Source organism: Phasianus colchicus, chromosome 10 (assembly GCF_987193195.1).
Source record: "Phasianus colchicus chromosome 10, bPhaCol1.hap1.1, whole genome shotgun sequence".
Lineage (NCBI taxonomy): Eukaryota > Metazoa > Chordata > Aves > Galliformes > Phasianidae > Phasianus > Phasianus colchicus.
This window is the reverse complement of record NC_143445.1, coordinates 19,323,334-19,467,512: the sequence shown is the minus strand read 5'-3', so window position 1 is coordinate 19,467,512 and position 144,179 is coordinate 19,323,334. Positions and strand designations below refer to the sequence as shown.

The window sequence follows — 144,179 nt, the reverse complement described above, 5'->3', positions numbered from 1 at the left end:
TTCCCTGTATTTCTTTGGATCACTAAGGTTGGAAAAGATCACTGAAATCATCTAGTGCAGCCATCAACCAATCACCCACAAGATCATGTCACTCAAGGATATGGTTTCAGGTTTTCTCTTCTGCCTTGTCTCATCATTGGGAACCATGAGAAGAGCCGGCCTCCATCCTCTGCCCTCCCTCCCACTGAGGACTATTGCACATGGCTAAGATCCCCCTGGGATTCCTTCCACTAAACATCCCAGAAACAAAGCACAGAAGCAGGAATAAGGCATTTTCAGTTTGCAAAGAATCACTGTGTGATTTTATGCTGCGTTATACTTTTATGGGAGATAGTTCTGCTTTCTTTGAATAAAATTTCATTTTAACAAGATCACTGTGCCACTTGCATAACTAATCACTTAAGGGCTTGTACACTTATTTAAGCACCACTGCTTTCACAATGTGCCCTCAATAAAGCTTAATAGGCCATATACCCCAACTCTGACAAGCCAGACTTTGATTATTTAGAGTTGAGCGGTTTCTTTGTTCTCCCCTCCTAAGAGATGTCACAGCCATCACAGCCTGACTGGTACTTTTCATTGAAGAGGAGGAAAATTTGCACTTGTTATGTAGCAATTTATAAAGATTTTTGAAGGATGGAGAATTGGAAATGAAATACAAAAAAAAAAAAAAAAGAGTAAATTAAAAAATATGAGATAACCCAGCAACAAAAACAGATGCTGAAGAGGATTTCTTTACTGAAATTCTTGAAATCATATTTCTGCACTAAATATTAAATCATTTAAAGATGGCAAGAAAGATCTGAAATTGCAATTGCACAAATTCTTTTCTGCCAATCATTAAGCAATAATTAGCACGTTCTGATGGTGTAGGACTGTATTCTTCCCTAATTAAACCCAGTGTAAGCCATGAATAATGCTAAAGTATGCACCTAATAGGAAGAACTGAGAGCCACTGAGGGCAGGACTTGTTGCACAGCTGTTTTCATTGCACAGCCCTCAGGGCCGCCCTACTGCCCAAGCACCGTGCAGGATTGATGCAAACACCTCCTAACTGCACAGAGGCTGGAGGGTCTTTTCTGTTTCAGAAGGTTCCACCACATAAATATGTGCCTCCCTATTGGTCTTACATATGTGATTGTCTTTGCTCCAAGGGGAAACAAACTATAGTAAAGTATACATTGAGAAAAAGAGGAAACTAAACAGAAGCCTGCACGACAACAGTGCTGCTCATCATCAGAAAGAACCAAATAGCAGCATCAAATACTGAACTGACCTCAAATTTCTTGACTGATTGGAGGCCATAGCAGTTCTTAGAGACATTTCAAAACATTATACAAATGTCAGATAGTTGTTGGAATCCTAAAAAAAAAAAAAGAGGTCACCCACAAATGCAAACAGCACCAGGGATGGAGTAGAGTGGTACCCAGAGGGACCATTCATGGCAGGCAGCTCATGGCATCTCCTCCCTCCTTCTTCCACCTGATCCAGCTGAAAAGTCACTTCCATGAAAAAAATTGTGATTTTTTTTTTTTTTTTTTTAATCAACAGATGCTGTTATGTAAAGTAGAAAACAGCTGCTATCCTTAGTACCATTTTCCTGTCAGGCATTATCATTTCCGAGCTGTAGATATTCACCAAGAATAGAAAGTCCACAACGGTGACTTGCATGACTTTGCTGAAATTAACCCTGTTAAGGAGCACATATGTCACGAGCACTGAATGGTCTTTTGAGAGAAAGGTAACAATGTGTGCCTCAATGCTCCAAAAAATTCCAGGCATTTACAACCAAAGCAAAATAAATTACAGAAGCTTTGTTAAATGAAAACCCATAGAACTCCCATGCTTAAAACTAGCTTTTAAATTTGTGCTACAGCCAACTCGCTGAGGATAAGTCCATAACCCTTGAAACTGAATGATAACAGAGATACAAGACGGCCTTGGAAATGAAAAACGGCCTCAATAATGCAGGAGACAGTTGTGTCCCAAACCCCATGATTTCTCCCCTGAATACTCAGGTAGTCATCGCACAGAACTTCTGCCTGAGAACTGTATCAGATCCAGCCAAAGAGGATGTAATCATAACTATTTTTACATGGCATAAGTCTGCTCTTTGATATTTTTTAAGAATGCTGATAAAGTACTTCAAAGAGATACATGCAGTCATGCTTATCCTCCCTGCTCAACGCAGTGTGTATCCCGAGAGCTGCAGAAGGACAGAAAATTGTGTGTATTTTTAGCTGTCATTCATATTTCTATCTCTGCATAGGATTAAGAAAGAAGTTTCTCCCTCATCTGAGAAAAACCAAAGTACTGAGAATAAAACAGCAAAATCAACAACCAACATCTGTTCGACCAATATTACTGAAAGAATCAATTTCCCAGAGGGATTAACAACAACTGCAAAGAGTGGATCAATACTGATATGGCCAAATTATCCGGATGCATGCAGAGAAGCACTTGCTGCTCCTGAAGATAAATTTTAGAACTTAATAAATGTAATTCCTCATTACTGACTGATGGATCCTTCTAGCTTCAGTGAAGAAAGGAATGTAAATGGAATGTAAATGCTGCGACTCTTAGCTTTAAAAGTTTTTATTTTCAAAGATATCATGACTGATTTCTCAAATTATTTTGAAAGTTACTTTAGAGTTTCCAAACGCATCATCAATCTTCATGGGCTAAGAAACTAAAAATTAGATTTCCAAAAATCTAGCATTACGGAATACCTGGATTCTCTCCACACTCCTCTTGTAAAGGAGTGAAATCCAAAACATGAAAATTGTAATGGGCCAATTTCTGTCACAAGAGGCCCACTCAACCAGTATGAAGTCAATGATGTAGAAACCAAGATACAATTAAGTAGCACTTGAGTCAGATGGCCTCAGTTTAAGGGTTACCCTGCCATTTTCCCTCTGTCAAACTATTTAAGTTACACGGTGAAAGTTATGGACTGTTGATTGCATTTTTATTTTTTGTTTTTCTCATGGATGGTGATTCTTCACCATTTGAAGAGTAAATTGATTATGGAGGAACAAAAACAAGTTGGTACCTAAATTAACTACATTTTGTTATCTGGAATATTTTGCTCCAGTTTAATTATAGCTTAATTGCATCATCACTAAATTAAAGCTAGGCCCAATTATTTCTCCAATCCTTACTTCAAGAATAAATACTATTTCCCTTCCAGGTGCACTAAAGTACAAAATCTGCTTGAAATTATACCTTTTTAAGAGTTTTTGCTACCTACTTCTAATTAAAACCATTTATCACTGGAGTATCATTTGGGTTCTGTTGGTTTTTTTGTTCTGATAAACATTCCAGACTAAACCTGATGTATTTACCTTTTAGCAAGCAAATGCTTGGCTTTCTGGGGCTGAACAGCCAATGGCTCCTAGAGCAGTAGCACTCAGCACCTTGATGCTCAGCACAACCCTTCAGCTCAATGGGCCACAAGCTTTGATTACCTAGCACCTGTCCTTATGGAATTATGCCATTTTTATTATGCTGGTTTACAAGTAGAAAAAAAAAATAATAATAATTTTATATTCCCCTTAAATCACAATATAATGAATGGGATCTTTCTCCTTCCTGCCTTTCCTACCTACCAATATCATAAACACTGCAAAGAAGAGGTCAAGAGTGTACACATCACTCTGTCATCACCCTGCACTTTACTCAGACAGATTCATGCCCTGATTTTCAGCAATACACGTCACTGCTGTACAGAAACTGCAATATCGAAAAGGAGAGTAGGTTTCTCGATTTCCAAAGTCAGTTGTGCTCTTACTAGCAATTAAATGATGGAGGGAGGGGTTAAGTTAAACGATTTAAATATTTAATTTACCATTTTAACTATCACAGAATTTAGATGGTTGACTCTGGATGACACCAAATACCTCATCGTTCATTTTCCAAGATGGAAAACTGAAGTTAGAAACTGTGATTAAAGCTACTGAAATGCTGGGGCACTGTGGTACATTGTGCAAAACAGGCACTTATACTTGGAACAATATGGATCATCCTCTCTATCAAGGAAACAGAGACGTGTAGGAGAAAAGCAGCAAACCTCAAATAGATATTGTAAATGGTTTTGAAACAAGATTTGAGGAAAATACCTTTTATTATCAAAGGAGATTAACCTTGATGTAGTTATACCATAGAGTACTTTTTTGGTAACAAAGATTTAGTGTCTGCATGCCAGACCTGATCTGGAAATCCCTTTTGCATCAGCAAAAAGTAAAAATATTTAAAAACGTTGCACAATTTTGCACTCAAAGATAAGACCCTATTAGCGCCCATGCTGTTTTCATAAAAGACTCTTCCATTAGAAACCGTAGAACTTTATGCCTTAGAAACAACATACATCTCCGCTAACAGTTGAGTTATGAAAAGGAATTTAAAAGGAAAAAAGTCAAAGGAAAGAATGCCTTCTAAAGACATTGTGAGCTTTCACCTTCCTGAAAGCCTGAAGCTGCACAGTTTACTGATGAAATCATACTCTGAAAAGGTCTGAAGATGTGAGAAACATTTCTACTGATGCTTCTATCCCTCAGTTACCTGGTAGTGTTTTATTATCTGGGTGAACAGACGAGCAGAGATCTGCCTTTTGACCACAAGACGACACAAGGAAATTATCAACCCAAGTATATGGATGGGTCAACCAAGAAGCAACCAGCACATCTGGCCAAGAGGGGAAGAGTGTGTATGCCAGCTCAACCACTGCGTGTCCTTTCTTCCCTATCCTGTCAGGCAGCCGTGACCCTGAAGACCCTCAAAATATGTCCACAGGCAGCACATGTGCAGCAAAGAGCACTTGAGACTGAGGAACTGAATCAGAAGCTCTTCTAGCCAAGTCTGTCCTGGGAGAACTTTCAATCAAGTCAAAAAATGACCCTGCAGATTTCCATATACTGTTTCCAAACTTTGCCTGCCCACTGAGCACAAACATTGCTCATTGGAATTAGATGACAGCTTGAGTTGTCCTTAAACTTCCTACTGAAGCCAACAAACTGATCTTCTCAGGTCTTCAGAGATTTTGAATACGTCCTTGTCAAGATGATGTTTTTTGGTGGGTTTTTTTTTGGTACACACAGACTAAAATTATGTCTGCAGCTTTAATGCACATCTGAAGAGCCTACAATCACTCTTCTGCTCTTAACATCCAACAAGAAGCTGCAGATCTCTTACAAAGGAAGCTGCTTCTCACTGAGCACTTCCCCACTGGTGCAACTCATGGCTCCATTAACACCTTCTATAGCTGCTCTCATCTCAGTACTTATTGGAAAACATTCTCATGGAAGTGCAAAAGCCAGAAGCACATTTCAGTTCAAAGTCAGAGTAGAAAATTGGAAAAAATATGTCACTTACTCAGTGAAATGAAGTGCTTTTATAAAATCTAACCAGTTTATGTAAAGTTAAGTATTTATGATTGCTGCTTTTAGTTAGCTACAGCCTCTATATAATAACCTAGACAGACCCAAAACATCACAGCTGAATGTCATATAGCTCTCATATCAGAGAGAATAACTTGCAATGAAATAAAGTTCCACCAAGATGGATTTGCCCATCTCTGCTTCCCTTTACTCCAAAGACCCAACATCTGTAACATTTCCACGACGACATGGAGGTAAACAGCAAGAAACATGGCAGCAGCAATGGAGCATCATATCCATGCATCCATCTGTACCTGTTAAAGCAACTCTGACTGTCAAACCTACTGGGTAAAGCTCCAGTGAGACAAGTTTGCATGCACTTCCCAAGTTGCACCTCATGCATGTGCTGAGAACACACTGCTACTGCATCGTGCTGTCTGCAATGGAGGAGGGCTGCTCCTTTATGGCATGGAGTTACTCTTCCACAGTAACTCCAAATTATAAATAAACAATATTATTCTAGGAATTACAGTCAATTTTGGAAGATGCAACCATTAATTACTTTTGTGGTTTTGTGGGTTTAGGTTTTTAAGCACAGCACTGCAGTGCTTAAAGATCCTCCTGATTAAATAATTCAAAATGTTTGCTCTATATAACATGTTTGAAGGGGAGAGAAAACTATGCTAAACACTTTGAATTCACAAGCAAGCACCTCATTAACATGCCACGATATCAAATATTTATTACCTTCTCCAGCGTAATGAGCTCATTTAAGACAAGTGTGAGAAAACCCCATCTTGTACTAAAGTTGGCAATATTTTATTTATGTGCACTCTAATATTCACTTTAGGCCACACCAAAATATAAACACACAATTAATATTTCATTAATGAGAAAGCAAGATGTATTTCTCAATCCGGAACAGGCTTCTTTCATTCGAAAAAGACAAAGCAGTGGTAAGGCTGCAGAGCACAGCTCCAGGAGGGGAGCAATCAATATTCAGTTATTAAAAATCTTCTTCCTTCCCAGACTTGCTCAGAGAATAGCTGCTTTGCCATTGCCACTGGAGCTGCAATCTGCTCCTTTTTGTAGGAAAATGGGAGTGCCAAGTGGAAGGGGCCTGCTAAGTGCATGCAGCCTCAGGACACCACTGGCTCCATAGCATGCAGTTAGGAGAGGGACCACAGCACAGGGAAGGAGCTGGGGAGGTGCCAAGTCATCCAGGTTAACAGCTTCAGCTCCGTAAGCAACTTACAGCCCTGGAAAGCCATGTCTGGGGCAGCTCCATGAAAGCACTGAGCCCTGTGCCACCATCTCCACAGTGACACTGAGAGCTGTGTCCTTGTTCACTCCGTGGCTTCTCTCCCCCCAACACATCAGCTGCACTTTCAGCAGGACCCAGGCACTATGTTCTCCCCCAGATAAGGGGAGAAATACCTCAGGCACACTTTTGAGAGACCATCACCATTTACTATGTCTCTCTTCCAGTCCAAACTTGGGATTCATTTCTCCCATGTGGATAGAAGTGTGTGCTTGTGGCAGGGATCCCAGCTGTGGTGCTTAACAGATATTAGATGATATTTCTTGTGGAAACGGAGATCAAAAGTTTCTAAAAACAGCATTGCTCACACATCCAAAAATTCTGCATTTTGCCTATGCTTCTTTTTCCTTTCAACAGCTATTGACAGCCAATAACCACATACACCAGCCAGATAAGCATTTACCATTGCATATTTATCTAGAATTGCTGAAAAGTACATTCAAGAACAGGAAATCTCTGAGCACAGATCCCTTGCACCTCTCTCCAGTCATTTCTCCAGTCTCAAGATACACATCTCAAAACAGAGTCAGTAAAGACCTCTTGGATCCCAGTCTAATCCAATACCCTCTGGAGCAAGCTGTGATACTTGACTTCAACAAGCTCATGTTGAACATTACACCTCAGCTCTCAAGTGTGGTTGGCACATAAATTGCACACCAAAGGCTCTCCCCAGCAGCCTGGCTCTGTGGGAATTGCTCAGCAAACAGTACTGGAACCTTTGCAGTCCCCACTGGAACCTGCTGTATTTGTGGCACAACAAAAGCACAGCGTTCTCAACTTTGCCTGCCCAGGTGCTCCTTGTCTGGCTGCTGGGTTTTCAGATCCATTCTATTACGATCGTCCCTCTCCATAGCAAGTGAAAAGATGGAAGCACAATCCCTCAGGAAATGAATTTTCTGCTGGTGATTAAGCCAGGAGGAAGCAGAGGCATCTCTTCCCTGACAATGGAGGTCAGTCTTTGTACATGAGGTGGTCATTCTCTACTCACCTCATCTTGCTAACTTTGCACGGCTCTAACATTATGAAACTCACAGCACTACTTTTCTGTCCCCTTGTGTGCCCCTCAGGCTGAAGGTTTTTCAGATGAAATGCACCAACGAAGACTTAAGCAAACTATACACTCCTTAGCTAGAACAAAACCAGTCTGAGAGGTGCCAAGATTGGCCATTCTTTGAGGACACGTGCAGATAAGTACCATAAACTTCTGTCCCAACTTAAACATGACACACTGCAATCATGAGTTTAATTTAATTTGGTCCACTGTACTTAGAGGTTAGAAGGCCAAGCACACCTTTGAACTACTGTTAAAGTAGCACCAACACAGGAAAGATTTAGAGCTGCTCACCTTCCTGACAGGCTATGCAATCTAGATCAGTGTCACAAATCATTGTTTCACTATGTATAGATGAATGGGAATAGAATAAATCCTAAACCAGTTCTATTTTCAGAGCTATTAGGTATTAGGCAGCATGCTTCATTTTTAACTGTTATTGCTAAAAGTAAAGACTCCATACATTAAGTGTTACCAAAACTTAGCAATTCTAGACAGTGCAAGGTACCTTTGGCTCAGACTGATTGACAGGCTGGTAAGTACTCTAGGAGCAAGTGAACAGAGAACTCACGTACAAGGAGATTACCCAGTTTGTCTCCCCAGAATGCATTGGTTGGGACTGATAATCTCAGTCTGCTTCTGCTGAATGCAGAGCAGTTAGCATTCAACAGAAGTATAGCTGAAATCTTAATAGAAAAGAAAATATCAGCCAAATCATTTCTGAAGTGGACTGAATGATGAGCAGGTATATATCCAACAGAAGATTGAACCTGAAATGCATGCCAGCACTTGAAACGAATCATTTGCTGCCAGACACGGTCGTACACATTTGTAAATGCAGCTGGCAATTTGCCCACCTCATTTTGGAAACCCAGCTCTTGTTATTGCTGAAAAGGGGAAAAATACTCTTTAGGTTGAAAGTAGCATTGTCCATAGCTTTGAACCAATGAGATTAGAAAATCTAATTCAGGAAAAGTTTAGGACAAACCTACGTTCTCCCTGCGCAGTATACACCCAGTTCAAGGAAGCTGAAACCTCCCCAAGCAGATGAATGATTACCATCCCCTCATGGAGACGAGGGGAAGCATTAGTCATTCTCACTGCACTTTATATTAAAAATGAAGATGAAAACGCTTTAAATAAATAGGAAGTTCATAAGGATTTGACACTGCATAATGAATAATGCAATGGTGCTTAGCTTTGGGAAATCCTGACTCCTAGACCAGGGGATTAAACACCCAAATCCACAAACAATGAAGAACATGAATAAAAGCTTCTACTTCAGACATGACAGGTGAGAAATTTAAGACACCTACAGAGCTGCTTGCTTCTTGAATAAATGCTTTTTAGCTTCCAGGCCTCTGGCAAAGCTTTACAAGTCTGGTTGACCAACATTTATGACCTACTGAATGGTTGGGTGCAGTAAGTTCCAAAATTCCATCATTCTACATATTTTGTTAGTATGCCCAATTCCAGTAGGGATTTTTTATATCTGAGGCTGAATTTACCCCTAGCAGCTAGACATGATAAGAGCTTGAAAAGTACTCATTCTATTACACTTACCTAACTGTGAAATAATTTTCTAGACCAGGGCATTTTCCCTTCAGAATGTTTAATAAATCTTGGATTTTTCTCATGTCTCTCACAGGAGGCATCTGCTTACATAATTAACACAAACAAGGAGTTAACAACAGCCTGATGACTTTTTTTGAGCTAATTAGCAAGGCTACACATGTGGTATGTGACCCTTCTGCCGCTGTGTTGAACGTCATTGAACATAGGCATGGATGTCTGGCTCCTCACCCTTTTTTTTTTCTTTTTTTTTTTTTTTAACTAAGTTAGTGGAGATCATGAGAATTATCATGCCTTGATAGGGTAGAAACATTACTTCAAACAACTGCTCTCTTGAAGATCCAAGGAACATAAACTCATTGCATCCTCCATTCCTATAGAATAATTTTGTCTTTTTGATCCATCCAGAGCACAACTTCGAAATACATATTTAAGACCCTCAAACAACTCCGCTAGCATCAGTCAGACAAAAAAGGAAATCAAAATCCAAGCCATTTCCATTTGGTTTAGAGGCACAAAAAGGGTTGGGGGGAAAAAAAAAAAGGAAAAAAGAGTACGGTAGGTTTTGACAGGATAAAAGCCTTCTGCTTTGGAAATAAATTTGTCAAATGTGCCTGCTTCACTTTGATGCATACTGCTGAAATGTCCCACCTTTGCTTCAGTATGTATCTGGCAGCACCACCATTATCCTGTGACAAGGTCTTATTCTATAGATATTATCTTATCAGAGACAATAGCATCGATTTAAAGCACCAAGATGCACAGTTTGCCTCAATCAATGCAACAAATGCCCCCCCCAAACCAGTGTACAATAGGAGAATTTCAACATGCAAGTTTTAGAAAATTGAGAGTTATTAGTAATTAGGGGTTACTGCATGCAAAGTATTACCCCAATTCTTTGAATAGATTTTCTCTCAGGTTCCTCAACTCCGGGGGGCAGAGTCCATAAAGTCCTTAATCCTAAGATGTTGTTAGAGATTTTACATAGAAAGTTAATAAATATGGAGTTGTAAACAATCTTTTAACTAACTAGGGAGAATCTGCCCCACAGTTCATCTCCATCTAACACCCATTATGCTGCCTCTTTCATCTTTTCTTAATTCTCCTCGCAAGCTTGCAAGGTCTGTCTTCAAAATCTGATGGAAATCTGTTCATTTCTTTGAGCTAAATTCTGTCCAAACATGTGAACTAAATCAAAAGCTGCCAGGTAATCAGGTTATGTTTTGTCATACCTACTGATGCTGCTCAAATAACCCGACCAAAGTCCTCAAAGTAATTTCTCTAGTCTGCATCCAAATTCATTTGAAGTTGTTAGAAACATTAGCATTAAGCGCAACAAAGTTTGAGTCCATCACACTTGTAGAATTCCTACACCTTTAATTGTGAAGTTTTTCTGAAAGTAAGATCACCTTCCTGTCCACAGCAGTCCGCTCTAAAATGGCTGAAGCGTCAATGAAGAACACCTACTCACTGAATGCATCTGCAACAGCCTTTTGCCATAATAGAAATAAATTTATCTTAGAGGCTTTCTCCCACAGAAGTTCAGCTCCTAGTTTAGAAAATAAATGAGACGGTTTTGCTTGGATAACAATTTATTCCACTGAAATTTTGACAAATTAACCAGCAGGACGGTGGGAAGATGAAACATGCTTCAAAACTTCAGTCAGTACATCACTGCTGGGAGCCACCACATTATCTCTTCTGCAACAATGTGATTTCTGAACTGACATCAAGGATTGCCCCCTCCTCCCCCCCCAGGTCTAAAAGAAGGCGAGCAATATTGGGTTACCATCCAGAAGGGCTTTAACTTCAAAATAAATGTTCAGCTCAGATCCTGCCCTCATCTCTATCATGGCATCCCCAGTGGATGGGATGCTCTCTGGTGATACCTCAGAGACAGCAGAGTCCCATCAGATTTATAATATTCTTGGTTTTCTGGTGGTCTCATTTGTCAAATTGGCATCTAATTCCAATCCGTTCTTTGAAAACAAAATCAAGTAAAATCAAATAATTAAATGGATTTTCCCCAACTCTTAAGTAGGTCGGGCAGCTGGGAAAAACAGCTGCTCTGAGGTTAAAAATTAAGTCACAAGAACTGGCAAAGACTGCTGCCCATAAGCAACTGCTTATTTCTGAATGGTCATCTCTTGGGGAAAAGCATAGTATTATACCTTAAGGGTCCCTCACAATCTCTTATTCTCTCCCTTGTCTCTTTACTGAAGTTAAACGTAGTTCATAGAAATAACAAATAATATCTGGCATAATGTTACATTAATTTCAAGCAACGTAAAGAAGGGCCACTTTATTCCCATATTGATTTAGACCAATGTAGTTCCATGGACTTAATCTGATTTATTATTCCCGTTAATCACAGATGCTAGTGGAAGCAGAATCAAGTCTTCGGGGACCTTAATGAATGTGGTTTTTTTTAATGAGTTTTGCTGATATGACTCACTTAGACGAGGTTGCATAAACCATACAGGGAGCCCAGGCGTCTTCCAGACAAATTTTCCTTCTATTTCTTACACGAAATTCCCCTGGGGATGGATGCAGCTAACAAATTGGATCGCCTGGACATATTTGTACCCCCAAGGGAATATCTACAACCACTGTATGTTGATCCCAGTCTTCTCTGGCAATATTCACTGCAGGCAGTTCTACAGAGGTGAATACCTCTGAGATTTAGTAGAAAGAGGGACGCAGCTGAGCATTAAACATGGGTCAGAGGAAGAGAGAATCAAGGGGTAAGAGACTGATAAAGGTCAATTTTTTGTCTTGGAAAAGGTCACTGAGAAAGCTGAATTAAAATGAGAAGCCACAGTACAGAATTGCCCTGGGACACTTCAAGAAAAGATTCTTCACTGCATTGTCAATATGCATATATATTGGCCAGAAAGCAAGGTCATACCTTCTGCCAGACTTCCTAGGGAAAAACTGATTCTTGTCTTAATGGAAATAAAGATGTTAAGAGAGATCTAGAAAAATGCTTAAGCTGATAACAGCCTTCAGGCAACGCTTCTGAAGCAGACCTCTATCAAGCAAGAACCTCACTCTCCTCCAAAAACCTGTCATAAGAGCCAAGCAAGGGCAGGCTCCAAGTTAGAAAACACCATCTGCAATGACTTTCTTTAAGGCATATTAGTAAAGAGCAATAAATATGACAAGTAAAGAGAATTTAGACTGCTAATCAGTCAGGCCCATTTTGCACAGAAGATCACTGCAGACAAGTTACCCAAAGCACACACAGGGCTGCAGAGCACAAAGCACTGCCAAAGGACATTGGATACAATTCACATTGAACAGTAAAATATTTGAACTCCTATTCTATTGTCTTGGAAACTGCACTGAGACCTGCACGGCAGTCTATTTCAGTCTCTTAAAAAGGGACCTGAATCTGTGGCTCTTCTATTTAACAATATTTACTCCTGTAAGAGCCACAGTCACATCTGAGTTTAATTACTGAGTAAAGCAAACATGAAGCCAACCAGGAAAGTTGGTATCTTCTGGTAGAAGCAGCACTTAATGCCTATATTTGACTGCAGTAGCAATGTTAAGAATTATTTCAAGATAATTTCATTTGCTTTTCCGAGACTGTAAACCAGAAATACTCTCATGCTTTTCACACTTTGCTGTTTTTCAAAAACAACAATAATCCTTTCAATTTAAGTAGTTTTTCAGAATAAAGCAACTTGATAAACATATCCTTGTAAACATTTAAATAAAGAAAATTGCATAAAATGTTTTAGAACAGTTGTTTTCAATGTTGTCAAGACTTTCAAAAATTCTATTTAAAAAATCTTGTTTGCTTGGATATGTTCAATGCAGTTTTTTCTGCTTATTATGCAATTATGATGCAACTGAAACCAGTAGCATTGTGAAGCCTCACAAACACAATACAGTACCTGAACAGATAAATCCAGGCAGACACTTTGCGTGTGCAAACGCTACTTTGTGTGGTGTTAAACTGCAGCTTTCCTCCATAGATCACCCTTTGTGTAAGAAATCTGGAGCCCAACAGGTCAGCACAAAGTTTCTCATGTTTACTTAATGCAGAATTTAATAGCAAACCACCATAAAAACACCCAGACATCCAGGTCTGTGGTCTGCTGTGGAGATGTGTTTACATCCTCACGGAGAGCCGTATCTGTCCAAAAGCTTTTGGGATCAGAAACTCAGTTTTTCCCAGTGATTTGCATGGAAACTTCACATGTTCATTCAGACCTCTGCAGGGAGATGGAGAGCTAGAGATTTTGTTTGTGCATGGGCTTAGGGTGAAGGCAAGCAGATTTCAGATGTAAGCCTAGGGCAGCCTATAGAAGGATTATTCAAATCACTGTGTTCCTTTTGGTCAAGAAGTGAGCATTTTCAAAAAATATGTGCCACCAAAAATTTCCAAACCCAACCCACATCCAACAGATTCAAATCTTCAGCTAATTAAAGGCTAGGTGAACTTCTGGTCTTAAGTCATACTTTGCCAAAGTCTACAAAAATCTAACCTGTATTTTGAGGTAAAAAAAAAAAAAAAAAAGGTTGTATGCTTTGATGATGATCACAGAAGTTCAGAAACTCATTTCTGAAACTACTGCCAAGAGTGAATTTCACCCTCATGTTCACAGCTGCACCATATCAGCCATGATTTACATGCAGGCCGTTGCTCAGGATATCAAAATGCCTCAACATCAGAGAAGTTGATTAATTTACATTAATTTCATCTTCACTTTGCACAGAGCCGTTGGGCTCCTTGGAAACAGCTCCAGTGTTCCCATCTGGAGCATGTGGAGCAGTTCACCACTAACATGCCCTCTCACAACCTATAACCTTTTCTAGAGTTGCATCCATTGGAATAACAGTCTACATCCTCCCTGGCAAGAAGACATTAGCTATAAAATTGTGCTTCAAAAGCACTTAAGAACTTTGACCATATGTTTATAACTTTGTTTTTGCAAATCCTCTTTAAGGAAAAAAAGTACAAAAAAAAAAAAGGGATCCGGAAATTAACAGCTGTTTCAGCTAGAAAGGTATTTCACACATTGAGAAAGTGCTTACACAAAGCTATTATTGTGTTTATATAGACAAAAATTGGGTTTCCTAATTAGCACTGGGAGGCACGTAAAGCAGGCTAGATGCTGCCTGGCCAGTATTCTGCCAACTGCAAGTTTACAGTATTTGTTTGTGAGTTTTATCCCCAAGGAAAAGCTATTGAAGAAATGAATCCTCCTACATTAAAGGAGCAACGTGACAAATGGTTCATCAAAATGCCTCCGCAATGAAATGCTTCTCTTACTGTTCTGCTTAATTAAAATCCAACTATGAAATATTTAAGTCCACAAAGTTTGCATTAAGTGATAATTAGCTAATGGACCAAATAAAAAAATACCCACCCAAAGCAGTAAAGAACACTTACTAATCGAGTGAGCTTCAGTAAAGCAGGACTCACTGAAATTTTTAAGGTGATGTTGGCATGGGGCAGAGCTAAAGCATATTTCTGTTGAGATTCAGTTGTTAATAATAATGTCTCATTAAAAAAAAAAAAAAATACAGCAGCACAACATCATTTCCACAGAAGCATCTGAGTGCTCAGGTGAGTGACAGCAGGACAAGGGGAAATGGTTTGAAGTTGAGGGAAGGGAGATTTAGGTTGGACGTCAGGGGGAAATTCTTTACAGAGAGAGTGGTGAGGTACTGGAACAGCTGCCCATAGAGGCTGTGGATGCCCTGTCCATCCCTGGAGGTGTTCAAGGCCAGATTGGATGGGGCCCTGGGCAGCCTGGTCTAGCATTAGGTGGGATGGTTGGTGGCCCTGCGTGTGGCAGGGGGGTTGGAGATTCATGATCCTTGAGGTTCCTTCCAACCCTGGCAATTCTGTGATTCTGTGTTCTGAAAGAGAATGGAGGTAGACTCCAGGTTGTGTCCTAGCAGGTTGGGTTCACAGATAACAGAGACACGCAGTAAATAGAACAGTAACTTAAAACCTATTTTACTTTTTTCTCCACTTTGATGGAATTCATTTTGCTATTCATTTCCTAATCCCCCTATTAAACCTTTTTTTGCTGCAGTACAAACCTGTTATCAACAGTTTCTTTTTTGGTTAATTAAGACAATTTCCAGTCATTCTCTCTCTGTTGGGGTCAGTGTTTTGCTTTTGATCACTTTTTTGTCTTAGATAATGAGATCTTCGACACAAGGGACAGTTTTCTTGTACTGACACAACATATGGAATAACTGCCATGTCTTGTGACTGCAGTTTCTCAGCATTACATACACTTAAGCAATAACTACTGAGATATTACCTGTTTTCTTGATCAGGGGTAGGATTTCTCCTGTTCTTCAGCCTGACTCCCTCTGTGTCTATTTCCCACACATCAGCTATCAGTTTCAGGAAGGTCATTCAATGGATTCAAGCACAAGCCCATCTAAACTGCCCCATCCACGAGCTTGCAGCTATTTGCCCAGTCTCTGATGCACATATAGATGGCATCCTGGAAGAGACCTTCATTCTTCAAGGTTCCAATACACGTTTTTAACCAAATTACCTATGCTTATATGGCTGGATGGTAGTGGCTTCACCATCCAAGAATAAATGGGAAAAAGAGGCTACTCAAAATTTCTGTAAGTTTTCAGAACAGATTGCTGAACACTAGCATTATTTACAGCTTGAAGATTTTGTCTAGCACGTAGGACATTGTGTTAAAAACTCACTAAAACAAATAATATAAAAAGTAAAAGCTGATTTAAATGTTGTATTACAGCAGTGAAGGGTTAGGAGTTGTGAGATAACTGCATCACTTCCTTCTCAGTGTGAGCTGTGCCACCCCAAGGATCCCATATATATCCAAAAGAGACTTTATCAGAAAAGAACTTCAGTGTGAAGTCCAGAGATGAAGGATAGGTTCATAAAATCTGGTGGATTGTGTTAAAGGAGTTTATCAACAGTTCAGGAGTAAAAATTGATGTAGTTCAAGCTATTAAAAGGATTATAGTGGACACTGCTTAATGCTGACACCCAGCACAGCGTGGGCTGAGCTGAGCTATCACCGTGATCTGGATGAAATATTAGCTAAATTGCTCAGTGCTGACTGCCATAAACACACAAACTGAGACATATCCTTGTCCAGTTCACCTTGGAACACACATTTAAGTTTTGAAATTCATCCTGTAGGCAGCAGAGCCACAGCACTCACACTCTAAAAGCTGAGTTGCCATGCCAGGCATAGGCGTACAAACCAATTTACAAGCATGGCAATTTCTAAGAACGTTGTGTAATTGGCATATTTTGAAGTCAAGTTTTTATATATGTATATACGTAAATCTTTTGTTCAGGTGAGTTTATCTCCCACCCTTCAGCATCACAACGTTTTCCATTTCACCTATAATTCAGGACCCATTTGACCATCAGTCAGATCACCTTCAGTCTTAACACCAAGATGTCCTCTTAGCCCCCCATGGTACTCAAAAGTTTTTATGGTCCCTTTGAAAGCCACATTTTCCGCCATACCCAATTTCTGTAGTCACGTTCTATGATCACCTTTGCAATGTTCTACATACACAGCACAGAAACCAGCCAAGAAAAATCATACGCTTGTGACTATTGAATTCTCTAGCATCACTTCATAGCCTGAAATAGCTTTAGATTAAGACTTACACATTGTGCTCACTGAAACAAACGTCTGAACTTTGAGACGTTTCTTGCAAGGTTATTAAATGAATTGTCATAACAGACATACAGCACTAAACTGAATTATAGCATACGAATTAAAATCTTTGAGAAGTGAAACAGATTCACAAGTTGCTAAAAGCAGCAGCACGTGAGAAAATGAGGCATACCCATAAAATAAAAGGACTTGAGAAAAATGAAAAGAACATATTAAAAAGTTCAACAGTTACAATGACCACTTAACTTAGTTCACACCTGTGGTGCATGTGGCAGAGAGGAAAGAGAGAAAAATGACAAAAAGACAGCTCCTTCCCTCAGGGGAAGCCATGGCTGTGCTTTGTGTACACCCTGGGCACAAGGCTTGGTCAGCCAAGTGCTCCTGCCCAGCACAACTGCAGCAAAGCAGGATGCTCAGAGCAAAACGGGGGTGGAGGCAAGGATGCATTTTCTCCCTCAAGATCAGAATTTGACTTTAGAAGGGTAAAAACAGCTTTGTTCTGAAGAACAGCCCTAGAAAAACCTAGTTCTGCCCCAGTTTTGCCTCCCCCCCCCCCAAAGCACAGCTCAGGAAATGTCAAACCACACCACAGCACTGCTATTGCCAACACCATCTCCTTATGTTTCATTACATCCCATTTTCTTCCCTGTGCTTCATAACTTGACAGTTTAAATTGCACCAGGCTCAGAGGTGGCATGTGCCTTGTCAGGCTGGACAAAGTTTATTTTCCCCTCTCCTTACAAGAGACAACACTAATTAAGGCACACGTTAGATTTTGAATACTGCATCATTGCTTTTCTTCAGGGAAATCTGCATATTGTTATTTTTACTTTCACGTGTGGATTCTGATGGCTGAAATCTGGCTTCTTAGCTTTAACCTCTATCACCTACTGAAGACAATTCAAGGTCGGAATGATACTAATGTGTTCACATGCCAACACCATGGGATCTTACCACAAGGACACCAGTCCTTGTCTGTGAACTCCAATATGTACGTATGGCAGCCATGCTGGATGGAGAACTACAGGCATTTGCACAGTGCTAGGCTGCAGGGCTTTGTTTCCCAAGGGGAATCACATTTTCAGTAGGGAATGATGATGCAATGACAATAAATGCTGGGACACCCAGGATGAGATGCTTTTCCCAGGAGAATTTTTAAATGACTTTGGAGCAGCACTTGCTTCTATGGTATTATGACTAGCATTCTACTCCCAAACGTGAACAGGAACAAACAAGTTTAAAAAATCTTGTTAAAAATTCCAAATAACCATCATCAAAATCAGCAAAAGAATGTAAAACCAAATAAACTTCAGGCAAACTTCAGTATTTGTGAGGATAACATAAATGAATACAAAGATTACGAAAGACCCTAGTGGAGGAATTTGATGATCTTCGAGGTCCCCACCAACACATGCCATTCTATGAATTTTGCCAGCCCCTTCTATGATCATTTTAGATTTTGCTATCAAGAAAAGCACCCAGAGTCACTGTCAGTGCACCATCTGCAGCTCCTGGGGCAACCATAAAGACCAGTGCTCAGCAAAAAGGATTAGAAGTGCTTGGAACAAGAATGATAATCTCACATTAAGGAATCAAAGGTGTTGGGACTCATCCAGCTTATAGGGTTTGAACCTTTGGGAAGTCCCTTTGGAAAAGAAGAGCATACATATGGAGTAGCATATGATGACAACCACCTATGGGTACAACCTGGCATGGGCTTTTAGCATCTTGCCTCTAAGGAGTTACAAAATCTCCATACTCCCTTAGTCTGTAAATTGCCTTATATTGACTTTGTTCCTTGGAACACAAGTTGTCCTGCCTGTCTATATCTAAATACCAAAATACCCACACATTTCTGCCCAAGTCTTCAACCTGCCCTAGCTTTTATAATCTAAACAGCTCTAAAGCTGTTCCAGCAACAGTTTTTCAACAACTCATCCACAGCATTAAATTTTTCTCAAGATTAATTCTGCAGTCTTTCTGCTAAGATTTTGAGTGAACTATTAATCATAAGACTATGAGACTCTTAACCAATTGATGGTTTTATGGTTATGGCTGTTATTAATCAAGTATTGTTTTGCCGCACTCTTTATAGCATACTATTTTATATTTTCACAAATACTTCACAGCTAGCTTGTCACATTCCTAGTTGGTTTTGTATTTAAAACAAACAAAAACAAGTGATTTCGAAAACAAAACAAATAGTTTTTTGAGTACTAGTGGAGGAATACAAGCACCCATCACCTTTAGAGCTGATGCGCCAATAGGCAACAAAATGCAGACTGCTGTTGTGGAGGGGCTTTTCTAGGGATATGAAAAACACTCTTTCATATCACACAGCCTATGAGTGGGTGCTAAACTGTAGGGCAGGGGAAAAAATAAAAAAAAAGGTGGCTGGAAATATGAGCTTGCTTCTCCCTCTTCCTTTGAGTCAGGATTTGCTGCTGCCAAGTCCTGCACTGCACCTCAAGGAGACAGCACTGAGTGAGTCGGAAAGGTGCAGAGCTGCATTTACTGCGATCGCTGATAAATGAATTAAGTGCCTTATAAAACTGATGGAAATGGCCTATTTATAGCTGAGAGCGTATTTACAAGCCGCAGAGGGAAATTGCAATTACATTTTCAGTTTAAAAAAAAAATGTCATCATCTCCTCTGACCTTTTGTTGCTTTCTCATGCTCTTCAAAGTGAAATGAATTCGTGAGAAGTGCCAGAGAGAAGACTTTGCCTGTTACGTTGTCAGTTTGCAGCACTCTGGTCCCTCCCTTCCTTCCAGCCCCGTTCTCCTGCTCTTCCCCTGCTCGCTTCCGTGTTGTTCTATTGGCACTGTTTTCAGTCAAAGCACAGCTCAGGAAGCACAGCTGGATGCAGCTCGCTGGGATGCCCCCAAAGCAGCTGTGTGCCTACCAGGCGCAATCAAGCCCAGTTTGATTATGATATTTTCAATAAATCGCTACAGACTTCTTTTAAGTATGTTTCTAGACGAGTTACAGTTTGTTCTTGCTTAATTCACTTCCGAAAATAAAGAGCAAGGAAAAGAAACCTTAAAGTATTGCACAGCTCAAAACCGACAGCAGTTCCGAAGTCCCTCGGTCAGTACAGCTTTGCTCCCCTTCAACAGAAATCAAGGGGCTGCTAATGGAAGTAAACTGGCTTAGCCTCTCTGTAGCCCAGCTCATCATCATCTCCTGGAACAAGTGTCTGTCAAGAAGCACTTAGACACGTTAGTTAAGTCAGGTTAATGAGCAATCAATTCACTGAAATGCAAACAGGGATCCAAACCCTCCAGCCCAAATACACCCAACACAGGGCCTGACCAATGCTGCCCTGCTTCTCACCCTCTCACGTACACTTCAAATCATGAGCATAAAATATCACACAGTAAAATAAATGCAAAGCAACAGTTAAGAGTCTTAGGGGGACAAATTACTCTCTCATTTACATTAAGGTAGTCTCAGAGTAACTCGCTTGACTCCAGCCCAATTAAGTTGCGCTTATCCTACAGCAAGCAAAAGTCCAAATGACTTTTTACCAGTTCACTATGCAGGACCCAGCAGCACAAAGAACATTTCTCAGATTTGTTTCCCCCCTCCCAATGGAAGCGATGTGAGTTAAACCACACATGTTTTGCTGCTGTGTTACAAAAAGTGGCTCAGCTTCCAGATCAGCACTTTTAATACAGCTCAAATTAGTTTAGCTATAGCTTGGAAAAAAAAAAAAAAAAAAAAAAAACACCACTTTGTTGTTTCAGACTGTTAACCACAATGTCTTATAAAATGAAGCATGTTTACTGTCGTTTTGGAAAAGTCATTCTTCCTTTATGAATCTGGCAATGAAGGATTCAAAAAGATACCAATGTGGGATTGTTATCATGCACAAGCCAATGCTGTCAGGCTTCATTACTTCCAAGACAAAAACTACAGAACGATGCATTAAGCGCTTCAACAGGAGCACAGAGCTGTAGCACGGCAGTGGGATGACCCCAACCGCCAGCACCCCGTACTGCAGCACCCACAGCACTGACTTCCACAGTGCTGATATATTGGGGCAGCCTCAGAAACACTGCAGTCTGGTACTGACGCCACGCTAAGGTTTTCAGTTCTTTTAATACAGAAATAGATGCATTTTTTTAGAAAAAAAAACTTTTTTTTTCCCCCTCTAAAGAGGAGGGAGAAAACAGTACTTTCAGAGGCTTTATTGGGATGTTGCAGCTCAAAAATGACTTGATGTTTAGAAACAATATTGGCCAACACTCATTCTTATTGCAGTTTTGTGCTTGTTTTAACTCTGGAGGTTTGCATGGGGTTTTCCACCCCACTTTCTTCTAAGGATGTGAGTTGTTGGGCTTTAATGAGGATTATTTCATGATATCCCTGGGGGTATTCAAGGCCAGGCTGGATGTGGCTCTGGGCTGCCTGGTCTAGTGGTTGGAGACCCAACCAGCAGCAGGGGGGGCCAAAACTGGATGATCATTACAGTCCTTTTAAACCCAGGCCATTCTGTAATTCTACAATCCCCTTCTGGCTGCAGCCCTAACTTCTCTAGGTAACAAACTAATTTCTAAAGAAATTAATACTCCCAAGCATCACCACCTCCCAAGTCAGCTTCCCTCCACCGCCTGCTGCTTCCCCCTCTTCTGTCTTGTCCTCCTGTGCCCTCCCCATATTCTTCTCCGTCTGAAAACTGCAGTCCTCTCCGAAGTGATAATATCCCAGCCAAGGGGCTAGAGGATGGATTTGGATTCCGATTTGTGCAGCTGTGTAACAGCTACCTGTTCATAGCCTGACTGAGCATTGTGCTTTCCAGTTTCCTCTAAACAGCTTATTTTCCAAAAATAAGCAGCCAGGGCGAAGTTTACACAGAATCACACAGAATCACACAGAATGACCTGGGTTGGAGGGGACCTCAAGGATCATGTAGTTCCAACCCCCCTGCCTAGCAGGGCCACCAAACATACACCTTTACTAGATCAGGTTGCCCAGAGCCTCGTCCAACCTGGTCTTGAACACCTCCAGAACGCTCACACGGGAGCCATTCACTTAAGCTCAACTTAAGCCTTACTTTGATGGTTTAACAGGAATTTACATGGTACACTCCACTCGCTCAAGTTCCCTACAGAAGGATGATTTCACCCTCTTTGCACTTCAAAGTCTCAGCTTACCCATCCAGCTTTTTAGAGCGCGCATCCCATTGTGCACCTAACACCTTTCATCCTTCTCACATTTCGCGGAGCTGTAATAGCATCAGCCGTGACCAGCAGGGCTCCCCAGCCAGCTGGGAGCACGGGTAGCTCTGAACACCAACATCAAGCAAACGCTCTGCAACGCTCATTGCATCATTGCACAGTGCCGTGCAAACAGCCCCCAGCAGCACGCTCCCACATTCAGCAATTTGAAGAGAGAGAAAACATCTTAAGGCTGACTTCTCGCTTTCACCACTGGCAAAAGAAGCTCAATTCATACCACTCAATTCACGCAAGCAAAAGCTTTTACCGCATCCTCTGTCTTCCCAACTTGAAAGGCAAGATAATTGGAAGGGGGACCTTTGAATCTGGCACCCAGGCTGGTTTTAAGTAGAGGAGCATGGCCCTCATATAACCCCAGAGAAAAGGCCAGGTACCTCCAAAAGGACACAAAATGCTGAAACAAACATATCTGAGTTCCTATAATGAACAGATTTAAACCTACAGCAGATCAGCCATCAAGGACTTGGTAAGTTCTCTTTCATGTCCCTTAATTAGAAATTTGTCAGAAACACAGTGCACAGCACTCCCTGTCTCCTGTTGTGAATCATAATGACCAGGTTTTCAGAAGGGGGTTGAACAACATGCTTTCCTTAAAGAAATAAAGGTTCAATTCTGAGTGCAGATCCTAGAAGTATACTGGTTCTCACCACCCCAGCAGTCTTCACAACACTCAGAGTACGAATGTCATGAGCAAACTTTGGTACTTATAAAAGCCAATATATGGAACAAAGAGCTATGAAAATCATCAAAGGGAAATGCTGCAGACAGATCCCATCTCTACCTAGGGCTGAAAATCTTGATTTCTGTCCTGAACTCCACACTTGGATCACAGAGATGCTTTTGAAGTTGTTCCATTAATCTCAAATTCTCCTTGGATGAGAGGTACCTAATGGGTTGAGACAGGCTTTTTGTCCCTGCCTCCCCAAGTTTTCATTATGTTATATTAAGGAAATAGCACTTTACAATAAAAAACTGGTGAGTCATGGACTGGGATCTAAACGTTCCCACAGCCACCCAGCAATAAGGTCATTCTTAAAACTTCAAACTCAGCAAAGAACATCTTATTCTCCTAAGCAAAGAAGGCAAAGAAGAAGTGTTCATACAGAAGGCAGCGCCAACATTCCTCCTCCACACCTCTAGCATAACCTGATCCTGGAGTCAGTTAGTCAGGGAAGAGAGCTCCCATCCACCTTAAGTCATGGAATTATTTAAGAGGGTTGCCTGGTCAACGCAGTTTTAGAGCCAATGAAGAGCTCTTTGCATTAAGAGGAGTTAACTGGAGAAGAAAAAATGGTCCCCATCCTGCCCAGATTCATCCAGCTCCAAACAGAACAGGGGAAGTCTCAAATGCATCAGTCTGGAATTTCCTCTGTGCTGAACCAGACCAAGTTAGACTCCTCCAAACCATCTCAAGCAGCACATAATTCCTGGCCACTAATGGCCTCAATAAGAATCAGACTCCAAAAAAATAGCTTCACAAATTAAGTTGATAAAATGATGCTTTTGCTACATTTTTCAGATGCCATTAGGCATGAACATTGAGGGTGGCTTGATACTAATCTTTGTGTGGCCTTGAGTACTTAAAATTTCTCTTCTCCATTAATACAAAGATTGCACTGCTCAGGGGTCATTCTACTTAACATTTCTTAATTGAAGGCTTTCTTGCTGTTTGCCATTTTTCACTGAGTGCATTCACTTAAATGCAGCTTTGTAGTCCTAGCTCATTTAGCAACCCAGCTGGCAGCAGCCCTCTCCTGGCCTTTGCTGTCCCAAAAGCTGCTCTGGGCTCAGGCAGGCTGCATTCACACATGGGGAGGTACCCGAATGCTTTAGGTATAAACCAATGCGAGGCAGGAAGAACTGACTGGGGAAGTGAGAAAGACAGACTAGATGGAAAGAACTAGGCAACATTTTAAAGAGGAAAAGAAACTGTGACAAATGGGAGGAAATGAAATAAGAAGAATAACCCTCTTCTAGGGAAAAAAGAAAAAAAAAAAAAAGGATAACCAAAACACAGATTTAGATCTCTTTATTGAATTCCCAAGAGAAAATAACTAGCAATTATCTCTCTTGGCATCAACAGCAATGGACAAAGACCATTTCAAGCCATTCATATCTAGCTAGGACAACTGGCTCCAATCATCCACCCCAAAGAACAGCCCTTTGCATGAAACATTTCCCACACTGGACATAAGAGAACGAGTTATAAGCTGGCTCTTCTAGAGTATGGGCCTGTTCCTTTGCTTGTAATCCTTTATTTTGCACATATATACCTGCAAACAAGTAGCCAACAGCAGAGACGTTTCCACATATATCTTCCTGGGATCTTGTTCTGTCAGCAAAATAACAAATCGCTTCCTCCAAACCCAAACAATGGCAATACTTTGTCCTCATTAAGCAATACTTAAATAGTTTTCACATGTGCACACTCCACTGGTGCAATTTTCCATGATTTTCCTGGGTAGAACTACACATTACTGATTTATTTATTTTTTTCAGTATAAATTACAAATTAAGACACAAAACATCATCTTTTCTGGAGCAGCATGGAGATGCCCACTGCATTGGAAGCTCTTTTTCAGCTTTGCAGACCAAGCGACAGGGCTGGTTTGTTTTTCTCTCCTGCTAGAATGGTTACAGGCAACCAAACCAAAAGAAGTGCCTGTGGCATGAATCAAACTTAATTGCTTTCTACATTTTATAGAAGGAAGAAAAAAAGCCTTGACCCTACCAAGCAGGCAGGCAGGAAAATATAATGTCTCCTTATAGCAATTTGACCTTCAAGCACTCACCCCCCCAGCAACTTTCTCTAATCCCAGACAGATACACTTATCAATCCAAGTGGGTAAAAGAAATGAATCTGTCAAAGCAGTGACATTGCTAAAATTATAACCAGCAGCATCATTTGTTAATTTGCCCAGTCTCCATTTTTGAGGATTTATCAAAAGTATCTTTGATCCAAGAGAGCAAGCACTTAACTCTGGCTCAGAACCCTTTGTTTTGCTGATAAGGGCTCCAGATAGGATGCACTCTGGCTCATCAGTCTGGAGCTTCTCTGCAAGAGGTTCCCAGGTCCCTCACTTGTCCCAGGATGTCAAATCACCTGCCCATAGAGCAAGGCCAAAATGACATTCTGGGGAAGCTGTGTCACTTCAGCTATCAAAACAGGAGAAAAACATCACATAAGCACAAGGAATCTCATTTTTATTTTTAAGTGTTCCCCATTGCCTGTGCATGCAACTTCCCTCAAGTAGCATTTTCACTGAATTTAAAGCAAATCCACAGTGAACAGAGTTTATCAACGCAATGCTTACCTACAATTCAATGCTCACACAGCATTTTATCAGTCTAAATGACATACAGCAACTGGAAAACAGTGAAATATCCAAGCACCAGCAAGCAGGTGCCATCCGTCCTAGGCAGGACAATCTCCTCACCCTTATGTTTTAGGTGTGTGCATCTAACAAAGGTGTTCTCAGTGGCCAAACTATGCACTGCACACAGACATCTGAGGCTGCCATCTGATGTTCAGCTGGAACAAAATGTTTCTGTTGAAGGTAACAAGAGCACAACGCTTGCAAAAATTAGTCTCATGACTTCTATTCCTTGCAGACAAATTAATACATTATTCAGAGTGTGATGCTCAGTCTTGACTACATCAGTCAGAACTGCAGCACAGGAGAAACTGGGATGCAGAAGAAAATATTCATGATCTTATTACTCCATTTAGACTTAAAAAAAAACAAACAAAAAACATTATAACACTGGCAGTTATCTTTCAATTGTTTGATTTGCATTCACCAAGATAGGTTTAGCTAGGTTAGTTATTGGCCCAGTGCTGATGCTCTTAGCTCTTTAGTAAGGTATAACATACTGGCAGCAAAGCAAAAAGCCACTCCAACATCAGTCTCTCCACTTTTTCTTACGTGAGACCATTTTCATAGCAAAATCCTTCAAGCAAAGAATTATTTCTTTTCTAGCTAGCATAGGGCTTATTTGCATGCAAAGCAGGACTAATTCTTGAGCAAAAGACTAGAAACTTTCCACAGAAAAATGTTCCTGTATAAGAAGAAATTCTTTGCACTCATATTTTACATGCTCTGATTTAAGAATTAAATCCACATTATTGGACAGTTATGAGTGTGTGTGTCTCAGGTCAAACAACAGCAATGCTCCCTGCAACACGCTGACATACTTTGCCAACTCACACAAGCTGGTTGCATCCATCCATTCCTTAGCAGTCAGATATCAACTCCGAGTTGCAAACAAGCCTGAGGGTCAGGAGGAGACCAAGGACCGCACAAAAGAGGAGAATGATGTGTAAGGAACAAGAAAGAATCCTGCTGATGGTACAAGTAATCATCAGCACAAGAGCTCCATGCTGCTGTCACCTTTCGCTTCCCACTCCATGGAGATGCAAACCTCCCAGGCTGCCAATCCTGCACATCTGACAAGTGTTAAAGTTATCCAAATAAAATTTGGCAGTGCTTACAATTGTCCAGAAGGAAACCAGTAGGAAAACACTGGCGTTGACAATATAGTTTATTGGCAAGCACTGTGCATTTGGCACAGACGGTTAATTTGATACAGCAGGCGTGACCCTGCACTCAGCAACACTTTATGTATTTTTAACCAAGATCTGCAGTTTCTTTTGAAGAAAAGCATGCTCAACCAGATGGGTAGAGATGGTCATAACCTCTGTTTCATCTTTGAAATGTCTTTTCTTGAACAGCAGGCCCAACACAACAATAGCAAAGCGGATTGGGGATCGCTGCTATGCTACACATTCAATGTCACTGCAAGCTTTCAGACTTGCATAAGAGCTGAATTTATGGCACATAAAATTAGGAAGTAAAGAAATGGGGTCAGACACATCTGATCTGCTTTTAAACAATTGCACTCTGGAGTGATTCAAATCCTCTCGGACTCATGGCATTTGGAATAATTGTATCATCATTTACAACCTTGCTCAGTAGCCATGAGCATAGGAGACATTTTAAATCAAAATGCCATGGGAGTGCTGTTAGCAGGCCTGAACCACACAAGTTTTCATCGTGGTTTTCTGAGATTTCTTTAAGTGGAGAGATCTCTGAGCATCCCCACCACTGGAAGGGTGGGAACATCCATCACCACCCTGATGTAGGAGGGTGGGAAGTATCTGAGCATGAGATAGGCAAGGAGAGAACATGTGCATGGGTAAAGGGAAGAGAAGAAGCAAGAGCATCACTGTTTGTATAAAGACAGATGAAGATACAATAGGTAACTACCTACTGTGCTCCAGTCTAAGTTAGAAAAAAATAACTCTATTTGGCCTCTGATGCTCAATAAATGCAACAGTATATTACAGGCATTTAACTCACCAATTTGTAGATATCAACAGATAATCTGGAGCAGTCAAATGTCAGCCAAATTGCACTCACAGTTATTTGCCACTTAAAATTACAGCTCAGATTTCAAGTTTAGCCACCTTGAAACTATTATCCTGTTCCACATCTTCAAACGAAGAAGTGAAATGCAGGCCAATAAAAATACCTTTTTTAATGCCAGAAAGATAAGCTGAATCAAAACTCCTCATTAAGAGGAAAGAGGTCAGCAGCAGATGCAATCTAAGAGACCTGATTAAGGGGGAAGTATTGGTAGTAGATCAGCATTGGACCAGATGATCTTGGAGGTCTTTTTCAACCTTGGTGATTCTGATTCAATCACATGAATTATGCTGCAGTACCAAGCCAACTACTAAAGGCAAGTTCCACTGTATTTTCTTGAGGTCCATAATAATAGTGACTCCCTTTCTTATCATGTTTCCTGCAGTTAAGGCAACAATATCACAATCTTTAAATTCCCATAGGGAAGAAAAAACGTACTGCCCACATAAATTCACTAAGCTACATTTCTTTTTGTAAATACATATCCATATCACTGGGCTTGAAACTTTAAGAGCCAAACAGCCACCGATGTTGGGAATTACTCACAGTACCTGCAGACACACTAAGTATGGCCACTGATGTCTGTGCTTCATCATATTTTCCAGGACTCACTGTGAAAGATTTTGAGCACAGATTCCCTAATGCATTCCAGAACTGTTTCTTCTTCTGCATAAAACATGAAATTGCCAAGCATAGAGGCCTGCACAGTTCACTGCAGCCAGCAGAAGCCATTGATTCTTGCATTTATTTCCTCTATATTTCAAATCTATTCCTCATGCTGCTTGTCACATAGGGTTGACATATGTCACAGGATGCCATTATACACTGTGGCAATGCATAGACATCAAATGCCATCTAAAAAGAGAACACTGTATTTAAAATACTCCTGTGCACACTGGTTTGTTTTATTTGCTGTGGCTCCGTAATTGCCAGAAGTCAACAGTCATCGAAGCAATTCATCAGAGAATACAAAATTGCTGTTCTATTAAAGATAAGAAAAACTGAACTAAGCTGAACATGCACCACCAGAATGATAAATCTGCACAGCTTGTTTTACACTTCAGACTTTTTAATGCATAATTTATTTGTATTTATCTGCATTTATCAAAATGTAATTTTCTATTGGGGAAAAAAGAAGCAGAACTATACCAATGACAGAGTACGATTTTCTTTCATATTGTGGTCAGGTGGGAGAGGGGGCCAAGATGCTCAGCTTTTGCTTTGATGCTGGCACTGTAGGCTGTGCTGGAGCAGGTTTGGCCATCCTCTGTCTCCGGGCATCCCATAATAGAATGACTGTTCTGCTACATCCCGCTTAGCAATAAGTTACTCCTAACTGTGGCCCATGCACCAATGAGCTCACTGCATATTCATCTGGGGTTGCTCTGTCAAGCACTGTAAATTCTAAATTAATCCTGATTTTTTGAAGAGAACGGGGAAGGAAAAAAGAGAGAGGGAGAGAAAGGGGAAGGAAAAAAAGAGTTCACATGCATTCAGGAATGAAAGATCACAAAGTGATTTCCTTGATTATCCAGTAGTGCTAAGTACTAGCAAAACATGCCAAATTAAAGCAAAAGGAAAGAAAAGGCCAGTCTCTACCAAGACAAATTGACAGATTACACAGCATGGAACACAGATTTCAAATATGTCAGAGTGCTTTCCAGAAAAAATCCAAAACAATTCAATGAGTATTTCTTGTTCAGCAGCCCCTGCATCCTCCTCCAAGTCCTCAACAAGACAGCTCTCAAAGGGTCACCTACTGAGAAGGACTTTTTGATTTTGTTGAATAGTATAGTAAAAAATGATTTTGCATAGCTATCTTTATGAGCAGTACTAGATACTAACATGTTGGTCCTTCACCACCTCAAAAGTCCCAGAGCTGCCTCTGCTCACACTAGCCCTCTAACGTGGACAGGAAACACGAGCATTCCTGCTGATCTGCATCCTATTCAGGTGCTCCTAGGCTCCTGATCTTTCTTCACATAACACCATGCTTGCGAGTGCATCCCCTCAGAGAGATGCACAGAGACCTTAGAAAATATATTGTCACCATTTTTAATTATTGTCCTGAGAAGCACAGTCACGCTGTTCTAAACAGATCAACTCCAAACTGCCCACTCTTGGATCCATGAACGAAAACTTCCCATCAGATAACTGCAGTGAGAAAAAGTTCATTACCTGAGCACATAAAAAAAAAAAACCTGTTTAAACTTGGAAACATCTTTAAGAGGTTTAATTAACCTAAACTGGCATACAGGTGGAGATACTTTCTAAGCCTCTAGTAATAGGGAGTATTTCAGGCAGTGTTACACTCCACCAGCTTCTATTGTAGGACATGTAAGAATATGACACTTGAATTACACTGAAATGTGCTCCAGGGTTAAGGCTGTCTTCAGGCATCTTTAAATTGCACGCCTGGTACTTATACAGCCAATAAGCCAAACTGACACTGACCTTGACGAGATTATGGGGACAGTCTTTACATAACGATGAGCTGGTCTTGCTCATCATTGACTTCTGGCTTAATCATCTGGGGGAAAGAGACAGCTGTACATGTTTTGCTTTACTACCAGACACAAGAACTTTGTGCCAACTCCTTCCCATTTAAGATACAGGGAAGATAATACAAAGTTTGGTACACTGACTTCCTTGAATCTTTTTTCCTTGATGGTGTCAAATAGCTACAACTTCATTTTGCACCCATGCCAGAGGCATAAGACAGGGATTTGCTATGGTCCGGGTACTTGGAAATGAGTTGGCTGACCAGCAGCTTGCAGGTATACTTCCAGAACTTTCATGCACTTCTGACTAATGTTTTACCTAAATTTCACTTAACATAATCACAGGTTTTTACTACTTAGTTGAAATATTCTGTAAATACCTAAAACGTCACGCTAGATTAGTACATTGGCTCATACTCCTTAGTGCCCATCACAGAGCTAACATACAGCTCAGAGTAATTATACGAGCTGAGCTTAATGAATTCTCAAATGTAATGAGGAAAACTATACTGTATGTACATGATTTACGATGCTCAGAGTGTGGACAACAGATTAGTAAACCCTCCCACAGATCACTGCCCCCACACTCACAGTACCAAGTGGATTTCATTGGGCACACCTGTCTGAAGGACAGAAATGGCTCTGGAGAAGTTCTCTTTAGCTGTACAAAAACTCAAATCTGTGGAGACAGCACTTGACCAAAATGCAATTGATTTAGCACAAAACTTGGTTATATTCTTGTTATACTGTTTGGAAAAGAAACCGAAGTTTTCATTATGCATTAGTACTATGATTCAATTATTCTAATAGTAGCTGCTCAGTGCTGCCACTCTAAGTCAACAGGAATCCTTTTATGAGATTCAGTGTACTAAATGCAGCTTTTGCCAATAAATGATCTAAATGATTATTAACTATCAGAATAATACAACTGCCAGAGGAGAAGAAAAGCTGCAAAAGACACAGCATGAATGAAAGCAACGTATTCCTTGGCTTCTGAATTCAGTATCTACCTGTGAATGTGTCACAAATCCACATGATGTCCCTGACTCCTGGTCTTCGCATTTGAATAGTTAAGAAAACGTAATATGTAAACTCATCTGGCTCAGACAGACAGCTCTGTATTGGGTATTCATCAGAGGAAACTCAGGTGTGCTGTTTATTCCAGCATGTGGTTTGGAATATATTTTGCTCCTGATAAAACAGTGACAGAACTACATGGATAACAAGTGCAAAGAAGCTGAAAAGTTCCTCTTTTGTTCAACAATTTTCCTTTTCTTTGTCTTCAAACAGAGATAGAGTTAACACATGACTGCAACCTTGAGAAGGACAGCAGCAGTGTCCCAGCACAATTACAGTTACCAGCAGAGGCCAAGAGTCCTGCTTTGATGTGACACGTATTCAGAAGTAAGATTAAAATGAAAAAGTAAAAAAGCATTACATTATCATTCCTTTCCTGATATCCCAGTCAAACATTCCTGCTTCTGGTTTTTTCTGCATTTCTCTGATATGCACAGAACACAGTCCAGATCATAAAATAGAACAGATCAACAGAATAGCAGAAAAGATAAAACTTTTATCTTCCAGGGCCGGTTACTAAATATTTTCTTTCAGAAAGATAGAACTATCTTAAGTAAAACTAGGGAATAGATTCATTTTTCAGTCCTTCCTTCCTTCTCTGTGCCTCTGAAGACCTGCCATGCAGGTCTTGCCTGGTCCCCAAGGATGGAGCAATGCCACATGGTGCTGCTGCTGCCCAAGGGATGCTGGCCATCTTGCAGAATGGAGTGCTCCCATCCTCACTCATTTATCAACACCTAAGTGAATCTACACAAACTCAGAGCACTGCAAAAATTCAATGTGCCTTTATTCATCTTCACATGTTACTGATCTGTGCACAGGGTTCTGGTTTGTGAATCAGAGCACGTGGATACCTGAGCACACCCTGCACTCCAGGGACACGTCTCTATTTCACCTCTCACCCTGCACCCTTAGAAACAGGACAGTGATTAGGCCACTAACATATTCAGACTCTTGTCCCTTAATCTATTTGTCCTCTTTCTTCCTGCTCCATATTTCCCTTCCCCCCCCCCCCCCCCCCCCCCCCCCCGTGTTACAACCTTACTGCCAGCTTCCTGGGCAAAACTCACTGGTTTTGAGTGCAACAAAGTCAAGCATTTATCCAATCCATGCCCAGAATTCCAAAGAATTGGAGTAATCTACCTAATTAGAAATAGCATAATTGCGTTATTCTGATGTACATTAGCATCTTGGGTCAGAAAATCTTACTACTGCTCACCTACCACCTAACCCAAGTGCCACAAGTGGTGTCTGCTTGTGTAAAACAACTCTACTTGCACTTTGAAAGATGCTAAAATTTCAAGAATAAGTGAAGAAATAAATTTCTGTTTCATGCTTTACACGACAAACTACGTGAACCCCTCATTTGTTCTGCTGGAAGCGGATCTTTGAGTGCACTGGACTACAGTGCACAGCATCACAGTTGTTTAAGGCTAGCATTAAGCCTCCTGGTTGCTATGACCCTTCTTGCTTTTCTAAAAGAACAGAAAGTGATGTTAGCCTCAAATTTTAATAACGCACATCATCAAGAACATGGCAACACAATGTACCAGGGACTCTGCAAAGGCTCTTGATGCATCTTCTCCTTATGGACACTGTGTTGGCATGATATAGTTTAATGACAGATCTGGTAAATGTAGTAAGTTTCCTCTACTTTTACTCATTTTCTTCCCTTGTATGTCAGCAAAGAGACAAGAGTGAACTGTCACGATCACCTAGCAACTACTTTTTTGATTACCTGACAATTATAATTAATTTCCTGATAAGAAGCCATAGAGGAAATACAAGAGCAAAGTCAATCACAGCCAACAAAATTATCTAAACTGTAGCTCATTCTGACCCAATATCATCCTTCTGTGTCTATTCAGTAACGATGTTTCACTCTCTGCCTCAAGCTTCAGTTAACACAGGAGCACTTCTCATCCATTCTTCCTCACTAAGATTTAGTGCTCTGATAGTGCTCTGATATTTACTGGCACAAGTTGACCTGAGCATGTTCCTGGGACTGTTCTGTAATATTGTTTTCAATATTTAAGACAATTATGCAAAGGTAACCTCAAAGAAGAGGCAAGGCTGGGACACAGAGAGAAGGCCCACCTTATGTTACCTCCAGCTTAAATCAACCACTGGTCCAATAGACCTTCAGCTGCTCCTGGCAGCAGAGGGATTGGTTGCTTGTGACTTACATTGTCCAGGGAGAGATGGTAACCTCAAAGAAATTGACTGGGAATCAGCTGAGAGGTGCAGGGATAGGAAAGGCATTGATGCTGTGCAAAGTTTGCTTAGTTTGGGGAAAGGGAATAAAAAAAAAAAAACCATCACTGCAACTGTAGCACAGGAACAGCAGACAAGATGCTGCAAGACAGAAATGCAGGCAAGAAGGATATTCTAAAGAATTAGGATCTAGACCCCAACACACACACACAAATACCTAGCTCACACCATTCAGCAGATGGATCACTGGTTTAGCCATAGACCTGAATCAATTAATCTGAGGGAAGGAAAATGGTTATACATTGTCACTGCTACAAAACAAACCTAACAGGGACATCCCCTGGAAACTGCTGCATTATGTGAAGATTCAAGACTCTCTGCCTCCTGATGAGCTAGAAAGAAATTTCAATTATTTGGCTCCTTTGCTCCCTCTCCAATTTGCTTTCTTCTTCTGCCCTTACCCAGCAGGTCTTCAGAGCATCATCCCCAAAGGAAGCACTTAGAGTAAAATGCATCCATAACCAGCCTGGCACATGCTGCCTGCACCCTCAGCTCCAATGCAAAATACAGCACCCACATTCAGAAAGGGCTAACCCTACTTGCAGGCTACTCAGCAACCAGGCTGTGCATTTTCCTTCTTTCGCAGTTTAACACCTAGCAGAGAGAACAAAAATCAAACCCAGCCTATGCTGCCTGCTCCCAGATCTCACTCTGGTGTATACACAAAGCAATTTCCTCGTACAACTAACCATTTCTGCTGCCTGCAAAGACCCTATTCTGCATGAGGAGGGAAGTGGAGTGGCCCCACACACACCTCACACCCTGATGAAGACTCCAGGCTTCAACAGGGAACACACATTTAACTACAGATCATGTCAGTGTCAAACACAGACTGTAGGAGAAATCACTTAAATGGTTATCAGGAAAGCTCAATGCTCCTTTTATCATTCTTATACTCTGCAGAAATGCCAGCCGCTCCAAATGGATTACACACAGCATATGCAACATATACATGGGGGGGAGGGGAGCATCATAAATTAAAATATATCTTCCACATCAGCACAAAAAGGGAGACTGGCTCTGTAATTGCCACAGACTTACCAACAGCTGAGCAAGAATGCCATCTACAGGCCTACAGGACAACTTTTTCCTGCTCAGTACATGCCAGGAAGAGAAGCAAACACAAAGTGAGCACTCAGCATAGTATATGTTAATGTGACTTTCATATGCTAATGGAAAGTTCATTAAAAATAAACAAATACAAAAGTAAAATACTTGGAACTCCCTTCAAACAAAATCAAAGACTACAGACCCTAAAATACTAAATCTTTCATAGAATAACCTAGAGAGGATCATTATCATTACAGCACTGTGTTCAGCATACATATTTTATGAAGAAACTTTTTGCACATACTTTAGAGGTTACCAGTGCATTACATTTTGTCTCCTGCTTGATTTAACCGAATGCAATGCCCTGAGGCATTTATTAAAATCCAAAATAAGAAAAATGCTATTACTGGTAACACATACAGTCTTTCCCAAAGCAGAACTGTCATGTGTTTCAGCCTTTCTTATTGGCTCTGGTACTGATACCAAAGCAGTTAAAAGTGAAATAATTCCACCTTTATGCCACTTTTACACAGAACTTCCACACCGATGGCTTCGGGCCTGCTAAATATGTTAAAACTTGTATACCTGCACTCAGTAAGAATAGACTGAGAAAAACATTGAGTAATTCTAGAAATTCTGAGAGCAAAGACCAAAAAATAAAAAATTATTCCCTAAAAACATCTGGAAGTGGTAAGAAACCATTATATTTTCTAAACAACGAGATTCTAAAGCAGTCCTTCATGTTGGAACCACTAGCAAGCACAGCTGATGTTGGCCCACAGAGACAGGACCCCTGCCTTTAATAGATTTCTATTTAACTAAAAATAAGCAGATGAAAACTCCTGGAAAGCTGGGAGCAGCAAGTAATCCATATGGGGATTACAGCACACACGTAGCTTCAGCCATCCAGAGAACTGCTAATGTCTTCCTTACTGAGCTGGAATAAGAATAAAGTTCCAGGAGCACTCTGACAGTGCTCAGTTCATATATTGATTAGAAAGAAGACAACATAAGAAATCAGCTACACAGTAAGCTTCACTAAAAGCTCGGTCTGCTGCAGATTGGGGCTTGTAAAGAGGCAGGCCAGTTCACATGGCAATACAGAGCTCAAAATCTATAAGTAAACGTGACATACTTTATTGCATAAAGTTTTACCAGCTTGTCCAGACTCTCCTTTTTCACCTCAAAAGAAAAGCTATAAGTTGCCAAAGTGTAAATCACACCTCATTGCCATCTCTCACATCATCTTCCAAGGAAGATCAAAGACACAAAACACAAAGCCCAGACCTCATACAGAAGACAAATCCTTTGACAATAGTGCTTTGGCCAGCTATGCTGGCTAAAGCATGATAGAGAGGACTGCAGTGCAGGTACAGGCACTGCAGGATTTGCGTTTGGAAGTCATCAGCCCTTGCAGAAAGTGAAGTGAAAACCTTCTGCTCTCTTCCTCAGTGAGCTGCTGTGGTTACTCTTGGTTATAGATGCATGAGAAAAGGCCAGGTTGAGTACCACGCTCACATCCTACAGAAACACATTCCACTAGACCATATTTAAAGCCAGAGCATTCAAAGAGCAAATAGCACACCATGATCCCCATCAGATCCATGTGAAGCACTGTCTTTTCATAAAGTTCACAAGCATTAGAACAGATTAAGGATGGAAAATGGAGTCTTGCTAGTGGCCTGAAATCAAGTAAATCAGCAAATGACCCTGAATTTGCATGTTTTAAGTGTGGTAGTGGTTAGTTTGGGTATTTTGTTGATTTGTTTTTTTCAACTAATTAAGTAAAACCATCACAAACAGTATTTCTAAAGCTCTCATAAAGAAAAGACATCTTACACGTATTTAACTGAATGCATTCCCAAATTCCTTACTGTTACCCATCTGCTTTACTGACTCATACAACCATATAGTCATCCAGTCTGTCCATGAGATTGCACCAAGCTAAGCAGCCATTTAAATATGGTTTGCCCCCTCTTCCTCCTGCCTATCCTTACTTCTTTCCTCAAATTATTCTAACCCAACTAGCTTCAAATTCATGTTTTTTCCCATTCTATTATTCAGTTTATGCTGCTGTCAAGCAAATGAATTCCCTTTGATTTGTTTGGTTGAGTGTGTGGATATATTAATTCTTTGAATTGCAAGTGCTTTTGTTTGTTTAATTTTGTAAATAACATTTTATGATTACTCAGCGTTGTCATTTTGCAAACAAAACTAAATGGTAAACGTATGGGAGAACAATTTATATGCTTTTACCCTTCAGAACTGGACTTAAAGATGGCAGAAAGATTTATTTCCTCACAAAAGAAAAAGTTCTGTTTTCACAAATACCGTGGTTATTTGTTTTTAGATATAGCATGATATATAACACAATCTACAAAAGGAGGCACATTCTAGATTCAACCTGGCTTTATAAGACTCAGCTAGGAACAATGAGGAAATAACCTTCCTTTTCTGATTATTCTGAAAGTTTGTCTTCTGAACGAATACTTAACATGTATTGTTTGGCTGTCCGTCCCTCAGAACTGTTTCTACTGATGAGAACTACAAGGGAAGTACGCAGAGAATCCAGGTTATTGAGTGCTACATGGAAAACAATTGAGCCATCCTTCCGATGCAATTAACCAAGCAGCAAATTACAAAAAGATTTCTCAACCAGTGCAAAAAAACTCTCTGAGCAAGTAGGGAAAATAGGGAGGAACCTCAGACATTGCATCAGCCAGCCCTCCCAACTTCCCCAAGTGCTTCTCCTGCCTCCAACCCACACATCCAGAAACCTCAACTCACCGTCCAGATCTATTTTGTTTCCATAGAACTTAGTTGGAGAAAATTTTCTCCAGGAAGGATATTAAGGCTGTGGGGCTGTTGACAAGAAGCTACCAACAGTTGATGTGCTTTCCCTCAGCAACACCCATTCGATAAGCCCATTACTTATTTCAGGATTTTAAGGATACAAATTGCATCATTACAAAGCTGAGAAGGACCTTCAAGGACTTCTGGATTGGTCTCACGTCACGATCACCTGTATTATCTGTATTCCTTGCTTTCAGAGATGGTGTCACTGCAGCAGGTATCTCTCAAGACATTCAATGCATAACCTTGCCATATATCCTGTCAGAATATTACTGTGAGAGTTCAGATGGCAGGCTTTGCCCAGAAAGTATTTCATTCCCACTCTCCTCTCCCCCACAACATATGCTATCAGTTTTGGGGTTTCTACTATCACATACCTAAAGTCAAGAGAAAAGTAGTGTTAATCTATGTGAAAAGTACAGGGCAAGGAACTCACTGCTGCAATAGATAACTCTTAACAGGAAAGCGATGATGAGGAGCTGATGTGATCCCTTTGCTCCTCACACATTTTCTGCTCCCATCTCCTGGGTTGTTGGCTGCTCAGACTCTCCCACCCCAAGCTGAGAGGAGGGCTCTGTTCCAGCAGCAGCACCCAAGCAGTCCCATTTTGTAGGCTTCGTCGTGCTCCCTAAGGGTGACTGAATAATACATTTTAAATAATCTGCAGGAATAAATTTACCATTTTTTAATGTTTAATTAAGGAAGTAATCATTCCCTCCTCTCCTAAATTCCATTCTTCTGACAAGTTTCTTCTGAGTGGTAAACGCAAGTTCTTATTAGTTGCCAGTCTACTTAAAAAGTTAATCCATTCCTCTTCTGAAGGTTGAGAAAATAGTAAGTAAAATAAGATATGAGGGTTTAGGTAAAGTGGGAGGTTCCAAATCACTGGAGCTCTACTTATCACAGAGATCTCTACACCTGCAGCAGCAAAACACTGCATGTGAATTTACCTCAGCGTATCCTGACCTCCATCCATCCACCTTCTCTAATGATAACAGTTCTGTCCTTAGTGGGAGGTGTTTGCTGTGCTACTGTTTCACATTTACACTTTGCCAAAGCAAATTTCTACCTGCTGTTATAACAGGACGTTGCCACAGCACAAGGACAGCAGAAAGGACCTTGGGGCAAGGGAATGCTCACGTGCAAAGGTGTCAATACAGAGATGGCCAACCTATTTAAAATGACATCAAGCAAAGATCAAAGCATACTGGATCCATGATCCTTGACCCCCTATCAAACCTCTGTCAACCACCCCGCTGCCCTTGGCCATTAAGGCTCCATCAGCAACACATCACACTGGGGCTGACCAGTGATAAAGACAGTCCTCTTCAAGAGCTTTGTAATTAAGACAAGTGAGGGAGTATGCATGCATTCAGCAGCTCTGCCATCTGATCCAGTTTCCACTAATGTTAACAGAGGGGAAAAAAATTCTATTTAAAGTTTTGAATATAAATGTCATTTACCTTCAGCTGTCCCTTTGGTTACTGAAGTCTGGTTAGGTAATTTCTAAAGCATTCAGTAATTTATATCTGCCTAGAAACAGAATAAGCCTGAAGAAGTTCAAAATCCACTCAGGAAGAATAATTCAGAAGCCCGTAATTCTTATAAAGCAGAGCTCATGATGGAAGAGGTGAAATAGAACCACACTCATGTGGTTAAACTGAGCTCTTACTAAACCACCATCTTCCTGCAGTGCAATTCAGTTCAAAAAAAGAGGGATAATATATTTTTTTTTAATAACACTCAATTTTGGGTTTAAAAATCAGCAAGATGTTCTTGCTGCAGACTAATGAATACTTTATACTTTCTTGCAAGTATACCAATTCTGAGCATGTCAAGTAATATATAAAGTTGAGGATATATTTATTTCCTTTGGATTTCAACTGTAGAAACTGCAACTCTACTTCACTCCGGTGAGCATCTAAAGATATATGCTTCTTCACATGCAACATTAGTGCTGTCAGTCAAGAGAGAAAGGGCTGACAATGGCAAACAAATTCAAGCTTCTAGTTCCCAAAGCAAGTCCTATACAATGAGAGAGGAATAAAGGTCATTCTATTTCAAGAGAATGAATCAAAACACTCATGCGTATGCTAGAACACACAAAGGAATTATTTTAGACCGAAGTTCTCCCGATTCTGTATGCCCCATTCAGGAATCCCTACATCAAAACCCATAGAGTATGACTTAAAGGTTCCTTTCCCGATGCAGCTCCATTTTTATTAAATAAGACTTTTTTTTTTTAGTAACCTGCCATATTGACAGCCATGAGCTCAGCTTGACAAAGCACTTCGATATCAATAGCTGCTCTAGAAGCACAAAGAAAGAATAACAGCTTCCGAGGGAGCACAGTCCTGCAACTCATTCACCAGCAAAATGCATTCAATTTAGAAATTGATTTCCCAACTCTTTCTCCTTGTATACGTTCACACAGAAAGAGACTCTGTAGCACTCGTACGTCTAAACTATATATCCTACTTTATACAAGCTATAAATAAGTCAACCACATATGCTGAAATGCAAATTATTTTCAAATGCTGTATGAAGACATCACTATCAACATGTTTTTTCTTCCTATAAATTGTAAAGCATATCAATAAAATATAATCCAGATTACAGCTCTTAAAAAACAGTGGGCCTCCAAGAAAGCCTTCCAATGCTCTGTGGTTGCCTATATTTGTAACCATTAACTCTACAAAAACACAATAGTTACTATCCAGTGTGGATTCTAATGTTAAAGGAAGATGCAGCTCTCCCAGAGTAGAACTGATATGCTGTTCCTGCTCGTTAGAATTGAAATGGACCAGCAGAACTTCACTAATTGTAGCTCCTCTCACAGCTATTTCCATTTCTTTTCCATTTCCATTGCCATTCTTGAGATTTAGGGAAATCAGCCATCACTTGTTTTTGAAATTATCTATGCGAAACTACTTTAATTCTGGTCTACCTCAGGAAGTTGTAAGTTGTATTATTTTTTATATTCATTCTTTAAGTTTTATTATTTTCTATTCACCTAACTTTTTTTTTTTTTTTTTTACTAACATGATTGATGTTTGTTGCCTCTCCCATTTTTGCAGTGCATTGAAGATACATGAAAAAAAATAATTTCCTTAGTATCAGAATTAGACATGCCCAAGAATAAATAGCCAAATTCCAGTCAGTCTGTAGCCAACACAGAACTTGAGGACTTATTTCCACTGTCAGTAACACTGAGGACTCAGCCAAGACGAATTATCTTTTCTTATGCAGCTGAGATGCTCAAATCTGCCAAAGCGCTCGAGTGCCCAATTCCCATTCAATGCAGCACACAATGGTTTCCAAATACCAGTTGGGACTGAACTGTAGGAAGCTCTGAAAAATATCTGATCATGCAAAGGCTAGAGCATCCTCTTAAATTATGTTTGAAGAGACATTTCTTACATTCCTGAGAAAAACAGATGGCAAAGATGCAAGGTTTTGTGTCCAGTCACCTCCCTCTGCCCTGAAGTAGTGTTAGGAGGCAGAAGTGAACTGAGGACCAGGACATGACCTTTTCTACCTTTCTCTATGCTGCTTTTTTCCTGGGGAAAAAGAGCCATCATCTCCAGCTGCAATTACCAAGGTATGTCATAGCCAATATACAAACTATGAATGGAACAAATTGGGCAAAGACTCACCTACTGACAGCCATCACCCACCTGTGCATTTTGAACTATTCCTGTATAAAATTAATTGACATAATAATTTACTAGACCCAAGAGTACATGCTCTTGAAGTGGGAATGTATTTTTAGTGTCTGCTATTAATGAGTTCTTGGAAGTTTTCCCATAAGATTTCTTCGGGCAGGGAGACAAGATCCGTTATATCCATAAAACAATAGCTTGCAGCTGTGTTAGCATGCTTAGAAGCACATTAATGACACTATATTATCAAGCAAGTTCAAAGAAAGAGCAAACCGTTGTAAAACCCATCCCAGGCCCACTGGATTTCCAGTCTCCTGACAGAAAGCTCAGCTACCTACTGACTCAAAGAGCTGCTTGAGGTCTCTCTGAACCTCACAACACTTCACTGCAGAAACAAAGCTGCTGGTTCAGGTTACTTTCCATGTTAAGGTTTTCCTCCCTTCACTTATCCCACCTTGCAACTTTAATACAAGCCCTCTGCAGGTTGCCAAAGCAGGCACAGAAAGACACACTGGGCTGAAGGTAGAAGGCACAACAGTTTGGTAGAGCTGTTAAGCAGATCTCCACAGTCTGGGGCACCACTGCAAGCTCCCACCAGGCACAGAAGACACACTGTTAGCCACAGACCTCCAAGGGGTGCATCTTTCACACTGTATTCCCTCCCCAGGAGAGAGATTAGGAATGCTATTAAGAGTTGCCCAAGGTCACTGTCTAAACTCATAGAACCATAGAATATCCCAGATTGGAAAGGATTTAAGGATCAAGTCCAACTCGTATTCCTAGAACTGATATAAACTCATGAGCTGTGGTGACTATCTCATCATAGTTCACCTTAGCGGCCACAGCAATATTAAGTGAAAATACTCCATTTTACAGTACAGACTAGTACATACAAAGCTTGAACTCTGCATTTCCAAACACAGCAGCCTTGCTCACATTCTTCCAACCAAAGTTCTTTTTTCATGGTAGCCCATCATGCAGGTTATTACTCCAGTTTCACAGCCAATTCCCATAGAATCTTAAATCTTACCCTATTCACTTCAGTGCTGTGTGGGGAAAATGAACACACACCACAGATTCAGCCCTGATAATAGTCATGAAGGAGCTTCTGGAGCTGCTCAGTAGCCAAAAAGGAGAGGAGATGCCACTAACAGACAGGCAATGAGCTGGGCAGGAGATGAGCTTGGGGAGAAGAGTGGGAGATGAGAAGCAACAGATAGGATCAGGGGACACAGGGAAAGGAAGTGAAGAAGAGAAGAAGAGTTGGGTTGACTGGAGGGGGCTGTCAGGGACACCAGTGAAGGGAAAAAAAAAAAAAAACAAGAACAGATTTCTTTTTTTCTCTACAATGAAGTCAATGAGACCTGCCTAGATGCTATGCAGACAGCAGGGTAACAGGCTAGGCAGTAGCACCAATAGAAGTTCTGTGGTACTCCCCATAAAAGCAGTCCCTTTTCACAGGAAGGTTTCACCAGATGAAGCCAAAAAGCTTCAACTGAAGCATACACTTGCCTGTTTTCACCTGAATTACCTGAACATGAATTAAAGTCACATCAGGCAATCAAGCTGGCTAATCCCCTGGAAATGACTAACCATAAAGCTCTATGTAGGAAGTGGGATGTCCCATCAGCCTCATTGGTGCCTGCAATTAAAAAAACACCATTTTGTCTATAGTCAAAGTGAAGAAATTCAATGACAGATGGTCATCCTAAGTGATGTGGTTTGCCTCCATATATAATGAAAAATATATAAACCTTCTGTTATGCAGCAGAGGAAAGAGGTTGGAACACCTGTTCTAAATTATTATGAGACTATAAACATTCTTGGAAATTGGAAAGGCCTGTGTTTTAAGAAAGTGAGATGTGCTGTTGCCAGCTAAACTAAATTGAGTAGGCTTAGGTCCAGTAAGCAGTGAAAGAGAGAATTATGTGTATAGCCTCTGGCATCCAGCTGATAAGAAAACAGAGTGGGCATAAAGTTAAAACCTAACATTGCAGAAATCCTGTCATTCTGCGAAACACATACATAAATTATATGTGCAAATTATATTTCTTAATGTACTTCCAATGTTTTCTTCACAGGCATGTCATCTCTGGAATCCCTTCACAGCAAAATGGATCATCTGAAACACCCAAATTAAAAGGAACATTAGGTGGGTTTGACAAAAGGAATGTCCATCCAGCAGACTGATTGAATGTTGGTTTACTGGAAAGGATGCAAGCTTGTTGGTATTCCAGTGCTTCCAACAATGGTTTCAAGTTCCCCTCAGCATGCAGTGAAGTTTTAGTGCCCTTTGCCGATTCCTTCAGAAGAACATCTGCCTCCTAAGAGCTCTTACAACAAAACGCTGACAAATTACTGAAGAGCAGCGTGTACAGTGATCAACTCAAAAGGCATAAGCCAACAGCAACAGGCTGTGACAAGCAGGCGTTGTCCCAGTGCCTCCCTGCACAGCAGCTCAAGCATTGGGAAACGCACACAGTTCAGTTCCATCACATGGGTACTCAACACACCTCCAAGTGCAACACTGGCCACTTCATCATATTGTTCTGCTTGAAGTAAAACTGTGAGATTTAGTATAATTGGCCTACTGTTCTCTGGCTGAAGAAAATTCAACAAGTCTTATTCCAAATCCAAGCAGACATGCTGCACGTTCTTCAGATTTGCCTTTCAAAGCCAGACACTGGGATTACAAAACTGACACCTACTCTTTCCTGTTTAAGATTATGTGCAGGTTTTTCTTTCGTTTTTCCTCTCTTCTCACTTTTTTTTTTTTAATTTGAGCACAGAAGTTACATAAGTGTGCTTTTCAGTAATTCAAAATCCTTAATCAGAGTTTAAAACTATTTAAACATAACTGTCTGTTCTGAGCATAGGTATTATTTTGGGAGGTATTCTTGCTTACTCTTCCCAGAACATCAATGAGAATTCTAGAGCATTTTTCAAAACTGTGTTTCCTTTCTGTGTTTTTGCTTTGTATTCTGCTGAAGTCTGGTAAAGCTTTTGCCACCCTCCTGAACAGGCCCAAGTCAGAGCATTTCACAGAGCCTGAATGTGACTCTCCAAGGCAGCTGAAGTTTTCAGCAGCCCAAGTTAAGGGTAACCATGCAAGCAGGACAAAAACCATCTCCTACACCACAGAAGTGCAACTTCTTGGCTGAACTCACAGCCTACTTTTCTACTCCTTTAAGCATTCCTGACTTTCCACTTTATTTTTAAAAAAAATTAATCTGGAAGACCTACTTTTACAGCAGTAACATCAATATTTTATATTCTCCCTTTTGCTGTAAAGATACCAGGCTGATTTATACGTTAAAAAAAAAAGAAGGACTGAACCCATCGCATTATGTAATACAAAATACCACCTTTGTCTCCAAGGGAACATCACATTTTAATCCAAAGCTACAGAAATAGTCTGAGAATTAAATCTCCAACAAAACCCACAGTGGACAAAGTGTTAAGATAAAGCAAACTCAGATTCCTTAAAAACGCGCTTGCTTCGCCACAGAGCGAAGTCCCAGAAGGACTTTAGAAAATTATTATTTTATTTCCCTGACATAATTGGCACATCAGAGTGACAATGCATGTTCAGTAGTGTCCTAAATTGTCACAAATGATCTATTTTAAGTGGCTGAATAAAGAGCCATTAAAAACGTGGCTGCATAGCAATGCTGATCATCAGCAACTCTCAGCCCAGCAATCCATCTCTGCTAGCAGGTTTTATTCCACCTTCTTTTCATTCCTTTGTGATCTATTTGTAGGCTGACCCACTTATTGGTAATAAGGTTCCCTTTTAAAAAAATAAATTTAGGAAGCAAATCCCAATAACACTGTCATGAAAGAGTGTGAGTAAAGTGTTCTGTCTGCTCCCAAACGTTCCCATGATTTCACATACAAGATGAGAAATGGCACACAACCAGTTAGCCAAAGGCCACTCAAACACTAAGGACCCATGCATGGGTCTTTGGTCAAGATCAAGGTGCTTCTAAGGAAGCAGTTACAGTGTGTACTTAATCACACGTGGAGAGAAAATTACTCAGGAAACCTCTGCCAACATCACTGCAAATTTAAGAGCACCAGATTCAGCCTTGTGCTGTGGGATGATGCATGTCTCAGCCCTATCCCAAAGACCATTTTTATAGTCTTGCCTGCTTTGATAGGGTTTTATAAAATATACTAACACAAAGTATAGTGCTGTAATGCAGAAGTGTCAAGAAAACATCCAGAACAAAATACTTGCAACGGTCTCTGTGGATGTGTCTTCAAGGGAAAGGCGACCGATGTCATTTACCTGGACTCGAGCAAGGCCTTTGACAAAGTTCTCCACCACATCCTCATCTCCAAATTGGAGGGATGTGGATTTGATGGGTGGACCACTCGATGGATAAGAAACTGGTTGAAAGGCCGCAGACAGAGGGTGGCCATCAATGGCTCTGTGTCCAGGTGGAGGCCGGTAATGAGCAGCGTCCCCCAGGGGTCTGTCTTGGGACTGGCGCTCTTTAACATCTTTATCAATGACATCAATGATGGAATTGAGTGCACCCTTAGCAAGTTTGCTGACGACACCAAGCTGAGTGGTGTGGTTGACACGGTGGAAGGAAGGGATGCCATTCAGAGGGTCCTTGAGAGGCTAGAAAGGTGGGCCCGGGTGAACCTGATGAGGTTCAACACGGCAAAGTGCAGAGTTTTGCACTTGGGCCAGAGGAATCCCAGGCATCCCTACAGACCGGAAGGAGCGGTCCTTGAGAGCAGCCCTGTGGAGAAGGACCTGGGGGTCTTGGTAGACGAAAAACTTAACATGAGCCAGCAGTGTGCCCTTGCGGCTCGGAAGGCAAATGGGATCCTGGGCTCCATCAGAAGAGGGGTGGCCAGCAGGGACAGGGAGGTGATTGTTCCCCTCTACTCTGCTCTTGTGAGGCCCCATCTGGAATACTGCGTCCAGGTCTGGAGCCCCCAGTACAAAAAAGACAGGGAGCTGTTGGAGAGGGTCCAGAGGAAGGCCACAAAGATGATCAGGGGACTGGAGCACCTCCCCTATGAGGACAGGCTGAAGGAGCTGGGCTTGTTCAGCCTGGAGAAAAGAAGGCTGCGGGGTGACCTCATTGCAGCCTTCAGTACCTAAAGGGAGCCTACAAACAGGAGGGGAATCAAGTCTTTGAAAGGGTAGATAACTGCAGGACGAGGGGAAATGGTTTGAAGTTGAGGGAGGGGAGATTTAGGTTGGACGTCAGGGGGAAATTCTTTACAGAGAGAGTGGTGAGGTGCTGGAACAGCTGCCCAGAGAGGCTGTGGATGCCCCGTCCCTGGAGGTGTTCAAGGCCAGGTTGGATGGGGCCCTGGGCAGCCTGGTCTAGCATTAAATGAGGAGGCTGGTAGCCCTGCATGAGGCAGAGGGGTTGGAGATTCATGATCCTTGAGGTCCCTTCCAACCCTGGCCATTCTGTGATTCTGTGATGTTGAATGGTAACATTGAGCAGCAATTTGTTGAGTGCTTGCCTTTTTATTCCCCACCCTTTTTAAACAAGAATAACATAATACAACAAAATAATTGCCCTATCACCATTTCAATTTATCTAAGCAAATCAAACCTAAGGCAACAACATGTGTATGTAGGCATTGACTCAAGAAGGTATCCAAGTTACTCCAAGATCCTGCATGCATTTAAGTTCTCTCTGAAACAGGGTTGAACTTTCTGACTTCAGTTGTAAAACAGTAACAGCCATGACTCTGTATAGGTAAATCAACTCTTCCTAAATCACATCACTTAGGGAAAAAGTAAAAACAACAGGGACCTGCATCACTTATCTCCATCATCTTCTGACATTTTGGGCAGAGAAACATCAAATTAACCTGCCTTCAGACCAGGGCGCCCATTTCATTTTTGGTACTTAAATTTTCCATCAGCAAAATGACCAAGCGATCCCATCTCCCACAAACCACTTAACTTCATCCCATTCTCATATTAGAGGATGTAAATAGAATCACCGTAGCCTTATCTGAACTCAGCATCAACGGTGTTTTGGGAAGGTGGCAATAGCACGCTCTTCAGAAGTGGGCAGAACTCCATTTCTAGATTTCCCATGTGCTAAATTCAGCAAAAATACATGCAACATTGAAAGTAGTAAGAGGTAGAGAGGACAAGTGATCTTCCTCATGGGAGAGAACAAAGCCAGAGCCAGAAAGGGGACAGTAAACCCAGGAATCTGGACCTCTTGCATACCCCTGCATTGCACGAGTATAGGTACATGCACATATACATAACTACATGTGCACACATACACGTATTCACAGTGGGAAAGTGTTGGTGGTAGGTGGATGGTTGGGCTAGATGATCCTGGAGACCTTTTCCAACCTTGGTGATTCTATGATTCTAATTCTCCAGGAATGGAGGGGTTTCCCTCCCAGCATCGCCAGCACTTTGTCCTTCATCCACAAGTGAACACTACATGATATTTTATACATTATATTTTTATACACACTTTCTCTCTCCTCCTTTTTAAGTTTTATTTAATAGCAAACTGCTTGTCTCCTTAACAGTAAAGAGCAAAGTGACAGAAAACAAATTAGTTTCTAAATTTAAAACTGTGTTAACATTGCCAAGGCAACTGAAGATCTACAATTACATAAAGCAAATAATATCCACTTGCAGGAGCAGCACCAAAACTAATTCTAGAGAAGATTTGGTCTTAGAATATAATTACACTCAAATAACAAACTAATAATTTTAAAACACATTAGTGAAACAGGGCTATAACTGGATGCGTTCAGGAAAGTCAAACACTCCCAGGTAATACTCAGGAAATAGTTTCTGAGAAACAAGCAATGAAATCTGTATTTGCCAAGTTACAAAAGGTTTGTATGTACTCTCCACAGCAGTCAAAAATCATTTCCGTATGCAAACAAATTACATCTTGGTATCCAACATTTTACAAGAGAATTGTTCAGCTGTACAGGAATGATGCAATGGTGAATACTAAGTGAACTTCTCAACATGTGGTTGCACTGTGATCTCTAAAGCAGCACAGAAAACAGGAGACCTCCCCCAAAAAAGTGGATTTCTGATTGCTTGTTTAAAAAAAAAAAAAACTAAAACAAAAAAGCAACTATTTGTTCCAGATGCACAGATGCAGCCATGGAAATCAGGCAAAATAGGAAAATAACAGCATTAATATTTGAGCAGAGGTACCCACTGAAGGATGCTACACAACACCTGTGCACATAACCTGGAGCCAATTGCCTTCCTGAGCTGTGGAGCTCCACACCCTGAGGAACACACATGGGATGGTCTTTAGATAAATGCATCTGGAAGGATGGGAAATAGAAAAGGATAACTATAGCCAGCTACTAAATTTATAAGTAATGGGCACTTCTGATTTGTCTTCTACAAATGGTAAGGGTATATTGCTCAAGAAGACATTCAGAAAACTCATGTTCTAAAAAATAAGATTTAAGTAGAACCTGAAAATAAATATTGCATATAGGATATTTTGCATGTTCTGTAATTCACCTGGTATTTAAATAGTCTGTCATGGTTTACACAGAAAGAATTCTCCAGCAAAACCTTTACAAGCAGAAGTAGACCTGGACAGAGGGGCTTTCTCTCCAGTACTGATCCACATCAGCTCTCCATTCCCAATGCTTCTTCCATCAAATATGCCTCAACATCTGCAAAACCTTAATTCCCCATTACAGAACCAGCGTAGGGACCATCGTACAAACCTAACAAATGAACCAAATCTTCTTAAGGTTTGGGGTGCATGTGCCACCACAGCAGATCTCCACATTGCTTCCCAAAGGACACGATTTCAGAGATCTTCCCTTTCTCTATTTCTGTATCTTGCTGCTGCTGAAACAGATGACAGCAGATTTCTAAGTGTATTTATCTCTTGCCATATTAATTTGGGGCTCTCAGCAATCTGAGCATGCCTGAGTAAATGCCTGAAGTGCCAGGAGCAGTCACTGAGAGCATCCATAGGCACAGCACGTCGCCCTTCACATCCACTCCCATCCACAAGTGGCCATGCTCATCAGGAGAAGACAGGAAAGCACTTATCTCCAGACATGTCCAATAAGTGTTTGGTGTTTCTTAGTAATACATCATGATCCTGCAGCCTGGTGATGTTTCAGAAAGCCATCTGCCAGGTATTTTTTTTTTTTTTTGGAGGTATATGCACTACATACCTCATCTCCCTCACTAAAACACAATAAACACTGCACTCAAGATGAACCTTACCTCTTCCAATTCCCCTTTCCACTTGCCCTATAGCATGAGAAATTCACAACAACTCATCCACTGAAAGAAGTTATGCAAAATACACCTGTACTACTGATATCAACTAAGCATGCAGCAGCAGTTCAAGATTTAGACCCTCCAAGCGCACACAAATGGCAGGGTTAAAAATTCATCCCTGCCCTCTGTGTTTTGATTTTGAGACCTCTGGATACCAACAAGTTGGTGAAACGCTGCAATGATCATCTGGTTGTGCCTGTAAATTACCCAAGGTCCATGGAACACTGCTAGGTACCAGGAAGCCAAGCTTTGAGCACAGTGAGATGGAGCTGAAGGGCTCCTGGGCCACCAGCACCAGCCGTGTCCCTGCTGACAGCTAGAGCCTTTTCCGTATGTCTGCACAGTCCTCAAAACTAGCTGAGTTTGTCTCCCTGTATTCCCACTCCTCTTGGGGTTAGAAGCCTTCCATTAGTTTACTTGCAACTCATTTTTATCCGCTTGTCCAGCTGACAGAACTGTTCTCTGAGGAGTTCGCGCCCTGCTGTATTTATGCACAGCAACCATAGCCTCTCTCAGTCCTCATCTGCTCCACCAAACAAGCTGCCTCCAGCTCTCCTGCCCCCAGTCAGCCCAGCAGCCCTTCTGAACATCTGCTCTGACCCAAATTTTGCTTTGCCTGAGCAGGAGCAGCCACAGCCCCTGGCGGATTCCAGCTGAGGACTCAGCAGCACCTCTCACAACACACTGCATCACATTAACAGGTCAGAAACATCAACAAGGCACCCCACAGGTCTTTCCCCTTCCTGCTGTTGCTGAATGATGTTCATGTTGTTGAGCTCTCGGGACATGACCCTGAACTTGGCACTACTCAATTTCATCCTAATTCTATTATTCTAATCTTCAAGGCTATCCAACTCAGCCTAATTAATCCAATCCTCCCCAGTGTTGACACCGTCTCCTGGTCACCAGCAGATTTCATTAGTGCATTTTGACTTTTGTGCCAAAGTCATTAATGAAAATATTAAATAATATTGGTCCTAAACCACTCTTTCAGGAACTCCACTGAGTGTTACCCCAGCCCAATAATCACTCTTTCAACACAGCCTACAGTTCTCATCTCTTTGGAGTATTTTTTCGGCTCTTTACAGTTTTCCTATTAAATCCAATTATCTCCTCTTTAACTACTAATGGGCTTCCTGGAAACCCTGCTCCATGATTTAACTTCTAGAGATGAAATTAGATTTGCCCATTTATGCAGGCAGAGACAACGTGATGCCCAGATCTTTGGGAGCAGTCACTGGAGCATCAACATGTGCATGGGGTAACAGCCAAACCTGCCATAATGGTATTGGTATGAGCAGGAACCATGGGTAGAACCAGAAGTTGGGCATCCTGCTTTACACCATCTGGAGTGATGAAACAATTGTGGGGCTGCTTACACCTCAGATTCCCACAGCTCAAACTACCACCTCCCCACTCTTTGATAAAGACACATTCCTCATCTGATAACAAAAGAACATTCAAATAGATTTGTACTATTCAAAATTCACAGTTATGAGATGTCTTCTAGAAGAGTCCCCTAGGAAAAATAGTTATTCCTATAAGGAAACTTTCAAACTGTTCCTTTTCCAGAAATGGCACCGACTTCAGTGAGGTGACATCAGAGATTAACATGACCTGCTCTCTTTGACACAGTCATGAAAAATCAGTCTGTCATGGATCTCAAGCTGTGAATACCTGCTCGAATAATTAAAACACTCAGTAGGGAGCCTATTCTAAAGGTCAATTTTTAACAAAGATAAATTCCATTTTATCTCATGCCTGTAAAATTTGAGACAAAACTGCAGAAAGCAATGGATTACCCCACGTATCTCTCATACTGGCATGAAAAAAAGCTACTTATTTATAAAAGGTATTGGAAATAAACTGCACATGCACTCATCTATCACATAAAATTAATGCAGGACATTGTGCTGCTGGTCCCTCAGTAGTCAACATAAGCATTTTACTTTTGCATTACATAATCTACATGACTAAAAACTGATTTGATGGTGCAACGTGTTCAATTTCTACATAACACCATGTGTAGGTATAAGACTGTATGGTATAAATTCAAGCCTTTTTGCAAGACCTTTTTCATAAAACAGCACATTTTCTACAGCAAGTTTTTCCTTTAAGAAAAAAAATATATATGTTGCTTTAGAAACAAAGTGTATTCTCTTCCAAAGTTACTAATTCTCTTGGATGTGTTCTGTTAGTCCCACCCTGCTTCTTTTGAAGATATTCAGCACTTCAACAGCACTTCTGTCCAGTGCACATAACAAGCTGTTGTCTCCAACTGTGCCCTCATCACTCCAAAAAAAAAAAAAAAAAAGATCATCTTTAACAGGAGAAGTGATGTATGACGGGAGAAATGCTGCTAGGTCAAGATTAATGAGCATAGGCAGAGAAAGAGAGCTCTGTCTGAGGTTTTTGCAAAAACTGGCTGTTCCATTCACAGTGTGTTTTTTTGCTTAAGACCCCACACTTGGCCTCTAACAAATCCCTGAACCTTGCAGGGTCACAGCTCTTGCTAATCATCTCCCAGTCTTGCCAAACTTGCTGTAACAAGAACCTACTGCTTATAAAATGAACGATGGAGAGGAAAATAATCAGCAGCTCATCTGAGAAGGGTGAATTTTTACTCCTTTGATGATTGATGAGAGCTCTCTCTCTTTTTTTTTTTTCCTTCCTCTTCATTTCTCTCTATTGCCACACAAGTACTTCAGGTGGGAAACTACCTCAGTGTTTCCCAGAGCCCTCCTCCTGCAGTGCCAATGAGGTGGTTACTCTGGAATGCCATTAGGGAACTCCAGTCCCACTAAAGATTCCTGATCAGTGAGAGAGTTTCAAGATGATTCAATAATTATCCGCAGCTCAAAGTAGAGATGTAACAAGAGACATGAGAGAAAACAGTAACAGCGAACTTAGGCAAAGACTAAATCAATGTTTCTGTCAATCACTGTGCCTTATCAGAATATTCTGGCTGTAAGTGTATGGAAACCATCAGCTGAGCCTAGATGGACATGTGCATGGCATAACATAGACCTGGATGTGTAAAGGATCTAGGACAGAGTTGCAGGATGCCACTTTGCAGCCCATCAAATCACAAGGCACAAAACTCTTCTTTTATGCTGGGAGAAGTGAAACAGAGGCACTGTAGGAGATGCACACTGATTTGCACATCTCACCTGTGGGAATTCCTATTTCTGGGCTGAATGTTCTTTTGTGTAGAAAACGTTGACAGTGAAAATCTAAAATTCAGCAGCACAGACAGAGCCTCAGACTTGATCTAAACTGAACAGGCACCAGGAAGTACGAGCATTTCCATTCTGTTAATGTTCACATTAAGTTTATAGACAGAGTGGGGTAACTGTGTTTAATCTATAGTCATAAAAGCAATACAGACATTATTCTTTAATCAAATTTTAGATACCAACTCTGAGACCTTTAGCTATAAATTCTTGCTGTTTGGTGATAAGCCATCAATCCTTTCACTCAGGGAAAAGTATCTGATGGCTTTCTTAAATTACTGATTTATTTTCTTGCTTGCTAACATTCTGAGCACTTGAACCTAACATAATTAGGAAGTTGCCTCAAGAACGTAAACAAAACCCATTTGTTCCTAACTAATTCAACATGTTTGGCACACATTCCTTTGGAAAAAAAAAAAAAACCTCATACTCTCCTTGGCAGCAGCTTAGGTGCCTAATTATAGATAGAATAGTCATCAAAAATGATACCTTCCCTGTAGTCCCAGGAACACAAGCTCTTGGAAGCGAGCTATTTCAGGAGATGTAATTTTCTCTGGCTGCCATCCTCTCTCACTCCTCCCCTGCACCTCTGAATACGCCGAGCAGTCTGTCCACATCCACACTCTCAGCCTGTGTGCACCCTTCAGTCTCACACCTGAAGCCTGGAATTACCATTCCCAAACTTAATACCAATGTTTATGTTTCAGCCTCACACTCCTCTCAAACCTCTTCATTGATATTATCAGTTTTTAGGGCACGAATCGGGTCTTTCTGTACTGCTGTGCTGTTCATAAAACACCTCAGAAGATACAACACACTAAAAATAACCCTCTTTCCAAAAACAGCTCAGGAAGGAGGCAAGGATCCTGCTCTGCCTCTGATAGCCTCCCTATCAGATAAGCTGTGCTGTCAGAAGCAGCGTGCTCAGTCTGATGTTCGCAGCCTGGGAGTGATATCACTGAAATAAGCCAGGAGACATTTCTGATTATCTGCCAAGAACAAAGTTTCTGGAGATGCTGAATGCACAAAAGAGAATTTCTCACCCAACTGTCCATTTCACATGGGTTTTTTGTTTGTTTGTTTGAAAAGTCACCATGGAAACAGTGATTGCCATGAAACATTCATGGGAAAAATATAGGGAAAAAAGCATGTATACAAATACTCAATTGACAAACATGGCCTGCATGGCTCAGGTGGGGTTGCACAGATCGTCTATCACAAAACTTTGCTAAACAGAGAGATAAGCAGAAGTTTAATTGGATCCCCAGAGAGCTGAGCCAATTCCAGCTGTTGTTTGACCCATCCTCAGAGTGCACCCACAATGCTGAAACCCAACGTCCCTCTATCAGCCCAGGCTGGTCTAAGGAAATCTTCTGTAACTTCTGTAGTAGCCGTCCAGACAACAGCTGTGCTAAAACCAGCACAATAAAACAAAGCTTGTATTTTTCCTAGGATATGCTTTTCTCTTCCATTTCACAGCTAGATGCATATGGTATTATAAACATCGATTTATAAAAACAGATTTATAAGCCCAGTGGAATTATAATAATTGATTATGTATTATGAATATGTGAAGGATATAGACTTAAAACATGTGGGTAAAATAACCGTAAACCCAACTGAAGCTGGATTATCATTTGGATTAAACTGTTGATTCATTTACTTTGAAACATTATATATGATTAAGCCACCCTCGGCGTAGATGAGAATTATGGGGAGGACCAGCACAAGCATATATCTTGACTCAGGGATGCTGCACATATGTGACTGGAGGAGGAAACTTCCTCAGACTGCACAAAACATGAAGGAGCTTTTTGCAGCATTTGTGTTACAGAAGCAGGAATACAGGACACCACTGCTCTATGTAAGGTAGCTCCTTTTCAGTGTTTCTTGTCCCCTATATCTCCTAAGCCACTTCAAATTAGAAGTAGAGCCAAAAATCAACTCTTATTAGTTGCTCCTGTGTACATTCAGTAATACTAAAGGAAGCTAACCCAACGCAGATTTCTTTCTGTTCTATAGGCACAAATCATTCCCAGATAAACCATTTGCCTTTCTAGCATCCCTCTGACAACACCCTCCTCCCTCCCTTTTACATCTTTTCTCTAGAATGGAGCAGCTAGTAAATAGTAACCCCTCTTCTTTCACTATCAACTGAGGACAAGAACATCGTCTTCCTCATTTATATTTCATGTTCTCCTCTTCCTGTTTCTATAAAAAAAAATTCTACGATCATTTTTCTTTCACTTTTTCTTAAGCCTTTTCCTTGGAGGCTGACCATCTGCTTCTATCACACAGCTCAGAAACATTGGATGCCTACGCTCTGTCAAGTATAGGCTACATCTTCAGCAAATCCAAATAAAACAGTTAGAACTGTTCAACTATTTTCCCCCAGCAGCACCAACAGTAGAGCATCTTTTGCTCTCTTTATCGTTGTACTGACAGAACCAGAAGAAGTGATAAAGAAAGAAATTACTTGCTTCTTTCCCCAACGAGACTCCATTCTACAAGCTCCATTTGGGATTTCCACGTTAACTGAACCTACAAGTTCAGTCCATTGCCACCAAATCAGCCAAGTTCACAAGCCTGAAGATACGAAGGCTGTTCTCATGAGTTTTGTTCTGGTGTGTGCTTTCTGCCCTCATTCTGGTGGGGCAATAACTTCAGTATCCCCCATCTGACCACAGACACTCGCTTAAGGCATCCAACTCCAACCAGTAATAACTCTGAAAGCCCTATTGCCAAGTATTTATCATCCCAATCAAAGAAATAGGAAGCGTAAAATAATATCGGTATGGTTTATTTGAGGAGAGCTTTAATTTTATAGCAGTCATTTTTATTGGAAGTTATACACAAATTGTGCAGCAGCACTATAATATCTTCAGATAATGAGACTGCAAGTCATGCAGTGACAGTATGGTTCTTTTAACCTTTGCAGCATGTGATAGGGTTTTCTATGAATTATGTGTGGAAAAGATGCTGGGAAGTCTCAGGAAAGTAGTGGTGCCCTGAGTTATGCAAGTTAACTATAAAATACAAAAGAATTCAATGTTATGTCACCATCTTGATGGATAGAAACACGTTTAGGGAAGACAAGCAATCTGAAAATTACCATTACATCTCATTTCCTCCTCTAAGAGTTTTTGTTCTCATCAAATGAGGATGATCCTGAATTTCCTGACCCAATGGCAGAAATTGGCTGCCATCTTCTGACACTTCACTGATAATGCACTGTAATTTTGCTGAAATAATTGTCTTGGTCCCGCTGTAAAAAAGCCCTAATTTTCACAGGAGAACAAAACATTAGCCAGGACATGGGATGTGAATGATAAAGGTACCCTCCAGTACCCACTGAATCACCTGGAGTTCTCCAAGTGAAAAGACCCACTGAAAACCAAGTACAACATGCAACATGGAGTGTGACACTGAAACCTTAAGTGTGTAGAAAGAATGAATTCATTTGGTGGCACATGATAATCCTATTACAATTATCCACTAAAAATAAGAAGTGAATGTGCAATACAGTTCACAATAAATGCTTCAGTACCTTGTTTAAACCCTTCTTATGGAGAGTTTGAAACTAATTCTGGTTTTCTGGCCAACACAACACCCACCTGTCCACACAAAGCAAAGAAGAAATACAGCTATAAAACTGAGATCAACTTAAGCTAAGATTTTTACTTTGCTTAGTTCCACATGAGGGGAAAAATGAGGGTACAAATGGATTAAGTAATAGAGTTCCTTAGGAAAGAATGACAGCCAGTTAAGTATTAAGCAGATAAAAAGCCACATTATATGGCTAGGACTGGTCCTGCAGTTCCAGACAGCTTGCAGTGACATTTTCTTCTATCACTGACTTCTGTCAACAAGGAACCTGATGCCTGGCATTCCTCTATTTCGGTAGATTATGGAGTGTCCAGATACACAGTAGAATATTACTTTGTCCATAACCAAAGAGCACACAGGGAGAGGAGCTGCAATAAGTATTTCTTAGGCACTGACTGAGTATTTGGTCAGTATTATATCTGGATTGTTATCCCATTGATTTACATATTTTTCTTCTTTTTTAAACAAACATTACAGCCACCTATAGCTACCTACATTTACCAAAAACCCATGGTTTTCAAATGTGATGTACAATATTACGAGGTCTTTTTTTTTTTGTCTCTCATGAAGTATATATTTAAAAATACACCTTAAATAAACTTGCATTGATATGATATAGAAAGATCCAATATATTTTAAATTAAACAATTTAAACACCTGGTCCTAAGGGATGTTAACTCACATAAGAAGATGAAAGCAGTGCCACAAAGGGAAAAAAATAAACTAAACAAATCAGACACCTCCTCAGGATAGTAACCAGCTCGATGGAGGTGTGAAATGAAGAGGCATATGTGATACAAAATGAAGATTTGCATGATTAACCCATATGAAAAAGGTAAACTAGAGACAACCAATAAATAGTAAAAGCTAAAGAGATTGGAATACTTTGAGGGAATTCACCCACACTGACAACTTCAAGAAGAATATCCCAAGAGATCTTAACTTGCATTGGAGAGCCAGGAAGCATCTTTTAAGAAATGTTTTGGACCTTCTAGATGTTTCCACATCCTACCAAAAGCCTCACTGTTAACAAGAAAGTCAGTTGACTCTGCAAAATTGTCTGGGTATGGAGCATATAGTAACTATCAGTTTAAATAAAAGTTAACCACAACATCTCATTCTTTTCCTATTCAAGAATGGGTCCACAAGAGGAATCAGCACAGGAAAACTTGGGTCTACATTCCCTAGAGCTTAATGGGAAAGGATGGACGATCCCAAGAGGTCATGGACAGCAGAGACCATGGAAGAGAAACTTGGAAGTTTTGTTTCTTGTACATGTTTTAACCCACCTTAACACACCCCAACACTAATTCATCAGATTAAAAAAATACTTCTAAACTGACAGTTATGTTCCAACCTAGTCCACACCCACCCAGTGGCCTTTCTATACCAGTTAATTATGGAGTTCATCTCGATTGGATTAGATGATATCAGCATTCTTTTTCCAACCTCAATGGTTCTGTAATCTAAAAGCTGCTATGCAAATTGTTGTCAATGTAAAATATTTGTACACTTAGAGTATACTCTGTTTGCAGCCTTTGTCACTAGCACAGAACATGCTGAAGTTGGGTTTCTCGTATTTATTTCCACAGGTTTTGTAGATATCAGGCTGGCTCCAAGCCTCCTTAATCCTACCAGAAAGCTGAGACACTCCACTAAGGCAGCATTCTTCAACAAATCTGTACAACATACACTCCTTACAGTTCTTGGAATGATAATTTGCAAAGACAGCAAAAATTTTCGTGTTGTGTGTGTCTATTTCCTCAAATTCTTCTCTAATGCAACAAGATACATTTAAATACATTGACAGACAGTCTTCACAAAAGATATTTTATGAGAGCTGTACCATCCATGCTTCTGCAGATGTAGCAGTGTTAACTCACGTCAGAACTTCCATTATCACAGATTTTTCCATAAGTTTAAAGATGATTGCATGTTAATCCCAACCATAACTCAACACATTATTTCCAGTGCCAATACACGCTATACTTTCATCAACAGGTTGACAATAAGTGTCTCAAATAATAAGGTAATGCTAGCATACACACGCAGCTGTATGTAGTTGGTAGAGACGCTGGACACCCTTCATAGTTATGGTTGCTCAACAATGCCAAAAAAGAAAAACCCGCAACTGTTGAAAGCCAAGGTAAGGAAGGCAGTAAGATTTGAGAATCAGAGACTCAAGCCCAAGCACAGGCAGACCATGGGGTGTGACATCGCTGAAGGGACACAGAACCAGGTGAGATTTCTGCCCCCCCTACATCTCTGCCAGCAATAGAAACCTGGAGCCATGATCTAACATCACCATCACCCCCCAGAGGTATCACTACTGCCTCACTCTTTCATTATTTAAATCCTTATTATTCTGCTCTACAGCTTTACTTGTGCAAAAAAAAAATAAATTATCACTATAAAGGAACAGCTTTCAGACTCCACAGATGCATTAATTTTTGAAGGCTGTATATTAGCAGCTCAGTGCAGAACCCTTCTCATGCTGCTCACTCAGGTTGGTCCCAAGGGTTACCTAACACAAAGCAGTGAGGAGTGAGAAAATACCAGCTGTTTTGGGGGGGGGGGGGGCTGGATTCAAAGAAAGAGACACACTGACTTAAAATTCACAAGAATTTAATTTCCAGGACAATGGCAACTTTCGTCCTCGTTCTTTTTTGCCAAATCAGCTTACTTTGAAGGCCAATGCAAATATCCTAAATGTATGCTCATGTCTCTGCCCTACTTCTGCAACCTATTTTAAGCATTAAGAAATTCTAAGCAGACTGTGATTCATCTCAGGTTATTAAGGAGAGAGAGTTGGGGGGGGGGGGGGGGGGGGGGGGGGAGAAATGAAACATCTGATTTGATTTTGATAACTTTAATTCTTTGTTTTAGATTTGTAATAGTGAAGCAGTTACTACAATTTGTGACAATTCCAAAAGGACTCATTTCATTTTTATTATTTACCAGGATTTATGCAAATTCACATAATTTAGAAAGATAATATGATTAAGATAGGGTTTTCAATTTAATTCCCCAAGCATGCGTGTATCCTTTCTTCCTATAGAAATTACCAGGACTGGTCAGTATTGTTTCTCCTCTTAGATCATCACTTTCTGAAATAAAACCTTCAAGTGCACACAATGACATTCAACTCATACCTGCTGTTTCACACCGGTTTAAATAAGCACTTGGCTTTAGCTGTAGTCTAGCCACTAGTTCTTCCAGCAACATGTTCTTCAAATAAAAGAAGAAAATAGAAAGGAGAGCATCAATGAAACCACAGTGGTCAATTTGTCAACTCTGATAAACGCAGCGCCTGCACCTCACCCGAGTACCTCACTGCTTTGTGCCCCTGCATCAATTAACATTTAATTTGACTTTTCACAGCCTCACTTATCACCAGTTTTCATTCCTTTGAAGCCAGGAAATGTTAGCTTTTCAAGTCTGCCAGCTGATGATTACTTATAACCAGCACAATCTCAGCTGAATGGAAGACAAGATTAACACACAAGTGCGATGCTCCTGCAGTAGTTGTGGGGGGGAAAAAAAACTGGAAAGTTTACATGGGTTTTTTTCCATAAAAAGAATAGACTACATGATTCCACTGGCTGCTTTCTAACAAATAAATATACTCAATGACAACCTAAACCCAAAGCAGCTGCAGAAACAAGTTGTGTCCTTATCAGTTTCAGCATCACTTGGCCCTCAGGGAGAAATGGACTGTCTTCTTCCTATCGACACTGCAACAGGTCAAAGCAGCAGCTCATTAAACAGCAAAACAACGTTAAGGAATTAGCATTATGTATTTACATTGCCCACTAGTCCATAATGGGTCTGTGCAATTTTGACACCAGAGCTACAGAAATAACACAGTAGCACTAGGCAGTTTTACCAGGACTCCAGAGCAGATTTGCAGCAGATACTGATTGCTTCATTCCAACTGAGCTGTTAAATAACCAAAGCCATCCTGTGTTCCACCTGCTGTGAACAGGAGTTTTCGGATCAGCAGCGCCCACATGGTACAGCTGCAGATCTCACATGCTCACAGACACTGGCTATAAATATAGGCCCCGTTCCCCAGCTTGAAGCACCATTTGTTTTAAAAGAACTAAGCTTTCTCATGAAGTTAGAGGTACACCTTTATATCTACATCCCAGTCCTCAGAGCAAAGCAGAGGCAGCAATAACTTGTGAGCTAAACCTGGCATAGGAGCTCCAACCCATGTGTTCCATTTCTTACTCCTACTTTAATCTGTACTCCTTCCAGGGGAAGACCTGCAACAAGGGAAGGGCCACGTGTCTGTGGTGCCTACTTTCTGTGACATCTGCCTGGAATCAAAGTTCCTTATGCAAAAACCCAAAACGTGCTCATACTCTGAACCCTGCATTCTCCTGGAGATGAGCTGGAGGAGAAGAGTGCCAGGGAGAAATATTCGCATCCAATTGAGCTCTGGAGCCTTTCCTTCAGATAGCAGCAAAGTCTTGCTTGTGGATTCTTCTGGGGCCCCTCACTACAAGAAAAACACGATTTTCTAGAGTATATCCAATGAACAGCAACAAAGGCAGAGAAGGGTCTGAAGCACAGCCCTATGGAGAGCAGCTGAGGGAATTGGATGCTTCCATCTAGAGGAGGAACAGAGAACACATTGCTTCCTACAACCCCTGAAAGGAGGTTGTGGCAAGGTGGGAGTTGATCTCTGCTCCCAAGGAACAGCAATAGGACAAGAGGTGATGGCCTTACATTGCTCCGGGGGAGCTCAGCTGGGGCTAAGCAAACATTTTTTTTCCCCAAGAAGCAGTCGTGCACTGACAGCCACCCATAGAGCAGTGGAATCCATTGTCCCTGGAGGTATCCCAGAACAGTAGAGAGGTGGCTCTGAGGGACACAGTCAGTGGACATGGTGGGGTGGTGGTCTTGGTGGTCTTCAAGGCCTTCCCCAACCTTAATGGTCCTGTGATTCTCAGAAACAGGGGCTCATTGATGAATGTCCTCGTGAATCCTTCTGGATTTCTCTAATGCCACAGAAGGACCATCTGCATTCATCTTCCACTTTCTCACCTCTTCACAGCCTCCCTTGCTGAGAGAAATTGCACCACGGTGGAGAAAGCTGCAAAAGCAAAGTTTCACCTCCATTCCCTTCCTGGGGATTTGCTTGATAAGATACATTAATTAAGAGAGAGGACACACAAGTCTCTAACTAGCTGTTCTAACAAAATACAACGCTCTCTGTTAAGCAGCAGATGTTGAAGCATGACTAATTTCTGCCCTCCACCACGGGGTGCTCCAGGCTTCCCACAGGACCCCACTGCAGGTGGAGTACAGACATAAAATAAGCAGGCAGTGGCTGATGAGGTGGCTGGGTCCCATGGGACACACATGGCTGCAAAGCAGCATTCACAGGAGTCAGACATCAATTAAAGATTCATTTCATCTTCAAAAGCTCTATCCAAATAAACAAGACCTCTCTAAACCCTTTTTCTTCTGCCTTCTTGGGGACACTTTGCTCTTCTTTTGCTGTCTGGATGCGTCCCATAGGAATTCAATGGAAATCAAATGTGGCTAAAAATATATATATATTTCAGCGCATGAACAAGCAGGAGCTGAGCAAAGTACTCAGAGATGCTCAAATCAAGTTGCTGTGACACTACAGCACTCTTGAATCATTTTTTCTTTCCCTCTGCAGCCCACATTAATTGAAATACCTGTTTTAAAGACAGTGTCAGGAAGGCAGAGAAGAGCGCTTTGATCTATAAAAACACTGAAAGGAACATGTTACAGTGTCAGAAGGAAGAAAGAAAGAGGAAGGAGACCTAGCAAAACTAAGGATAAAGCAAGAATACAGCATTAAAAAAAGAATTAAGTGTCAGAGAAAACCGGGGAAGGAAAGCCTCAAGAATAACTTCTTGCAACTCCTTTTAATCTCAGAAAATTTCAACATTTATACAATCAAACACAAAGCCTCAAAGCAGCAAGAGACAAAAATAAGGCAACTGCCATGTCTGAAAAACCAGCAGAGCTTTGTATGCCACTTCCCTGAAGATGAGCATTTGCAGCAACTAAGCTTGGCCAACTCCATCCAGACAAAGCACTCAGCTCCCACCTTTGCAACACAAAATACAACCCTGCCCTCACATTTTGCCAATTAAAACAAATAACGTGTATAATTCTCTGGAGAAAAAAAGTTTCCATGAACAGTTTTCCTCCCCTTATTTACAACTGTTTCTCCTCAATACAACAGCATCAGCCCATATTCATGATGATCCTTTTGCAGAATTACGTCTTGTTGTATGAAAGCACTTTCCATGGATGAACATCCATCGAAGCACACGTTAATACAAATCACATATAAGATGCCCAGCGTGATGTAAAGCTAGCAAGTCAGTACTCTTTTCATATGGGAAAAATAATACTGCAGCAAAAGGCATAGTACTGTGAAAAAATAGAGCTCCAGCAAAACCATAGGAAAAAGCATTTGAAGAGGATCCTCTTATTTGTCAGGAATAAAACAAATAACTTTGCCCAGCTGGCAGCTGAAGGTGGTTCAGATCCCCGAGCAGAAGCCCACACAAAGCCACGTGGGGACAGATCCCCTCCTTTGTGTCTGATGACCCAAATCCCACACAAAGCTGATCAGGATGCTCTGCTGGCACCGGACAGCACAAAAGACAACACTTGCCAGGATATAGAAGAGTTCCATAAACTAAGAATAAACACAGCGTTCTTCTCTTCAACTACCTTTGTAGTGATTCCCGACGCTGCTCGAAAGAGCATGAAACAGCCTCCATCTGTTCCAGTAAGCAGAGATGGGGAAGTGACCCCACAGTGCTGGGCTGGCTTCAGAGAAGCCAAAATCTTCCCAGATGCCTGAAAGCAGATATGCAGCTTGTCTCAAGCCTCAGGCATCAAACAGTACTGAAATTGACTTTCATTTTTCAACTGGTAAAATCTATGCGTTTTCTCTTTGGGAGAACCCCAAGTTTTCTTGTTTCTTTGTGTTGTTCAATATATGCACCAGTATTTGGCTGTAGAGCAAATGCCAGCATAGCTACACAGACTTATGCACGGAAGTCACTGAAATCATATATATATTTATTTATTTTTAGAGCTTTCCACTCTGCAAAGAAAAGATTCCATCCATCTGCCTCAACGCAGACCACAGCATGCTACCACACCTCAGACGTACCTGAGCTCAGAACAGGGACTTGCATCAGCCCCAGTTTGTGTCAGCTGCCTGGAAGCAAACATTGGTCCCAATGGGATGAACAACAGAAAAAGGAGCCACCAAGAAACCCAGGGCTGGGACAGGTGGGGAGAGCTCAGCCCCAGGCAACGTCCTGACCACAGGGAGATGTTTGTGTTTGACTTGTGGTTTACTGACAGTAGTCCATGTAACTCAGTGGAAGGGCTGTTCTGCTTCATAAAAATATTCTGGTTGGGAAAAGGTTATTGATTACTGCAATTGTGACCAAAAGAACCCATATTTTCTTGGATCAATAACACTATTTAAGAAACCCCATGCCCCAAATTGTCAGAAATATCCCCCACATTACAAACTATATATTACATTTAGCAGAGATCCTGTGCTCAGCTGTTCCTCAGCCTGCTGTCAGGCTCCAGGTGTAGATGATTCCCACACCAGCAGGACATCATGAGCTCAGAAATCTGAAGCTCTCTGATGGAGCTATCCCTCCTAATTAAAACACTCCTTAAGGAACTAAGAGACTGAACAAAAGTCTTAGATGAAGATCTTTAGAAGTCCATGCATATGCTTCTGGAGCTCTCAGAAGGTGCATTAAACAAATTCCAGCAGGAAGGCACCCATCTGCTTTGCACTGTCTGGCAGCAGTTCATCTCATCACACCTTGCTAGTACAAGTCCCAGCTGGGTCTGAGCTCTGCTTCAATTTAGAATAATCTCCACATCTTTGAGTCTTTGACTGGTGTCCCAGTTACTCTGTGACCACCCAAGGGATTCCTCTGCTCGTCTTTGTTTTAGTCAGGTGACCAATTTCTGCATAGCCCGTGCCAATTGGTGGCAATAGATGGAACTGTTAACTCTATTTCTGAACTAGAAAAGCACTTCAGATGTTATCCAAAAAAAAAAAAAAAATGATTACATATTACCTAAGGGAAAACAACTCTGAATTTCTACACACAAATCCCATTAAGAAAAACACAGTTATACACAGGTCTGTAGGTGAGTTCAAAGACAATTCAAGATACATCATCAGGGCACGTTGCAATCCATACTGTTGGGTGAGTGCAGGTGGGGAACGTGGGGGCATTAACAAGGTGAAGATCAGCAAGAGTTTTTCCAAGGATTAACAACTGAGATGGAAAAAGTGATTTGTTTATGGAGCTATTAATCTTTGCTCAGACTACTGATCCAAACTTCCTGAGCAGACAAATATATATTATTTGCCCAAATACACCCTCCAACACTTAATTCTAATACACTCAGAAGAACAACCTCCCACCATACATATCCTCCACATTCCTCAGGCCAGGTCCAAATTTGACTGCCAAGTATAAGCACCATGCTTAACTCACTAGCAGCAAAATCACTTGAGAGGAACAAACCTCCCAAGTCTGTGAAGATGGACACGCTTAAACCCTCCAACAGATCTGTCTCAATACCTGCACACAGTTCTTAAGTTGTGCAAGGCCCACACTACACTGGGCCATTTTTAAAACCACTATTTGTTTATAAATATCCCACCCCAGATGAGTTTTAGGAGGATTCATGGAGAAATCACTGTTGAGAAGTAAATAAATACTATGCAAGTTCTACATTTTGTGATTTTATACCTCAAATAAGATGACAAAGTCTTCGCTTCGGATTCCCAGAGCTAAAAATCTTCAGTATCGGTGTTAAAAGATGATTCAATATTCTCCACTATAAAGAAGATTTTGAAGTGATTACTTAAATGTCAGTCCAACAGCACAGAAGTATTTGGCACCAGATAGAATATGGAAAATATCAGCTTGTCCTCAATAAAAAGTGCACTTCCTGCAATGGCAGGAATATTCTCACCAGGGCCAGAAATGTTTCCTACTGATCAGAGCTCATTTTCATTCTTCTGTCCAATAAAACATGTTTTAGGGAATGCACTCAGCTTTGATCTGCTGGGGAGCATCAATGGGACGAGGGCAATGCAGCACCACCCCATTCCCCACACACAAGCAACCCCCCAACACACAATGATGACGTTTTAAAAGCAATATTTGTTTTAGTGATTCTTGTAATGAGCAATCCATTATCTGCCAAACAAATTCGCCAAATAAATTTTTCTGCTCCACACATAGAACAGAACATGAGGAAATTCAGCTAAAATTGAAGTCCCGTCACTTTGTTCAGAATTTAATAAAAGTAACTGACCTGAAGAAGAAAAATCTCTCATTAACAGATTTCCATATCAGAAAAAAAGTGGCAGCTGAAACCACAATGCACAGGAAAAAAAAAAAAAAAAGAAGAAAATCTGTTTTCTTGAGTCTAAGTCAAGTTATGGGAAAAAAAAAAATATTTCCCATTATTAGTTGCCATATAATTAAGGAATGTACAATTATTTCTCACCACTCTCTGTATGCTGTGAATTATTTTAGTCAGAAGTATAATTGAAATGCCTCTCCCTGACACTTAGGCTTCATTAAATATGAATTCATCGCTTTTCCTAAGGAATATCCAAAAATATTCAGCACCCCAGAACATGCTGCTGTTATAGACAAGGATGGCAGTGAGCTGGAGACACGAACAATGAAGAAATGTCATCCTACCTCACCAGGTAGTCACAGATAACAAGAAAATTTCTCAATAGTTGACCTAAGGTAGAGAGGAAAGACTAAGAAGCCATTGCTCTGGATGTTGCCATCCTTTAACATTTTCCTCCCCTGAAGCCATTCTGAAATATTGACATGGTAAGAGCAACATCATCACTTTTCCCCCTTCAGAACTGGTTGAATTTGAGCCCACACAAATAAAGGAAGAATCTCAGTCATCCCTAAGCAAGTATTTATTTCTTTGACAAGACCACAGTTACAGTTATCCAGAAGCAAGAACCTAAGATGCAACCTTCCACACACTGCAAAAGAAGACTGATGAATGTGCATTGCTGCCAAGCTTTGTGCCATTTTGGTCTGACTTCTAGAGTTCTGCAGCACACCAACTGGCATACCACAAGACACAGATATGCAGGCACATGTATGTTCATTGGCACCTTCAATGCAAGGAGAAATCTCATGAAAGAACCAGAAGAAATCTCTGGACAGTAAGCTCTGCAAGGATAGGAGGGGAAAACTGAGCTTTCCTGCTTTCAGACAGAGCCTGGCTTGATAAATAGATGGGGTTTGCCATGGCAAAGCAGCTCCTCTAGCGTGGCCTCCACACCAGGAGGGAGGCAGAGGAACCCACCAGGGGATGTAGCAGCAGTTTGCTAGATACCTTCATTTTAAATTAAATGCTACTCACTAACAAAGAAAGTACGTCCACTTGTCCTAATGGTTTGAGGACAGAACCTGTGGCTGAACACTCAGTTTGCATCATTTATAGCTGCAGCTCCAAGGTTTCACAACAAAGACTGTTTTAATGACAGAACAGGTGCAGACAAGAACAGCAGTGTGGTTAAAAAAAAAAAGTAGACAGTTAGCACTATATTTTGTTCTGATTTCCACCAGTTTTATTTCTGTGATTCATTAGTATCCATGCCCTGTGTCTGTGTGCATGAAGTGTGTTTATGGAAACAAGATGAGTTTCCATCCCGAATGTCTGAGTCTTGATTTGATTTAGGACAGAAGATTTAATAGGCAGTTATCAAACACTTCCTCGATCCTGCTTTTAATGTAGCATGGTCAAAGATTTAAGAGTTCTATTAACAAACAAGACGTGAGAGTTCAAATTAGATTTCTTTTTCAAAGTACTTTCCAAATATCTTGTAAATATTGATAGACAAAACAAGGAGAATTTATAAAAACATGAAGTAAATCCACCCTGCCTATAAAACTTGATTAGAACCATTGATTAAGTAATAGAAGTCTACAGTTTGGCTATAATAAGCAACAAATGATGTGGCCAAAGTGAGGGGCATTCTCTCTAAAGTTGCAGAAGAGGTAACCATTCTTCTCAAGTCTTTGTAACCCTGTTCAAACCAGTGAGATTGATGAGCAAAGTCAACATCAGCCCTTCAACATACTTGGTTTTTCCTGTGATTAATGGCATTGGGAGAACTCCCACCAGCTGCCATTGGCTTTGGGCCATGACCCAAGCAGAGCATATGGATGGATCCATTCTTGTGATTAAAGAAAAAGGCATTAGATGGATTCCATGTAGTTGCAACAAGCAGTGAGAAATCCACAGGCTAGGATGTGTTTGCAGAATGTATTAAAAGCTAACACTGATTTTCAAATGAGCTCAAGGAAAGTGTGTGTATGTGTATATATATATATATATATATATATATATGCACATATATCTCTTGAGGTGTTCTCAGTCAGTTTGAAAAGAGACCACACTGAACCACCTCACAGTCACTATGAATTCACCTCAAGTGCCATTTTAGGTACAGACTTAAGGCTGTAGGATAAAGCAGATGAGCTTACGCTGAGCACATCTGCAGCATCTCAGAAATAAGAGATCCACCACGGATGAGCCTGAGGTCCACAAACTATATCCAGCACATGACTTTACAAGAGGCAGTCTAAGATACTGAAAAAACACATGAGTAAACATAGAGACTCTGATAACACTAACAGAGCAGGGAAGGTACCAGCAGGCAACAAGCCCTTTATAAGCTCACAACCCTGTCAGCACTCTTTGGTTAGCATTAATTAAAATTACACAGGACACACTTAATGAAACACTAGAAATCTTTCACATCAGCAAGACCACTGCATAGCAATGGCAGGCAGATACATTTCCCTAAATAAGCAGTATTTTTGTGGCACAGGCACCAATTAACATCCTATCTAGAACAAAAACAGCAAACAGTAAGCAAGACTCGAGGGTGAGTCATATGAAAGTTGTACAGAGATTAAATATCTGGAAGCAATCCCTCCAGCTCAGAGAGTCACAGAAGGACTTGGTTTGGAAGAGATCTCAGAAATTACCTAGCTGGCCAACAAGAAACACCTTGATGGAAGGAGAGCCAGAAAGATGATGATGAATTGGGGAGTAACAGAACAAGCAGGGGAGAGATCTGAACACTGAAGTCTAAAGCATGTGCAAAACTTCATGAAACAGATTAGTAGATTCTGTCCGTAGGTTAAGTTTGTGACCAATTGAATTCTTCTGGTATTTGCCAGGCTGGTCTGATCCATCAGCCTGCTGCCCACCAGTGGAGCCCTTTGGGAGCCATTACCTCGCCCTTCTGTTGCTGGTGCTTTGCCTGGCTCAGCAGACTTTCTGCAGTGTCACACATTGTTTGATTTTGGGAAACACAACTTTGTTCATCCTTGTGTATGAAATGCACAAGATTTAAGCATCACTTTAAGTACTTTGCGATATTGATATAGAGACTACCATGCACATCTATCACTTTAGCTGCAAGAATATTTTGTCACTGGATCAGCCTATTCTGAGCCCTGAAGACACCCTTACTATGGCTTTGCGTGTTGCAAAGCCTTGAGGTGCAGCTTTGGAGCTTGGGTACAATTCAGTGAAGCTCACTGAAGGCTAGTGCAGAAGAGGACATGGGAATGTGGTGCTCCAAAAGCTGCTGGGATGGGCTGTTTATCAACTTGCTTTTCTATCCTTTTCAAAAAGGACGATTAGCAATCAAACTATTGTTTGCAAATGGCTCTACCTGGATTTCTGGTAGTACTATTCAGTAGCATAAGACTTAAAAGGCAGAGAACAATCAATCATTGCTGCATCCCAACACTGACCAGAACCTGCAAAATGCAAATTTTTGCTCCTTCAGAAATGTCACCCTTTGCATTGTTTCTCTTCGGTCTCCCCTGGTATTAGAAAGCTGACTGTGCTTGAGAGGCAGCAAGCAGCACCAAGACACCTCCATTCAGGAGCCTGAAGGGCTGTCAGGGAGCAAAAGCACCCGTGAGAGCAGGGAAACCAGCACGTGTTGAGCTCCTGCTGTCGAGCAATAAAAGCCCTTGTAAAAGGAGATGGGGACCTCGGAAAGGAAGTATCAAGTTGAGAAATGCTTTGACAAAGATAGCACACAAATAAAGAGGTAGAATACGCAGGAAGAGGCAGCAGTGGAAAGAAAAAAAAACAATTTATACCTTTACAGAAGCTCCAAGCATGAAGTGGGCCAGACAGTTTCAGAACAGTTGCTAGGTTATGAAGTACAATCCAGCAAAAGGCTGCTAAAGTTCACCTGCTTCAGATACCAGATCCAAGTTGTTCCCTGCACCCCAACCCCCACTCGGTGTCTGCAGGCTGCTGCCTCAGTGAGGAAAAAGGGGAGCTCCCTGCTCCATTTTTGCCTCTTCAAAATAGGTTGTATTGTCCATAGCACAATGGAGACACAGACATAGGGCTCACACGTACCCACGCAGCATCTGGCACCAAGTAGAACTATCCATGCACTATCCATGCACTATCCATGCACTATCCATGCACTATCCATGCACTTCTCACTGCATGCTCCTCTGAGGTTATTGGCATTGGCCAAGGGAATCAGCAGGATGAGCAGCAGCATTTGCCAACATGCTGGTTTCTGAGCTGCACCTCAAGGCTTTGCAACACACAGAGCCATAATAAAAGGTGTCTTCAGGCCCAGAATAGACTGAAATCACAATCACTGATTCTACTGTACTTACTACACACTGTGGGTCGCAATTAATTTCCCAGTTCCACCAGTCAGCATGTGAAGCCATGGCATTTTCACCCAAAGCACATAACAGATCACTTGCAAGGCTCCCAGTGGACCAGCCATATGTTCCTCAGTGCCTCACCCAGCATAGCATGGCACCAATGAATCCCCCATGCAAACCAGTGACTGCAGCCTGGAGAACAGCAGCAATTACACCACTAAGACTCAAAAATCAACCTTGGAGCTGTACAATAGCCTGGGGCAACAAAGCCCTCACACTCCATGAGGTCCCCACCTCATGGCACAAACCTGCAGCTAGACCCTATCAAGACATCATCCCCAGCTGTCACACAGTGATCCATGTTATCCTGCTCCTACATCCCCTTTGACAGTGGAGACTCCATTGGGCTTCATAGAGCTCTTATAACACACATGGAAAGGCACCAACCAACAGCTGTAGTTACACCTGAGCCACGTGGCTCAAGTGGGCTCTAAAAAGCTCTCATTATCTCAAACAGAACTGCAGATCTCTGCTCATCACGTCACCCCACACTCCCAGAAGTGAGGGAGCTGCTCTGCAGCGTTCTGCTGGAGAGAAAGCCAGGTTTATTTATTTTGATTAATCAAGACTTCGCTCAGATAACGGCATTTCAAGCATTTGCAAATTTGAAAACACTGTAAATACCTAAAGCTCCCCTACTCTAAGCCTTTTAAATCTCAGGCAGCTTTTAAATCGCCTTAAATCTCGTGGAAAGTAACTCACCACAAATCCCTGCACAGCTGGGGCACGCTGGGCTGATAAGAACACCTCGAGCTGCCAGCACCCATCCTGCCCACCACCACCAGGGGAAGGCTGGAGGCTGCCACGTGCTCCTGAAGTCACCCCATCTGCGTGCCCTCCAGCATCCCAACTGGTGATTCCCCTGGGGTTTTCTGGCAGACCAGCATCTCTGCAGCTTTTACTTCCAACAGACAAGAGCCTCTCACAGCTGCTATTAGCACAGTGCCTTTGCACAGGAACCCTGTGCCCAAACCAAGTCCTAGACCCATCGTGCAATGCATGGATTATGTCAAAACAGCATAGGGCTCATTTAGCAGATAGTTCCACAAATTCATCTGTGGAAAGAACATCTACATCTTGTACACCAACTTGAAAAAAAAAAAAAAATCACATTAAGCTTTCCTACGAGACTAAGTCATTACTTTTCCATTAGAACGAGGTCCAGAACATTTTCTCATGCAATATTGCTGAAAGCATATTTCAGCATTTGCTCATGCATAAATGCCAATATAAAATATTCTGACTCCATCAGAGCATCATCAGTGGCATTAAGCAGCTCCTCTGATTCCAGCTGTGTGAAACAGAGCCAGAGAGCAGCACACATCTGGAGCACAGCAGGTCAGCAGCTGGAATCATAGAATGGCCTGGGTTGAAAGTGATCATCAACCACAATGATCATCTAGTTTCAGCCTCCCCGCTATATTCAGGGTCGCCAACCAGCAGACCAGGCTGCCCAGAGCCACATCCAGCCTGGCCTTGAATGCTCCAGGGATGGGGCATCCACAACCTCACTGGGCAACCTGTTCCAGTGAACTTGCACTACAGGTTGAGGATTCCTTGTGCTGGTGTCCACAAGTTGTTCTCCATGCAATAGTCTCTGTATATGCTCCGTAAGACTGCAGAAATGAATGTTAGAGGCAAAGAAAGACCCTCTAGGGTCAGTGAGATGATGGCCATCATCTACATCCAATGCTGATACCACCACCCTCAGTTAAACTGAAAGTCAAACCACCCACTGCCTTCCAAAAGGTTCATCAGTCCTCTGGTCAAGGAATGGTTGCTCTTTAACTCCAGTATAAGCATCACAAAAAGCACCAAGATCACTTAGGGATCCCACTGCCCTCATTCACAAAAATCAACGAGCCCAATATTATCAAAATACACAGAAAATGTTCCTCTCACACAGTGAGAAAGTCTTTCTAAACTGCAGTCACTGCAAGAGCGCCTTTATGATAATTCAAACCAGAATTGCAGATCTACCAAGCTTTTTTCCCCTCCAATCTCTTGATCCTTTCAGCTCCCTCTCATTTGGATTCACCAGTGGTTAAGCCTTACAGAAAGATGCATTCAGTGAACCAAAAATGGCAAATACCATTCCATCTTCATAAGACTGTGACATTCCAGCAGCATTTGTCGTGCCTTGGTGTCCTTATACAATAAGAGAGAACTCAAGCTACAGCCAACAGTGCCCACAACTGCTTCTTGCACAGAGCAAATCCACATGAATAAATCTTACTAAACCTAAAGGCAAGCACCCACATGATAGATTTATTATCCTCCAAACTTAGTGCACTGATGTGAAATGCAGGTCTGAATTCAGTAGTTACACCGTACAAACTGCCAGCTATTAGTTATATGATGGAAACAACAAGAACATTGATAAGATGCTGCACTGGGATATTTAACAAGTGTCAAAGCCTAAATTGAAAGAGGCATTTATCTATGAAAGTCAATGAAGATATACCTCCTCTCAGCGTGGTTACATTTCTCTCAAATAGCATACAGGAACTTCCTCTGGGTGCTTCTACAGAACCCTAATGAAGCCAACACAGCCTTGATGTTGACCCTGTCCTGGATGGTGATGGAAAGGGGACCTCCAGGGGTCCCTTCCAAACTAAATCATTCAGCAGCCGTGCTGCCGACAAGCAACGTGCCCACCCTGTTGTTAATAACAACACTTTTGTCTCCTCTTTTACATCCACACTATTTAATTTATCCCTCACAATGAGACATTTTGCCACTGTTAGTCATTTGGGTGTCCTGACGTGACAGGAGTTGTTCTTTCATACATATAAACTGTGCAAAAATCAGTTTAAAACCATATGACTTTAAGGGCTACTTCCATTAAGCTGTACAGAATCAAAAACAAGATGTTCATCTCCTCTTATTGCCATCTGCTCCAGCACATTTCAGAGAACATTACAGTATCAGAGACTTCTAGTGAAAAATAATTATTGCTATTCTAAAATAGCTTAGACTGGCATGAGCATTGCTGACAGCGTTCAAAATATCCTTTCATTGCAGCCTAATGAGAAAAATCTTCAGTATGACAGGTGTTTTAGAAAAAAAATATATCATTCATGCTTGCCCAAAGCTGGGTGAGGCAGCAGGAATTCAAGCCTCAGCAGCACACACCCAAACCATCAGTAGATGTGAATGCTCAGGAAAGCTCAGCTCTGCTCACATTCTATAAGACACACAGGATGGGCACTAAAGAACCTCACAAAGCCACAGCCAGCCATCTTGTCACACATTCCTTAAGAATGTAGACTCTAATAGCTAGCATTAAAATCTCTCAGGTTGGAAAAGACCTCTAAGACCCCCAGTGCCACCCCACCATGCCCACACCCCTCAGTACCACGTGTGGTTCTGAACAACTCCAGGGATGGTGACCCCACCACCCCCCATGCAGCCTCACTGCTTCAACTCAAAGCTAGAGATTGCTTTCTACTTTGGGGATTTGATGACCGTTTACAGCACAATTTCTCCTGCAGTCACCAGTGTGCTTTCACAGCTCACACTGTGCACGTGGAGGTCACAAGCCCCAAGGACACCCCATAAGGACACCCCATGTCATTTACCCCAGCGGTTGGGTAGAGTGAGAAAGACACAGAGCAGCAGCAGAGATCTCAGGAAACGCTGTTTTCCACATCCCCATAGCACACACAGGGAGCAGCAATAAGCTGAGACACACACAGCCTCAACCTCCCTTACACTTTCTGGGGTGTCAAATTCAAACAAACCTTCACCATAGACAACCATCACGTCCACTGCATCCTCAGAGCCCCCAGCTGCCCCCCTCCGGCCTGACAGAGCCCACCAAGCAGAAGCTGACGCTTCCCCCCCCCCCCCCCCCCCCCCTCAATAGCCTGCATCCCTTCGGGCACTCGGGGAAGGGATCCCCGCACTCGCGGTCCTTCCGCAGCCCCGCACTGCCCCCTGCTGTCCCCGGCAGCGAGCAGAGGTCCGCGGTCGGGCGCTGCTTTCAGTGCCTTTTCACGTTTCTACTCACTAATTTGGTTGTACGAGACACGAACGTGCAAAGGTGCGGTGCTACGAGCAACGGCTGAATTGTTGCACTCTCTTGCACTCTTGCAATCTCTGCACTTCGATACGGCCACGCATGCTATCATCCTGGAAAACAGCTTCTGATACACCAGCCATTCAGAAATCAACCACATTTCTTCTGCTAACAACACGTGTTTGTGTGCTAAAACAGGTGGTTGCGTTTTTACCTGGCTCCTGAAGTGATACAACCAGCTCTTTGCAACAGGTGTAACCTCCTGATCCAAGCCCACGTGCAGCCGCATGCCCACCTTGCCTGCTCTGCAAGTAGTGCCTGAAGCTTGCTTGCGAGCCTGCTGACTTCCCTCACCACTCCAACAAAGGGCTCCTGCAGATGCAGCCTCCAGCAGCAGCTTTGGGGTGAAGCTACCCAGAACCAGAAAGGAATCTGGTTTTAATTACAGTGGGAAAATTTATAGAAACTCACCTGGGCACAAGGAACGAGAAATTAGCCCAGCAGAGGGGACTCCCTCCTCGAGACCCAGCGCTCTGCTGGTCACAGTTACAAGACGAGCACAATTGCCCATTTGCCCAACAGTAACTAGTCTGTGTGCAGGTACAGGATGAGAGGCTCAACCCTTCAGTACCGCCTCCAGCACTAAGAGCTGCAGAGCACCGCCTTCACACTTGTTTTTTAAACAAAGGAAGCAGAGACACGGCTGTTTGCTCCCAAATCTGACCAGCCTAACCTGCACGCTCCCCATGAAACACACTGAGCCTCTCTGCAGCTTGCAGCACGAGCTCAGGAGGAAGCAAACAGATGGACAATGACTTATCATGGGAGATATTTGGATCAGCAACTTAGAAATTTGGATTTACCCAAAAGCAGCAAGTTAGTCATCCAAACACACAGATACACCCTAGGGAGAGGAAAAAATCTGGAGAGCTATAGAGCTAAACATGGAAAAAAATAAAGAGGGCAGGAATGCAGAAAGCAGTATAAATGCAGCTATAAATTGAGAATGAAGAAAAGAGGCAAAACAAAACAGGTGTGCGCCAGGCAAGAGTAAATATTTGTTGTGTGACTGCATTCAAAGCAAAACAAAAGAAAGAGATGGAGATCTTAGAAGTAACGTGTGTTAGTCATAAGGTCAGCAAAAGCACCTAGAAGGCAGCACAGCCTGGAGAAGGCCATTATCCAGCCCTGTGCATCAGCAGCGGGATGTAGGATTTAATATATTCGTGTTCAGAGGATAAGGCTTACATTAGAGAGGGGTTCAAGAAGTCAGAGAGCACTTCCCTTACATAGCAAACAGCCTTTCTGGAGTCAGAAGCACTTCAGGTGGAGCAACCTTGCCAAGGTAGAGGATGGTCAGGATGATCTCATCATCGCTCATGTCAGGGCTGTGTCATTTCCTTTGGTTTGCATTACAGATTGCACGTAATGCGCAGTGGCCAGAAATAGCATATGCACAGCAGGTCCTCCTCCTGGACCCCACTGCTCCGCACCTGCCCAGAAAAAACCTTTGCCAGATCCACAGATGCAAAGCCAGGCAAGTCGGAGCCTACTTCTTGTTCAGCAAGAGGACACAGTGGTAAGGAAGGGAGATATTGATGGCATTTACCCTTTGCAAGAGGAGAGGAAGAAAGGATGAGCTGCAGGAGCATCAAGTGCTCTCTCCAGGAGCACGTCAGACACCTGGATCACACCTGGTAGTGAGACAGTTACAACAGCCCCTGCTCTGCTGCCATCCACTTGGAAAATTATCAGGGATGAACTGTTCATTAGCCTGGTGGCTCTGTGCCACCTGTCTGGGCAGCAGTAGCTTCAGAGCTGTGAGTTTACCTGGACAACAGCACCAAGGAGAGGCCAAAGCAACATCCACACTGGCACGGTTTGAATAGAGAACTCAAGCTTTTATCTTCAGTTATTGCCAGATGGAAGAGGAGATGATTACCAAAACCAATTCATTATTTTGATCAGTGTCAACATTTAGTAACTCGAAGAAAAGATTGCTCAGAGTGTATATCTTCTTTTAATACTGTGGAATCATTGGAAGGGACCCTTAAAAGCCTCTCCCTGCAATGCACAGGGGCACCCAGAGCCCATCCCCAACAGTGGGTGCCTACAGGGATGGTGCACCCACCTCTTGGTTAGCCCATGCAGTGCCTCACCACCCTTAATACGTGGCCAATTGCATGTCTGACCACAAACTAACCTCTTGCCACTTTCTCTCAAATCACATACAGTTGGTTGCTGATTTTAGGAGCCTGAGCACTGGGAATCAAAGGGGCAGAATGCACAGGGAAGGAACCCCATGCTCTTGCCCCAAATGCATGCAGAATGGCTCCAACCCTTAGCCTTTTATTCCCTCCTGACACACCAAGGGGTGTCACAGGGAGTACTGGTGTCAGAAACGACCAGAGAACAGGAGTGCCAAAGCATTAGAAATATTTCTGTTCTGAAACCATTTTCAGCCTAAGCAGTAGGGCTTAAGAAAACGTGCTGTCCCACTTAATTCAGTTTGAAATCTGTTTCTTGAAGGTAAACACGTGAATAGTTAGAGCAGAAGCTCTCATCACCAAGGACCTGCAAAATTAAAAAAATCCATTTCTTCCTATAAGGAAGTCTGCAGCATTCCTTACATCCTTTGCCAAAAATCAGAGGCCAGAGCTGAGCAAGAGCTCGCTTTCCTTTTGTCACTGCTGCAGCAGAAGGAGCACTCATCAACCCTCTTCTCCCCATTAATTATCCAGGATAAGCCAATCTAATTACATACCAGCAGCCAATGGCCAATTCTTTCAGCATGAGGGGGAATTGTGAAAAATCACCCCCTCCCATTAACTTCCCATGCAGTACCAGAAGAGCAAAGTTAGAAACCCACCAGTCTGGAGACGTTTCCTCTTCTAAATAACATTTTAATGGGAGAGGTGAGGCCTTACCACAAAGTGCTGGGAGCCGACAGAGCTGTGCACATCCAGAGGGCCTCTAACTCATAAATGCACTGACCCATATTCCTCACATTTTATGGAAGTATGGGGAAAACTGCTGAAAGAGCCCATTTGCAGCCATGTTAATTATATTTTCTATGGGAAAGCAGATGAACGTGCCACGAAGAATCACTTGCAGCTGCATTTGTGAGACAGTTTAAGGCAGATAACTGCACACTGGACAGACCTGAAGTCCGCTGGCAGCTGAGCTCCTGGCACTGTGATGGCCACGGGCAGACCCTGACATCTCTGGGACACTTACAAAAGGTGTGAAAGCAGTACATCAGAGGCCTTCAGCCCATCCTGTGGCAGAGGAGCAAGGCTGAAGCTGTATCAATACTTAAGAATTAGGAAAAGGAACAGCAGCACTGGCAAAAGAATTACTTAACTTCAAGAGGAAAAGTCAAAGGAGTGTAGGGTTTGTTCTCTCCCCTAAGGGGCACATGTGGCTCTATAGCACAGCTCACTGAGCCCTGCAGAAATGTGCCAAAGCTCTGAGCACAGCCTGCCCTCAGGTGCTGTCAGAGCTGCGCACAGCTGCAAAGGCTGCCCTGGGCCTTCCCAAATTGACCTTCCCAGGTTCCAAGGCAGGAGACATCAAAACCAAACCATGCTCTGATGAATACTCCATGCAAATCCTTACACTTTGCCTTTACAAAGTTATTCTCCATAACCCCAATCTTACACCTCTAAAGCCAATTTACTGGTCTGTGTTATGCAGCTGAATACCAGGAGATAAAAGGCAAGAGTCAAAATGGAAAAAATAACAATTAAGCTCATAAAAGTGATTGTTTTAACATTTTTCCATCTAAAAGGGCACAAGCACTGAGACCATGAGGATAATAGACATTTATTGACTAGGCTGGTGCCCTTCCAATACCAAGCCAATGAACAATTACGGCAGACAAGCATATTAAGCCAGCCCCATACATGTGAAGACTATAGCTTTATAAATTGTTATTTGTGTAAACATCCATAGCTCCATACCTAGAAATGCCAGAATAGTATGCACAGGCACTGTAAAACAGAGCACTCAAGTGAGCTGCAAGCCAACTACAATAAGCTTCCAAGCTCACTGTATGACCTTGCCTTTCAGCAAACATGCTTTCCAGTCCCTTCTCCCCACGTGGGGACTCAGCACAGCTCCTTCTCTGGGCAGTAATGAAATCCACAGAGGTTGTTCTGCCTTACCAGTAACTGGTTTTGCCATTGGAGAGCAGTAGCAGTACCCCCAGGGGTTCAGTGGGGATTCGATGCTCAGTGTTGAATGAGCATTTGCTAAGGGGAGCCAGCAGCACTCTTTATTGCTGGTCATCCCTTCCACTTCTTTTTCCTAAGAAGTTTTCTCACTTTACTTGGCTAGGATGCACCCACAGACTGAAGGTGTGAATAAACCCAATGCAATTAAGCACACTCGCCACTGCAACATACCATGACTGGTAACAGAACCATTGGTTTCAAGAAAAAACCTTTTCTACAAAAACTGTTCAAAGACCAGTTCTAGGATTATTTTTTTTTTCCAATTTCAGTCAGAGCCCAAGCATCTCAGACTTGGAGCAGATTAAACTGAAAAGGATTAGAAATGACTTTCTGTTGGCTGTTTCCACCCATCCTCCATTTTGTCTATGGAAATAAGAAGTTTCAACTTTCACCCACACCCGGTGAACTACAAAAGGAATACAGCATGAGAAGTCCAGCTGCAGCAAATGGAGTTTTACCCCAAGATCTTTTTTATTCAGATAGAAGATTCCCTACTCAAAAAGAATTAGCTTCCAGAAGACAAGAACAACTCTGAAGAGTCATTGAAATGCACACAGTGACTCAAGGTTATCTCTAAAATAGCATGTAATAAACATATCCAAGTCTCAACACATCCATGGAAGACCATAGCTCTTGTTAAACCAGACCCTGGAACACCATGCAAGGGTAAACACGTTTCATCTTGAAATTAAATCACTGTATTGTGCAGCATTGGGCCATTCTGAAACAATTCCAGGTAATATTTCTGAAATTCTGGTCTCAGAGGTACAGCTTCGCAGATAGGGCACATAAAACCATGACAGAGCTCTTATTGTGAATAAGTAATGGTGGCTATATCTAGAAAACAATACCAGCCTACACACGACTTGATAGATATCCCCTATTAAGAAGCTCCACATTATGTGAGCGCACCAGATAACTGGCACTGATCATGCTGTAATCCATTTTAATTCACATTGAAAGGCAGTTTTTCACCTTCTAAGCGAGATGCTTTCTGTAACCAGGTAGCTACCAGCAAAGTTACAAGCCTCCAAACAAGTGAAACATATTTCAGCTGAAGTAGGAGTATTATATTGTTTTCAAACCTATTATGAAGCCCTGTCTTAAAGTCACCCAAACACATCCATTTTCACCCAAACCAGCACATAACAACACACGTTTTCTTACCTGACTGGGATACAGTGCATTAACTTCACAGGAAAAAGGGCCCCACCACATGCTCTGTGCTCCAATGCAGATCCATCCACACCTCCTTCATCAACCAACAGGACAACCCTGATTAGCTGCAAGTGGATTTTATTCTAGGGCAAGTTGAGTTTGCCAGGTGAGAAAAATAAGCTGCAGGTGGAGGCATTCACAAGCACAGGGCACCTGGAAGGCCAAAACAGTAGTAAGAAGGACCAGGATACCCAAACTATAGACTGGTTTGGAGGATAAGGACAATTTTACAGTAAGGTTCAAGACTACTTGGGGCATTCCCCATCCTCCTTCTGATGTCCTAGCTCTTCAAAGCCAGGCTGGATGTGGCTCTGGGCAGCCTGGTCTGGTAGTTGGTGACCCTGCACACAGGAGGGGGGTTGGAACTGGATGATTATTGTGGTCCTTCTCAACCCAGGCCATTCTGTGTTTCCCAAGTTTCATGCAGAGGTCTGGGCTGTCCAGCTCAGGGTTTAGGGGTGTTTTTGCTATCAAGGTACCTAAATTCCTCTGTAGATTTAGCCCTCAACAACCTAATGAATGAAGCAGCTGCTTTTTATGGCCTTATATCAGCTTAGAGTGATCTTTCTTAGTTATTGAAAACAGCTGCTCTTCTGATTTGCACACAGCATTTATTTTATTTCGTGGTAGGGTCAAAACTGCTTCATTGCAACGCAGGCAGGGGACACTTAGTTTTACAAAACAAATCTGAGTTAAGTGGCAACTCAAGTGGAATGGAACGAATATTTTGACATTTGTAGCAACTGTACCCTCAGTCAATTGAATCTCTGTTGTTGTGATGTGTTATGAAAACTGAGGAAGTTCTCATGCCCCCCTGTGAAAATTGGGGGATTTTTGTCACCTCAGAACTTCCCCTGGAACAGTTTGCTTCCATCAGGAGCTGTTGCAATAGAACACTTTGCTGGAGCACGTCACAACAGGGGGAATATAGATACCTGCTAAAAAATAAAGGGAAATAAAATCAAATAACCCTTTTCAATTGAAAATGGCTTGGGTGAAAGTTAATTCCATTTGCTATTCAGGATAAATCCTTCTCTAAAAGGATCCGTGTTTATCTAAACCACCCTTCACTGTGCTTAGCACGGGTTCAACTCTGCGTGATACTTGTTTCATGTACCCTAATTAAATGTGGGAAAGAAAAAAAAAAAAACCACAACACTGATTTCAAAATAAACAAGGGATAGATGTGAACACGCTTTGAATCCAAAGTAGTGCTGGCAAAGCAGATCCTGAGATACTTATGCATATGGAGGAGCTGTGTGTTATTTCAGCCATTTTTCCTGCATGCTTCTCTGCCTTCCCAGTCAGGGTTTCCAGCAGCACTGCCTCTCACTGGCATTAAGCTAGTGGCAAAAACAAGCTCAGACTGCTGTCAGAGACCTCCCATATTTGTTATGGGGCTGTGCTTTGAGCATTCTATATCCTTCCTCGAGGTCTGCAAGCCCAGACCCTTGAATTGCCTCCAGCTGCTCCTCTTAACCTACTCTCAGGGCACATCCATGGGATTCAAGTGGCCCAAAGGCTCCTCATCTGGCTGGGTATCTTATACAGAGATTTTTGTAAGGAAGCAGGAGCTCTTCCAGCTCGTGGGGTGCTGCCAGCTCTTCCCCAGACAGCCAAGCAATTAATTTACAGAAAGGATGAGATCTGATTAGGTTCTTGAGAGACCCCGAATTATTGCATTGCTTTCTCAGGAGCATTTATAGAGGTTATTTATACAAAAAGTGTAAGAAACTGCAGTAGGAGAGGAGAAAATTGCTTGTCAGATGTCCATATACCACCATCTGTTACAGAGACCGTATGAGAAGCAGCGTGAAGGCACAACAAAAGAATTAAGGGTGTTGTGACAGCAGGAATCTGAAATTATTATTATAACTTGTTGTTTTTCCTCAATATTCACCAGCTGCCAGGGAATTCATAAACTGAAATCTGCATCTTTTATATACTTAGTACTCTGAGTTTGATCCACATAGGAACTAACTCAGATTAAGCACCAAATTAAGTACCGGCTCCGACAAAGGCAATACATCTCACATTTGAATTGCTGATACTGAAGCAGGGCTGAGAAGCTGATGAATTGAAGGACCCCTTACGTTTACTAAGTAGATAGGATCAGCCTTATAAAATTGCCTTGTTTTTTATCTTAAAATTTAACAGCAGTTCTCCCGTGTTAATTTTCTCAGAGTACATAAAAAAGTCTTAGGGACGTTTCATGTTGGTGCCATGGGAAAAGAAGACACGAGGGACATGATTTACGACGGTATTCAAATAGCGTATGGAAAGCATGACAGCAATTTAAAGGAAGCTGAGAGCAGTGGGAATAGCAACCCAATTCAATGCCTGCGTTGGGGTCAGACCCAGCATTCATCACATCATCGCTGGGGAAATGCCCTAGGCTTGTGACTGCTGAGAGGATGAGAAAATCCCATTGCCGCTGAATGCTAATTATGGGACTTCAGCTTTATTTCTAACCAAACAAAAAGTGATCAGAACAATTTTCTGTGCCATATTTAACACCCCAGAGGTGCTGTAGAGCTCTGTCCATGTGCTTGTAATGCTGCAGGATTTGTGTGAGTGCCAAAGCCGCCTCTCGCTGCCTCCTGCATTGCTCCCAGCAGCCCAGGGCTGTTCCAGCAGCACCATTGGAATCACCAGTGGTTCAGCAGCGTGGCCTTCAGAGCAGCCTAATGGCTTGGACTGAGCATCTCCTTTGCTTGGAAGTTAAGAGCATGTTTTTCCTTCAGGAGGTATTTTACACTGATCAAACAGACTCAGTACTCTCTTAGATAAACTTTTATATCATTAACGACCAAGTCTAAAGTACTGCATAACACTGATTTGATGATGTAATACCTTTACATCTTTACATGTGATCTGAAGAAACTCAGTGCTCGTGTTTGTTTTGGATTTGGCTCTACGAATTAAACTCTACAGCCTTTAGCACGCCCACAGACTTCCAGTGGTTACCAGTACCAAGGTCCAGAGGACTTTTGATCGTGCAAGGATTGCTGGAGCTGGCTTAATTAAAATTTCAGTCAGATAATGAGCTTTATCATGTAATTTGATGATGATCGCAAGCCTCAAGTCTGTGATGTGAAGCCCCTTGGGTTCCCTCATCCCCATGTTAGTCCTACTGGTGCTTGGGCAATGCTTTCTCTCAGCTGTCACTACCTGCACAAAGGATGTGCTGCTTCTTGAGGCCTCTAGTTAAAATTAATCACTATTTGACAAGTATATTTTTGTAACAAGATCACGAAACCTAGGAATTAAACCAACCGCATTGCCAAACCAATGCTCATATCTCAAGGGTGGAGAGAAAGGGACATTTCTCAGTAACAACTTTACGCCTGATTTCTATAGCAGGACCTCAAAAACATCTGGGTACAGAAGAAACCCTGTGAAGATGCTATCATCCTCAGCGCTGACATAGACCCCATTCCAGTCCTTTGCCACCTCCAGCCACACCTGGTCGCCCGCACTCAGCTTGAGGATGGTCAGAAAGGAGGCCTGGTCAATCTCCTGCCCGTAAAGCGTCTCACGGGTTTTGGCCACCTTCCTGCTGCGGGCCACCAGGCTGACACGGGCTGGACGCCCTCTCACCGTCAGCTGGTAGGCGAAGACGTACGCCCCGGGCACGCTGCAGTTGAATTTCCCAGTGGCAGGGTTGTAATCATCCTGGTCGTTGTACAAAATCTTGTCGAATCGGATGGGGACGTTGGGTGGAGGGAAGGGCTTGGACAGCCCCGCACTGAAGGCTGATCTCAGGAGCTTCGCAGCATCCCCACGGGCACCCTTGGCCCCACGGGCACCTTTCCTCCCCGGAGCCCCTCGTCCCCCCTTGCTGCCTGCCACCCCCTTGGGCCCAGATGGTCCTGTCACACCAGCTGGGCCCAGGTCCCCTTTGTCACCCTTACTTCCTTGCTCACCCTTTTCCCCCTGCTTTCCCTCAGCCCCCTGAATGCCCTCATCCCCCATCTCTCCTTTGCTGCCTTTTTCTCCCTTTGTCCCACCTTCCCCTCTTTCCCCCTTTGGACCTCTCCCCCCCGGCTCCCCGCAATACCCTTTGTCCCCAGTGTCCCCCTTCTCCCCTTTGCCACCCTGTTCGCCATCCACCCCCGGCTCTCCAACGTCCCCCCTGTCTCCCTTGTCCCCTTTGGTGCCATTCTCACAAGTGTCCCCTTTGGACCCCTTTTGTCCCTTCAGCCCAGGGAAGCCGTAGTTGCCCTTATTGCCTTTTACTCCAGCTTCACCTAAAACAGCAATGGGGAAGAAAAATGTTAAAGGCGTCAGTACTGGAGTTTTTGGAGATGGAGATCACCAGCAAAGGGAAAGTCCAACACACAATTCCATGTTACATACCTTGCAGCCCAGGCTTGCCTGGATAACCAGGGCTTCCACTTGCTCCTCGCTCACCTTGTTCCCCTTTGCCTCCTAGGACATTCCACCATGAATATGTCATTAGCAATACTGTCTGTAGCACAGAAATCATTATACAGAAAGGGACTGGTACCATTTTGCACTTTCCTCAACACAATGAGCAATGTTTGTTTCCAAGAATTGCCTTCACAGACCACAGCTGCATCTCACAACACTAAACCTCAATGCACAGACAGCTCTATCTCACCCTAGAGTTGAATTTCTGCCCCTAATCTGCACCTCACTGGGAAGTTATTGTTGCAGGGTGCTGCAAGATGGAGAAGACACCTCTGCATTTCTCGTGTCAGGACTGCCAAACAATTCTCCTGCGGTGATGTGGTATCCAATGAGGACAACATTTGTTTCCCAATGGGAAGTTAGCCTGCTTTACCTCTTTCTCCTTTAAAGCCTTTTGGACCCTGAGGTCCCGGAGCTCCCGGCAGACCTTGCAGACCGGCATCTCCCTTCTCCCCCTTAGGACCTGTAATGTAATCACATCAACAAAAGTATCTTAGTAACTCAAAGGTTTAACTATATAGAGAATGTTTGAGATAACAGCTAAGCAGCATGCCAACAAGAGATGGATCAAAGGAAGCTCCATTTCCATCCCCCTGGTAAGAGCTGGCTGTTTTATTTGCTGTCAGACAGCCATGCAAACTGAACGTGACACGAGCAGGCTTGGCCTGACCCTGCTCCCTGTGAGCTGCAGGCATCACAGCTGAAGTCTTGCAGGGACAAAAAGGAGAGGGGTGGTGGAGCAGAGGGGCCTCACCTGAGGCTACGGGGATGCCCTGGTCCTGCACACAGCTCCCCAGCCTTTGCTTTCACTGCTGCAATCCCCAAATCTTACCTCTTTGCATTTTGCTCTTGGTTATCATTCAGCATTTTTAAAACCAACTTTCAGCTGCCTTGGAGCCGCAGGGGCTCAGGCATTCATAAAACATCAGAAGTAATCTGCCTTTAATATTTGAGTGCATCTAAGGAGCTCCCCTAGCTTCATAATTGCCCCTCTCTTTAAAAAGAATTAAATCTGCAAATACAGAAGTAGTATTGCATGCTGCACAAGCAGCAGGTGGGAAGGCGTGCACCAGTCAGCTCCTTTTTTTGTAGCTTTTCATCCACCTGGGGATGCAAGGCTGGGGGCAGCCTCCAGCAGCCCCAGCTGTCACAACACAACCTGACTGCGATGAGAACTTCTCCATTCACACCACAAGCACAAAGCCTTCCGCAGCCTCCCGAGCTATGGGAGGTGAAAATCCCTTGAGTGTGTTGTATTAAAAATTATTTTGTCATTTTTACCACCCTCCCTTGGCTGAATAGCTTCTGGCTCCAATATAGGCGCTATCAAAGCAAGCATTTGCAGACTAATGCACTATTCATTATAACAGCATCAGACTTCAGAACTCTATAGCTAGGCAGAATAAAAGAGACAAAATCCTGTGAAATGATGAGGTAGGCTGTGCAGAGCCACCTGGTGCAAGAGCAAATAACTCTGTTCTGGTTTGCACCTGGAGGGCCCGGCTCCCCCGGCAGACCCTGGGGTGCAGCAGCAGGAGGACAGCAGTCACAGCAGTTGAAGAAGAAGTCAGCAGCATCCAGCGTGTCGTTCTCAAATGGGAAGAGCGTGGTGGCCGCTTGGAATGCAGGGCTGGAGGAAGGTAGCTGGGCCCTGCCTGGGGCTGCAGGGCCAGGGCTTTTCACTGCATTTGGGGTGAAGGAGGGCATGACGGCATCTGGCAGCTGGAGTGGCTTTGGTTTGGTGAGCATCACCACCGGGGTCACCTTTGGGGCTGCCTGCACAGCCACCAGCAGCAGCAGCAACACAGATGCTGAGATGGCCAGCGGTGGGCTCCGCATGGCAGCTGTGGGGAGAGGTGGACACAGTCACCAGGCATCCTACACTCACTGTCTCTTCTCTTGCACTTTCCATCCCTTTTTATTTTTTTGATCCAAACCATCGCCCGCTTCTCTTTCATCATCAGAAACATCGGCCTCTCCCACCACAGCCAAACTACTCATGAGACATAAGAATAACAGCAGTGCCATCCCCTGGGGACATCTGTCCGATAGGTGACATTACAAAGTCTCTCTTTTTATGGAGATGAGAAGGTAAAAATTAATAAAATCTCCTGCCTGCTCCCCATGCCACCCAGCTGAACTACAGCCACCCACTTGCATTGGCTGGAAGTGCTCCCAAAGCACCAGGGGACCAACAGGAGCTGCATGATCACTGTGGTCACATCTGCTCCGTATACACCATTAGGAATAATTCAGTAATGACTTTAGAGTTAAGCAATTGCCCATCATAAAACCTACACTGTGATAGAATAAATTTAAAAAAAAAAAAAAAATCGTCACATCAGTTTTTCTCTTTGTTACTGACTGAGCTTCCAGGCTTGCACATCGTTGAAGTGTAAACTTTCAGGTCCGTTCTTTTTAAAGAGATGGTTTAGCTGAACCAGAAAAAAAAGAAGCAAGCAAGGATTGCGCTTTTTTTCCTATAGCACAGCTGATGCCTCTCAGATGACTTGTCATATAAAACATCTTTGTTTCTTTCTTATTCCTGTGTGTCAACCTGTAAATACAAACAGAACAGACTCCCTTTCTTGCTCAAACCTGTAACCTAACCTTCCTCTAGCAATGAAAGTGCTTGGTTACATGGAATAGCCTCCAGGAGAAACAGGGCTGTCCCTGCCATCCAGAGGGCAATAGGAGGTCCAACCCAATGGCAGATATTTGACAGTTAGATTAAAAGCTTTCCATCTTAAAGAATTCTGTTATAGAGGAAAGGACTGCGATTTTTTTTTTCACATAAAAGTAGCCCCCATGAAAAACTGAATTATTTAATGAAAAAGCTATGAAACAATCCACAAAAAAATGCCCATTGAGCACTGTTGCCTATTGCTGCTGTTTGGGCCATTCTTCACTCCGACAACTCCGGGAAGGGATAAATTATCACAGATTATTACTGCATCCCGTCTCCATGCATGTCTCACTGCACAAGGTGCACTAGGACAGGACAATTTTGTTGCATTTGTTCCCAACCAGCTCCTGATAACCTCCCTGTGAAGCCTGGTTGATGCCAGAGGGAAGGGATAGAGCAACCCAACCCCAAACCTCACCACCAGGATGGGAACAGCCAGCGCTGAGGACCAGGAGTGCCATTCTGCTTCTAGGGAGAGGCAAAGCATCACACTGCAGGGCCACAGCTTTGGAGGAGAAATGGTGAAGCAATTTCAAGGCAGAACCAATCTGCATTTTACTGCTAGAAAGCACTTCTGCAACAAGTTGGAAAACCAGATACTGTCCTGTTACACAGCCGGATTGATGGACTGCCAGTAAGCACTGGAAAAACATAATTAAGAAAAAAACCAAAGCTCTGTCTGCTTAGAAAATAAATTGCTTACAGCAAGGAATTGTTAGACAGCTTTTCATTACAAAGGTCAAGCCTATTCCAAAAATATATATAAATACTTTTCTTTTTTTTTTTTTAATAAAGCCAATGTCTGGGAGGTTTTCATTGTATCAGCTCACCAGCAGCGATTCTGAAGCCATCCATTTGAATCCTACCAGCAGGAATCCTACTGCATACAAAATATGAAGAATTCAGCTTTTTAAACAGCAGCTTGAAAGCCCAGATCTTCCTGCAGCTCTGCATTCATCACAGGCAATAATTTCCCTCGAGACAAATCATACAGTCACTCTGTCCTAAATTCTATGAGTTCCATGCAAATATCCCAACTGAAGACCAACTGACCATCTGGATCACCCCCTACCTTGTACACAGTCCCGCTCTCAGGATGACCTGCCCTCGATGGAAATGGTGTCCTTTGATGAAAGAAACTACCTTATTTTTGGAGAAAATCTGTTTTATTTGAGTGAGTGCTGCTGCTGTGGCCAATGAGAGCTCGTATGGTTCAGGGAGAGGGGGTGGTTGGTGATGTCCCCTGAAAGGACTGGGGTGACATCGATATCCAAGGAAATTCAAGCACTTTCCCCAGGCTGGGACACTGCTCTTCACATGGGACTTCTTTGGTTCTTGAGACAAAAAAAAAAAGGTTATTTGGAGCATTAATAGACTCTACTCTTGCCAAAATGCTGCATGGGCACAGTAGCGCTCAATCCTCAGCTCTTCTGTAGATACCCAAAGCAGGAGGGCTGCTGCAATGTTGTTCGAAACCTTATCAGCCCTCTGCAATTAATTGATTATCCTTCCTGTTCCCTAGATAACACAACACTCCCTCCTTTCCCCATGACACCAACACGGACCAGTTTGTTCTGAGCTTTCCCAGCCCCACGCGGGGTGCAGAGAGACGCAGGAATGCGAGGCTGCCCTGCCTTGCCTTGTCTTGGTGAAACACGAGCAAGAAAACCACCTCATTCAATCGGGCTGAATTTACTACATACCAGCACACTCAGAGCTCAGTGCCAGACAAGAAAGGCTGCTTGTTTCGGGCAGGCTGCAGAAAACAATCAATTCTCCTTTAATAGAAGCTGAGGGAATTGTAAGCCTCTGTGATTTATTTGGAACTGCGAAACTACCTTTTCCTGCACAACGGTCTACAGCTTTCAGCAATAAAAAGTTGATTAAGGATAGTTTATTACTGAGCATAGTGGGCTGGATTGATTCACCATCTTTTCAGACTGTTCCAGAGAAATCAATGAGGAGTTTTGCAGAGCTGCTCCGCGCTGGACACGTGTTTGTCGCAGCCCCCGCAGCCTGCTGCTGCTCATTGGAACTGCTGACCACAGAGTCCAGGTCTGGAATTGAAACAGTTATTTAAAAACAAATTAATAACCATTTTCGAGGTCGTGATTGGATTCAGTGTGTTAAAATGAATTTCAAATCGTTGGGTCTTCAGAAATTAAATTTCTGGCAAAGCTGTAGCCTGGAACACATAAATCGCAGACAAAAGGCATCAACACCAGCCTGTGGGTGAGACCTAAATCAAGGACAACACTCAAGTCCCAGGCAGCTGATGTAAGCCTGAAGCATCTCCATGTTGGTGCTACAGCCAAGGAGGAAGCAAACAGCCTGAAATCTCCCAAATCATAGCATTGCCAGCAGCCATTTGGGTTGGCACCCTGCAGCCATGAGATATAAAACTATGAGCAGTTTGGGAACCAGTCAATCCCTTTAAGAGCTGATTCAGATTACTGGGGGACATCAATTCAAGGAGTTTGAGTCTTGGACTCATTAAGAAAAGGTCTCTACATGAACAACTCTTCCCTACCAAATCTCAAACAGAGCATTTCTCAATCCAAGGCCATTGGTGTATGGCAACATTTGGAGCCTTCTGCAGAAAGACTGAGTTGTTTTGGCACAGATCTGAGTCTCCAGACAAAACCTGTCCAAATGGGTCCTGTCATTAACAACTGAGGTTACTCAGTGGGGCAAAATTAACCATTTTTAACCAAGATTACTGAATTTTACAGTGCTGCCTCCACATTCACCAGAGCTGCTCTTTCAGGGACTTCAACCTAATGCCATATTTGCTGCACACTACAGTTTACGCAAGAAATTCCACTTTAATCTTGGGTTAGAGTATTTCCTTGAACAGCTTGAATAGTAGCAGCCTAGAATAGTATTAGTAGATTATGTGACAACTGCAGGTTTTAAAATTATACAGTGCTTATTTAGTTACTGAAGCAGTTTGGAAAACTCATAGGTTGAGAGCGTAAATTAAGATTTAACACTAGATTAATCACTTTGTTTATTCGGGGCTCTAGAATCTACATTTCAGTGATATAAATGATGCATGTGGTCCATTAACACTCCTTCAAAATACATTTCAAGCAGTACATTTCCTAGCTTTGCATATTTGCAGATAACTGTTTCAGACTGAAATTTGCAGAGCTGACAATGGAAAAAGGCTGTGGCAGTGCTGCTGATAGCTCCAGACGTGACCTCCAGCCATTGGTAAGGAGGGCTGGCACCTGCTGATAACTACAGGGACACAACGAGCCTCTCCTGCGGCTTGCCAAAGGCCGGCACGGGGGTTCATCCTGTAGGAAGCTTCAACTACCATGAAGCAGCTCCTCACAGAAGCATCATCCTCACCAGCAACTTATTTCTGCATGGGAGAGTTGCTCCTAAACTAGTGGTGAGCTTGGACAAGGCTCTGATGAAATTCATGGACACCCTGCACCTATAGAGCCTGCTAGCTTTGGAAACCCATATGGGTAACCACACACAAACCAGCAAAGACAACTTTGAAGAAGAAACCTGGAAATGCAGCGCAATAAGAAATCAGACCTTGGAGGTTCAGCTCCTGTCTCAATGGAAAGACAGGCTTGCTTGTTGGGTTGGCACAATGCAAATCCAAAGCAGAGCAACACCAGGCACACCAGCCTCCTGATGTTTATTCCACCAGGTGCCAAACAGCACACACACAACAAAGCACAGCTGGTTTGCAAGCTGAAGCACAGAGTGGGAAGCATTAATTACAGGCCAAACTATTCCCTCTCTCACCCTTGCAACCCCAGTGCCAACTCCCTACCATGACCGTGGTCAAGCAGGACATCCCCACAGACTCTTGGCTCTCCCCTCTCTGCAGCCCAAGTTACTTATGGAAGAAACTGAGCTACTGCTTACATAGGATTCTAAAATGCTTGACCCCAAAATAGAAATGCTGCTACAGGAGTTTTCATTAGCTACAAAGGGAGAAAACTATAATTGTGTTTAGTGTTGCTGAGATTCAGATATTGAGGGGAAAATAAGGCTGGAAAAAAAAAAGCCTGCATCACTCTATGGCAGTGTACCCCACAAGCTCCACTCCATGTGTTGTTTGCAATTTCCCGAGCCTGCTGCTTGGCAGCACAGCTACACCTCTATAGAGATTCATTGCAGTTGAAGGCATAATGGCTGGAAAGGTCCAACAGCTCCCATTTCACAAAAATAAGCATGGAGGGAGTTATTTAAGAACTGTAAGAACTTCATGATCCCTATTACATCTTATTGAGTCGATCACTCTGAGGGTTCCTAAATGTACATTTAAGCTATTGGTAACATGCATTTATGTGAGAGAGGGGAATCACAGCCCAGCAGTGCTTGTGGCTCCTCGGGCTGAAGCTCCTATGCTGGTGCTGTTCTCTGTGGCTCTTTCTGAGACCAGATTGCCCTGCAAAAGGATGTGCTTTACCATAACCAGCTCAGCTGCAGCGGTCCGGCTCCAAACCAGTGCAGGGTCTCCTTTATCACCACTATACAGATGCTTCCACCTAAGAAATACATCCATTGTGTACCTTTGGAAACTGGAGCAGGCCGGGGGTAGAAGTGATCAGATTTCCTGGTCCCCTGTTTCACCCCACTCTGCCTTTGTGCTTCAGCCTGAGGCTGGCACAGAACCCTGCTTCCCTTCAGTCTGCTTAAAGAAAAAGGAAGAAAACCATTCTGAATAGCAGTGCCTTTGCTCATAGCAAGTGGTGGGATTGTTTCTCCCTGTCCCTGCAGTGCCAACTCACAGGAGAGATGATATCAGTTGGCGGGGCTGTGCTCCCTGGAGGCTGTTCTGCCAGCACAGAAACTTCATTCCTACCCACAATCGTGGATGTCTCTGAATTCCCAGGGTTACGTGCTAAAATGAAGAGCAAAACTCATGTATGTTGTACAGCAGTTAAAGAAGCATGGGAAGGTCTCCATTATCCATTTGCAGCTCATGCACAGCAGTAGATCCTGTTCTGCATCCTTTTGAAAATTAGATTTATTTTTTCTTTAAGTCTCCCTTTCCATGCTTAAAAAGCATCTATGTCACTCAGGAAATAGACCCCATAGCTCTGCATAGGAGGCCATGTGCTGCCTTTATGCTTCCTCGTTGGAACGTCCTGCAGCTGATGCAGCCACTCCACTCCTTATGGTGTATTATATCCCAGCATTGCACGTTCTGAGATGAAACAACCCTAAAGGATGCATGTCCTGCATAGACCGTACTGCAAGCTAACAGCATTGCCTGCTGTACAGAGCCTGCTTTGCAGGTGGGCTGGGCTCGATGATCTTTAGAGGTCCATTCCATCCCATACAATTCTGTGATTATTCATAGCTGATTGTTTTTAAACTGGTATCAAAGCGATCCAAAACATCAATTCCTCTCAGACTCGGTATTTTCCTGTATCTCATAAGGGCTCTGAATGATCCGACAAACATCGCATTGACCCCTACAAACAGCCATGAGCTGTGAGTGACTTCGCTAAGCAGAGCTTGGAGCCGGTGAGGCCGGCACAGCTCGCTCCGCGCATCCCTCAGCACATGGTTTAGCCGTGCAGACAAGGCTGGACCGCTAGAGAGCAACATCGGCCCGTGTTTTCCTGCCTGCCCTAACGCAATCTCTCTCCAGACGGGAAAATGTTCACCTCTTCCTCTGCGCCAGGTCCTTGCGCGCACCGCACCGCATTGCACCGCACCGCGCCGCGCATCCCACCCGGAGCGCATCCAAGCACCAAAGTCCAGGTTGTAACATTCACACCCCAATATTCAAATACAATGCCTTTGGTTTTCGGAGCAAGGAAACTGAGCTCACAGCAATGGTGCAGCAGTTCCCAGGTACGAAACCACCATCAGTTTGCACAGAGAGATGAATTTCCCCTGTCTGACCGCCGGACTCCTGGGGGACTTTTCCCAATTCCAACAGACACCGAAGGCCGATGCCGGCATCACCAGCAGAGGGCAGGAGCTGGGTTTTAAAACATATTCCAGTCCTGGTGAGCAAGCCCAACATTATCAGTGTCTGCCCAATTCTTTCAGCAACCGCGGAGGGTCCCTCTGTCTCCATACGCCTGCCGCGTAAATTAATTTCTGAAAGGCAGAAATTAATCAAAATCGGGGGGTTGTGCTTTTTCAAAAGGGAGGTGTGGTATAGAGAAGCAGCCGTGCTGCTGACCTGCAGCTTCTCATGGGACTTATGATATTTAGTATTCTTAGAGCTTAATCTCTTAAAACCTTGTGATTGCAGAAAATGGCAGATTTCATTTAGAAAAGTCAGCTCCAAGCCCTGTGTGTAAAAGGCTCAGGCTCAAGGAGGAAAATGACAATAATCCCAAATGTAATTGCATTTAACCTTTTCCAGTCTTACCATTTGAGAGGAAATGAGTCGTGGCTTGGGATATTTAAGGGGTATCAACCCAGAAACTACAGCCAGTGGAACACAGAGGCAGCAAGCCGTGTTTCTCATCACCTTACCCAGGTAACCAGCAATTGGGTGAGAGGCTCATGTTGTTCCAGGGGAGGGTCAGGTTGGATATTCATAGAATCACAGAATCCTAGAATGGCCTGGGTTGAAAAGGACCACAATGCTCATCCAGTCCCAACTCCCTGCTATGTGCCAGACCACCAGACCAGGCTGCCCAGAGCCACATCCAGCCTGGCCTTGAATGCCTGCAGGGATGGGGCATCCACAGCCTCCTTGGGCAACCTGTTCCAGTGCCTCACCACCCTCTGTGTGAAAAACTTCCTCTTAACATCCAACCTAAACCTCCCCTGTCTTGGTTTAAAACCATTCCCCCTTGTCCTATCACCATCCACCCTTGTAAACAGCTGTTCCCCCTGTTTATATGTTCCCTTCAAGTATTGGAAGGATATTAGGAAACATTTCTTCTCCAAAGAGCAATGATGCAGTGGCACAGCTGCCCCAAGAGTGCTGGGGTCACCATCCCTGGAGGTGCTCCAGAACCACAGAGAGCTGACACTGAGAGATGTGTGCAGTGGACATGGTGGGCTGAGCTGGGGTTGGAGTTAGTGACCTTAGAGGTCTTCTCCAACCTTCATGGTTCTGTGATTCTAAGAGGTGGCAACCTCTCTCTGTCCAACACAGCTTATCCAAGTCAAAGTGCTTTAGCAAAACCTCTTGTCCTACCCATGTTATCCCCCCACGAACACTGCAATCATCACCTTTTTTGAACACTGGCCTGAAACTACCCAAGTTAATGACCCTCTGACGACAGGATGTGCTTGCAGATCTCCACAACAGCCAGTTTTATGCCACAGAGCTGGGATAAAACTCCCCATGGCACAATGCTACGTCAGGATATGTCGCAACTCCCCCGGGAAATACAGAAACTGGAAATACAGAACTGGAAATATCTACTTTACTTTAGCCTGAACTCTCCATTGCCCTGGCAATTTTGTAATAGAGCAAGGTTGCACCACTTGGAGTCATGTGCTTTAAAAGGAGGGTGCTGCAACCTCATAATCCCCAGAGCAGGCAGAAACCTGGGAATGAAATGGCCTGTGACTTGTGGTGGACTCAGTACTTGGTGGGAGGTGGTGGTATTTGCAATATCAAAGTGCCCCAGGAGAGGGAGAGAATTGTTTTTTCTGACATACAAACTAGATGTGAAAGACTTTGGATCAAAACTAAAGTCGGAGGAAAGATTCCCACTGATGTCTTTGGAACCAGCTCCTCACGCCCTGCAAGGTGAAAATTAACCACCTTAGAAACACAATGGTCTGTTTAAGAGGTGTGAGGCAGCGGGAGCACAGCAAGAGGAGCTGCCTGATTTCACACCACAGCCTGCTCCAAAAGGCAGTGAGATGCTGCTCATGGGGTTGGCATCTCCCAAAAAGAGCAAGCACTCACTGCTGCCTGTGCAGGGGACTTTCCTGAGTGAAAGCATCCCGTGTCAGGCAGGGTTACACTGCCACCCACCAAATCCTGTCCTTGTCCCACGTACAGTTTTCCTCATTTCCCCTGGAGGTGCCATGGGAGGAGCCCAAAGCCCTCGCCCTCCTCCCCTGCTCCTCACCCTGCAGCAGCAAAGAATCTCCAACAGAATAACATTGGCAAATGTACAATAGTAATAAATTAATATTATAAATAAATTATAACACGTATTTATTGGATCTCCTGAATGGCAGCAGAGGAATTCCTTTCCTTCTCTCCTAGCAGGCTTTGAAAAGGAAAAGAGAGAACAAAACCATGCCTCGGTAGGCTGGAAATCAGATGGATTTCCATGGCAGTAGCTGCTGTCTGTGAGGTGACAGAGCCTGCTCTGAGTCCCAAGTGCACTGAGGAGCTTTCGCATATGCCAGACCTCATGTGAAATATAGCACAGTTCTGAAAGACAAAGAAGGGTGTTCCCTGTCTGCAGGCATAGCTGTGATGGAGTCAGGATGATGGGCCAGAAGGTGGGAAAGAGAAGGGTAACACAAAAGGTTTCAGAAATTTCCCATAGAAACTGCTACCAGAATGAGCATGATTACTCACACAGCTGGCTGAGCTCCTGTGGCATTGGGAAAGAGCACGAGGAGATGAAGCAGATAGTGGGTAGAATGACATGTATTCAAACGAAATTGAAAGCCTTCTCCAGCAGTTGAGTGCTACCCAGAGCTGCACACCCAGCTGGCACTCCATGCAGCTGAGCACAGCCTTCCTCTCCAGAGGGATGCATTATGCTCCCAAAGAAGAGTTTTCCTTTCCAGGTCCTACCAACGAGCCAATTATTTAGGAAGATGTCAACTAGGGATGCCAATACAAACAATGGCTTTTCCATTAACACCTATGGAAAGAGGTATTTCTAATCCACAAGGACAAATACCCACACCTGATGTCTGAATGAGGGTTGGGTATGGGCATGCTCAGATCTGTTGGTCATTTACAAGATTAAGGTTCTAACAAAAAGTCACAAACTCGCTTACACAGACCATTACACTGGCTGTAGCAATTTAGTATTGTCAAAGGGATTCATCAGGAGCTCATCATGATATGATCTGAATCATGCAGGGATTACAGATTCTGCCCAGCCCTGGTACTCAGTGTTTATTAATCCAACCTTCTAATTATGCCTGCTAACAGGCTTTGGCATGGCACTCAGCCCCTCTGCTCCAGCCAGGGCACAGGCAGGACTGCCCAGCAGAATCTGCCCCTTGATTCTGATGTTTATAAGGACAACGAAGGGATGCTGCATATAAGCAGTTTCCCATGCAACATCATTTCTGACTTTCTGTGCTGGAGCGCTGGCACCGGGACTGGACAGGAGCTGAGGTCTTTTCCTTGGGAATCTGCAGGAGCCAACCAGGGCTGGGGCTGGCACCAGCTCTGGAGACCCTATTGGGGCAGTGCTGGGCTGGAGGGACCCAGGGGTGCATCAGCCCCTTGTGACTCTGTGATGCTGTGCTTCTGTCACACCAGACCACACATCCCACCTTGCACAAAACTCCAAGGATCTGCACCGTGGGGCAAGATCAGACCCAGCCCTGCAGTCACCTCCCCACCAGTGCCCAGACAGGTGTTCAACTAAACCCAGAGCAGAGAGAACCACCCACAGATGATTGCTTTATCTGAGCTGCCCCATAATTAGATAAAACAATCTTCTCTAATCTGTGGGGCTGACTTTGAGCACAGTTTTGTCAGGACGTTTGCCTGTAAGATTTTTGCTTCTGTGCTTCAAGTCAAACTACTCTTATCCCATACAAAACTGCAGGGCCTTGGGCCTTGCCCGTGGATTAGCAAAAGTCACCACCTGCAGGAGACAGGTGCACAACACTCATTGGAGCTAATAAAATCATCACTGTGGCACTCCGATATACTCGGTAAATATTTGCCATCCAAAGTTTGCAAATACCAAAGGCACACACAGATTATGGCACAAATTCAGCAGCTAACAAACGAAGGGCTTCATTTTTAGAACGTTCATTCTTTTGTGCCCTCAGAGTTGCCCTAATCCTTAAAAAGCAGCCTCACAGCCTGGGAGCTCAAATCAGGCGTGGATGAAGCCAGGCAGATGTGGCTGAAATGATGTGCAGAAAACAAGGCATGTAGACAGTGCCTAAATCCATGCTGACTTTGGCAGGAGCCACTGCGGGAGGGAGCAGCAGCAAATGGGGTGAGCACACCAGGCCAACAAAGCCTGGTGTGCAATGCACCTCAGCCCCTTGGTGAGCACTGCAGACTCAGGACACATTCAGAGCACCATTTTGGCTTTATAAATGCTCCCCTGGCCTTTGTGGCAGGTATGCAATGTTACTGCTGTCTCAAAGGAGTAATCTTCAGGATGTTTCCTGCAGGAGCGAAAGCCAATGCTTAAACGCTTGGCAATAATTAACACAAATCCCTGGTGGTGAAACGAGGAAGGTAGGAGATCTTCCAGAGCGCTAGACAAGGAAACAGACTGACTTCTTTTTATATACTTCATAAATTCATGACTTTGCTATGACTTTTGCCATGCTGAGAGCGTGACGCATTCTGAAGCTTTGGGTTCAGTGAGGTTCAGAACGCGGGGACGGTGACCCCAAGGAAGGTGGCAGCTAGGTCTGCTTCTGGAAGTATTTCTGAGGGAAAGATGAGGAATACCCACTCACAAAATACATGTTGTACTGTGCTCCATCCACCCAGGCACCAGGCTTCTCCCCAGGCTGAGCTGCCTGCACGCAGTCCATGCAGGCTCCTGTGGTTTCCTGTCACTGGTGGAGCATCTCTGCTCTGCTCTGCGCACAAAAGGAGTGCATCTATTTGTTAGTTTAAAACAAAGCCTCTGCGTAAGTATTTTTAGGATCAAAGACTAAGCCAGCATCGGTTCTGCAGTCAACATCCATAAAAATAGCAGCAGGAGAAAGAGGCACTGTTCTTAGTGCGTGAGCTGAGAAGGGGAGCGTCACATCCTGATTGCCCCTTTGCTGCCAGCACTACTTTGTGCAAGCACCTCTTAAAGATACTATACCAGGAAAGAGCGTTTTTAAAGCATCATTAAAATGTGCTCAAATGCAAAAGGACAGCTCCCATAACTGTTGTTACATTTGGCCTTTGAAACAGTTTGTGTTCCTTTATGGCCTTTAGCAGACTGGCCTGTGCCAGAGCGGCAGCGGGCGGCCCCGCGGTACTGCAGGTCAGCCTATGCTCTGCGGTCCCGTTGGCAGCCAGTTGGTGTCACCTTGTAATGCAGCCCATGTTGTTGGATTTTTCAGCTCCCCCAGTCCAGCTCATCCATCTGCCCGGCGGTGGGAGCTGCCTGACGCCGGATACGGATAGGCCACTGACAAGGACCTGGCACAGAGGCAGCCCCGGTCCCAGCAGCATCTGGGACAAATTCTCAGCACCTCTTTGTCCTACCTGGGAGCTGAAGGGAAGGGGTTTTGCTCTCAAAATGGAATGCAAGCCACATGGCAGTGGAGGGGACATCAGGAACTACATTGGGATGCCCCATCTCAGCCACTTCAAAGCAAAACCCATAACCTTAAAGGAAAGGATATGTTCTTAATGCCATTCTTTTATCACGCAGTGACAACTTGGAGGGTTGAAAAATGGGATCAGCCCCATGAGATGAGCACTGCCACTGCTTGGCTCAGTGAATGAGTTTGCACCTGGTGTCCCGTGCCAAGGGGAGCAGTCAAGATGCAATCTGCTATTTTATTCTTCACTTGTACTGTAAATTCAACTTGGTAGCAAGGAGGACACTCAGATACACTTTTTGATATTGAGGGGTGAAAAAACTCAGGAAACCTAGGCCGCCTGTATTGCAGCATTGTGTACTTCCCAGAATTTCAAAGTCTTATGCATACTTGCTCACTCATCTCTTTCTTTTCTGGAAACACCTCCTCTGATACACCAGCATAATTTCCCTCTGCATGCCCAGCACACAGCTTCCTTACAGGCACACTGAAGCACACTATAACGCTCAGCTCTCAGCCCCTTCCAGCCGCAGTGTGAGCTGCGTTAGCAGCCTACGAACCGCAGCAGCGAGAAGCAGCAGCTGAACGCCAGCCCGGCCCCAGGTGCCCAGAGAAACCCAGAGGAAGGCTCCTGCAACCAGAGCGCGTTACGCAGCTTCTCCGAGCAGATGCCACCCGCAGCCGCCCGGGAACCACAGAGCTCCTGCGGCAGCGGGCGGAGCGGGGCGGAGAGGCGCGGAACGGGGCGGGCGGCGGCGGAGGTATTTCAGCGCGGCGCGGAGAGGAGCGGGGCGGAGAGGCGCGGGGCGCAGGTGAGGGCGGTGCGGGGCTCCGCTGCCCGCGGGCGGCGCGGGGAGAGCGGGGGCGGCGCGCAGCGCTTCCCGCAGCCGGTCGCGGGTGACCTTGGAGGAGCGGAGCCGCGCTGACGGTTCTACCGGCGCTGCGCCGGGAGCGCGGGGCTGGGCCAGGCCTCGGGAGGCAGCGGTGGGAGTGAGAGCGCGGGGAGCCGGTGCGGGAGGTGTTGCGCAAGGACGGGTTGCTGGTTGCGAGGTTTCTCTGTACTTGTTGCTGTAGAGCTGCAGTGAGGGGTATGCAGGTGCCGCTGCGGCTGTCAGGAGGATGGGTTGCCTTTGCAGGGGTTGGCTGAAAATAAGTCCAAGTGCTCTGAAAGGATGAAATAGGTGGAGGGGGGGGAGGGAGGTGAAGGTGCTGCTCAGACTGATGCGGTTTTTCTACCTGCGTTGTGCTCTTTGCTTTCCTGGAGCTGTGGGTCCCTTCCAGTTACCTTCTAGTGGGAAAAAATGCAGGAGTGCCTCCGTGCTGTACGAGATGGGGTGGGACAACCGAGGAGAATTAATGGAAATCTGCATGCCTGGTGCTGTATATTTACAAATGCTGTAGGACGTTTGTTTCTTTTGCACATCAGTATTGCGAGCACGGCGCAAATAACTGCCGTGAGAGCAATTCAGGCAGCCCTTGGAGCGCATCCTGGATGCTGCGGTTTTGGCAGGGAAATGCAGGGCAGCACTGTACAGCGTGCGGGTGTTGTTTCTCAGGATGGGCAGTGGGGTGAAAGAGTGTCCAAAAGGTGTTGTCACTTTGTGCCACGGGAGTGCATGACCCAGTGATGCATGGCACCAAGGCTCAGGCTGTAATGAAGTGCAGCTTCTGCTGCTTTAGAGGGGTGTCAGCACAGCAGTGCAATGCAGCAGTGAAGAGCTGTGTCCTGTCCCACTGCCAGGAGAGCAGGGACACTTCTCATCTCCTCCCCTCCAAAATTCAGTGGTGGTTTTGCTATCTATCCCCCACGTATAAGGGGTGTCCTCTATCAATAGTTCAGAACTGTTTGCTCATAGGGATGAAGTGTCTTGCCAATGAGGTTGTTCCTTATTACATCTGTGGGGTTAAATAGGTTTCTGAAAAATGCAGGTCTCCCTTTTTATTTCATATCTGTTGCAACCGTCTCACTTTGTGTCTCCTTTCGCCTCATGGACTGATAACCAGCGTGGTGCCACACTGCTGCCTCTCATCATTGCCCAAGGGAAATGCCCCCCGCATGAGAGCTGGGACCTGCTTGCACCAGTACCTGTCAGCACTGCACAGGATTCATCTTCTCATGTTACACACAGTACAAAAGCAGCTATTGTTTTCAGCTCCTGCTGGAAGGACTCAGTCTGGATGCCCCATCCCTGGAGGCATTCAAGGCCAGGCTGGATGTGACTCTGGGCAGTCTAGTCTGGTTGTTGGTGACCCTGCACATAGCAGGGCCGTTGAAACTCGATGATCATTGTGGTCCTTTTCAACCCAGGCCATTCTAGGATTCTATGAAGATACATTTGAAAGTAAAACTTTCTGAAGCCCATCCTTCAGCTATTTTGTGGGGCGAGCAATGGATCATCACTGCCTTCAGAACTTCATCTTAAGGTCCCTTGAAGGATCTGACTGACATCCCAAAGCTTTGAGGTCTTAGGGTCTTAGGGAGCTTAGGTTAGCCCCCAAGAGCAAGGTCATGAGTCCTGTAAGCTACCCCACAGAAGAGTTAGTTCTGCAGAAACTCTAAATGTTTTAAGTATTTGCAATGCAGTCCTACTGCTGGTCTCTAGTTACAAATCTGAGGTCTTGTTGGGAATCAGCTCTCTTCAAAACCATGTTAATGCGTCCATTTACGATGCAGGGAAAGCCAGCCCTAATATCTCACCATGCCAATTCATGTTTCCTTCCCCAGCAGCGCTCACCAGTGGAGCTCAGCTCAGCTCAGCTCCAGCACAGAGCCCTAACGTGGGAAGAGGAGCAGAGCCTGGAGCATGCTCAGCATGGAGAAAGCTGGAAAGGAAGGAGCTTGTCAACCGTAAGTACAAGATAGCTGGATGGGACAGCGTCTGAAGAAAGTTCTTTGTAAAATTATTTTGGCACGATGATTGGCACAGGAAGAAAACAGGATTCAGGTGTTACAGAGGGGGAACTCTGACCAAGTCCCACTATTCCAACTACAGATGTGTCCAGGCAGTTCAATGATAGCTCCAAACTGGTGCCCATGGCCATAGTATTGACAAAAGCATGTGCACACGGGGCCAGGTTTGTGTTCAGAGCTGCAGAGGAGGAAGTTGAGCTTGGGTTTTGTGCAGGTGTGGCACAGCCATTCCTGTAGTGCCAATCGATTACTGCTTTGCTGCCTTACTGGAAGCTAGCCATGGCAAGTGGATGGCTTCTTGTCAGCAGTGAAAGGTATTTGTTAGATTCCTGAGTCTTGTATGCATCATTGGCACAGGCTGCCCAGGGATGTGTCCAAGAACCATGGAGATGTGGCACTGAAGAACATGGTCAGTGGGCATGGTGAAGATGCAGTATTGCAAGGCCTGGGGATCTTGGAGGTCTTTTCCAACCCTCATGATTCTATTATTCCATGTAATTTAATTATTTTTTTCTTTCAAATGAAGCAAATGGCAACTGTGCTGCCACAGATGTCAGCAGAGAGGAGGGTTTGTGCTGACAGGTTGGGGAGCTGATGGGGAGCCCAGGGTAAAGCAGAAATGTGGCTGAAAATACCACTGCCATTATTTTTGCTCCTGAAATATTTTTCCATTCCTGGAAGTCTGGTGTTTTTCCAACTCCTGGCTGCAGTCAGAGCATGTTGACCAACGCTCACAATGGCTGAGTCATGGCTGGTAGTAAAACATCACTGAAGCTGAACTTCATTCAGGTGTTAGGTGCATGAATGGAGGCAAGTAAGTGTGTGCACATGGAGCTCACTGGCACGCTCCCTGCCCCCTGGAGGATGAATGCTGAGGAACAGAAACCATAAATAGTAATAAATGCAGAGTGCTGCTGTGTGTTTTTACTCCAGAATTACAAGAGAGGGGATCTTTATTAAAATCTTTATGTAAAGATGCTTGTAATGGTGCGTAATAGCCCATAATGTTGACGGGTCATTGCTGGTCCTTTCACTGATGCTCTTTATCTGGCATTACCTCCCTGTGAAGAACAAGCTTTGGGGTGCACTTAAAATGTAAGTACTGCAGGGCTGTGCTCGGCAGGAGGTGGCAGGCAGCTTGCTGGGCTGAGCTGACACGGTGGCCAGGGGCTGTGCTGTGTGCAGGGATTTGGAGCAGCACAGCTGCAATAGAGCACAGACCGTGTCCCCAGGCAGTGCTGGCGCTCAGATTTTCCACACCATTTTAACTGCTGCCTCATCTAAATTTCATCCCCATTTCTTCCCGATTCCTTGTCCACAGGACCTGCATTTCATTCATTATGCACCGTTTGGTGCTCACTGAATAAAACATATTAAAGCGAGTGTATGACGGACTGGGAATGTGAATCCCTTTCTCGTTCCATTTGCATTTTTCAGAGATGTCAGCCTACATAAAATCAATGGGGTCACCCCAGAGTTATGTCAGCACTAAGAGGGACAAGATTGGTGCCTTGGAGAAGTCAGGACAAACTGTCTGAGTAACAGTAGACAAAAAACCTCTGTCGCAGTCAGATTACAGATGAGAACACTTAAAGCCCATCTGCAAATTCTTTATCCATATTTTTCAATATCCAATGGACATGGCTCCCCATACTTCTAGTAGCTGAAATGACATGCACAGTTCCCCTGGAGGAATGTTTCCTTCCACAGGAAATTCCCAGTGTGTGCATTTGGGCCATATGTCCCTCAGCCCCCAGAGCTACAGACTGAGTCCCCAAAACTCTGTCACACAAAGCAGAAAAGCTGTAGCAAAGTACTTAACACTGGCATCCCCAAATCATACCACCTACCACTGCTGTAGCACTGCGAATCAAGATTAGTGGCATTATTTTCTTATGTTAAGCGTGCCCTTAAATGAAACCTGGCATACTTTTTTGGGTGATGATTTATTTATCTTTTCAGCTACCCTAGTCAGAGACATGTGTCAGCAAGCAAGAAAATCAGGTTGCCACTTAGAGCAATAAAAGCTGCTTTACAGGTTTCTCTTCTTGCCTTTTTCCTTGGAGGTAAAATTGCTGAAAATAACTGGATCATTGCTTAATGGCTTTATAAGCTGAATTCTCTTCATTTTACTCATAGCTGGTTGTAACAGTCCCATGCCTTCTAAACAGGAAGGCATTTCCACAGCGCAGCTGAATAGTTGGATTGAAATTTGTAGACAAATGAGTGCAAAGCTGAAGTTCCCTGGCAGCACGTTACCTCCTCCCATACAGAGTATTGTAACTGATGAATGTTTAGCACAGGACCCTTTCAACATTAAAGCTCCTGCTGACTGCAGGTTTAATGTCATAGAGCCCTACAGTGCTTAACAGTGCAAACAGAAGCTTCTTTAGGACAAGTCCTGTTTACAATGCTTCTGATAGCACTACAGCTAACTGGTCTGCATGGAAGACAAGAGGTGTTGAGCTTTGGGATCTGGCCTCAGCTGATGCAGAGGGAATACCTTCAGGAAAGGTATCTGTGCCACAGTAACACAGTGGGTTCTGGTATCTCACTGTCTGAGCAGCTGGTTTAAGAGCGCTTCTTCCTTCTCATCTATATTTTCCTTTTATAAATTATGCATCTAGAACTGCATTATTCCAAGCCACCCCTCATGCTCCTGCTAACAGAGGAAGTCTGAGTGGTTAGGTGCAGCAGAAGTGTTCGTGGTGAGGACACAGACTGTAATTTGAACATCTTTTACTTATCTCAACCTCCATCATTCATTTGGAGGTTATGCAGCCTGCACGCAGACAGCTTGTGCTGGAGGAGCAGGGCAGCAGGAGTCCTATTGCAGCGCGTGTTGCTTGGATCAGTGACCGAGATGAACTGAAATGAAGTCCTCAGGCTAGAGAAATTTAGCAAAATTGTACTGCTGGTATAAACCAAGAGGTCTGCTGCTTATTTACTTCATACTGCATTCATGTATCCCTCCAAAACAGCACCATCTCCTAGGTGACAGTGCTCAGCCTGCAGCCTGGTCCAGTATCGGTACAGTCAGCCTGGGGAGATGTTTTGTTATTTTGGTTCTTCCTTCTCACAGTGAAGGGGGTTCAGCTCTGCACTGATGGATGTGTGTGCATGTGCTGCTGTGGACAGAAGGCTGTATCAGCCCACGACTCCTCCCCAAAACCCACAGCCCCAACAATAGCTTGGCAAGGTCAGGCAGCGCAGCACAGCCCTGAGGTTCTCCCTTGGTCAGGCTTAGCAAGTATTTACCCAGAGAGATATGAGTTTAACTAGCACCAGTATAACCCCAGTGTAAATATTGTAATCCTAGATAGCAGAAGAGGGCCCTTATCATCCTACTTTCAATCCTATAGGCAAGGGCTTAACCTCTTCATTGAAAAATGCTGCTCTTTCTGCAGAAGGTATAAATAGAGACACTCTTGGCTCCCAGTGAGTCACAGTTTGCCAGCTGTGTCATTTTTATTACAAGCTTTGCAATATTTACAAGGCTCTAAGGCCTCTCCTGAGTCTGGCCTTGCAATAATTTATCTGAAAGGAATCATCTTCCATTCATACCAGGGCAGAAGCCCATGGCAGACCTTTCTCCCCAGCCTGTACCCTTGCCACTGATGGAGGTTTAAAATGGAAGGGCTGTGCCAAAGCACGGATGGAGGAAGCTGGTAGGCTTCCTGGAGAGGCAGCTGTTGGTCAAAACCTTTGCACATCAGTATTAACCTAACGTGTCCAAGCATCTCTGTGGCTGGTGCTTTAGGAAACAGATTGCAGACCTAAGTGATGCACTGGAAGCAGGACTGAAGTCTGTTGCTCCCTTTTGCAACAAGCTAATCTGTTTAATATGCGTGTCCTTAAACTCAGCCCTGCAAAAAGCCTCTTAAAGGAGTTCAGCCTTGTAGAGTTGCTCAGCATTCTGTCCATTTTCTCTGACTAGATGGTTTCAACCTGAAATTAAGGATTATTCAAAATACTGCAAAAACAACTTGTAACTAAAAAAAGAGTGGAAGGCAAAGCCCATTTCCTAGTTAATACTCGCTCAGCCACTCTCCTTTGTGTGGAGATGGGAACAGTGAATGCATAATGCTATTACCTGATGGAAATTCCTTCCTAGACTTGTAAATTCCACTAAATACTCTTTTAATCTGTAACGTACCTGAATGAGCTGGAAAAAAAAGATGTAATTTGAGATGACTTTTCTCTCCTCTTTATTGCTTGTCTTTGCTTTATTCCCAAGAGTTGCAGAGTAATAACAAATGATTATTAGAAGAAAGCAGACTTTACAGAGCAGCCCTTTTAATTTCATCATTGCTGCAAGGTCTGAGAGCCTGCTGTCAGCACGTATGGAAGCTGGCCCAAAGCCTTCCCTTTTAAATGCCTATTACCCTGACTTCCACCTGAACCCCGCGCCTTTGCAAGCTAATGCAGTTCTAATTCTTACTGTACAATGAATAGCCAAACTCATAACCGCCATGCAGGAATCGAGTGCCCAACTGATACAACTTGAATAAGTGCAGGCAGCAATTCCCAGAGCTGAAGGCGGTCTGCCTCCACCCCAGGGCAGTTGAGGCAGGTGTTGGTACCGATGCACTGTATTTCCTTTTGAACTTTATTTTGTGTAACAACTACAGGTGGAATTGGACTTGCAGTGATGGTCACCCCACCGGTTTAATCTCCGGGTCCTTTGCTCCGCTGCAGCTGTAACCTGAGCTTCTTATCATTACAGGTCACCGTCTCAGAACCACTGGAACCTGGCGATGGATATTAAGCGTGTGAAGGACTATATCTACTGGCTGTACTACCAGTACCAGCTGATCACCTGCAGCTACGTGCTGGAGCCATGGGAGCAGTCCATGTTCCACACCATCACGGTGACTGTTTTTGCAATGGTGGTGTACACGGCGTATGTCTTCGTCCCCATCCACGTCCGTTTGGCTTTTGAGTTCTTCTCCCAGATATTTGGGGTGCAGCCCGACAGCACGGTGTCCGTGGTGAACTGAACTTGGCTGAGCAGTGATCAGCAGCTCTGGCAACGTCTGAAATGCAACGTCTTCTACAACCTTGTGTATTTATTCTGAAGAAGTTTTGCAGTTACGAAAATACCATTTTCTCTTACAAAATACGGCTCGCTTAATCACCATAGCTGACAACCAGAATAATGCACTGCCCCCTGGCTGCACAGTCCTGGTTAAATCAAACCCAGGCCAGCTTTTGTTGTGTGATAATGAAACGCATCCTCTGGAATGCAACACTTCCTAATATTCCACTGCCTCACTCTAAGAAAAATAGTCATGTACCATGAGTCCCCTGCATTCAAGAGCATCTTCTAGTCTCTAACACCTCCAGGACTTAACTTCTTTGGCATAACAGAAGGCAGGCAGTTCAGAATTACATGTTTTTTGCACTTCCAGCACCATGATATTCGCATATGGGAACAGCAGAGGCTGCTTAGGATGGCTGTGAGGAATGGCATTATGGAAAGACATTCAGTTAACAGAGTACTGTGGCAAAACACTGTGCTTCCCTTGACCCAAGTGAGTGAATGTAAGGAGATGAGTGAAACGCAGCACGATTTGAGTGCTAATATCTGGTTATTGGCTACTGGATTTTAATGGATAAGAAATTAGAAGAGAAAGTGATATGAGTATGAACTTGAATCCAACTATCTGCATGTAAGTTGCCGCAGCTGGTTTTAGGTAGTCTAAATAAGACAGTGACAAATCAGCCTGTAGGTGATCTTGCAGTTTGCTGGAAATGATGCCAAGAAACAGAACGGGCTCTGTGTTGGTGCACCTCTGCCATCCCTGAGAAAGGCTGAGCAGTCCCTTATTTCTGCTCCCGTTCACTGAGGCAAGCAAAGTGCTGCACCAGGGGAAGATGATCCAGTAAGTAGAGTGGAAGTAATATTTTTAAAACTGCAGGGATGATGCCTGAGTGCTACAAGAGATCTCCTTTATAAAGAAGAAATGAGATTTATTTTAATTGCCTGCGGGATATTTCTCAAACAGTGGAAGGTTTGTTGGTTTTTCACTCTCCATTTGAAGCAAATATCAATGCCAAATGATAAGTTATACAGTGCATGTATCAGCTGATGCTACTGTTATTAAAATGAGAAGTGTGAAATGTAAATAGCAGCGCTTCAAAGAATGACGCCTTCCTACGTTTATTTGGAAACTAAGACATGTCTTGAAGGTTGAACAGATCTGAACATGTGTATGCAGTTTTTCAGAAAACAATAAAAATTTATTCTTTGGAACCAGTATTTCAGTGCTGTCGGCTCTTCCCGTGTGTTCTTGCTCATAGGTGCATCACATTGCCAATACAAGCGGGTCACTAAAGTGGATGAATTCTCTTGGGGGCAACCAGCACCTTGCTTCAAATTAAGGCAAAGAGTACCTGTAGGTGCTGGTGGCACAGCAGCTTAAGGGCTTAGGCTTAAGTGAGAGCTGAAGGCTGAGCTGTCCTTTCACAATTTAACACAATTGTTAGCCAGCAACAGTTATGTACCAAGCTGTAATCACGCTCGGAGTAGTTAACGGCACTGGAGGAGATGGAAAGTATCAAGCACCTATGAAAAAGTCTATGAAAGCAGACTATGAAATAGAATAAAAGTAACAACCCGAACTTTGGGGTGAAGAGCGATTTGCCTAGCTAACTCATGCTTGAACTGAAAACAGTTCCCAGTATCCTGTCCTGAAAAGATTCTACTTTTTAACGAGATAATGTGATGAAGCAAACGCCATGACATCTCCCCATCAATCCCATCTCATCCCCATTTCCAATCACGTCTCATTATCTAATTTCTCAGAAAGGTTATTTCTTCCCGCTGGCATGAAACACAGCCGGCCTGTTCCAGCAGCACAAGGAAAAAAGCTTTCTTCTAGGCATGCAAAGGCCTCATATCTCCAGGAGCACACACCCCTTAAACATTTAACTTAAAGCAAACAGAACAAGCAAACAGGCAAAAGGGAAATTCCACTCATTTCTCATGGTGGGAGTCCTAGTTCTCTTCCTTATTATTCCTGTTACCTGCATGTAGCTTTGCAGGAGGTGCTTGGGAGATGGCCCTTGAAGCCTCACTTAACCAAAAACACTTTTTTTTAACGTATGTTATCAACTTGTTTACTAAATTTCAATGGAGTTTTTGGGCAGGGGGAATAGAGAAAGTAGAGACGCTGCTGAAAATAACTTCCTGATGAAGAGACATTTGAGGTTTTCCCAATCCTTTTCACTCTGTAGCTACCTATTACTCAAAATGAGTGGGTACCAGAGGGACATTCTCAAATCATTTTGGCATGTGGCAGTAAACAAAACTTTTTCTTTTTTTTTCTTTTTTTCTTTTTTCTTTTTTTTTTTTTTGCCAAATATAAGAGAGAGGAGGCAGGATAGCAATGTCCACAGCTCAAGACCATACTACAGCTTAGGAAACACTGCCCCAGTTTTGAAATCCTTTTCCCCATAGGTGAAACCATTCATAATGTTAGAAGGCATTTTATCATCAGATTGCAGCCGAACATCATGCAGAAGCACTCTGTGGTGTAACAGCACCCAGCCATAGGACAAGGCACAACTCCATTGTGAAAAGTGTAGTGATAGGCTCTGTATAAAACACCTTGGTGAAGCTCTTTTCTCCTGCTTCATTATTTCTCCATTTTCCCTGTAGCTAATTGTTCCATTATTGCTAGTTGCAGGTCAAACTGACCACAGCAGCTGGAAGCCTTTACACCAAAAAAGGCAAAACATTAAGAGTAGACAGAACCAATTAAACAAACAAAGGCTGAAACAAAAACCCATTTCAGCTGCATTCACCCTGAAAGTACAAATGCATCATTAAATTAAGCACCGAGACATTTTGGGGCTCAGCGGTCAAGCACTATACCTCCCTTGTTTAAAATTCATTTTCTTAATTTCGTTTAATCAAAGCACGCATTTATCCTGCCTAAAGGTTTCCTGGCCAATTTCATGGCTCACCTCCCATATCCATTGCAGAGGGTGACCAATGTGCACGTGTCCAGATAAGGAACCTCCAGAAGCACTCCCGAAGCCCTTCCAGGCAGCCTTTGCTGAAGACTGCTAAAGAAAGTTTCCCTGCACCGTCCTTAGCTGGGGTCTCACATGAGATCCCATTACCAGCATAGGTCTAGCAGAGTTATTTCTACACTATTTGTTGTATTTCTTCTCTCACGTGACTTAAAATACAGAGCTTGAAATAGGGCAGCGGCTTCTAGCCCCAAAGATGAAACATCTTCATCTGGGTGTCTGATTTTAGCTACAAGATATTCCCTAAAAAATTAGACTCCATCTTTCCAAAATTTTGAAATCCTGGGGATGTTCAAGTAGATTTTTTTGTAAGTTTCATCACAGCTGTTCTTTGACTTGTAAAGGGAAATCATCTCATCTCTGCAGTTGGAAGCTCTGCTGCACTGCACTGCAGGAGGCAGACGTCGCCCAGATGTTGTTCTCAGAACCCTGTGTGCTGTGCACAGTCACAGGAGGACCCCAAATACAGCATTCCACGTCTGCCTCCCTGCACCACTTAGCCAGGCAATGCTCCGTTTCAAGAGTTTCATTTCCCTCATTACTCAGCAGCTAGGAAAACCTTTTTAAGCAGTGTTTCTCTAAGCACATGAGGAGAAATCAGCAGACCCTAAGAGCCCACTTACACACACATGGCATCGGGAAGTGTTTGCCAACATTGGGCTGATCATCACCAATGGACTACTGCACCCCAGGGCAGAGATGTGGACAAAGGGCAGCGAGCCAGACTGAGCTGGTGAAAACTGGAGCAGAAAAGGGTAATTTTCTAATTAAATATTACTGAACTCTTGAGGACTTGCACACATCCACAGAAAAGGACTATGTCCAATGCTGTACCAAAAGCAGTGCTGCCCTCACTTGTATCAGCTCCTACCCAAAGTCATCTTCATTATTTGCTCCCAAAATACCCAACCCCAGCTGTATCAGCAAGTCACTGCTCTTATCCCTCCACAAAACATGTCCCACATGGAGCCTACATTCCTGTGTTTGGTAACTCCAGATATCCTCCTAGCAAAGATAAGGTAACTTACTTATCTGGGCGCTGTGTGCACAGGGGTATTGACAGCAGCAGAATTTGGTGATAAAATATGACATATTGAACCACTCCCCTCCTTTGTTGTCACCAGTAAGCTCTCCTAAGGGACAAGGGCAGGTGGTAGCAGGCCTGCAGGACAGAGGGACACATCAGCTCCCCAAATTGCACCAAAGCAGGTGGGCTCCTCATTCTTTCCAGAAAGAGGAAATGGTCCATGAGATGGGATGGATCATCAGACAAAGAGGCTACAATATCACAATTAAAAGAAGACAAACCAATCATCTCTTCTGCCGCTTGAATTACTTGGTGTCCATTAGCTTGCAGGCAGCTGCCCATGGTGTTCTCCTGCACAAGCAGCAACAAGGGAACCAACGCAGCTCCTTCGCTATCTTCCTCTACATGCAGCGAGGAAAACTTGGCCCATGCTAAATGAAGACAGCATGGTTCAAAACATGATCATTTGTTCCTCAGAGTAAGCAACACTCCACCACTGCATTCAAACATCCCACGTTATGAAAATCTCTCTCGGCAGCTTTCATGGGAACACCCCAGCTCCAACACTATGATTCACGGGCAGAGGTTAGAATTAACTCTGAGACTTTTGTCATCGTCGGTGTCTGCTCCACCCATATTTCAGAGGTCCTCGCAGCAGTTGCTACATCACCAGCTGACAGCTGATAAATCACACTGATGCTGGTATTCCAATACAGCGAGTCCCTGAGCTGTTCCTGGGATTACTGAGGCCTCCTGAGGAGGGGATAAGAAGCTCTGAGCTAGAAACAGGCTGTAGAAATCACTTCACATGCGATAAGCTTAGCTATCCTCCCCCGGTTACCAGGAGCTATTAGTCTTGGTTTAAAAGTGATATTTAAAAGATGCGTGTGCACCCTTTGCATAAGAATTGTGGAATCAGGCACAGCCTGCTGCTGGTACTCAGCCAGGCAGGAGAGAAGAGCCAAGAATGAGGGCAGAGAGGAAAGCAGCAATATCCATGAGATGGAGAATAGGGTAAATCTGGCAAATCCATAAGAAAATTCAGAGTTTGCCTTCTCACAGTGACTGAACAAGGAGGGAAAAGAGAGGGAAGGCAGACGGTGTCAGGAACAGACATATGTCAGCTGGGGTGATGTTTCAGTTACTTCTTCTGACAGCTCCTATCTTTGCTTCATAATCATGGAGCAGATCAGAAACATCTCATTATTTCAAGGTCATACTCGAGGATGAGTTAACGCCATGAATCTTGATCAGCTTCAGATGTTAAAAAATAAGAACAGGAAGAGGAGTTGCTGGTAAATGCGCATCAAGGAGTAATGCAGGACAAATGAGTCCAAAGTCTGGATTGAGCCCTCCTAACATCAGAAGAGGGCTGTGACAGCATTGCAGCAATGCAATTAAATATGGGGTGACAAGGCACAGCGCACGGCCTCACCCACAGCCTGGCAGCACAAAGAGCGTCTATCAGTTCTTCGCATTCCCCACAGCTGTGCTGTGCAATAGGAGAAGCCTGGTAGCCCACAGACATTAATTATTTGCCACAAGAGTGCAACTATTGAGTGATTTATGAAGGCACAGCTGGAAAAATGATGGTGCAAGGTGAGCAGATGCATCCAACTCCACTTATTCTGGTGCCTTGCCTGGAGGCAGCAGGTGACATTCGCTGTGGGTATTTTACTCCAGTTATGTAATACTCACATCCCAAGAAAACCTCTCCAAATCACACACGAATGCCTTTGACTTCCCTTTCTAGTATTTCATCTCACTGCAGAGCAAAAGGCACAGCTTGGTGAAATCAAGCAGCGTTAGCCCACTGCTGTGGTGTGCGTACCTACAGTCAGCACTGGGTTCAGCTGTCAGCACTGCAGTGTGGGGACACACCAAGGAATCCAAAGGCTCCCTGCATTAAAGTACTCACATCTGGATAGGCACGATTAATTTGTAATCCACCAGTTCCAGGTATCTCAGTATCCAGATGCTTCATACAGATATATTCGGGTGGCACTGAAACACTTTCAGAGTTCAGTTCAACATCAGCTCTCTATCCTGAATTACTGCATCATCCCAAATCCTCTCAATCCAAACACCAACACAAAAGAAGAGGACTCGGGCACTGAAGCAGGCATTGCAACAGCCCAGGCTATTTGGCCTGTTTTTCACAAGAAATCTTTAATCAAAACTAGCATCACTGAGGCTGCTTTTTTATATAAATGCATGTGCTCTTAAATAAATCATGAGCTGCATATATCGGTAGCAGCTGTGGAAGTTTCCACTCACAAAGAGCAGTCTACAGCCTGTGCCATTACATCAAAAGTCCATCACACACACCATAAGTTTCAGTTTTGCAATTTTATAGCAAAGCAATACCTGCACAGACACCTTTTAATGAGGATGTGTCAGATCTCCCTGTCGTGCTTGTGCCAGCATGACAGGAGAGGTGGAAAGAAATATTCAACCCACTAAAATTGCAACACCTCTTCCTGAGAATTTATCTTGATGAATAATTATAAAACGCATACGCCATCACTGAAGCCTGGCACAAGAAAAAAAGGGGAAAAAAAAAGAAGAAAGGTCTAACTGCCATGATATTACATTTGTCAAATCTGCTACTTTGGTAACATCTTAGATTACAGCTGGTGTGATGCTTATTGCTCAAATGCTCAAGTGCTCTGGCAGAGCCCTGAGAGGGCAGAGCACCCCATCCTCCTCTTCCATGTCTTCCTTCTATTTGCAAGGTGGGATCACTGTTTCTGTTTGTTTTAGCTTTTGTTTTAACCAATAGCATCTCCTTTCCTTTCTGCTCCTCCTCCCCTGTGAGCTATCAGTCTTTGGCTCTTCCAACCACTAATGGGCCTCCAACATTCTCCTGCTGTTTCCACCCACATCCCAACCAAAGACAGGGGATACAGGCTTGTTTCTAGAGCAAGATGACCAAACTCTGTTCTGACTTTTTCTCTGCTTGGTTCTGTCTCCAGCCAGTGAGACTGAGGAGAGCCTGGGACACGTCAGCACCATCCACAGTTTTTATGCACAGGTTTTTAACAGACGTAATGCGCAAATCCATTTTACCTGTGCATAACCCTCTTTAAGTTCTCACAGAAGAGAACTCAAAGTGCTAACATCTGACAATATCAATTCCACAGCAAGACATGCATTTACCAATGGCAGTGCCCAGTGTTCCCACTGCCCTGGCTCCTCTCCTGGCAGTTCCAACCCTCCGAGCACTGCACACCTTTCACCAGGTCTCCTTTAGCCCACTGATGCCTTTAGATGGTTATAGATGAAAATGGAAGATTACAAAAGGCGGATGGGAAGCAAACAGCTACCGTACAATAGTCTCTAAGATTCTTTTTATGACCCGATGAACAAATATTTACCTTTTTATAACAAATATTTCTGAGGTTCAGGTCTAGTGCACAAGCAACAAGCATTCCAATAGTAAAGCAAGATTTCCTGGTTCCTGTCCGTAGTTTTGCTTAAAATTAAATCTTTGCCATGGCTGTATCTCAGCCCTGGTAAACAAGGCTGGACTGAGTGATGAGAACAGTCACAGTCTTTCACACTAAAAGAGAAAGATGACAGTGAGAGGTGGGTGAGTTGGATGGATCCATGGGAATTGACAGCACCCTGCACAGGTTCTTGTATGCCAACCCCACAGGACTGTGCTCCTGAAAAGCAGTCTCCACAACCTCAGCAGAAGTGCCAAGTATTACAAAGCAAGGGGGAATTAATCAGTAAAGAGGGCCTCTTTGACAATACAGTACATTCACAAAACAGCGCAGAGGCTGAGGATGTCTTCCAGCATAAGACTGCTATCTATGGGCATTCACTGGGCCTCTGACTGCAGTAGCAGGACAGGGTTTAGCACACAGCTGGCACCTTGGGAGCATCCACACTGCTTCGACATCCGGCAAGACTGAGAATTACCTCCCTCTGCTGACAAAAGGCAGCACTGACCCGAGGTGCTGTGGTACCCTTTGCACAGCCTGAGTTTAACCTGCTGCTCTCTTCAACGTTATTCAAGAAGGACATCCTCACTTCCAAACCACGTTGGATCGAATAAACCTTACGTGCAAATTCCACACACTGCATTATTTAATTAAAGGAAACTGAACCGCAGATACCTGCATTGCAACCAAGCTCATTAAAGCTTGATGATGTAAGACACAGGTTTTATCTAATGATCAGCTGCAGGTGGAGTGACACAATATGCAGATTCCTGCTGCAAAGCTATTTTAAAGCAGTTTCGTCTCAGATCTCTTTGTTCTTGCCTCTGAAGTTCAGCACTAATAATGTTTGTGGCTCACCCTGTAAATTGGATCGCTAATTGGGTTCCTTAGAAGGAACTGAAGAAATAGGCAAAAAGTGGAAAATAATTGGAGCGCTATCCCAGTACATTCAGTACAGATTATATCCCAGAAAGCAGTGCTTGGAACTGTCACGTCTCAGAGGAATTAGGTGATGTTATTCCTACCATCCACAGCACCCCTCGAGGCCACAGAAGACAAGTTGAGCAGCACCTCTTCCCAAACACAGGCACTGCATTGCTGAAAGTATTAGTCTGCAACTTCCCAGCTGCAACAAACAGGCCATAGCCAGATGAATCCTCTACTGCAGATGCAGAAACAGAGCTGCACAGGAAGAACAGCCTGCAGGAGATAAGAAAGCAGCCAAGAACAGCAGCAATCCATGTGGGGGAAGCGAGGATGCCCTGTAGCCCAGCACACAGAAATACTGCTGCATTCTGGGGGAGAAGATATTAAATATGGAAGCTGAAAGGAGGTATCAACCTGCACACAGGCAAAGCACAGACTGTTCCCATAGAAGAAGACCTCCTCCAGCTCTGAGATGCCCTGCATCTTCAGCTGCTCCCTTGGCCACAGCCCCACTTCCATTTCCTCACTCTGAGCACTGAATAAGCTTTTGTTATTGGTCAGCTCTCTGAATGGAAACTACTTCAATCCTCCCAATTACTATTTGATGCAACAGGAAAATGAGTGAAATTGTTAGGAATGCATGCTTATTTAGAACTTTGATAGCTAAAAATTAAATAGAGTTATTATCATCACAGTCCTAATAAAAAGTAAATTTGTCCATAGCTCCTATTGCACAGCCTTTCCCATGTATCCACATATATTTTTCCTGTACTTCTAGTTACATCATGGCATTTTTATTGCTCACTCGTTAGCACCAAACATCCTAGAAGCTGCACATGCTGCCCTGTATTCCAAATTTATTTCACAGCAAGTATTAAATCCAAACTCATTTAAAAACAGTGTGTTTGCTTTTGCTCATAGGTTCTTCACATGTAAGTTAACCTGGTCAATGAAAAGAGTGGGCCAGGGCAGGCCAACTCATCCAGCACATGCTGCTTTCTGCTGGGAGGTCAGAGCAGCTCTGCAAGGAGCCCCAGAGGCTTCTCTGGGAGCTTCGTGGGCTCCTTCCCTCGATCCAGTTTATATGAGGGAAGAGTGACCTCAGGTGGTCTGTTAAATTTACCACAGGATCATCTTTCGCATGATTTTTTCATCTCTGCTTCTTCCATTTATTGAAGTTCCTTTTGCAAATGAAGGCTCTGCAGCCAGCTGTTGTGGCTGGCACAGCTCCACCAGCACTGCTCTGACTTTGGGTACATTCAAGTCATGGCTATTGACTCAAGGGGCCAGTCATCTGCCTGTAAGAATACGAGCAAACCTGCATTCGAAGTGTTTATAAATGATGTGCTTGCTTTCCCCACACAGTGCACAGATCCCTTCCAAGCTGTGACTTCGGCTGTGTTCAGTAGCTCAGAGACTGAGCAGTACTTTCAAAGGTCAGATACAAACTCTATTGCACATGGTAGGATAAAACACATCTTGATTTGCATCGTGCATGTAATTCAGCTGCCAGTGTGCACGCTGGTTCAATATTTGCATCAACTAATGAGTGGAAACAAAGCATAACACAGCTTAGGCTGAAGTAGCATGCTTACGTAACATTACATAAAGAGACCCTAAGGATTATGATGGAAACAGCAGAAAACTTTCATGTGGCATAAATATTTTGTTCTCACTGAAGAACAGCAGAAGGAAGGATAAGAAATGATTGCAAACTGAATGTGCTTTCCAGCAGGATACAATTCCAGCAGATGCCTACATTCACCAGACAGCGCTTTACTAGCAACAACTCCTGGCTCTTTTCTACTTAGATTTCTACTGGCTTTTCTGCATATTTTAATTGGATTGGATTCTGTAGCAAATTAGAAGAAACTGAGATATTTAAAACTTCACTGTATCTTCCACTGTAGCCTCAGCCTTTGGAGAACCCCCACGTTTCAGAAGAGATGTGCACAAAGATGGGATGCAAGGGGACAAAAACTTGCAGGCCTGGGACACTGCAGAGCAGTGGCACTCACACACCTCCCCAGGACTGACTGAGGCCACGAAAACACTCACCATAGGAAATAATTACTTTTTATTCTGTTCCTTCTGTGCCATGATGAGGACATCACTTTTGAGATGCGTTAGTGGCTTAAGTAATACCCTCTGAAATGTTCCTGCACCTAATTGCAGGGGCATTAACCTCAGGAGCAGCCAGCAGTGCTCTCCCCATTTGAAGGAGTGGAGCTCCATACAAAACAAAAACCTGTGCACATTGCTTGCCATGCTTCAGGCCTGCAGGAGCCCTGTGGAGTAATTAACAACATGCCATGTGCTGCAACGCCACGTCAGTTTCAGACAGCAGCAGTGACAAAAGGAGAAGCACCGTTTTTCAACCTCACCCATTCCACTCTCAATCATTACTACTGGAATAGCTGGGAACGGAGAGCTGACAGCTTTATCACCCAAGCTGCCAGAATGCACAAAGCCTTTTCGAAATTCACGGCAGTGCCTGCACAGTTCCATAACTCCTGCAGCTCCTGGGTGAAAAGGGAAATTAAATGGAGCTGTGAGAACTGCAAAGAAGCTCAGAGGAGCAAAACTGGTGTCATTGTGAGAACTCAGCTCGCCCAGCAGAGGAGAATGTGCCAAAATGGAAAAAAAAAAAAAAACCAAAAAAAAAAACAAGTCAGGCAATGTGACAGCCTGTGATTTTCAGTCCCCAAAGCAACTCTTCCTGTCAGGATACCATCGTGTTAAACAGACCACATGCAATGTGTTGATGCAATTCTGCTCTGCTTTTTTCTGCAAATTGCAAGAATCATAGAATCACAGAACGGCCTGGGTTGAAAAGGAGCACAATGCTCATCCAGTCCCAACCCCCTGCTATGTGCAGGGTCACCAACCAGCAGACCAGGCTGCCCAGAGCCACATCCAGCCTGGCCTTGAATGCCTGCAGGGATGGGGCATCCACAGCCTCCTTGGGCAACCTGTTCCAGTGCGTCACCATCCTCTGTGTGAAAAACTTCCTCCTAATATCTAACCTAAAGAAAACCAATGCTGACCTGAAACCATACATACTTTAATGTCCCGACAATTCAGTGAGGAGCTCTTATCCGATGGGAATGGTTGGTTATTGTAAACCATGAGTGGAAGATAAGCCAAACATTCCATACCAAGTCCTCATTGTTTGATAATGACTTCAAGCCAAACCACTGCTGCTGTGATCCAGGGTGAGTTTAGGTTGGATATCAAGAAAAACTTCTTTACAGAAAGCGTTGTTAAGCACTGGAATGGGCTGCCCTGGGAGGTGGTTGAGTCACCATCCCTGGATGTGTTTACAAACCGTTTGGATGTGGTGCTCAGGGCCATGATTTAGCAGAGGGCTGTTAGAGTTAGGGTAGGATGGTTGGGTTGTGGTTGGATTTGATGATCTTCAAGGTCTTTTCCAACCTGAGCAATTCTATGATTCGATGATCCTCGGGCAAGCAGGCTGATTGTAGCTCCTGGTGGCACACATTCATACCACAGTGTTTGAATTTAAAAAATTACTTCTTCAACTAATTCTATTAGAAACGATAAAAAAAAAAAAAAAAAAAAAAAAAAAAAAAAAAAAAAAACGCCGACACAAACCAGCAAAAGACAGAAAGTTAGAAGGAAAACGTTAAGTGGGGAATTTTGCCAGAAGAAACCACGTCACGTCAGCACCACTCCTGACGGTGAATCTTTCTGAGTATACAACAGCAATTTAAACACTTCTTTCACAGGAAAAGTTCACTTTTTTTTTTTTTTTTTTTTTTTTTTTTTTGCGAGGACCATCCCACCACCGCTCCACGACACCGCCAGGCGTTTCACTAAAGTGAACTCACTCACACGCACGCACGGCGGAGGCTCCACAGCGCCCTCTGGCGGCAGCACTGCCCCCATCCCTCCAGCTCTCCTCCCCTTCCTCTCCCTCCCGGAACCCGGCACTGCCTCCCTCCCGTTTCCAGGCCGCGTGTTCCCGCTGCCCATGGAATACCTGGCGGCTCCCGCGGCTCCCACGCAGGGCAGCATGTGAGTGAAGAAGCCGAATTGTGGATAACCCCCGCGGGGGTTGCGGTCGTTAACTCTGTTCTGCTCTCTGTCCCACAGCCTCTGCTGCCACTGCGGTGTGCCCATCCCGCCCAACCCGGCCAACATGTGCGTGGGATGCTTGAGGGCACGCGTGGACATCACGGAAGGCATCCCCAAACAGCTCAGCGTCAGCTTCTGCAAGCAGTGCGAGAGGTGGGGGCCGTGCGAGAGGCGTGGGAGCTGAGAGCTGCGCTGCCACGTGCCGGGCTCTGAGCGCTGCTGGGGGACCCTGTGCGTTGTGGGCAGTGGCACTGAGGGCCTTTAAAAGTCTCTCCCAACCTGAAATGCTCTCTAATTCTAATAAAGTATGTTGGGTATGCATGCAGTCAGGGCTATCAGCTGATGAGAAGCCCTGCAGCTCTCATTTGCTTTCCTGAATATGGTGACATAAAACAGCCCGTGCGTCATCCGCTCAATTCTGCCCCCCCATACGCAATTCGGAGTGCTATATCAAATATTCTGCCCCCCTACTCGATTCAAAGTGTTATATCCAATATTCTGCCCCCCCCACACTCAATTCTGAGTGTTACATCCAATATTCCACCCCCCTCCATTCAATTCTGAGTATTATATCCAATATTCTGCCCCCCCCACACTCAATTCTGAGTGTTACATCCAATATTCTGCCCCCCTACTCAATTCAGAGTGTCACATCCAACATTCTATCCCCCCACGCTCAATTCTGAGTGTTACACCCAATATTCTGCCCCCCCCACTCAATTGTGAGTGTTACATCCAGTGTTCTACCCCCATAAGTTTCTTTTTGGGAATGAACACTATAGAGCACAGCCAGCAGGTCAAGGGAGGTGATCCTTCCCCCTTATTCTGCCCTGGTGAGGCCACATTTATTGTATGGTGCCCAGTTCTGGGCTCCCCAGTTCAAAAAGGACAGGGGTCTCCCAGAAGGAGTCCAGCAGAGGACCACAAAGATGGTGCAGGGCCTGGAGCATCTCCTGTGTGAAGAAAGGCTGAGTAACCGAGGGCTGTTCAGCCCGGGGAGAAGAAGACTGAGGGGGATCTGATTCATGTTTATAAATACCTGGAGGGAGGTGGGAGGCAAAGCAGATAAGGACAGGCTCTTCTCGGGGCTGCATAGTGATAGGACAGGGAGTAGCAGCCTAAAAGTTGGACATAATTGCATTTAGACATGCGAAAGAGCTTCTTTTCAGTAAAGGTGATGGAGCACTGGAACAGATTGCCCAAAGAGGTGGTGCAGTCTCCTCCTATGGAGCTATTCAAGATCATCTGGATGCCTGTCTGTGCAACCTGCTGTAGGGAACCTGCTTTAACAGAGAGGTTGGACTTGATTGTTTCTTGAGGTCCCTTCCAATCCCTGCAATTCTGTGATTTTTTACTGTATAAGTTGAAGAATTTATCACCCTGTCATACTGCAAGCAGACTGCAGGTGCCAGCATCACACCAGTTTTGGCACTGCCACACTCAAATTTGTCAGTTATGTGGGGGTGGTTTTACAGCTTAGTGGTCGGTGTGGATGTGGAAATCATCCTTGTGGAAATCTTTGGGACGTTATTGAAATGAAACAGTATGCAGATAGCTGTTGAGCCAGTAACAGCACGCTGTAGGTATGTTGGTTGCTCTTTTTTCCCACTGCATTCATCTGTTTCTTTTATGGAAGTGGGAAGGTGTTATTTATGGCCAGGAAGCTTGAAATGAATGACACTGTGGTCTCTGAAAGAAAAAAGACAGCAAATTGGTGAGGATGGCAAAAAAAATTTGAATGCTTAAATCTTATTCTATCGGGGAGGCTGAAGTTGGAGCTGCATGGCTGGTGTTCACACTGAAAGTTTGGGAAGTAGTTTGGTATCTTTTGAATGATGTAGTTTGTTGAAGCCACATCATATGCCTCAGTATGCTTTTTTTTATTACAGGTATCTTCAACCTCCAGGAACTTGGATTCAGTGTGCCTTAGAATCAAGAGAGCTTCTTGCTTTGTGTCTTAAAAAAATTAAAGCTTCACTTAGCAAGGTGGGTAATGAATTTATTAGTATTTCACAGTGTGTTTGTTAGCACTACATAAAGTAAAATCTGGCTAACTCATGCTGGGTTTCATTCTTCCAGAGTAGCGACTTGTGTTGGTATAGAGGTTAAGTGAGTGTGTATTTATAGTGAGCACAGATAATAGCAGTCTAATCTCATACAGTTCATTGGAAGAACACTGAGCTATACCATAAGCTTGTGTTTTCTGTTAGCTAGAGCTGCTCATTCTTAAGGCTGAGCCATTGTTTGTTCCCACTGGCAGGTCCGGCTGATCGATGCAGGCTTTATTTGGACTGAACCACATTCTAAGAGATTGAAGCTGAAACTGACTGTTCAGAAGGAGGTAACAGAACTATAGCAATCTGTTATGTAGGTTTTTTTTAAAGCTTTTGTAGCAAACAATATCCTTGTTATTGGTTTGTTTTTTTCCTGCTGTTCAGATAAGTGGTTCTCTCCAATAAAATACAGCATGTGTTTAATGGCTTCTCTTGACAAAATGTTGATTTAGTTAAACTTAAATTGTGATGATCAGAACCCAGATGGCAAAATTTGAAGAATGTTATCAGCTATCCCTGTAAAACTGTCTAAACTTCTATTTTGCAGGTGATAAATGGAGCAGTTCTTCAGCAAGTGTTTGTGGTGGAATATCTGATTCAGTCACAGATGTGTGAAGACTGTCATAGGATTGAAGCTAAGGATTTCTGGAAAGCTGTAGTTCAAGTCAGGCAAAAGGTAGAGGCAAACTGAGTTTTCACTTTTTGATGGCAGTATGATAATGCAGAGAAATCTTTGAATGATTTTCTGATTTTCTCAGGAAAAGATGTGCCTACGTTTGGCTACTGCCACAGTAATAAGTTTAACAATTTTTCCTTCTGGTTTTAGTTTAGAAATATTTTTTTCTGTTGTCCAGTATTATTAATATGCCCTTTTTTAAGTGATGGCTTGCAGATGGATGGATCTTATGTGAATTTTTAAATATCCTTCCTTCTGTATTTTAAAGCACTGCTGGAAACAGTGGAACAGATTGTTTATAAATATTTAAATCTTCTTGAAAGAAACAAAGATATCTGTAGCAACAAGGTTATGCGAAAAAAGAAACAGAAGCCTTAAATAATTTGGTATAAATAGAGCACATCTCCGAAGTCTTTTTGGTTGGGATAGACTTTGGACTCTTCCTTTTCTAGATGATCTTTACATATAAACGTTTATTCTCCAGCAATTCTGCATTTGTTCTAGGTGATTCTTGAATTACTTTGATAGATTTATTTTGGCTTTGTTATAGACTCTGCACAAAAAGACTTTCTACTATTTGGAGCAGCTGATTTTAAAACACAGGCTTCATCAGAATACACTTCGCATCAAAGAAATCCATGGTAAGTGAGATGGCTTGTTAATCTGGAGATAGAATAGACAAACCTGGATTATGTTGCTTGCATTAATAGCTATGTACGGGTAACCAGAAGAATTTTCTTTTCAAATGCGTTGCATAGGTATGTTCATCAGGCTTTTCTTTTTTTTTTCTTTCAGATGGCCTGGATTTTTATTATTCTTCGAAGCAACACGCTCAGAAGATGGTAGATTTTCTTCAGTGTACAGTTCCATCTAGGTACATCATTTACATCTACTGCCCTCCCCAAAAGCTTTTGGGAAGTATCTGTTATCCCTCATTTTAAACAAATTATGTGAGTGAAAGTATAACGAGCCTGTGTTCTAATTCAATAGACAAAACCCCTTCTGCAGAAGTCTCATGCTTTCTATTTGAGTATTGTGAAACTACCCTTCATGAATTTTTGTAATTCCTTGATGAATTTGCTGTTTGTAGCTATGTGCTGCACTTAGTGCTGGTTATCTTCTCTCTCAATTAGTGTCTTTCTTGCTGCTTGAAGGCTCTACTTTTATGTTCTTTAGGTCGAAATCGTCCCAGCGCTTGACCTCACATGATGTTCATAGTAATGTCTACAACTACAAAAGCACTTTCTCCGTGGAAATTGTTCCAGTATGCAAGGTAGTTTCTTTCTGTTTCATCTCCAGGGTATTGTATGAAATGGGTGGAATTTGGTTTTGCTGACAGAGACATTATTTATTTTATGTATAGGGGGACAGGAGGGTTTACTCCCCAGTGAGCTTGAAACTTAAGTAGAAGGTATTGTCAAGTTATTGGAGGAAGTTAGGTGGGGATCTGAAAATCTAAAATTTAAAAATCCATGTTTCTGATTTCTTTAAAGGCTTGATTAAAAAGTAAAGAAATGTGAACTTAAAACATGTTCTCTTTGCATGCAGGACAATGTTGTATGTCTGTCACCAAAACTGGCACAGAGTCTTGGTAACATGAGCCAGATCTGTGTGTGCATTAGAGTAACAAGTACTGTCCACCTCATTGATCCTAGCACTCTGCAGAGTAAGTTGTGATTTTTTTTCTGCAATATGGCAATATGTGATGAAAATCTGCTGGCAAAATTATTTACATAAAGTCTTGTATTTTTGCACCTTACTGTTATAAATGTATTTGTGCACTCGCTGACAGAAATTGAATAGCAAACAAAGACCAAACTCTTCTCTAAACCTAATTTCCTTAGTGTCCTAGGAAAATGTGCAAGGTTAGTACTAGGTTTGTGGATGGTGTAGTGCTCTGCCAAGCACTTAGATTTGTCAGGGATATGCCTCTCAAATGAGAAGACCTCTCTGTATTTATTAATGTGTATGTGATGCAAAATGCCTCTAATAATGCTACTTCCCAGGGACTGATGTGTGTGAATAAAAGTCTGTGGTTCAGAGTCATGATATGTGACTTGTCTGTCACAAATCATCAACTGCTGTCGTAGCTAGAGTTTACCATATATATATATATATATTGTGTCCCAAATAGTTTGCTCTCATAACAGTCTTGAACAGAATGCATTGTAGTTGCCTATGTTTTGGTTAATGCTTTGTTTTAATTATCTGAAAGAAACTTTCTCCCTTGTGATTGTCTTTGCTGGTTCTTGGTTTTTCCAGTTGCTGAAATTGATGGAAATACCTACTGGCGCCATCCTTTCAATAGCTTGTTCAACCCAAAGCAGCTTGAGGAATTTATTGTTATGGACATCAATCGAGTTCAAGAAAAGAAGAAACCTGCAGGTGCAGGGGCAAGATCAAATAAAGTAAGAGTTCCTGTGGATATTGTTTTGTTTGGGAGATTATGAAGATGTGAGTTCCACTTTTAAGTTATTTTCTTTTGAAGAGTTTAAACCCTATTTACTAAGGCCATTACAGAAATTTATTATTTTATACTAGCTTTGCAACTCTTCAATTACTGTTCTTTTTTCTGAAGCATAGAAACATTTTTTTTTTAATCACAATTAGTGAACAAGAGTCCTCATTCCAAGGATAAAAGTAATAAAAAGTTACAAAGTAAAAGAGTGATTGCCCTGTTTATTTCCTTAGTTTTGTAAAGATGAGAAAATAACAGTAGCAAGCAGTATGTTGGATTTCTGTTATAGAAAGCTTAATTGCAGCTGTAGTTTAACACACTAATGTAGCAGTACAAATGTTTTAACAGCACAGAAGGTTAAGCTGCGTTTTTTACAAGCATGTTTATTTTTCATTCCTTAAGCACACGCTGGCTGAAGCCTGGGTAAAGAAAACCTCAGAGCTGAATACAGATCATCAGTATTTCTGTTGCACTCACTTGGGACACATTCTAAATCCTGGCGACCTTGTCTTGGGGTTTGTTCTGTTTCTTGGTTTTAATTTGAAAGAGCTATTCCATAGGAGTTTGTGTTTGAGCCTTGCAGCAGGAATTTTGGTGTTGTGCTTGCACTGGAAGCTTGAAAGGTTTCTATGTGTGGCTGTGGAAAGGAAGTTTTGAGTCTCTCAGGAGCAAACACGAAAGAAAATACTGGTACCTGATGATTTAATTCTGTTATTAATTTGCTAGGGAGCTGGAATGGTTATTTCAGTTCATACTGCTGACTTGGATTCTGTACATGCTTGTGTATTATCAAGAAAGTTGTGAATTTCCTAAATGAAATCTGCAGAAGGGATAGAATCTTTAATCTTGGCCATGAAGAGATAGATGGTTATAATACAGTATAACTTCTAGCAGAACTCATGCCATAAAGTTAGCTGTTAGTTGACTTCTAAAGTGCAGACACTTTAGAACAGTTCAGACACAGATGAGAGAGATTTTGAAAGTATTAGGTAAGATCAAAGTAAGTTGAAGGCATATGACCTTTTTGCTTAAATGTGAGTATTGCATCCAGCAAATGCAAAATGTTTTTAAGATGGGGCTTGGTCAGTGATTCTCAAGTAAGTGGGCATAAACATGAATATTTTGAGGTTAGCAGAACCTGAGGGATGTGTGTGAGTTCATGAGGCTGGTGAGTGCAGTGGTGCTACTGAACAGAATGTGGGGACAGCAGCTTGCTCTAAGAGTTTCTCAGTTATGACAAGTGCATATTGATGTGGATTTCTTCTTTTCTCTGCAATTAGTTTTAGAAACATTCATTTTTCTAAGGAGCTGTAACTGAGACTATGATCTGTAATACAGACATTACATTTGCTCTTTAATACTAGCATATAGAACCTTGACTTTGTTTTTCTGTACTTAAATAAAAGTATGAACTACCTGTTTTCACTTTAGATTTGACTTGGCCAACTGTAACTTGAATGATGAGTTTGTGAATAAGATGAGCCCACACAATGTCCCTGACGTGGTAAGATTATTTTCTTTCTCTGTACAAATTTCTCTGCATTGCTCAGAAAGATAAAGTGGCTTTATGTCAAATACACACTGGTTGCCTGGTGCTCAAGAAAGGAAATGTTAATGTTGAAATTTGAATAGAATCCAATCAGAATTAATTTCTCACTACTTATATTTTAGAGTGGTGTTTAAATAATACATTTACTTTAACCTACCTTATTCATTATTGTTCACATTACCCTGTGTGGTGAAAACTCTTACATCTCCAGGGTATGCCTCTTCAGGAAATAAAAATTTCCAAACACTTTCGTTTGAATTGAAAAATGCTGTATGAATTCCATTTAGAACTTTTTAGTGCCAGACTGCCAAAAGTACAGGTGTGACACGTTACTGTCTTCAGTTTGTTTGTAAGAGTCTGCTGTTTGTTCTGGTTTTACAGTTGCCCAAATCTAGACTTGAGTGTTGCTTTGTTTTTTTTAAAGTGTGTCACAAGTTGCATATTATGGTGTGTGTGTGTGTAAATATCTGTGGGTTTCCACTGTAGGTATTGATAAAGAAGAGCTATGACCGTGCCAAGCGCCAGCATCGCAGAAACTGGAAACTAAAAGAACTGGAAAGAGACAGAGAAGGCATGGATACAGATGATGAAAGGTATCAGCCACAGAGCTTTAAAGTAGCATGGATAGCATGCTAATCTGAAAATACCATTTAGCACTCTCTGCTAAGGATAAAACTCCTAGTGTAATGCCTTACTGACTGTTACAGGGGCACAAGCAAATGCTGCTGGTTCTGTAGGAGTGTGATGATGGCTGATAAAATAGGATAGGTCTAAACAATAGTCTCTGCATTTTTCCTAGTGCAGGAAGTGTTTTAAACGTTTGTATGCACCTTATGCTTTTAGAATACTTTATGTTGACTGCTAAGTTCAGGGAAGGTGGATACTGAGGTGGCTGGTGGGGGGGTCAAGGAATGAACTAAATCCTGAATCTTAAAGATAACCCTGCAAACAGATTTACTCATTTACACGAGACAAATGTTGAATCTCAGAGCTATTGTACCTTATGGCTGCTGGTTTTTTTAGCTAAGGGTTGCTTTTGTGAAAACACGTTTGTCATAGTTTGTTCCATGGCAAAGCTGAAACAGCAGCAGCAGATAACAAATAATGTCTAATTGAGTAGAAAAAATGAGGCAATTAGAGTTAAATGAGAATGGGCAATTTACACATATTTTGGAAACGAGTAGGTGCTAATAGTAATCAAAATAAAATGGAAAAAAGGCAGAAAGAATGAGTTGACAATGTCAGAATGTTAACAGAAGGCACAACTAAAGGACTGCAGTCCTTTCTTGGAGCTTTTTTCTTTTGATTTGTTTTTATAAATTTGCATAAATATAGAGGGAAAGTGAGTTAAACCTCATTAAACCTTGTTTACAGACAATACCAGGACTTCCTTGAAGATCTGGAAGAAGATGAAGCCATAAGGAAAAACGTCAACATTTACAGAAGTAAGGCCTCTTTTACAATTGAATTGCATGCAATTTGATCATAACTATTTGAGTAAAAATATTCTTGCTGAAGCTCTGTATTTGGATCTTTGAACTGCTCATTCTTGGAGTAATGCTGTAATGTAACAGCAAGACGTATCTCACTTGCACTGAACGATGTTCATGTTGCTTGTTTACCTTTAACATGGATATGAAAGCCTTTTTCCTGGACTCTCAAAACCTGTTAATTATCAAAAAATGATAATTAACTTGGCATCTTCCAAGAAGGCAAGCATTATTCTTTGGAGTTGGATTTTATAGGGGAGTTTGTTTGCTTGTTGTTGTTTTCGTTGACTTGGGGATGTTCAGATTGTTCTGGGTTTTGTTTCTTTTGCTTAGCTGTTGTTTTTTTTTGGTTGATGTTTTTTTACTTGATTTTTTTAGATGTAGATGTTCCAGTGGAGAGTGACACAGATGATGATGGGGCCCCTCGGATCAGTCTGGCTGAAATGCTGGAGGATCTCCATATTTCTGAGGATGCCACTGGTGGGGAAGGAGCAAATATGATGACAGAATAAGCATAGTGCATTAAGCAGTACAATTAGTATTTGCCTGGGGAGGAAAATGTACCCCATATAAGCAAACATTATGAACTGTGATCACATGAATATACATGAAAAGTAATGTTTTATCTACAATGAGACCTCTAAATCACATTTCTGAATTAATATTTCATATATAATTATCTAGAAGATCAGTGATAGCAGTTAAGCTTCTGTGCAAACACTGTCATATAAGTTCCACAAGTTCTTTTCATCTCTGAGTGTTTTCTCCTTGCAACTTCTTGTAAGGTAAAGACCAGGTGACTAACTTCAGTTTTATCCACTGAGAATATTAATTGTTCTGCACGCAAGACTGCTAAAAAAGAAAAATGTCCATCAGGAGATTTTTGTTCTGGTTTGCTACACTTGTAGGTACAATACCTTACCTACTGTTTATTGTTTTCATTTATTTACCTGAAATGGATTTTTCCTGTCCTAATCTTTTTGGCACAGTGATTTATTGAAGCCTTTTATTATGATAGTAGTTTATTCCATATAATGGTTCTGGCAATTTTTGGAAGGTTTAAGAATTTTCTGATCCTGTCAATAAGGGAATTCCAAATATTTGTGTTATGTACACAAAAAATGCTTTGTTGTAAATTGATTGAACATGCAGCCCACGATCAGAAAGATTTGGGACTTCTTTTAAATGGTAATGAATATTGTATTGTACTATATTTCATGCCTGTATCAGTGGATTAAGTGCAGTTTGCATAATCTCTGATTAATACACTGAGAGTCTGCCTGAGTTTTCACAGGTAATAAACTGGTTGAACAACAATTGACTTCTCCTTGTGTCTTAATCTCACTCCAGATATATACCATGAATCACCTCACCTCTGATAACTAGAGCAAGATATACACCCAGTATGAACTGTGAAAAAACTATACAAATGTTTTTGTTCCATCATTATTTAAGTAAATGTTAAAATGAAATTTATCTCTGCTGTAAACCCAGATAGAACAGAAGTGTTATACTAGAACATTACATACTGATGGTGTGTAAAACTTCTGGTTTTAATTCTGTTGACTGAACTGGTGGTGTGCCATAGAAGGCAAGGGGGAAAAAATGAAAATGTGGAAAGTTAGCTTTGATGTAGTAAAATTCTGAGCCTGCTGTGGGCATTGTTAGCAGCTCAGCCATCCTGCAGAACTGGCTTTTATCATGTAGTTGGGTCACACTAAGCACTCCTGCATCCTCCTTGAGGAGCTTTGTCACAATTTTTACTATGAAGAACAGTCATGAGAAGTCCATGAAGTTGCCAAAAAGTGAAGGTGCAGTTTATCTTGTGACAGTATTCAGTATAGGAAAGATATAAACCTTTTTTTTTTTTTTTAATGTAAATGAGAATACAGCTGCATAGCTAGCCTGAATTATCACTGCAACAAGAGTGGTTTTGGTGTGTTGCTTTTTTTTTACATATTTTACTTCTATCTGCACCTGCCAGTAGTGGTGGGGAAATTGAGTTAAGCTAGTGACTTTTGGGCCAGATCTATGGAAATGGAAGAACTTTAACTAGCCATAACATATAATAGCCAGTATGTCCCATGACCGGATGAGATGTGTTTTGAGTTGTGATTTTTCTGACAGAGATAAAAATGATCAATCTTTTCTCGCACATGCTTTGATAATAAGCTTCCTGTTGGCAGCAGAGAGGCAGTTGTAATAAAAACCTGTTTTAAACTGTGCTGTTTTGATCAACCCTCTTCCTTCCTCCCTAATGTTTTCCTTCATACTAGCTCTCAGTAATTTCAGACGTATTGCTGTCTTATGTGTCAATCTGTTTGTTACTGGAGATGTCTGTCTTCTTTGTTCCCCTATGGTCTGTTACTGGTCTGTATTAGATTTCAAGCATCTTTCAGCAAGTCTTGTCTGGAAAGATGTTTAGGTATGGGTGCTGGACAAACAAGTCATAAATCTGAGTCTATTGTTTGCTAGCTGGTAACACATAGTAACAGCTCTCCAATGGGTGCCTAAGCTGTGTGTGTTCTTGAAACCCAAGTTAGCTCTCATTTTAGGTTCTCAAATTTACAGCGTCCCTTTAATATGTCAACAGTTGGGAGCCAGAAGAGGCTCAGATGGTGTATGGCCAGTGAAGGCAAGATCTTCTCAGTGATACCGGATAAGTAATATGATAAAAGGTACTTAATTCACAGCAGAGAAAAGGCTGCTATGTGACCTGCATCTCCTGAAAATCTCCATCTGTGGATTAAGCCACAGTTTAAAGAGAAAGCACCTTATTTTATACAGCAGAGAAGCTGCTTCAGGATTCGAGTCATAACTTCTTAATGGTTTGCATGCAGCTTCTGATGAATTTTAAATTGGAAGAGTTGAAACATAACATCCCTCGAGTCTACTTGGGGAGGAGAGTGTTTGCTTTTGAGATGTGAATGTTATATATATATGCATACAGCTTTGTACAGAGTATGTGTGATAGCAAGTACCAAGCGGTAGTAGTGTGTACAATAATTTATGGATAGCAATACAGATTGAAAAGGGTTGTTGGTATCTGCAATGCTTGTGATGGTTGTGTGCTTGTCACATGTGGTAAGCTAGTAGAAGATGAAAAAGAAAGAATACTTTTAAAGTATTTGGGAAGCATAGCCAGCTGAAGCGATTCTGTTTCAGCAGAGAAGAAAAGTTTTGTCCTTCAAAACAGCCGATATGTTGTTCTTTCAGAAGGAAGGCTTTCACAATGAGAAACCAAATAAGCTTCTTACAGACTTTAACCCCTGTCACCCTAATTCTCCTGTTTAGAAAGACTTACTTGAGCTAAGGGAGTTTCATGTTTTCCCCCAGTCAATTACTGAGGGGAAGAAGGGAGACAAGGAAAATGAAAAACTAGATTTAAACCTTCTGGGGTTTTTATTGCTGAATTTGCATTTAGTTTAATTACTATTTGGGGGGATTTGGTTCCCTTTGTGAATGTGCACAGTAGTTCCTGTCAGAACTTGATGTATTACCACGATTCTTGATCATTTAAACACAAGTCAGAGTTCTTCTATCAGAAAACAAATCTGTTGTCATGGGAATTATTCCAGTCTGTGTCCTAAGGAGCTACCAAGGGTTGCTGTGCTGGCTCCTGAGACTGCAGCTCCAGGAATCTGCTGTGGCAGCAGAAATTTCCTATTTCCTTTGGAAGTTGTCATAGAAGACTTGAGATGTTCTTGTGACGAATGTGATAGTCCACCTGATGTCACTATTCCTTCATGTTAATGGCCTGGAAAGCAGCAGTCTGTTCAGTTGTAACGAAAAATCAGCAAAACATGGTTCAGTTCTTGTTCATGCCGGTGTAGTTCCTGATATGTTATTTTGAACCTAAATGAAAATAGCACCACCTTAACGGAAAATAAGACAAAAGCTTTGATCGAGTTGATTAAGGACTTCTGGCAATCTGCTCCTTCTGCTGACAGATTTGCCTTTGCACTTTGCCAGGGCCACTTATTTTAGCTGCATGCTCCCAGAGCAGTTAAATATAGGAGTGAGACTTGTGTTGGGTTTCAGAGATTTTTGGCAATGTTTGCTATAGCTCATTCCAGAATATAGTCATGTAGCAATGAATACTACTATCAGAATTTACCTAGGTTTAAGTTTTCCATACTCAATCTTCTTCACGAGCTTAGGATGGGAATCTGGTTAAAACAAGAGGTAAGAGGTGAGATTTAAAACTTGACAGAATTTCCATTCCATGCTAAAAGCAAAGCATAATGAAGAAAGAAAAGTGTCTTTGTGTAGTTCGAATAATCAACTTTATAAAGTGAAACAATTATGTATGACACATACATCCACAACTAATGCAATTCCTCACACCAACTAAGGGAATGCTTTACATTGCTAAGAACTGAAAGGACTTAAAGAAGAAAAACCAATCAGTATTCAGGGACAAGTTTTGTAAGATAGAAGGAAACTCCTTAAGCTGTAAATTGTTTGGGTAGGCTGCTGGTATACTGCTTAGCATAATGTGACTGGATGCTACATGCTTTATTATTTAGGCTCATTCGTTCTTCAGCCCTCAGTCATAAATTAAAGCTCTAGCTTGTTAGAGATTTTTTTCTTAAAAGATGAAGGCTAATATTATTTTGAATTCAGACTTATGCCCTATAGGAGCCTGGAGTGGAAATGTTCCAACAGTCAGATTTAGACAGCGTGATACAAAGGTTCCATGACGCCCTGTGGAAGCCATAGTTAGAGGTAAGCATGCAGATTCCCAGCACAGCAAACACAGAGAATTCATCCCAAAGGCCCAGGTTTGTAGAAGCTGGCGCACAGAATCAGGAGGTGCCAGGGAGCTAGCCTGTAGAAGCGTTTGTAGGAGTGCCAGCAAGAGCAGTTGTGTTGGGGCAGCTGTCCCAGTGAGTACACAGAGGCAACTGCTCCACAGCCTTCTGGAATCACCAGGTCCTGGTGCCTGTTCCCATATCCACTCTGCTGAGCTCCCCAGAATGGTGCGTGGATGGTATCGCCTAAGATGCAGTTCCAGGGAAAGGATGCATGTGCTCCAAGTAGGGTTTAACAGGGATTGTCTCCAGTGGAAATGGTGGAAATGTTGAGACAGCTGCTGTTTAACCTTGGCAGCCTCTGAATTCTGAATATAGGCTTGTTTGTTTACCTTGGTGTCTTGACTGTTTGAAATTTCTCTTTCCCAAAACACATTGCTTGCGTTCTGACAGGATGCAAGATGCATGCAAAATCACCTAATCTGGAAAACAATGTTTAGGTTTCTAATACAATTTTAATAAGTAATCATAAATCATGTTCAGGTGTTACACTGGCCTTTAATGCATCCCTCCATTACACAGATAAATAAGCCATGCATGGGTGTATAATGGTAAGCAGCGTTAGTTGCCTTCAAATAAGTCTTCCAAGTACTAAAGTCTGTTACAGAGCATGAGTACTCAGGTTTTGGTTTTGCCTGTTTCTGAGTGAGAAGTGACCATTTGTATAGGCTGAGCAGCAGTTTAGGGCAATTTTGATTAAATATTTGGGAAATATTTTGTGAGGAATAGAGTATGTTTGGGGCCTGTGGAGACTCCATCATGTGAAAGCAAGATAGTGCCAATAACAGTCTGAGTCCAGCAAACCTTTCTGGTGACAACATGATGGCTTTATATGAAATAGTTTTTCTCTAGATTTTTATAGTTTTTTTTATATTGATGTACACCTCTAAAGTCAGTATATGCAGGATTGGCCCATTTTTAAATGATGCTTCTCAACAGCCTATTTTTATTTGCTGGGTGGCATTCTGCATGCCTCTACAGGAAATATGCAGAGCAAAGCAAAAAAAAGGTTTGTTTGGTCTCTAAGCAGAATCCTCCAAGAGCTGGTGTCCACCAGCAGAGCCCACAAGGACTCTCTAGCTGCTGACTCCTGCTTTGTGCACAGTTTGATCCTTGGTCCCTTGCATTCCTTGTCCCAGCTACAACACACCTGTTGCCCCAAGGACTTGGCAGCTCTGGAGCTAAGTATCTTGTATTCCTCATGTACTGTGTGAGCCAGGTAGCTGCACTTTGTGTTTCAGTTAGGAAGCTATGCACCAATTATGAGGAGATAAGAGGTCACTACAATCCCTTTGCCTGCACATAGAAAGAGAAAATGCTGTCTTAGTGGAACAAATGCTGTCTTAGTGGAAACTTTCGATACAAGTTCTTCCTCTAACTGGCAAAACCTTCTCATCTCTCCTCCTGACAGCCTGAACCTCAAGCTGTTGTGTGGGGTGGATCACAAACTCTCAAATGAATATTTTAGTTCTACTTGCTGATTGCAAATTGATTTAAGAGAGGTCAGAAATCACATGCCTGTTGAACATTGACACACTTGTAGGCTCATTTTCTATTTTTCTGCCAGATGTATCCTTACAGAGAAGCATTCTCAGTGGGAGAGTTGCAGAGATCCAGCCTTATCCTAGAATCTTCCATGTGTTGGAGAACTTCCGTGACAGATGTGAGTGTGATGCATGTCAAAAGGATGAAGTGTTTGGATCAGTCTTCCCTGTATTGCATGAATGCCTCCTCCTTTTAGGGCAGCCATATGCTAGCACTGGATGTTTGTGTAAACTCAGCCTGAAAACATAATTCCTGAATTCATGTGGGATAGGTTGGAGAAAAGCCCTCAGTCCTCACCCTCCGTTCAGGCAGGCAGGAGTTGTAACAAGGTACTTGTTTAGGCACTGTAAGTCTGGAAAATTGTTGGAAAGGTTTCCCTGTAAATAGCTGTATATTCAAGATATCATTCAAGAAGTACTTTTCTGCAACAAATAAGACTGTTTGTAGGCTATTGCATGAAGTAGTTGAAGCTAAGCATTAAAGTTAGGCAGAAAGGTTCAGCCAAGCAAGACTGGCTAACTTAAGGCTGGCTTTATAAAAACATACAGGTCTTCTGTGAACTCAATGTTGTTCTAAATACACATATGCAAGATGAAAAGGAGTATGTTCTGTGGGATGTATAAACTAGAAAGTGCTGACAAGTTTGTCTTAGGAACAGGATTTTCAAGTTAGATAACAAATAGCTAAGATAAGAACTCAAATTACATTCAAATGTAAATAGTAGCACAGACAAAATGTCATCATAGCAAAACCAATAAAAGTAACAATAAGGAACATGAACTTATCTTAGGCCTCAAAAACTGTTAGCAGCAGTAGTGCAAATAAAGTTCTGTGCAAAAAAAATAAAAATAAAAATAAAAAAAAAAATCATTATCTTCATTGCTTTTAGGAGCTTTAAATAATTTGATCAGTAAATTGTTTTATGAGAGGTAAGCTATGGAAGTCCTATAATAATAAACCCTCTAATAGTAGAATGTATTAGAGTTGTAATCACACAGATCACAGTGAGAAGCATAAGGTATTTGGATTTAGCAGGTCTTTATTATTTAGTTATTTGGTTTTACCTTTCTTGAACCAGTGTTCCTAAGTTATGCCATTTAACTATGAGAATCCTTTTTAGAAGCCGGTGAAGCAGAGCTATGAACGGTGCTTTGTGTCAACAATTTCCTTTCTAGGTCAGAACTATTCACAAAGATGGGAATGGGAATGACATTAGAATAGTCAGAAATGTCAGAAACTAATTTTGTTCAATTAACACTGCTTGTTTAAGTCCACATTTGTAAATACTAACATCAATTCATTTATTGACAGAAAGTCATTGAGCAAGTACATTCAGCATACACGAGTGTACACTGGGGTTAACAGCCCTGGGAGAAAACAAAAAGCACCTCTTATTCCTGCATCTGAATGTTAGTAAAAACCTGCAAGCACCACCGCCACACAACCCTATCTTCCCCCATGCACACACACCCAAAAGCCCAACCTCCCTGACAGGGGAAGACAGATGTGTGGAATTTAGTTACTGTTTCATGTGGCAGGCATTGATGTTAAGGAACTGATACTCACTTGCTAAGCAAGCACATCTACTGACATTAATGTTTAGGAGATTAATAAGCCATCCAGCATCTAAGAAACAACCTTCTACTCATGTAGACTGTGTGTGTGCATTTATGTATGTGCAAAAACTCTGCAGAGAACTGGCTGCATGCCTCCATGGAAAAGCATGGGGGGACTGCTGTGTTTTAATAAGGTATCCCTTGTATCAAGTGTTTCTGATGCAATTGTTGTAGCAAAGATGCAGTGCCTGCACCTGCCATGCACCTGGTGGATAGCAGGGCAGTCAGGCAACCCATGGAACAGTTACATGCAGTACTTCTGATGGGGAGATCTGCACAAGTTTTTGTTGCTCTTTTCTGGAGAGGCAGTAGTATGCAGAGTTCAGCTGAAAGAAGGCTGTGGGCCAGAGCACAGATCCCAGCAGGGAGCATGCCCAAGCAGGTTAGTATTTTTGTTTGCGTTGTTTTAAAACAGCAATTACAAGGTGGATTTTAAATATAGTATTTTAAATCTTACTCTGAAGTTAGGAGTGTTAGTCCCATGCAGGGAAAAGACTGTAATGAATAAAACGAATCAAGTATTTTCCGTTTAGTTGTCACTTAGCCCTCTGCATCCTTCTGGTTTTCTGTCGTATCCATCCTCCCTCCAGTTCTCACAGCTGAGCTTTAGAGATCTGTGCTGTTCTTGGACAGAATGAACTGCATTGCTGTCACTTGCAGATGCCAAGGAGCTAGTCCATGTCACAGGAGTGCAGCATGCAAATAGGACACCTGCACAGGCAGGATCCTGTGACAGCTATTCCAAGAGACACCAGGCAATTCATGCAACCACAACAAACAAGTGGGTTTACTCTGGGAAGTCAAGGAAAGGGTGGCAACAAACAAAAAAACACAAACACACCCAGCATAAGTTCAAAGTTCGTCAGCCAGATGTCAGACTCCTTAATGTCAACAAATACTTTGGATGTACGTGTACAGTCTGCTCTTATCCAATGTAAATATAATTATGTTGGCCTTCTTACACTCTGAGATTTCTCTGCAGGTATATAATGCAATATCTGCATGTCTCTCAAGTACATATGATGCAAAATACTACATTTACCTGCTTACATTATGGACTGATAGTTTTGCAACTAAACGGTTATCCTGACAAATAGTCTAATAATTGACCAAACTATAATACTGTTTCCCTCTTCTGTTCCTAAACTTCATTAAAGGCAGTCTATCTCCTGTACATGAAAGCTGCTAGGAGAAAATGCAAGGGGTTTATCACTTTAGCCATTAGATTACTTTAATTAAACATATGATCAGATTATAATTGAAAAGCACTTAATCAAAGTTCATTTTTTTACAAATTTTCCTGAGATTACTGTCGAGTAAGAGTTACAAGTTTAAACTCATCTGCCTTTGTTTTCACAAATAAGCTATTTTCATACTCTTCTAATCATCAGCTGGGAAAGTAACTGGATCTCATGGTGAGATGACAAGTAACATAAATAGTGTTTTCAGTTTGTTTTGTCACAGCCTGTGGCCAAGTGGTGATGGGTTGACAGCTGGACTAGATGAGGTTAGACATCTTTTCCAGCCTTAATGATTCTATGATTCTATTAAATCTCAATTTCTACATCATCTGATTACCACTTATTGAGAGCATCCTGTTGTCTTAAAGGTGAGGATATTCTAGGAGCTTCACTATGCTCAAAAGACAGAAGAAAACTCACTTCAGCATGAGTGAGAGCAGAGCTGGGCTGTCACCCTATATGCACTGCTGCTGTGCTGTGGGCATGGTGCTGAGCACATGTTCTCAATTTAATTGCATTGGTTCTTCATTTCTGGCCAGCTTCAGTCAGTATCCACTCTAACAAGCTGTCAGCATAACCATATTGTGCATTCAAGACTGAAGTTTAAAAACCATGGACTTCAAAACAAAGCCAATTACGGGATGTCCACCACGTTAGCTATAAAAGTCTCAACAGTTCATGTTTCAGAAACAAGTAAATGGAAAGAGTATAAAATATCCCTACTTCAGCTGAATACATAGTTTAATGCTTTGCATATGGTATGTATGCTTTAGCAATCTTTTAAAAGAATAAGAAATTATTTTAAGTCCAAGAAAATCAGAATTTTATTTAAAAAATTTACGGAAGTAAATCCTCACATTTTCAATAAATCAACTGCATTATTTGCATAATGATGAACCAGACAAATATTTCACTGCATTAAATAATGGAGTCAAACTAAATAAATACTAAAATAATTGTATAAATACATACATATCAAGCTTAGAAAAGCAGCCTATAGTTGCATAGTATTGTACAAAACCTTTCATGTACACATCTTCCCTGTCAGCAAAGCTGTGGCAGACAAGAACAAATATATGCTGTATAATTTCCCAAGATAAAAACTCTCCATATCCAAACAGGTCTCCCTGGAGTAACAAAACACTCAGCACAGTTGCTTCCTTACCAAACCCAGCTTTGTAACTCCAGTCAGTCTTTAAACCTGAAAGCTCTTTAGAAGGCACTGTCAGATGATAAAAATGAGGACTGATTGAAATTGATTTGGCAAAATAATTTGCTGTCACAGAGTCCCAGAATGCAGAAGAAAACGAAGAGAGTAAAACAGTGTTTGCACACACCCTGAACCTGTCTTTCTAAACAAAAAGTGTTGAGAAAAACACTTCTTTGATCCAAAAGTTATGTCAGGTTGCCAATGTTACTTCACAACAGAAACAGTATTTTCATGTTGGCTTCCAAACAAGTGCAAGCAGAATTGAAAAGCCATGCTAATGTGGACAGGGAAAATGATGTAAGCAGTGTATGCTAGCATCACTAACATAGTAACGTTGAAAGTGTAGAAGAGCACTTTTTCCCAGGGCTCCATGAGGTAGCTGCAGGTGATTAATTCAAACTGGCAGAACAGCCAATAAAGATAGTTCTTCATGCTCTTAATATCCATCTTCAACACAGAGCAGCTTCTGAAAGCCTTCCCTATTACAATAAAGGATAGTTATGAGAAAAAAAAAAAACTTTAAAAGAAAAAAAAAAAAAGAGAGAGATTCCATTTTATCCAGGCTGTCCATAGTGACCAGTGTTAGCAAATATTATTAAAGCACAAGAAAACTAAAATCTAGAATCCATAAACAAATTTTAAAGCACAGTTAATGACCAGATAGAAACAGACTATCCTATGCAAAGCTCCATTTGTACTCCTTTTGCTCTTTCCACCTTCTCTTCTTAATAAGAGAGTCAAATTCAGCCCACCGTATAAAGGGCCATTCCTTAGGACACTCCACAAGATCTTTTTCCAGAACTCTGTTACCTAAGAATTATTGCAAGTCCATTTTCCAAACCAAACTACTTTCATAACTTTTCCTGGCAATGGATTATTTCAGATTCCATTGAAGCAGCTTAATTCAGAAAGCACTCATAGCTCTCTCTTCACTAGTCATGGAGTCTGAAGTAGAACTTGGCGAGAGTCTGATATCTGTCACTGCAGATGGAATTTGAAGTCTTATGATTCAGTTGTTGTTGGAAGTATGCAGAATAACACACATACAGAACTACAACAAAGTGTATCCATATACAGACTGTACAGCTCCATCTGCAACAGAGACTGCACTGATCTATTGCAAGAATAAAAACATGCCCATTTATTTTAAGGCTTTGTGTTCAGATTGATGCTAATCATTATTTAGTGTTACATTATACAGTTACCGGGAGAATACAGAACTGGAGAGGTGAAAGGAAAACAGGACTTGTTCAGTCACTGATGCTTCATCATTTGGTACAAAAGGAGGTGAAACAAACCTCCTCTTTTTAATTGGAAAGTTTGAACTTCTGGTGGCATCAAGGTCTGTGGAAAACATCATATTCCACAGGAATTAAATCATAGAATCACGAAATCACAAGGTTGGAAACGACCTTCAAGATCATCTAGTCCAACCATCCTCCCATTACCATTGCTACCACTGATACTTCATAGATCTGTAGACAGTGGAATTTTATCCTAATAAAAGCTACATCTTAAGAGTTTTTAGAGAAATTTTGCCTTATCTTTTCCATTTGTCTACAATACCTTCCATTTTTCTGCCTCACAGGTAATATCTCTGAAGAAAAGAAGTACTATGAACTACTTTTCATAATATCCTTGCTATATCAGTCACATTTCTGTGCATCACATGCAGCTTTTACTAAATCAAGATGATATTTAAGCCTCTTATCAAACAAAATATTGCCAAACTACTCTAAGGAAAGAATTTTCCTACCAAAAAATGGTGTGGATTCTGTAAAAGCAGAACTTACCTCTTCGGTTCTCCCTGGTGACAAAATGTTTAGAGAGATACTTCCTGACACTTCTGCCTTTTGCAGCTGAACATCTCCTCTACACACCGAGAAGCAGAGAGAAGTACCTTTGATCCTCAATTACAGAGTGTGTCCTCCATACCCCGCCCTGCTTCACTATTGCTAAAAACTCCTCTGGCCAAAACTGCATTATGCAATAAGGACACCCATGGTCTGGCTTGGCACCGCACTCTCATGACGGCATTAATTTGATAATTAGTAGAGAGTCAAAGTTGAAGATCTGCAGGGAGGGAGGAGCGTACAAGACTGCAATACTATATAGGACAATCAGCAAAAAATGTTTACAGTTAGTGCCTTCTCTAATTGGGAATGACAAAAATGTACTCCTACTTCTGTGGGACTATACAGTGCAGGCTGCTAAAGTTCCTATGAGGCACAATGAAATGTTTGTGTAAAAATATGGTGTCAGAGTTTCATAGCCACAAAAATGCAGCTCAATTAATGTCACAGGAAAGCCTCAGGTGAAGCCTTCACCTCCTGCAACCTCTGATTAATACCACTTTCAAACAGTTCCCAGTTCTCCCTGTGTGTCTGTCTCCCAGCCCCACACCCACAGATCAGTTGTCCCGCTTCAGAACACCAGGGAGGACAGAACACAAGATTTATGTGAGCAGAAGTTGGTGAATTTGCCCTAAAAATGCTACAAAATTATACCAAGCCACATGTACTTGAGGTATTTTAATGATCTAATTTGACAAGTAAATTAGGTAGAAATCTGCATAATACATTATGTTCTAAATTACCTGCCTGCAGTCAAATCATTTCCAAATCTGAATCAGCTTCACTTAGGAAGAATATCCCACAAGCATGTCCAAAGCATCATTGCCACGCCTTCCTGCTTCTCTTCCTTACCAAACAGCCTGAGCTGACCCATTAGTAAAAGCTGACCTAGTCCTTCAACCTTTTTTTCCCCCTGTAGTTTTCAATAAAATAAGGTTTTCTGTTCAAAAACTGCCCAATTCACACAGAAAATTAAAGAAATGGTAAAGCACTTCTTCTGGCAGCAGTAGTTAAGATGCCACATTGCCTTCTCTGGCAGAGCCACAAGGGCCCATCTCCAAAGGTGGACAAACTACTGAGCTAAGGAGGATATAACTTGGGCTGTGGTCTGCATGGTAGATTCATAAATGCTGAAATATTATTGCCCTGAATACTTCTGCAAGATTCTTACCTCAGCCATTTCTGTTTTCAACTCTACCTTTCAGGCTAGGTTTTGCAACAGAGCACTGGGGCATGGAGTGGGAGGAGACATTTTCAGGGGCTTTTCAAAAAACACTGATGAAAAACAACACAGAAGTAACACAGTTGTTTTATGTACAAGAGAAGCAACAGTTGAAGACCATAGCACCTGTGTTCCTGACAGGCCAGCAGCCCTACTTCTAGTCACTCACCTTCCCAGCTGGGTGCATCAGCCACAGGCACCAGCGGAGCACTGGCATGGCAGCAGAAGTCTGTTCACCTCAGCCCAAGTTCTCTCAGAAAAGCATTTGTGTAAGAGCCAAGGAAATTCATGTAGGTACTTCTGCCATTTCAAGTGTAAAACTGTACAGCTATTGTCATTCTTTTTTATATTGCTCTACTGTTATTTTCAGTAATAAATTCCACAAGTTTAAACAATGCAGAAAGAAAAGACTTGTGCGAGTTTGCTTTAGTTCTAACAGCTTTAGAAACATTTAAGTTTTTACCTGAAGCCAAAAGTTGTGCAAGGGGTAGCTGTTAGTGCAGAAGCAGAGCCTACCTCACAGAAATGAAATGTCAGGATAAGCAGAATCCATTTCTGACGTGACGCTGTAAGCACCCCCCTGGATGGGGGTGTGAAGCTCTCTTTGGGGCTCTCTGTACAGCCACTCCTGCTGCTTCTCCCAGCTTTTACCTGAAGGGGAAATAAGAACTCATAAATACCTTTCACAGTTCATAATCACAGGTGTTCACTTTCACTCAGAATACAAAATTTGCCTATTTCATGCCTGCTTTTTATGCCAGTCTACATGCCTTAAGATAATTTTCCTTCACAGAGAATAAATGGAAATAGTCTTTAAGACCAAAACAAAACAAAACAAAACAGAAAACAAACCCATATTGTGATGGTTGGTACTATTACAGTGATGGATGAGTGCAGATGCAAGAACAAGGTGGGTTTTTTTTCACAAAGATCTCAAATCAGTTTTGCTGCAGCTCTGAAAAGCAGCAGAGGCTTTCCCAAAGAGAGCCTTGTCCCAGAGGGGCTGCTTCCTTCCCCTTTTTAACACCATCTCTACATCTTGCAGAGCTCTCCTCTACGGTGCATATCTGGAATCAACTTATCTGCGCTCCAAGACAAGTCAGCACTGACTCATAGCATCACATCAACACAAATTTACATAAATCTGGTAAAAGGGGAACATGAAAACCACATCGTAACATGTTATGAAAGCTTTATTACTTCCTGAGTGCCATCAAGAATTAGCCTTCCATCTCCCTAACTAGCAGTGTCCAGCCCTGAGCCCAATTAATTAAAAAACTGATCTCTGCAGTTGCTGGTAAAACAGAAATTGGCAACGTGTATGCAAAAAGAAAATAATTGGGCTGTCTCCCTGAGCTTTATGCCTTGATCCTGCAGTGTTCCCTTCCCAGTCCCATTTACTTCTCTCTCCAATTGTGTCATTACCCAAAAGGCAGCAACTCATGGACAGATTTGTCTGCTAGGAGAACATCCAGGCAGCTTCTCAACAAGCTTATCCTGCAACAGCTGTTTCTTGTTGGTTTGGGGTCTTTCAGTTGTGTTGCCCAGGTTTATGCCAAGGCTGGCAGGTAATTAAATTGCAAAACCTCTGTTTACTGCTTCTCACTCTGGTTTCCAGCCAAACAGAGTTAAACACAGCCACGTAAAAGGTCATGGAGTGATACAGCAATAATTCTTTTTAGCACGGGAACCAAGAATTAAAAAAGCAAACCAGAAACATTCGAACACCCACTTCACTGAAAGAAATCACCATCCTCCTTATTGTCAGTTCAGAGAGGTTCTCCATATGGAGATATATTTGAGATCAGCATCTCTTCCCAGACTAACTGAAATTGGTCATGGGTTAAAAAGTATGCTATGTGGGAGTACAGACAGAAGTAGTGGAAGAAAATAAGCCTTATTTCCTTAGAAGACCAAGCTAAAAATGTCTGAAATGGCAGCTTCACACCTATAAAATGCAGTAAAATTAAGACAGTCAAAAGCAGTCAAAGGTGAGCTTAACCTGCTATGGAATCATACCACAGGATGATCTGATCACAAATGGTGCTGCCGACCTCCTCCTATAAACTTTGCGATAGTTATCCTGTGTCCTCAAGACACCTGAGAACCAGCTTCACAGCATATGGAAACCCAGCAATAAGGAATGGCTTATACAGAAAAACTTTTCTTTGGCTTGTCGACAAAATCATGCTGCTCCAAAGAACCTATAGAATACACACTACTGTTCTCAGAAAGTAGAAAGATTGCCCTATTGTACAGAACAGGTCAATTCTTAGAAAGACTTTGCTCTGCATGGTGTAAAGTATCCAGCATGTGGATTCACACATCCTGGCACCCAACAGGTCTAGCTCAAGCAGTATCACCCCTGGAATCAGCTGTTAGGCACGTACAGGAACGCAACACAGACAAGGAATGTATCTTGACAAGGACAGTATCTTGATGAGGAATGTGTCTTGGCTCCAGCTTATTGAGGCCTGACTTACTTCCATTAGTAATGCAAATAACGTATCTCAGTTATTACATTGTTGCCTGCATGAGTCACACAATTTTCCAGCATGGTGCTTCACACCTGGTCAGACCAGTTCAGGATCTGTTTTAATTCCACATCAAGAACTGATAATTAGTGAAAACCATGGAAGTAGCATCCTCCAGAAGCATAAGGAACATGCATAGCTGGCCCAGAAGTTATTGGCATGATGTAAGATGACACCATTTAATATTCCAGGAACAGAATGTTTCGTAAAATTTGGGCACTGAAATGTGCCCGTTGTAAATAGTAATGCACCAAGATCTTCCTGCTTGTATTTGCTTTACTTCAGTGCACAGCTCACTTACCTGCCCCTCACACAGTATGTTATTTAGCTATCCCTGGTACATAGGCAACCAAAGCAAGTTTCTTCTGCCCACCTGCATGCCAGCTGTACACAAATCACTATCTCATGGGGAATTCTGCTGTTGCAGCCCCCTGATAAAACAGGAAGTTCTCCTTACACCAAGGTTTGCCTGTTTTTTGTACAATCAGTCTGGTGTTCTACTTTATAATAATGACAGTACCACACTAGCTATCTTGCAGACCCTGAGCACATATAGTTTGAAAAACAGACTGGAACAACATGGAGAGCTCTCACTGTATCTGCTAATAAAATTTCATTCAGTTTTCATATAAAAACAGCTGTGCATACTGCAAACCAAATGCACAATAACAGTCACCTCGTTATGAAAAATAAGTGATACCACAGTTGAGTGGCACAGGATGAGAAGTGAAGCTTTCCAGTAGCACTGGTCAGGGACATCGTGTCCCTGTCTCTGTTTTCTCATTTCTTTTCCCCTCCTCACTCACATCAGAAGTGCACACACCTCTGGTGAACAGTCTCAGTAAACATTTCAGCTATGCACTTGAATGAAATTCCAGCTTTAATTAAGGACTCTGGAGCTGACTCAGCTGTGCTTCTGCAGCAACAGTCTGGGATGGCACAGAGGTGATGCAAACCTCAGCTGTGCTCCAACGCACCGTACTGAGGGACACGGTTTAGCGGGCAATACTGGTGATAGGTGGACGGTTGGAATGGATGATCTTGGAAGCCTTTTCCAACCTTTGTGATTCTATGATGATCCTGAACACGTCCAGCTGCAGAGCATTCCACCTTGGGCGCATCAAAAGGATGATGGCTGTTTGTTTGGTTCCCTAACAGCTGTTCATTACAAACGCAAAATCTCCTCAGCGCCCACCGCTCCCCACAGCCGGACCGCGCACCTTCCCGCCTTCTCGCCGTCCCCTCACCTCAGCGGCTCAGCGGAGCCCGCCCGAACTCCTTGCAGCAGCCGTCTGGCGGACAGACGCCTACAAGTCCCAGCAGCCCCCGCGGCAGCGAGCCCGTGCAAGAGGCGGAAGGACACCGCAAGGGCTGCTGGGTACGGTAGTCCCGGGGAAAGGGCGGGAAGAAAAGCTCCCTCAGGGAGGGACAGCGCGTGGGCGCAGCGTGAGGAGAAAATGTCAGTGTGGT

At 42.7% G+C, this 144,179-nt stretch overlaps 4 protein-coding genes and 1 long non-coding RNA gene across 15 annotated transcripts; 3 read left to right on the top strand and 2 right to left on the bottom strand.

Moving 5' to 3' along the window:
* The first annotated feature begins 7,469 nt into the window (after positions 1-7,469).
* LOC149916645 (uncharacterized) lies at positions 7,470-11,339 on the top strand. Its single transcript, XR_016469473.1, has 3 exons — positions 7,470-7,646; positions 7,764-9,484; positions 9,586-11,339. It is a non-coding gene; the product is annotated as an uncharacterized LOC149916645 (long non-coding RNA).
* Positions 11,340-82,494: 71,155 nt separating this feature from the next.
* Positions 82,495-140,773, bottom strand: OTOL1 (otolin 1). Its single transcript, XM_090147643.1, has 5 exons — positions 140,692-140,773; positions 85,406-85,759; positions 84,289-84,378; positions 83,841-83,912; positions 82,495-83,731 (listed from the first exon to the last, which is right to left on the bottom strand). The coding sequence occupies exons 2-5, from the start codon at positions 85,752-85,754 to the stop codon at positions 82,836-82,838; spliced, it is 1,407 nt and encodes a 468-aa protein (XP_090003769.1). The 5' UTR covers positions 85,755-85,759; positions 140,692-140,773; the 3' UTR covers positions 82,495-82,835.
* SPTSSB (serine palmitoyltransferase small subunit B) lies at positions 98,404-107,108 on the top strand. 8 transcript variants are annotated; one of them, XM_090147612.1, is made up of 3 exons: positions 98,404-98,756; positions 100,724-100,843; positions 105,633-107,108. In XM_090147612.1, exons 2-3 carry the CDS (start codon positions 100,800-100,802, stop codon positions 105,904-105,906), a joined length of 318 nt encoding a protein of 105 aa, XP_090003738.1. In that variant the 5' UTR covers positions 98,404-98,756; positions 100,724-100,799; the 3' UTR covers positions 105,907-107,108. The 8 variants fall into 8 exon arrangements, with proteins under 8 accessions (XP_090003738.1, XP_090003734.1, XP_090003733.1 ...); XM_090147608.1 differs by having other exon boundaries at positions 100,721-100,843; XM_090147607.1 differs by having other exon boundaries at positions 98,404-98,807; positions 105,633-107,107.
* Positions 118,230-127,991, top strand: NMD3 (NMD3 ribosome export adaptor). Its single transcript, XM_031603716.2, has 15 exons — positions 118,230-118,387; positions 118,466-118,600; positions 120,337-120,433; positions 120,708-120,788; positions 121,049-121,177; positions 121,728-121,818; positions 121,973-122,051; positions 122,354-122,450; positions 122,726-122,843; positions 123,440-123,585; positions 124,038-124,150; positions 125,067-125,139; positions 125,671-125,777; positions 126,559-126,629; positions 127,053-127,991. The coding sequence occupies exons 1-15, from the start codon at positions 118,344-118,346 to the stop codon at positions 127,184-127,186; spliced, it is 1,515 nt and encodes a 504-aa protein (XP_031459576.2). The 5' UTR covers positions 118,230-118,343; the 3' UTR covers positions 127,187-127,991.
* LOC116235500 (serine palmitoyltransferase small subunit B-like) lies at positions 134,002-143,946 on the bottom strand. 4 transcript variants are annotated; one of them, XM_090147641.1, is made up of 4 exons: positions 143,769-143,946; positions 140,692-140,826; positions 138,894-138,972; positions 134,002-137,579 (listed from the first exon to the last, which is right to left on the bottom strand). In XM_090147641.1, exon 4 carries the CDS (start codon positions 137,545-137,547, stop codon positions 137,305-137,307), a length of 243 nt encoding a protein of 80 aa, XP_090003767.1. In that variant the 5' UTR covers positions 137,548-137,579; positions 138,894-138,972; positions 140,692-140,826; positions 143,769-143,946; the 3' UTR covers positions 134,002-137,304. The 4 variants fall into 4 exon arrangements, with proteins under 4 accessions (XP_090003767.1, XP_090003765.1, XP_090003766.1 ...); XM_090147639.1 differs by lacking the exon at positions 143,769-143,946 and adding an exon at positions 143,386-143,501; XM_090147640.1 differs by lacking the exons at positions 138,894-138,972; positions 140,692-140,826; positions 143,769-143,946 and adding an exon at positions 140,639-140,685.
* Between the last annotated feature and the right edge of the window lie 233 nt (positions 143,947-144,179).

Bases quoted from the DNA above. Each gene is read 5' to 3' on its own strand.
- SPTSSB (XM_090147612.1), top strand. From the start codon at position 100,800: ATGCTCAGCATGGAGAAAGCTGGAAAGGAAGGAGCTTGTCAACC. The intron at 100,844-105,632 runs GTAAGTACAAGA...TTATCATTACAG, and splicing joins AAGGAAGGAGCTTGTCAACC to GTCACCGTCTCAGAACCACT.
- NMD3 (XM_031603716.2), top strand. From the start codon at position 118,344: ATGGAATACCTGGCGGCTCCCGCGGCTCCCACGCAGGGCAGCAT. The intron at 121,819-121,972 runs GTAAGTGAGATG...TTTTTCTTTCAG, and splicing joins TCGCATCAAAGAAATCCATG to ATGGCCTGGATTTTTATTAT. The intron at 126,630-127,052 runs GTAAGGCCTCTT...TGATTTTTTTAG, and splicing joins AAACGTCAACATTTACAGAA to ATGTAGATGTTCCAGTGGAG.
- LOC116235500 (XM_090147639.1), bottom strand. From the start codon at position 143,493: ATGAGAAAACAGAGACAGGGACACGATGTCCCTGACCAGTGCTACTGG. The intron at 140,827-143,385 runs GTGACTGTTATT...TTTCCCCTTCAG, and splicing joins CACTTATTTTTCATAACGAG to GTAAAAGCTGGGAGAAGCAG. The intron at 138,973-140,691 runs GTAGGCTCTGCT...CTCGGTGTGTAG, and splicing joins TGACATTTCATTTCTGTGAG to AGGAGATGTTCAGCTGCAAA.
- OTOL1 (XM_090147643.1), bottom strand. From the start codon at position 85,754: ATGCGGAGCCCACCGCTGGCCATCTCAGCATCTGTGTTGCTGCTGCTG. The intron at 83,913-84,288 runs GTAAAGCAGGCT...GGAATGTCCTAG, and splicing joins AGGCTTTAAAGGAGAAAGAG to GAGGCAAAGGGGAACAAGGT. The intron at 83,732-83,840 runs GTATGTAACATG...TTGCTGTTTTAG, and splicing joins AGGCAAGCCTGGGCTGCAAG to GTGAAGCTGGAGTAAAAGGC.